General features: G+C 39.7%; 5 protein-coding genes across 6 annotated transcripts; 4 read left to right on the top strand and 1 right to left on the bottom strand.

The window, feature by feature from the left end:
* The first annotated feature begins 6,832 nt into the window (after positions 1-6,832).
* LOC133991817 (RING finger protein 122-like) lies at positions 6,833-15,347 on the top strand. The gene is made up of 6 exons (XM_062430386.1): positions 6,833-7,753; positions 11,125-11,281; positions 12,664-12,703; positions 12,808-12,849; positions 13,544-13,626; positions 15,219-15,347. The coding sequence occupies exons 1-6, from the start codon at positions 7,729-7,731 to the stop codon at positions 15,337-15,339; spliced, it is 468 nt and encodes a 155-aa protein (XP_062286370.1). The 5' UTR covers positions 6,833-7,728; the 3' UTR covers positions 15,340-15,347.
* A 7,311-nt stretch (positions 15,348-22,658) lies between these two features.
* Positions 22,659-30,465, top strand: pcgf6 (polycomb group ring finger 6). Its single transcript, XM_062430411.1, has 10 exons — positions 22,659-23,014; positions 23,724-23,823; positions 24,414-24,510; positions 25,184-25,239; positions 25,343-25,402; positions 25,822-25,939; positions 27,049-27,076; positions 27,370-27,468; positions 29,184-29,270; positions 29,360-30,465. The coding sequence occupies exons 1-10, from the start codon at positions 22,943-22,945 to the stop codon at positions 29,408-29,410; spliced, it is 768 nt and encodes a 255-aa protein (XP_062286395.1). The 5' UTR covers positions 22,659-22,942; the 3' UTR covers positions 29,411-30,465.
* A 1,240-nt stretch (positions 30,466-31,705) lies between these two features.
* On the bottom strand, positions 31,706-36,270 carry LOC133991601 (alpha-internexin-like). Its single transcript, XM_062430061.1, has 5 exons — positions 35,977-36,270; positions 34,259-34,489; positions 33,045-33,572; positions 32,092-32,216; positions 31,706-31,990 (listed from the first exon to the last, which is right to left on the bottom strand). The coding sequence occupies exons 1-5, from the start codon at positions 36,268-36,270 to the stop codon at positions 31,804-31,806; spliced, it is 1,365 nt and encodes a 454-aa protein (XP_062286045.1). The 3' UTR covers positions 31,706-31,803.
* A 5,081-nt stretch (positions 36,271-41,351) lies between these two features.
* sertad2b (SERTA domain containing 2b) lies at positions 41,352-84,675 on the top strand. Of its 2 annotated transcripts, none has more exons than XM_062430936.1 (2): positions 41,352-41,482; positions 79,156-84,675. In XM_062430936.1, the coding sequence occupies exon 2, from the start codon at positions 79,160-79,162 to the stop codon at positions 80,447-80,449; it is 1,290 nt and encodes a 429-aa protein (XP_062286920.1). In that variant the 5' UTR covers positions 41,352-41,482; positions 79,156-79,159; the 3' UTR covers positions 80,450-84,675. The 2 variants fall into 2 exon arrangements, with proteins under 2 accessions (XP_062286920.1, XP_062286921.1); XM_062430937.1 differs by lacking the exon at positions 41,352-41,482 and adding an exon at positions 67,197-67,302.
* Positions 84,676-88,786: 4,111 nt separating this feature from the next.
* Positions 88,787-110,660, top strand: slc1a4 (solute carrier family 1 member 4). The gene is made up of 8 exons (XM_062429958.1): positions 88,787-89,469; positions 96,572-96,614; positions 99,819-99,884; positions 102,503-102,669; positions 102,787-103,020; positions 103,606-103,800; positions 103,896-104,030; positions 105,603-110,660. The coding sequence occupies exons 1-8, from the start codon at positions 88,955-88,957 to the stop codon at positions 105,832-105,834; spliced, it is 1,587 nt and encodes a 528-aa protein (XP_062285942.1). The 5' UTR covers positions 88,787-88,954; the 3' UTR covers positions 105,835-110,660.
* Positions 110,661-111,812: the final 1,152 nt, after the last annotated feature.

The raw sequence follows: 111,812 nt of genomic DNA, 5'->3' as shown, positions 1-111,812 counted from the left end.
AACAGTAACAGAAAAGTGGGCAGAGTATTGAGAGGAACTAATACCAGGTTTAGTTCAATCATCATGTCATTGTGAATCAAGAAAACCAGTGTGAGTTTCAAGTTATGGATCTTCAAACATCTCAATATCACAGAATAACCGACAGAAAAAAAGGAAAGGAATCCAACATAGTTTTAAAAAAGGAAAGGAATTCAACATAGTTTTCTTTCACAATTTTCTCCAAATGCATTGAATCTGAATTGTAGCTGTCAAAGTGTCCTTGAGATACCCAAATTGTTCCCAATGGTTGCACCAGCTGTATGTGAGTGCGTGCACGTGCATTGGATTAGATCCTCATGAGCAGGTTGGCACCTTACATGGCAGCCTCTTCCATCAGTCTTTGAATGTGTGTGTGAATGGATGAGTACTGACGTGTATTTTAACCCATTTTGAGTAGTCAGAAGACTAGAAAGGCACTTTATATGTGCAGTCCATTTACCATTCAGTAAGTATAGCAAGTTGAGCTCAAAATAATGACCCAAGTAGTCTGAGCCATATCTTCTGCAACTCCTGGAAGCTGCCATTTCATTTTTTCTCATCAAGTATACTGCACACCATACTCTATAAACAGGCTAATTTATTTTCTGACCACAGACCTAAAAACCAACCAACACTTATATGATGGAATTAAACCTGGGCTCAGGTTTTTCTTTCTATCAACTTTGCACTTTACCCAACTGTTATTCAACTGTTTATTACCAACTCTAAAGACAACTCTGCATATGTTATACCAATACAGCACTTTCCAAAACTGGACCTAAGCTTTTGGAGATATTATTTTAATTTATAACTCCAAAGGATCAGTGACAGAACATGTGATTTACACATATTACCACAAGTGAGTTTAATCATGTACCTTTAACCTGACAGATGTTGGTTTTCCCTGTTTGACAGAATTTGAACTCTGCAGATCATTTGTCCACTAGATAGTGCTGTCAGAGTGATAAATGGAGACAAGAGCAGTAAGTAGAACTGCATCACTGGGAAACAGCTTGGTTTGAATCAACTTGGACCTGTTTAGAATATTTATGTTTGAAACTGAAACCGTCTAAACTTTTCCCCTCTGTTTGTTTAATGCATATCCTTTAAATTATATAAGTTTTGTAGATATTTAACAGTCTCGACTAAAACGTTCATAGTCTCCTTGTGGAAGTGAATGTCAATATCAATTTAAAATCAAGAAATGACAGCAGCTATGAGCTTATCAGCTACAACACCACTGAGCATTAAAAGGAGACATCCTCAGGAGATGTGTACAGAGGATAAATTCCAGGTAGGGATTGAAAAACACACTCTAAAAAATCTCATTTTAACCACTTCAAGCTGTCATATGTCAATTTTGAGCCGTTGTTTTTTCCCCCCTGACAGAGTATAAAAATCTATGTGACCCTCGGCACCACATTTACCGCCGAGGATCTGCTCAACATCTGCTTGCCTTTTGGATGTGTGGTTAGAGTTCAGGTAACTTTATCACGGACAAGCTTAAGAATTTATTTCCCCCGTCCTCAGCAGCGAGGTCAAGATGTTCTCCTCTCATACCTTCAGAAAATAGTGAAAGATGGAGTCACGAGTGGCGTGGTGACCTATTCTAAGGCTGATGAGGCCTTTGGGGCCATGGTGAACCTGAGCGGCAGAACAGATTTCTTCGTGGGGCGTTTATGCAAAGAGGAAGCCAGAGAGACCCGTGAGAGTCAAAGACCAGAACGTCTGAGTGAACGTGCGTGTCCCCTAAAAGATGAATTCAGGACCAGGCGACCACCGATATGGCCTCTGCCTTACTCACCACCAGATTACAGCCAGGTACAAGCCACGAAACTCTGTTTGATTTATTTCATTTTTTCTGCTTTGTGTTGCATTTTAAGTGATTAGACTAACTTGAGCAAATGTTTGGGTTTCTATTTGTCAGCCTGTGTATCTTCAAATTAATAACTTGCCCCAACATATAAATGAAACGTCCTACGTGTTCAGCCGCCTCCCTGCATATGCAATCCTTCAGAAGGTATCTAACCTGTCAATTCAAGTCACTTCATTCAAGTTTGAGATGTTGTGTGTTGCTGCAGATTCCAACATGTAATTGAACAATATTATGATCCCACAGGTGCAAATGAGAAAAGCCCTGGTGATGCTTCCTGACACCCCCAAGGCCTTACGGCTCATGGAATTTTTAAATGGTCTCTATGAAGGCCCCAGACATCTGTGTGTTTCCTTTTTATATGGAAGTGGGACGTGGTCTCCAGACAGAGCAGCACATAGAATAGGGCATCACTTTGGTCTGCTCTAAACCCCCTGTTGTACTGCAGGGTCTCCTGCAGTACATATATTCCACATGTTAAAAACACACAGATATATATTAAAATGTTAATAAATACTTATATCCCTGCAGAAAACGAGTTGGGTGTTTTATTGCAATATTAGCTAAAGAGAAAATCTTAAGACTGAGCAACATAAGAAGTCAAAACGGACTGAAATTTTATACAGATATTATAGTCACATTCATGTCAAGTCAGATTTATGTAAGTACAAAACTGGTAACACAATCTGATAATATGGCACCATGAAAAATAACATGATATTTATAGTCTTTCAGATATTTCATTGATAACACTGTATTTTTGACTCAGGACATTAATATTTAAAAGATAGGTTCACAAGTGTGTCAGGTGTCCATATTAACAGTGAAAGAGGTTTTCCTCAGTGTAATCATTCCTCCTGTTCATACTGACTATTAAAAGATCCACACAGTCATTTAAAAGTATATGTGAAGCTTCTATTCAGCTTCATCAGTCTGAGTTAGTCATATCAAGTGATATCTGACACATTTACAGTCTTTTTAGCATTAAATTCCCTCTTTGTGTTTCCTTGTTGAGCTGTGGTGGAAGTATAGTAACAAAAAGAAGGACTTTGGCACTAAGAAGACTAACATTGAAACATAGAAGACTTGATTTGACTCATTTGGACGACTGAAGCTTCATATCAGCATTACATTCACTTTTAAATACATTTTTACACAGAAGGAGGACTGTGGATTTAGTCATCCATCACTTACATTGTAAGTTCATAATAAAGAGATCTCCTAATGGTCAGTATGAACAGGAGGAATGATTACAGTAAGAAAAACAGGTTTAATGTTAATTTGGGCTCCTGATTGTTGTTTTAAGATTCACATTTCAGAATCATATTTAAACATGTACTTTTAAAAGAGGCCTTAATATTACTTTAGACAGAAATACAGGATGCTGCCGAATTTAATAATAGATCAAAGTTACTAGAATTCATGAGTGATAAATGTTTTAACTTTGTTTCTGAGAAATCACATTTTTCCTTCAATGTGGAGATGACACTACAGAATGCATTAACCTGAGCAGCGGTTGCTATGGAGAAATCTCCAGAAATCAGACCTCTAGCTCATTCAGAGCTCTTCACTGTTGCAATCAGGAACAAAAGAAGCTCGGGAATAATCAAAAATCTACTGAAAATAAACCCATTTATTTTTAACGAGATCAACAAAGCTCCAATTGGCACAGACCTTGTTTGCATAACATCTGGATGATTATAAATTGTTACCACATCTTTTTTCCCTCATATGAGTCATAACATCTCACTGTCACAAAATGTCACAGCGCCATATTGCAGGCAGGGACTTGAATTTAACACCTTAGCTATTACACATGCAAATGTGGAAAAAGAAACCAAGAAAGCATGTGTGTGGGTTTTATATGTTGAATTATTCCTACAGTTTATTGGGATCCCCATTAGTTGTTACCTTGGCAACAACTACTCTTCCGGGGGTCTGCATTAAAAATACATAGGCTACAACCATGTTTGCACTTACACTACATACAGCAAACAATGTGTATAAAAAAATACATTCAACAATAGACTGACAGCAAAAATATGTGAAAAGAAAATAGAATTTTAAAAAAATTAGGACAGGTAAAACAAATATCATTCATACTGCAAACACAGTAGTTGAATTATTTTTGACAGCCTGTGATTCAAGAATAACCTTTTGACTCTCTCTCATGGGCAGTATAATGTGACGTAAAGCCTTTAAAAGCTTTAATATCCTCTAATGATGCATCATGCTGGTCTTTTTTATGCAACACACAGTCAATGTTGTGTGACTGAAGCTGAGTTTTGTGCTTTCTGGCTTAATGGGAAAGATTTCTGCTGCTTCCTGACTGCTGCACTTCTGCACATCAAGCAGTAGGTGGCGCCTTGGTTGCTCTGAATTAAGCATAAAACCTAAACACTAAAGGCAAGGCAAGGCAGCTTTAACCAAACATTAAACGGTAAGAATTGGAAATAAAAAAAAACATAAAAACATGCAATTTGAGAAATAAAAATACAACCCAATAATAGTAAAAACATGGAAACATTAAAACATACACACATACATACCCTCAAATACTTTTTATATGTTAAGAATACTGGAGAAATATATGTTACTTTTTTCTTTATTCTTCTCATTTATTCAGACTTTCGCATTACTACCACATTTACATTCACTTTCCATATAATTTTTGCATACATACATATTTTGCATACATAATACAGCACTTTCCTTAGAGAAAATGTATGTTGCCTACATTAAACTGACTCAAATCTTTTAGAAAGTTGTAGTTGTAGTTTCACAAATACATTAGAAGCAGCTTAAGAGGAAGAAATAAACTCACTGTTTTTTCAGTTAATCCTCACTTGGCAGACTTCAAGATATGCAGTTTTTCTGGCCCATAACCTCAGGGCACACTCACACCAAGTATGTGTGTATGTGTGTGTTTGTGTGTGTGTGTGTGTGTGTGTGTGTGTGTGTGTGTGTGTGTGTGTGTGTGTGTGTGTGTGTGTGTGTGTGTGTGTGTGTGTGTGTGTGTGTGTGTGTGTGTGTGTGTGTGTGTGTGTGTGGAGTGGTTTATTTGAACTCTGGAGTGTTTACTGCCTTGGCTCAGTTCCTTCGGTCAGGTGAGAGCAAATAAACAAATAACCACAGTAAGAAGGAAGCTACAATAAACAAGCTCAAACACCAGTTGTCATGCTGTCTCGACTTCCTTCATATCTCATCAGACTGATCATTTATTTATATATTTAGCATCCATCTCTCAAAGCATTGCTAAACTACTTTACTCTTTACTCTATATTGTTGAACATCCTGCTGACACCTCTGTCTTCCTCTCTCTGTACTTACTCATCGCCTGTGGTTAACACTTGGTTATGCATGCATGTTCACCCCTATGCACGTACATTATGAATTCTATTCTTATTGATTTGGCTAATTATTTATAATACAACCTGCAAGTTACAGTGTTATTTTAAGTACATATGAGGAATGTTAGAAGAAGTACTTGGACTCTGTATCATTGAAAACTTAAGTAAAAATACATCAATAAGTATTATAGGCATTAACCACTGATATATCAATGTGTAAGCAGCATTTTAATGTGGTGGTAGCTGGTTGAGGTGAAGATCTTTTTTAAACACATTTCTTTTAAAATGATATTGAATAGTTAGATATAGCAATGCATAATATTTGATATACTAATCATGTATTTTGTATGTCAAATCTAAATCGGCAACATCAATAGTAACAATAGCTAGATAGATAAATGAAATGGGGTAAAAAGTACAATATTTACTTATAGAAACATAACTGCCCATTGCTGACTGCCCAAATATAGCATAAAATTGAAATACTACTAATAATACTCCTAATTCTACTACTAATACTGAAGTATACAAGTTACCCTGTACCATGTACCAATAAACACATCTACAGCCATGCTAGCAGCCAGCAATGAGGCTGCTCATATTAGCATGCTAATAACATGCTACTTTGTTGTGAAGGTACCTTTGCGACAGGGACAGAACACTGAAAATGTAAAAGAAAGTTCTGTTATTAACTCCAAGCACACTATAGGTGTAAAGTATGGGCTGTCGTAGTTCATTCACCTCTTTGTTGTTTTCATATCAGCATGAGAAAAACCTCTGAGAAAAGATGCTACTGAAATATGTACATGAATGATAATCAGGGCTGGATTAACTCACTATGGGGCCTCGGGGCAACAATATGCTGCAGGCCCCTGGTGACACCCCCTGTTTCACTAACTTTTTTTTGTATTGTGTATGCATTAAACAGAACATTATTTAGTAAAATGCACCACATAAGCCCAATACATACTGAAATAATAAGTCATTTAAGCTAGATTTTTACTCTGTGGCCAATTTGAAGATGGCAGTTCACGATTGGATATAATTCTGGTGATGCTTTGGGGTCCCTAAATGGAAAACCTGGAGCCTTGGGCCTGCTCAGGGTTTAGGGCTTAGGTACCATTGTCTGCTCTGCCCTGTTGATAGTCCAGCCTCGGTGGAAATGGATCAATGTTCCCCATGTGAATCCATTCAGGTTCTAATCTTTCTGTAAACACAGTGTTAACCCCAGTACTGATCAATTCTACAAATAGCATGTAATCAATCAAACCACATCATAACTATCATATCGCTGAGTGCTTCCACATCTGCTTGTCTACCATCTGCTCAGCTGCTACTTCAATAATAGCTTGCAGCTGCAAAGGAAGGAGGGGAGGGGGTCTTGTGTGTGTGGAGGGAAAAACCCAGAGGGGCGAGGGGTATAGGGAGGGCAGGGAGGCGGGGAGGAAGGAGGAAGGAGGAAGGAGGGGGCGGTGAAAGCAGAGCTGTGATGCAGACAGCGAATCACATGAGCATGGATCTGTTTACAAACTGAGGGCTGTAGACGAGAAGTGGAGAAGAGAGGGGAGGAGAGTGAGAGTGAGAAGAAAAATACAGGAAAAGAGAGAAGAGCGTCAGTCTGAATCTGAATTGACATCAGCTACATTGTCTTCCTGTGTTATACATCTTGTGTTGTGTGTTGAGAGCAGAAAGGCAGGGGAAGAGATGAGGAGCTGCTTTCCACAGGAACACTGAGGCTGCCTGCCTGGCTCTGCTGCCGGGGGAACCCATCCATGTACCTTCCCTTTGTCTCTCCATAATTGGCCACGGCAGGTTTTCACAGCCAGAGAGGAGGAAAGCGACGTGGAGATCTAAAAGGAAAGGACGAAGGAGAGTGAAGAAAGGAAGAGTGAAGAGAAAAGAAGAGGAAGGGAGGGAGAGCCTCGTGACAATGTTTTGAAGGGGAGACAAAGCAGAAAAGCAGGGACTGCTCGGCCAGAGGTTCATAAAGCAGAGTGCTGGTTGGGATTTGGAGTGTATTTCTTCACATTGTCAATCTTTTTATCCACAAGACTCACAGAATCAAGACTGTTTGTTAGTGTTTGTCATGCAGAGGGAACAGACAGGAATTAGATTTCTTTGTCTTGTTTTGGAGTCTAAATCTGGGTCAAGAAGGATGTTCGTATCACATTTTTTAGGGTAAATCATCACTGCTGACTGAATAGTCAGTGTTCAAATGAGCAGCTGGTTATTTGTGTGATGTCTTCTTGAGGAACTGAGAGTCAATCAGGTCTGTTAACTCCAGGCCACAATGATTTAACTCACTGCCCATATACTCCTTCAACTATCAGGGTCAAGTAGACTTAACCTGAAAAGTATTGGACATAAACGTCTCAACTTGTCCTTTTTAGTCTGAGACAAGATCTCAGAAAAGTTGACTTTGTGATATCGGAGAGGTCAAGAACCCGAAGATTTCCTGGGTTTTCCATCCGAACATCCACACATTTGATGCATCCCGTCCAATGGTGTAACAGTAAGTTGCAGAAGCTTTTCCTAAATTCAAACGTAGCCTGGGTATAAGGAAAGGGTTTTTCTAAGTGGAAGCTCACACACAACATACACTTGATTACAATGGGTTGTACCACAAAGAATATCTGTTAGGTAGGAATCAGTTGGTTCTATATATTTACTTTCATTAACTGCTAGGTGTGGTGTTAAAAGTTACGTAGCTAACAGAACCAACTGATAAAACAAATGTTAGCTGGCTAATATACAACTTGTTGATATTGACAAAAAAAGAAGTAACATCGAAAAATACTGTTTACAGAGAATGTAAATAGTTATAGTATTTCAAATGTTATTTCCCACATTCTAAAACTACTAAAAGTACTACTAATTCTGAAATGTGTATTTCTCCATGTATGCATTATTTTACTATTGTTTTGAATGTCTGTGAAGATTCTTAATTATCCAGGTCATGGTTACGCAATAAGGGTTGAATTGAGGACAACTGGTTTTAGATCATTCTAAACCAACCAATCTACAACCAATTTCAGTTACCCTCGATTCAACCCTCCTTAGGTCCTTTTCTGAAGTTATCCTGCAAGTTGTGATGCTGCTGCAACAACCTGTTTGCTTACTTGATTGATTTTCATTGACGAGTTTTGATGGTGCAACATGATTTAGTAAATCATTAGTATGAAAGAAGCGATTAGTTACAAAGAACTTGAAGGATTTTACACACAGAATAAGTAATAGAGCTATGAATAGGTAATGCAACCCAATCCTGATATAGAGTTCGGATATATATGACCAACAAGAAACATGATCACAATGTGTTTTTTTGTCTCTGTGTTATACCACCTCTGTGTTAAATGTGACCTCAAACATCCTCTGAAGATTGCTGTAATACAACCACATTTTTTCACAGTCAAAAAATGTCAAAACTGAACCTGTTTAACAGTGTTCAGGTACTATCCTCCCTCGGTCTGCATACATTTGCAAGGTGGCCTACCTTTTAGCGCACCACAATCAATGATTTACTAACATTGTGCTAAGATTACAGCTGCCTCCTCCTTCACCCAAACCTCCTGTCAAACCCTCCCCAAAACCCCCCCCCCCCCCCCCCCCCCCCCCCCCCCCCCGCTATACACTACGATGGCACTCTCCTGCTATGTCCCCCGTCCATTAGAAAATGACTTTTGAACCGGGAGGTCTCCGCCACAACATAACTTATTGCTCGTGACCTCAAGAGAGTGTTATCGACTGAAGTTTAAAGCTGATGTGCATTGTGTGGAATGAAAAGTGCCATGTTAAAGCCCCCTCAGGCCGAAAACACTTCTTTCTCCCAGAGCCCAAACTCCAGCGAGTAAGTACTTCTGGGCCAAGTAGCAAGTGGAACACATTCCTGTGTGACGCAAGGATGGTTGTAAAAGTTCACATGAAAGTACTTTGCAGTGTTAGAGAAAGGTTTTTGCTGTGGGACCTATGAATATTGTAAATATGTGTAAGGTTTTCCCTTGTTGTAAAGCCAGTAAGCATCCGGAGGATAGCAAATAGCGGTAGAAACAAAAATTAGTTGTTTCCCTTAATAGACTCTTCTGTAGTGTACATAGGATTGTTATTGCTATGGATTTACATAATGAATAATTTATAACCCTAAAAACACTGATTATACAAATAAGGTGGTAACTGGTTGTCACTTCTGGTTTATTTTGTCAACATAGACTTTGTCACTCACCTTAGTTGAACTCAAAATTTGAAATTAGGCACTTTATAGCTGTTATTACACACCGCCTCTACACATGTAATCATATCTAAACTTTCGCTCAAGCCCAGAAACTTTGTCCAGCTCACGAATCCCTACATTTTAAGCCGTATTACATTACAATTTGAAACAAGAAGCTTCCCAGATGCAGCGTAGAACATGTGTGCCAAACTTTACAAGTCACACCAATAGGAACACACACATATGCCTCCTAAAAATCTAACCCCACATCCTCGCAGTGGGTGGTGAAAACAGGCAAATTGCGGGACTGCCAGATAGGGTTGTGTATAGAGGTCTACGGCTGTGGTTCTGTTAGAGCCAGGGGACTCAAGGAGACCACAGTGAACCTAAAGCAACAGAGCACTATGAATGACCTATTCTCCTCTAAGAGTGAATGAATTTACTGTTATAAGAGAAAGATACAGTACACACATGGACACTTAAACATGTCTCACTACCCGTCTGGGAACTTTATTTATTATGTCATTCCTTACAAGAAAAGTGATTGATTCTATTCCCATTCAGAGTTAGCATTCCAATATGTGAAGATATTGTAGCTATGTGCATAGGAGTATACTCTAAGGGCAGCTTGCTGGATAACCAAACTTCTGCCTTTTCATCTGTGTACTAATTTATTATGTAATGTTTCCTATATGATGCAATTCTGTTTCAACAGTGGTAAACATATATTACAAGTGTTTAATCTGGTTCTGGCCAAGATTACAAGTGTTTGAAATGATTCATGTTATTGGAAAGTCTAAGGTGGCTCGTGCTGCTTGCCTCTATCTCTATAACAAAATCTTATATTATGGAGAGTGCATAACAAGTTAGCATAACAAATTGTCAGGACAACCACTTTTATGTGAATTGGGGAAAAAATACAGTCATTTCTCTTCAATATTAACTATGAGAGCTACAAACCCAAATTTAATCATCACTCAAAACCAAATATAAACCTAATCTGGAACCTACAGCCAAGTCATAAATTTAAAACTACTTGTAAAACTTGTAGAAACAAGGTTTTTGATATGTGAACCTGTCTCAACATCAGGAGTGGGTACTTATGAAATGAAGAACAGCAAAAACATTTGCGCACATATTATGCCAACCATTTATGCTAATATGTTCTGTCTGTGTAATAAATAACGTGTCGTAATCTCTTAATGGTTACAAATTCATTCACGGTCTTGAAATGCCATGTATAAAACATCCTTTTTACAATTCATATATTCGTTCTCTGTGATTTCTACCGGGGTTTTAAATGCCACATTATGTAGGCTACATTCCTCACCTCAATTAACTCACTATGGCTCTGTGTGCTGTGGCACAGGACAGTGTATGTGCATTGACAACAACTGTAGGCTATATTCACAAGTGTCTTGTTCTTTGTGCAAAAATACATTTGAGTCTGAGACAGACAACAGTGTAAACTATTTGAAACACTTTATGAATTAAGGCTTGGCTAATACCAACCTTTCATTAAGAAATATTATTTGCGGGTGTGATAATGCACACCCGCATATGTATAATAGTACAAATTCATATTCAATGGGTAGCTTAGATTGTCTCAATGCTGTTTCACAAGGCTTTATTCATATATTTGTGTTCCTTTTCCCATTGTGTCTGTTTTTTCGTAGGGTGCCTGTGTGATCTTGGATTGCTGAACTCTGACCCCTATTGCAAGATGACATCAGAAGAGCTCTTCCACTTGCCGCTCAATGTCTACATCATCATCCTGGGCATCGGCCTCTTCATACTCATGCTCAGCCTCATCTTCTGCTGCTACCTGTTCAGGTACGAAATAACGGGAAAGACTGACTTGGCACTTTTACAGGCCAACTTGCGATATTAGTACCGTTCAGTTAAAGTCATTGACATCTGACGGGACATTTAAATGTGCTGTGGGAGGATTTCACTCAACAGCCTGTCAAACCTGAGGTGAACTCTGCCTCGCCCTGCCTTAAAGTAAAAGTGTCACATATCGTCAACCTGTAACCATCAGTTTCTCCCAGGTTCTCTAAATTACTTCCTTAAACATTTGCTCTCTGTTTCTAGCAGTGTGTGAATATTTCATCCATATTTATCCAATTAAGTATAATTTGGCTTTCACTTGAGACAACTGATATTAGTTGCATGAAACATCCAACACAATGAAAACCATATACTGCAAGTTTATGGGCAGGTTTCACTTTTTCAAGCAACATATTCAACTCTAAAAAATGGCTGACTAGCAGATAGTTATTTTCATGGCTCTGAGAAATCTTCTTTAATAGTCTACACAAAGAGGGTTTTTAACATTGCTCTCAGTTGGTTCAGGTCATCTGTCCATGCAGAGGACTCATTGTATTACATTGAAATACACGGTGCATTGTCTGTTTTTCGGCGAATCACAAAGGTTCAAGTGAACGCTGTTTAAAGCAATTACACACGGGGCGGGATAAGGTTCATGTACTGCTGTCAATCTCCAGGATTTCTAGAAAAACCTGTTTAACCATTTGGCAAGGAGTTTAAGCTTTGTTAGTTTATCTATCTGTCAGTCAGATATTTGACTCTGGGATTGCATTATGTAAAGTTGGGTTTATAGCCAAGCTTTGAGTTAAGGAAGACCAGGCTGTGGGAACGATTTGATGGATATTGTTTTTAGCCATATCTACGATGACAGAGACTTAGGTCAAAAGTCAAAATTGCTTAATAAGAATATGTTAAATCAGTCATGTTGGTGATTTTTTTGTGTGCTCTCAGAGGAATAGGTCAAACAGCTGCATTGAAGACAGAGGTTCCTCTGTGAATTCTATCATTATCAAGGAGATTTCAAACTTCTCAAATGTTTTACATCATGAAAATATTCATTCTTTCTCTTAACCCAGGACAATGGTAATCTATTTCTGCTTTTAACAACTTCCAATCAATTCAATGAATACTAATTTCAGTCAGAAATCTTGGGAATGGTTGTGTTCTTGAAAGTGTTATAGCTTAGGTGAGTGTCGGTGTACAGGCTGTTACTTGAATTTGGCATTGTGTGAATTCCAGGACTGCTTGAAGCACTATCCCAGCTGATTCATCTAGCATGACAAAACATGTCTAGATAAAGACAGATATGGAGCCGCCAGGCACATTATAGAATTTTCATGACTCTAAATTACAGCATTGTAAGTTTGTTTTATGGTGTTTCACAGACTCAGACAAGGTGCAAGAGAACAGTATGGCTACAATGAGGTAATATGCTGATTCCGTATCCAGTTATAATTCAGACCATATTCACTCATTTATTTGTCTGTTGCAATTTATGCATATTTTCATGAATACATTTTTGTCAACAGGTTGTTTTGAAAGGAGCGGGGAAGAAACTCAGCCTTCTTGGTGTAAGTAGGCATGAGCAATATTCAAAGTCAAAAGAAAAAGATGAGCAATGCTAAGAATCCTAGATTCTATTCAGACAAAATGAATGTGAAAAACATATTCTGACTCATGTGTATAAAATGTAGCAAAATGCAACAAAGGGAAGTATTTTTCATCCACATTGTTGGCAAAATGGTCCAAATGCACATGTAATTTGCACGAGTCACTGACATCCCAGTCAAAACTTTCTTATCTCCATCTAAGTCTTTCACACACTATCAGATAGTAATGCAGATTGTAATCTTCCTTTAGAATGGCTGTTTTATATCATGTTCATGAACTATACCACGAAGGAGAAAACAAAAGAACAGAACCTCATCTGCTAAATTAATAGCTAGTCCAGTATCACAGAGCTAAGCTATCATTTATATTGAAGAAAAGAAGAAACTTAGGTACCCCTTTGTGACATTTGGATCAGTTGTCCACACTGTACAATATTATGCAATATGGCAGTGATGAACTTACTGCAGTGCGGTCATGGTTATGTTGGTTGACAATAAGAGGTTTGTTAACCGACATAACCATGACTGCACAAACAGAGGTTTGTCGATTATAGGAAGAAGTTACAGTTGTGGTTGAATGACTACTTTATTGTTCTGACTGTGTAAATTCTGCATATTGACTGAACTGTGTCATGGTCCTTTTTGCCCTTTGCAGCAAACATGTGCAGTGTGTTTAGAAGAGTTTCGCAGCCGGGACGAGCTGGGAGTGTGTCCATGCTCCCACGCTTTTCATAAGAAGTAAGTCCTGCTTTGTAATTCATTATCAAACATCCATCAGATTGGACAGCTGACTCCATATTTCCATACTCCATAACTGGAAATGATTGAGATAACTGGCCTGTATTTTAGTCAAGAAATCTTGACTAACCAGTTCACAGGAATGACGTAAACTCACACGTTATCTTGATGAACCTTTGATGTCCATTTATCAACTCAAGCAGTCAGAGAAGCATTGAAAGAAACTGATCATCAGCAGGTTGCCCTGGAGAAAAATTACGAACAAATTCCTGACAACACACTCTATGTCTTGCATGTTTGAACATGAGCATGCTCTATGCAACTGAGATCTGTTCTGCCCTGTAGTGAAGGTGTGACATTGACAGCAGCACTTTTAGGTCAGTTTGCTTTCTAAACATAGTTCTGTAAACCCTGTCTTAGTTATGGATAAATCAGGATGAAGTGCCCTATAGTATTCCTCTATATGTCGCAATCTGGAATAAAGTGTACTAATTGGATGCCTTTTCAGTTAAAGAAAATGTGATGGTGCCCTGTAAAGAGGTTCTGTATGGGTGCCATTTTAGTTAAAGTTAGTTCAATTTCTCCAAATTGAAGCTGATCAAGACCCAGTTTAGAAAGAGATGTGGAGGAAGGAAGGCTCTCTGATCTTCTGCTGTTGTCCATTGAGAGGAACACCCAAAATGACCAAAACAAGGTCATGGCCAAAAGGATTCTCCTTTAACTCCAGCAATCTTGATGGTTACCTATTGGGAATTAACAACTCCCAATAGGTAATAGTTCCATGTTTTTAGAACAGAAAAGTTTGAGAAATAAATAGTTTTAAACATTACCCATTCCGTGTATTTTATAAGGGTTTTATGTTTGCAAAATTAATTTTAAAAGTACATCCTTTTTAATATAGAGGTGCGGTTTTACTTCTATCAGAATCACCCTATAAAATGTTAATCTTAATTGGGTGTATATCCTTTTCAGCTGACAGGGGCCCCATTGAATGTATTAGGTGCCCCTGTATCTTTTTTTTTACCCATGCCCCTCAGACAGCCTGAGTCCGCCATGTGTATCACCCAGCCCGTTTTCCCAAGAAAAATGACAGTATAGGACATATATTCAGTTGCCAAACACGACCTATAGTTATGTTTGAGTGACAGATGAAATCTAGCGACCATGTAATTGTGACCGACAGAAGTGACGCAGTTAAGTAGATGTCTATATTAGGCAACAACATGTTCATATCAGTAGGAGGTGGGCTGGGTGGATGGTTAGATAGATAGATGGCAAAAAGTGGACTTAGCAGCAAGAGACCACTGCTTGCTTCCTGCTTTCAACTACGAGTGTCATGTTTCTAGTGGGGATTCAGGATGTTTTTTTAATAACGGTAACCAAGATTTTTATTGTGTTTACTGTTGCCATGACGGCAAAGGTTGCCTAACTTTAAGAAACTAGTAACATTAACTGACACCATGTTTAAAGTGGTAATTTTAACCCAAACTGTGATCTTTCCTACAGTTTATACGTTGACCAGCTCACTACTTTGTGCACCTTTGAAATGACAAGACCGGCTAATACTCTTATCTCTCATCTGCTTTCCTTAGGTGTCTGCTAAAATGGTTAGAGATCCGTAGCGTCTGTCCCATGTGCAACAAGCCCATTTGTCGCCTCCAGCCTGACCCCCCACAAGCTCAGGAGCGGCCACAGAGTCTCCTGGAGGTCTGAGGGGGGGGGGGGGGGGGGGGGGGCGATTGACACCCATCACTATAGAGGGTCCTGTTTCCCCCGTCCGACAGGTTGTAGCTTTAGTAACGCAAACATTTTTGAGGCAGAGCTGCTGTGGAAGCACAAATTATATGAATGTGAGAGTTAAACTAGAAGTGCCCAACCAAAGAACTAGAGTGCAGTTATTTAGTGACTCAGAGAAGGACGTAAATATCAACATTCAAAATATAAAATGTTGATATGTAAGGGTAAAATAATCCTAGCTCCAGAGATCCGCTTACAAGCTTTCAACTGCCTCTCACTGTCTTAATTCAGCTAATGGAGCCGTCATAAATGTGACGCTTTGATCACGTCATTCCTAATGGTTGTATATGTGTGAGGATAATAACCCTGAGACATAATGGCAATCACTTGGTTTTTGACCATGGTATTCATGATAGCAGATTGTAGCTTTGCAAGTTTGACTGTGAATTGTCAGGTAAGCTAACAACTCAAACTTTCAAACCAAACAACAATTTTCTGTAAGTGGCCAAATCACTGTTTGCTTAAAGGGGAACTCAATTTTCAAATTGTAATGCTAGCTTACTAAGGCTAGCTTGCTAACTAGTTTATCGTCATTTCCGGTAAGTGCGCAACAGCCGTGTTTGGTTTGAGACAACACTAACCTTTCAAAATGTGCGCACTTTACAAGCAAGTACATGGTGTACACAGTGTACTACACAGAAGTGTACTAACAGAAGTGTGTGATTTGAGACACAGCGTCAGGCTAGGTTATATAGACTGTTAGCTAGCTAATTCCACTTCATATTGGCATATAGTCTTTAAAATTGTTGGATTATAAGATGATACCAAGGCATAGATTGCCGCAGTAAATATTAAAGGAGAACAAAGCAAAAAACATTTTAGAAGAATTTAGTTGAATTTAAAAAGTATAAATCTGGTGCGATGCCCTCAGTTTCATAAATGTCTGAAAACCCAGTTTGGTGCTCATTATAGATGAGTTGTTAGGTCATAACTAACAAGCTTCAAAATGCTATTTCTGAATGCTATGGATGATTTAACGGTCTATTGTGGGAGCAAGACAGCTGTTTCTTTGCCTTTTTCAATATGCTTTTTAAGATAGTAGAATCTTAGTTATATCATCGACAACATGTCATTGGCATCATCATTAGTCGACCACTGCCCCCCTTAATTCAACATAGTTCACACTTGATATTGTCATTACCTGGTCATCAAAAACCAAATGTATGTATTTGGAAATTTTGTCCACATATGGAAGAATGAAATATAATTATAAGGAACACATCTGTCTTACTGTGAGCTCGGAGAGTGTGGGGGTACCAGACTGTAAAAAAAAAAAATCTAATTCAACATTTAAGGAAAAGATACTTACAGCATTAGCAGGGTTCCTCCTCTTTCACCCAGCAGTCGTGTTGGGCCCTCAGCATCTTGTGGGGATGTTGATAATGCTGCAACTCAGCTAATGAGATGACTTCTGCCTCCAGAGCAGCTCTGTCTCTGAGAAATGTTTGTCTGACAAACTCCAGGCAACTCTGTTTACAGTTTGCCCAAAAAAATGACATGCCGCTCCACATGAGTGGTACATTCTTGATCTTTCATCACAATTGAAGAGCCTGGAGCCTGGAAAAGAAGAAGATCCGTCCATCAGATACAAGCTTTGAAGATTTCGAGCCCTTTTCGGTTGCCCCGAATGTGAGGGGAAAGGCAAAGACTGTAAATAAAGATGTGCAGTTGTGGAACAATCAAAAATAGATTAGATAGGCCTGTTCAATGTAGCAAACAGGACATTCTTGTGAAACAACAAGACGCAGGGATGGTGTGTTTGGGCTGTAAACTTCCACATCTTACAGTCAACCCACTCCATGTTGCCGAGTCGCTAGACTGTGAGTGAAGAACGTGAAGGCTTGACTGCTGAGACATTCATATGGCGTCTGATATAAAAGACACCTACATTACATCCCTGTTCAAGATATACAACAACTATTAAGGTCCTAAGTGATTCAATCACTAAAATAACATATTATATACATGGTTTTTAAGTTATTTCTAAAGGAGTGTTTTGTATCGTAACTGGCTTTCAATAAAAGGTATAGTGTTTCAGTGATGCTAAGACACTTTGACTTTCATTTATCAAATAATCAAATGCCAACATTTCCAGAGGGACAGAATGGAACCAACCTGTTTACAGAGAAATATTAGCTTCTGATTTCTAAGAACCTCTCTGTACTATAGTGATATAAATAGACACGCTACACTGATATGAAGAGCCTGTTTGAGCTGGTTTGTTGTCTGAATATTGAGGTGCACCATAAAGCATCTTTCTGTACCATCTGTACTTAACATGTAATATATACTATGAGTACTTTGTAAATTGTAAATGCTTTTAAAATTTCAAATCAAAAGAAATATAACCAATGTTTTAATAAGGTCATTTGGATCCAAGTCTTTTTTTTCTAATTTTGCTATATTCATTATAATACCTGGACAGTGCTGTTGTGTCCTATCACTGCTTTATGTGGGTTGGATTTGGTTGGTCTTGAAATAGATTGTTGTCTTCTAATGAAATTCAGCAATGACAATGCTGCCCTCCACAGTCATTAACGTACCATTAAGGTATCTTACAGTTAGTTGGTCTATGAGTCCACCGCTTTAGCCTTGACTGAAATATCTAAACAACTATTGCATTGTGATTAAAATGTTGTTAATACATTCATGGTTCCCACAGGATGTATCTTAGCAACGTAAGTAATCCCCTGACTTTGACTGAACAACATCACTGGAATACGTTTTTTTTCCAGGACTTTGGTTTGTGAGCAAATGCTGATCAATATGATCCCTCAAAAGTTCAGCTATGTTATCAGCAACCTCATTTCTTTCAGCTCGTGAGTGTCCTGCCAGCCTACATTCTCAGTTCTGTCTGATAAGTATAAAATCTTCTGGAGCAGGTGATGCCCCATTTCTCAAAGCCAACAAGGCTCAATCTGAACATATCACACTTCAGCGAGGTTTAACCATCTCGGTCCAACTTATAGCCCATAAAACTGCCTGCAGTTCAGCAATAAAAGCAGGTATATTATCTGGCTGGTCAGTGAAATTCTACATAAATGCTCATTGATATCGATTTAAGCTATAAGGTTATTCTCTTTATTCAACCTTCAGCTGTTCAAGCACGGGTAGATCGAGCTCAGGTTCCTACAGAAACCAGACAAAACAAATCCAATCACATCATTTTGTCCAGTGTTTCCAGAATGCAGTTTTATGAGGTGGAAAAAACATTGTCTTCTCCCTTTCCCTGAAAATTTCCATTAATCCCCCAAAAGACACTTGACTGTTGAACTGTATTTACCGCTTAACTTTAACCAATAGTGAAGTCGTAACTTACTCCACCTAATTCTCAATGGGACTTCCCCCACTTCATCAAGAAAAGTTGGATCGGATAGATGGTTTGTCAGTGACTTCCAAAAAGACATTTTTGATCTGTATTTGATCATTGTGTCACTGAAATGTGTAAATATAAGCATTCACATGACTGCTAAAATGCCACACACATATACATAGACACAAAGCTGGGACACAACAAACAGCGAGCAGATGTCTGGAAATTCCCCGCTCAGGATATTTGCACAGGAACACAATGAATGTGTCATGAAAGGTTTCTGAGGATTGCTTATCTTATAATATCACAACTAACTACATGACTTCCAAAGACATGAGAAACACTTAAAAAGGCTGAAATCCCATTTGACTCCCTGCAGATGTGATAAGCTCTTATTCCCACACATACCCCTCAGATACAAAGTCCACACTCGCTCACAAAGACATCTATGAAAATTGAATGTTCAACCATAGGAAGTCACAGATATCAGCGTTCTGCTCATAAACTGGCTGATTACATCAAGTGTTTGGAGGATAAGGAGGATTATCATGAATGGAGATGACTAAGACCGATCCGACATCTTTCGTTAAACCTCTGAGATTTAACAGCTCTCATTATGGATTTATTTTTAAATCAGGCACATAAATATTAAGATCACATCGTTGTACATTAGGTAGATTGATTGTGGTTGTCTTCTACATCCATCTAGTGCCACGTACAAACAAAAGCGCCTCTGGGGTTTTCAGTCACAGTGTCTCATTTCCCAGGTGTGCCTGGTGTCTAAGTAGCTAATATGTGTTGTTTTCTCAGAGTCAGCAAGAAAGCTGATTTTTATCCTCCACCAGATGCAAGATAACCTGCCTCTGCCTGCATGGTCTGATTCTCTCACTCCTGCTGTTGACAGCATTAACAGAAAACAAACCGGGCATCCATCCAGTTTGAAACAAATGTTCGTCTACATGGAAATATACCATAAAATACATTGTGCTTTATTGTTTTTACTGGCATAAAAGGAACATTCCAATGTTTTAAATGTTTAAACTACATTAACTTTGGGTTGGTGGTACAGTAAGAGCTAATCTATTGTAATTCCTGCCTCTTACTTCCCATGCCAGGTCAATCATTACAAACTTGCAGTGATCAACGTCATATTTTTCAGCACAGCTAAAACAGCATGAGAACACACATTTTACGACTACTTATAAGATCCCCTCCAGACACGTTTTAAGATGTATGAAAACTCTACTCTAAATAGTAATTTGTGTCTGGTTGAGAGGGTGGAGATGACCCTAGTGCTAGCTACTGCACTGTGCTTGGTTAGCATTGTGCATTGACGGTCTTTGGTTAACTGTGATAATGCTAATGTTAATTTTAGCAATAAAAAAAACAAAAACAGGCTTAAAACCGTTAAAACTAATTTACTTACCGGAAAATCTGAACAGTCGACTTCTTCTTAGAGGGTCTTTTAGTACAACCAAACACCAAACAAGACTTTTTAGGTGACCAAAATGTTACCATTACCTTTCATGGACTGAAAACAAGCTGTGAAGAGGCAGCAGCTACATCTATACTCTGTCAATCTGAGGTTACATCATAAAGCTAAAAGTTAGAGTGAATGCCTGGAGGGACATTCACTCTACGTTGACCACTACGGCTGGGTTGGGCTCATGGTTAGGATTAGGGTTAAGATCAGGTTAAGAGGTTAAGGTTAAGAATACAAAGTCTCATGAAAGTTTCACATATTGTCCTTCTGGTCCTAACCCTAACCCTAACCCTAACCCTGACCCTAACCCATCCAATCTAGCACCAACCGTGTGCCATGGTTTCATTACATAACGTTGCTGTTGCGACTTGTCAATCACAATGTGCTCCTGGAGAGCAAGGGTTTGCATGGTTTAGGTATCTCCCCACTCTAACACACCTGATCCTGATAATTAACTCGTTATCAAGCAGCTGAAGCTTGTTAAGGGCTTGATAATGAGTTCATTATTAGAATCAGGTGTGTTAGAGTGGGTCGATACCTCAAACATGCAGAGCAGTAGCTCTCCAGCAGCAGGGTTGATGACCACTGCTCTAAGCATACCCTGCTTTACTGTATTTTTTACTCTAAATGAGACCATAATTTACAAAATAAACATCATGCTGTACTGTAGAAGACTTGGAACTACCGACTGAAACCATAAACTCATTAGAAAACTGTTATCTGAGGTAATAAATCAAGTGTGAAGTATGGTCATTTTCTCATAGATAAAATGGGACTCATTTTGGAGCTAGTGGAGACATTCACACATAATTTGACAGATTATGATATAAATCTTAAAGTGTTGTAAATCCAGAAAAACCTACCATGATTTGAACCTTGTTCTTCCATTAAAGAAGAGTTACAAGTACACCCCAGCTGATAAACATGAGCCAATTAACTCAGATTGAAGAGTATGGATTACATCAGCTGCAGTTTAACAACCATTTTAATGTATGAGATAGTGATTAGGTTCCCAGTGTCCCACTAACAAAATGATGTAAATCATGAGTTCTTGTGTGGTGATGGAGGAATGCCTGTGCTGCTTCAACATGCTGCAGGGATTGTCTGTTAGGGGATGTCCCAACTCTAGCAGGCATGTCACTACAACATTAAATGTTACTACAAAGACAAAGGTGGGGTTAGCTCTTAGTAGAAAGACAGAGATGTCATGTATGCTTTATTATGAAATATTGTTATCCTTTTATGATGCTCACAACAAAGGAATTGTATTATTATTCTGTAGAATTAATCAGAGTGCTTACTGTACTAAGCTATGTGCAATTATAGGAAACCAGACACATCCACATGTCTGATATACATGATTGGTGATTTTTTTATTCATTCATTCTCTTAAATGACTAAAACTCATGATTGGTCTTTCCTTGGAACTGCAGTAAAATTTTGTTTCACTGGTTTAGATTATGGGATGATGATTATGAATTGATTTGTTTGAATACTGCTGTTGGTTTATACCTCTCAGGTCGTCAGAGACAGCTCTGCTTTGTGTCCCCGGAGTCAAAACTAAACCTGGAGAAGCGAGCATTCAGCTCCCAGAAAACTGCAACTCTCCCTTCTTCTAAATCAAGGCTGAAGACTTATCTGTTTGCTGCATTTTATTGAATCAATTGTGAGGCTTTCGATTCATTTCTTGCTCTGAATTCTATCTTTTATTCTTGTATTTTATCTTGTCTCATTCTATTTCAGCTTTTCATTTTCCATTCTCTTTTTAAATTGTAATTAAATGTACTTTTATGATGAATATATAAATATTCTTTTGGTTATTTTGTTTTATTTTTAAAGTCTTCCATTGACCGTATATGTATGCTTTGAGTTTGAGCGCCCTCTGCCGATAAAATGTAATCGAAATTGATACCCATTCCATCTTTTAGAAGCTTTCATTTCCTAGGATGGCGACGGAATGTTTCCAATGTTTCGTAAATACCCGCCCCACTCTGCCTCTGATTGGCTGTGACTAGTAAACTGTCACGTTAACCGTAATCCAATCGTCTCACTCCGCAACCAGCACTAGCCAATGACGATCAGAGTGGGACGGGTCTTCGCGTAAGATTCCGCGAGCCCAGAAAACTAAGGCGGGAAAATACGTGACAATGCCTTCAAAATAAATGTGTAGAATCGGCAGCTTCATGTGCTGTAGCCTGAATCCAGCTCTCTTATTGTTTAATTTACACAGTTCGTGGCTTAGATAACTTGTATTTTTATTTCTACACAGATGGAGATTAAATAAAAGCTGAAGGATAACGCCAGGGCCAGTGCTTAATAAATTACATTTAGACATATCATTTATTGTGAAAGACAAGAGACAACAGAGCAGATGAAGTTAGGAAGTTAACTCATGTCGCGCTCAAGTGTTGTCTACGCACAACAACACGGACTGAGGTGCAAGAGTTTACCCACTTTAGATAACATTTGTAACTTAGTGATAACTGCACATCATTAGCGCATATATATATGTTGGTGTTTCGAGTACCAACGATACTTATAATACGGAAGCTAACCGTTAGCCAGCTAGCCACACTAAGTCAACCACAAGTTGAGTGAAAACTACAAGTAACGTCAGTCGTTTAAAGCTGAGTTGTACGTCAAAGGAATTATACAATTATACACTTTAATTGTGGTAACTTGGAGAGAAAGTGGTGTTTTGCTGTCGTTAGTAGCCGTTGGGGATGTCCTCGCCTCCATATGGGTCCAGGAGTCATGAAGAGTCAAACCGAGCAGACAGCGACTCAGAGGACGAGGTAAACACGGTGATATCATGTTACAGGTGTCTTTAAACCCCCTTCCAATTAACAATTATATTCCACCTGTAGGATAAAACTAGATTTATATTCCACCTGTTGGATAGAACTCCGTGGTTCCCAACCTGGGGTTCGGGATCTCTACAAACGGTCGCTGGATTAATCAAAGGGGTCGTGAGATGATAGGGCAGCATGGGATACAGATTTTTAAAAAACAAACAAAACAAAACATATTTATATAACATTTAGGATGAATGAGACCTTTATATCTGAATAGAAAGCAGGTCCTCTTTCAAAGAGCCTGTCATGTTTCTACAGCAGCCCAGAAGGGACAAACTGAAGTGTGTGAGTTCTGTCTCTGTCCTGTGAGACTGGATGTTAAATTCTAATATAGATACTTATATTTATTGTAACTTGACTACTGCCAATAGTTTTTTGCAGTAGTCACCCAGTTTTTCTTATGTACATATTATTCTAGACATTTTCTTTCGCAATGTTTTGAACTTGGAGGAACAATATTTAATTTTTATATATGCAAGTAAACACAAATTACTCTTTTCTTAACTCTAGTAAGCAGTAGTATAGATACTATATAGTTGTGGGGCATTGTTGCTTTTCAGTTAGTTTTTAGACAGACTTGTATTGTTAAATTCCTCTTGTGGGGCTATAGCCATTGACACTGACATAGTTCTTTCCATGTTTTTTACAGCCCAAGCTCCCCCTCAATCAGTTCTACCCATACATCCGATGTGCCCTCTGCTGCGGCTTCCTCATCGATGCCACCACCATCACAGAGTGCCTGCACACATGTAAGTACAAACAGAAGTGTACCCTGGTCTGTGGAAATATCAGGAGAGATTTTCTGGGGATTCCAAATGAACTGGGTGTTAAATTCAACCCATTTTTCCTATCACTGAGTGTGTAGCAGTCATCATAAGTTGTCCGGGTGTCTTCTGAGGGAACGAAACTTTTCGCACACAGAGACAGCAGGGAAACATGAGGAATGACACGTCATTGGGATGTTGAGTTTACATGCTATTCCCCCTAGCTCACTAGACTGTCAATACACTGATATTGACCATATGTTTCACAGTTAAACAAGACCACATACTTCAACCTGGCTAGGCCAATTTATCAGCCAAAAGTAGCCTATGGCAGGTACTGTATAGTATATAGGTATGAGCAGATGCATAACAAGAAATGTCAGCACAGAAATGTCAGATATGTGAAGTGAAACTGGAATGATTGACAAGTTTGTCAACTTAAAAACATGTTGCTTACTGTATTTCTTTGTCACAGTTCTTATACAAACAAATGTAAGGTAATAAGATAATTGAAATTCTCCAAAATTAATATCTTTATCCGATGTGTCTTACATTGTGCTTCTGTCTCTTCCCAGTTTGCAAAAGCTGCATCGTGAAATATTTTTTCTACAGCAACAGGTGTCCCACATGCAGCATTGTAGTCCACCAAACTCAACCCCTTTACAACATCAGGTAGGTCTGTTCATTCATGTGGTATTCACCTTTTTATAGGGTTTGCATGTTTAGGTATCTCCCCACTCTAACACACCTGATCCTGATAATTAACTCCTTATCAAATAGCTAAAGCTTGTTAAGGGCTTGATAATGAGTTCATTATTAGAATCAGGTGTGTTAGAGTGGGGCGATACCTCAAACATGCAGAGCAGTAGCTCTCCAGCAGCAGGGTTGTTGACCACTGCTCTAAAGCATACCCTGCTTTACTGTCTTTTTTACTCTAAATATAGTATATCTATAGATATATAGTATACCTACTATAGATAAAGTATATCTATTGGAACATTTATTTCCTATGCTGTGCACACACACTTGCAGGGAAATGACACCTATTTTTTTTTTTTTTTTTATAGATAAAGTATATCTATAGTAGGTCTGTTCATTCTTGTGGTATTCACCTTTTTATACCTGTAAAATGAATAGATGGCTGTCACCCAAGGTTTTGATAGTTAAGTTGAGACTACAGACACTACAGAATTATTGTAGAAATTTGAATGCGTTGATTTGCTCATAGGCACGATATTTATTGTCAAAGGTCAGAAATGTTAACACGAGGATTTCTAAAAATGGATGTGTGGAACTTGGATTTTAGGATTAAACAGAATGTCTAAGACTCTCTGTTTCCCTGCAGGCCTGACAGACAACTGCAGGATATTGTCTACAAAATGGTTCCCTTCCTGGAGGACTGTAAGTATACTGTATATACAGTCAGATTGATTTAATTCATGTACTGTGCATTATGTCATTTTCTGTTTAAATTCTAATGTGAACTTCTTTTTTGTGGTTCTAGTGGAAAGAGAAGAAATATGCAAGTTTTACAAAGAGAGAGGAATGGACATGCCAAAACCAGGTAACATAGTTCAAATAAACAAGCCTGGGTGAGCTTTAGCTGTGATTGTGCATATGTGGATGTGTGTGTAATGTAATGCAATATTTAACTTTGTTTCTGTGTTAAAATGTCATTGGAAGTTAATGCAAGTAGGAAGCTCCAGTCAGCACTACTTAAGATAAGCTCAACACAATCTGTTGGTCAAACAGTGTATTTTAGAAATTAAAACAGAAGTTTTATTAAACAGTGATTAGTTGTGTCGTATTTGTTTGAAACATTTAACTTTTGTATTATATTTGGGATTTAAATCTACAACTTCATGAACTCCAAAGATGTCGATTTTCAGCATAGTAGCAGCAAAAGCACGAGAGCTCATCACTGAAACAAAGCTCTCTCTTTCTCATACATATCTCCTGACTATACTCTTTCCTGCTTTGCAGTGACCATCTCCCCTCCAGGTCCTGTTGCGGGGAAAAGGCAGAAAAAGGATAATGTATCCCAGTCCATATTCACCATTCCTCCCGAGCTGGATGTGTCACTGGTGCTGGAGTTTGTAGGGTGAGGATCTCATTGGACAGGCCTTTATGCATTCATTATACCTACTGTATATTGATTATGTAATGGGTTGGTCCCTGTGTGAAATTACCCGTACCCTTTTATTACTTGAGTTTAAATGTCTTACTAGAAAAACACTTCTTTACTTAGCTGTGTTAAACTGTAGTCAAACCGAAATGTGACAAGTGAAAGTTATTCACATGGTGTGGCCAATAGCAGGAGGGGACAGGAAATGGCCAGCGTAGGGTTATAAACACATGCTATAAATATACTAGCATATCGTACACAAAGCTGTAAATTATAAAGCGTTCTGTTGTACTCGCAGCATCCAATCAGCATCCCTCCTTCACTACTTCTTATGTCATTTCTGTATGAGGTTGTATAAACAATCAAGTCTTTTGAATGAGAGGTCAAATATCACCCCGGCTCTTCAACTGGCTAGACATTGAAGAGCCTTGCAATTTCATGTGTTACACTTCAGTCACACTGAACTGTGTGTGAGGTGGAGGCAGCAGCTCTGGATTGCGTCCAGAAGCGACTGCGTCTCACCTCATTTCACATGATCACACTAATGATGCAGCTTTCCACTGAAGCCGCATCATTAGTGTGACCGTGTTTAATTGGTTAATGAGCCACACCTGTTGTCAGGTTGATACTCAAGAGGTGCAGACACCTGTGCTTTCTGACAGGGTTAAATTAACATTCAATATAGTCTTTTTTATATTTCAGAATGATGTTGACATACAAAAACAGAACCGTTTTTGTTATGTGTCCTAGCAACATTGATCATATAAGTGTATCAGTGGACCTTTTTCACAGTTGATGTTTTGATGCTATTGTAGGAAAATCACAGGTGTAACTAATGATTCACAACCCTGGAATTGACACTATAAGTTACTGTTAATTTAGTTAGAGTCTCAGGTATAAACCATACACTAATTTGCAGGGTCTTCTGCTTTTGACAACCATGTCTTCTGCTTTGAAGAAAACATTTTAGCAACCAATGAACTCGACGTGTAGTTACACAGAACTGCCACTAGATGGTGCCATTGAGTCAAAGAGCCAAAAAGAACATGCTATTGTACTTATATTGACTCCTGCTGTCTTTCCAGGGCTGAGGAGGGGATCAGCAACTACAAGGTAATTACTTAAACTCTTAAATCTTTATAAAACACTTGTTCTTAAAGTATATATATATACATAAGAGCAGGATTGTCACATGATCAAAGTTGTACTGTAAGCTGGATCCAGACCTACTGGTAGATTAAAAATAGAAGTATTGTGTTTTAATGTATTTATAGACAAAATAGGCACTTAAAGACTAATGATGATGTTTTATTTTTCAAAGATTCTCAGTTTTAAATGACACAGCTTCACTTTTGTGCTGCATATGTTACTTTGATCCAGTCTGTTCCACCCTGTCCCTCATTTAGCCACTCGAGAGGCGCTACGTTCGTGTGTCGGGTGAGGCCACCATTCGCCACGTGGAGCTGTTCATCAGGAGGAAGATGGAGCTCAGCTCAACCTGCCAGGTGAGTCTGCCAAGGCTTATAGCTAATCAGCCCGCAGGGTGCCACAACCACAGTCTTGATCCTGATCGTTGCTTTAGACAGACTTGGAAGCGTGACAGCAAAGGAAGCTGGCATTACAGTGTAGCGTAGGCGTGCACACTGACCAGGGACACACCGGTGACTGGGTGCATTTATTTCAGGAGACACTGATGAAGCACTGATGAAGTCTGTGTATTTATGGGTATTCATAGGTCACATAACTAACTGACATGAGAGTTGGAAACGTTTGTGGAGTAATGCTGGTTTACTGGAGAAGATTGTGGACACATGTTTAATTTGTCTTTTTAGTGCCAAAGTCCTTCTTTTTGTTACTATACTTCCACCACAGCTCAACATGGAAACACAAAGAGGGAATTTGATGCTAAAAAGATTGTAAATGTGTCAGATATCACTTGATATGACTAACTCAGACTGCTGAAGCTGAATAGAAGCTTCACATCTACTTTTAAAAGACGTGAATTTTGTCCTCCATCACTCCCATTGAAAGCACATTTGAAGGAGACCTTTTAATAGTCAGTATGAACAGGAGGAATGATTACAGCAAATCACTGCTCATATGCACACCTGATTGTTGTTCTAAGAAAAACTTTAAAAATTGTTTAGACACACTAAACACTTAACCCATGAACACTCCTGGTCCTCCTTGGCTTTACAGCCAGTTGCAGCCAACCTGTAGCAGTTACTAGGAAGCAGCTTGAGGAGATGCAGACTATTAATCACTGGGTTAGTTATCCTAACGTCATTAGCAGTGTTAATCTTCAATAAATCAGATTTACACACCAAGACACACTCTGTACTATTATGCCAGTCAGTTTTAAACATTGCAGGGAGGAATAATACATACAGAAGTATTTTTAGTTACATTTTAAAACAACATAGTTTGAATTTATTGAAAGAAACTCAAAGTGTCGGCATGACTACAGTGTTGAATGATCTAAGGAGTAAGCTGGACTTGCTGCACTGTTTGAATACAAAAGTATATGTGCAATGACACAGCTGTTGAATCCATACAGCACCCAGCATGGAGGTCACGTACTCAGGTCAAAACTCAGCAGGCGACCAAAATCTAAAGGACAGTCTCTCTTAAGAATGTCATTAATCAGATTATAATCAAACTATTGTCTGTCTGAGCTCAGTGGATTCAGTCTTCAGGGTTGATGATAACAAATATTAGTCTCTTACACTCAGATGTGTCATTCTGTCATTACTGCACATATGAAGAGAAAGATTCATGAGGTAAGTTTGAGGGAGACAGTGTTCAGGCGTCGGTGTATTTTGTCTTTAGTAATCCTCAGTAATGATGAGGATTAGCAGCTTATTCTGATTACCTGGTGTCTGTGCTGCACCGCCCCGGACCGTCTGGACAAACGTGGAGAGGATGGAGGAGGACTGACCTGTAGTCACCGTTCACTGCAGCAGGAGTCACAGCAGTTATATAAGTCTTACCTGTCAATTCGTACATAATGGCAACCCTGCTGGAAAATGTTTCCCTTTTTGGTCTACCTCCATCATCTCTGTCCAGTTTTCTTTGTCACAATGTTAAGTAATGGCAAATTCATCACAAACCCACATACAGTTCTGTGTACATGATATATATACATGACAGTAGATACACACAGGCCATCTCTGTGACTGAATGTCTGATGCAGTGGTCTGAAGTGTTGTGTGTCCTGCAGGTGGATGTGGTCTGTGGAGATCACCTCCTAGATCACTATCAGTCACTGAAAGACATACAGAGCTCTGTGGGGACAGAGGCACTGCAGGTGAGCTAAACAAACATACATTCTTTCTTTTCATAATATGAAAAAGCCTGGAACTCTAAATGTTTATTTTTCTTACCATTTTGCTCCAGGACGGTCTGTTGGTGCTGCACTTTGGCTTGGTCCTGCCTTCCCAGTCTTGAGTGGGGTCCTACCTGAGTGGACGAATTAACATGTTGGACTTTTCTTTTTCTTTTCGTTTCGTTAACAAACCAGGCTCCTGTCATAGTGTGGAGTTAAATTTTCACATTGGTGTTATAAGCGGTCCACTGTCTCAGGACTGTGTGCAAACGTAAAGTTTTAATTTAAATCTCTAACTTAAATATTACAACAAAGCAAGTGTAGCAAGCAGCAAAACTTTTATTGTGAAAGAGAAATTCTAAGAATGATATAGTTGAATTTCTTTATTGAGGAATGAAGTATGACTTGGGTCAACTTCCGCGATCGTCATCTTATATTCAGGACATTCATGTGTCTGCTGTAGCTTTGCTGGACACAGGAAGTATATTTAATTGTGTGAAACATACGTGTGAAACATACCTGAAGTGACAAAGTCCTGCTGAACTGTGAACTTTTTTTAGGTATTGTTTTGTATGATTACGCTCAAGAATGTGACTCATACTGTAGCTAAAACTGAACTGAACTACTGTGAGTTCTTACATCTCCAACAGATACGTCTGTAAAAGCAATACAGTGTCTTATATGAAATGCATTAAGTCCCATCTGTTGGGAAACCAGGGATCTCTCCTCTTTTTTTATTATTTTTTAATTTATGGGTTTGAGAGTTGAGTTTACTGTCTACTTGGGTGTCTTTTCAAATCAAAAACTGTGATCTTTAAGGGCTCGATTACAAAATGATTACCACTGCCAAAGGTTTGTGTGTATGTTGTTGTTGTTTTTTAAATAGAGTTTAGATCTACACTGTTTTTCTAGAGTGAGTGACTTGCTTCTTGTTGATTTACTTGTTTAATTTAACTTTTGTATTGATTACATTCTCATGCAGGTCTGACTTGAGCTGTTGATAGAAATGGATGCCATTGTCTTGATAAAATCTGCTTTCAGTACAAATCACCAGAGAAAAAAAGAGCTGTTATTTAAAGGGAGTTTTGTATAAAGAAGTCTTTGGTAGGGTTTGATAAAAAATACCTTTTACTACTTGGTTTATTAGTTTTGAATAAATAAACAACTAAATAACTGAGATGTGTCCACACTTCTTCCTGTGTGTTCAGGTTTATGCACACATTCATGTTGTACAGATGAAGTTATTTAGTAGTGTGATTGAGGTTTGGGTTTCTCCCTGATCATAGCTGGAGAATACAACCCTGAAATGACATTCTGCCTTCTTCATAATTCTTCATTTACAGAAGCTTGATATTTCTGTTGTGTGCAGGACTTACTGTCACAATGCTTACGTTATCAATTTATTGTATAATAGCGTAATTATCAACATATCTATATTTGGATTATCGTATGATACATGACCATGACCTTGATCATTTTTTGATCTCAATATTGCCACGCTTCACATTAGCAGCCCCAACCTCCTTGCATGATTATGCTATTATATTATCATTATATCAATGGTATAAATAAAAGTAGTTATTGTGACACGCCAAAGCAGCTGATGCAGCAAAGTGAGGAATTATTCAAATCTAACTATGAACTGAGTTATAATTGAATTGAGGCTCAGGTCGAATGTACTCAAACATTTCAATTGCATCGTCTACATGCATAGTTTGATACTTTTCATTGCTAAAGCCATTGTGTAGATGGTACTTATAAACTTTGATGAATATTATTTCTGCCACTACTCACAAACTAGTTTCCAACTCAAAGGACTTGCAGAACTGATTACAGTAGCGATGGGGAAACATTTGTAATACCCCAAACCAAAATGGTGTCCTTATGTGGGAGGGCATCAGACTGTCAATGTACATCAATTTCCATGATTTCACCCAAATCTGACAACTGATACAGCCTTGACTAACAGAGAAGAGGCACTACATTAGCACCTATAAGAATAGACACACGCATTGCAATCTGACACATCAGCAAAAATGGCAATTCATCTAGAAAAATGTCAGTATTTGATCACAGATTTATCACTATGATAAAACATTTGCAGCAAATGAATTTCCTTTGAAGACATACGGCACATTGGGTCTAGGTTTACAGGTTAGAGTAAATCAGTCAGAGAGCTTTAGAGTCCGAACATAATTTTTAATGCTGATTTAGACTTTTTCAACAGGGAAAAAACTACATATCATGTTATTTTACATGTATTTTGAGACGAAAATGGTACAATACAACATATATATATATATATATAACATATATCACTATAAAATATTTCAGAATCATCCCGAAAAACTGTTTAATTATTGTTGCCTTTCAAAGATACATATCAGTGAACATCTATCATCATCTTGATACTCTGGCTCTTATTCTGTACAGATGCAGTGTGACTATGAACTTCCTACAACATATACAGTACATCTCTTCTCCCCTGTGTGTGTGTGTGTGTGTGTGTGTATGTTCAGTTGTTGGAATTGATGTCTGCATCGTCCTTGTCTTCCTCCTTGAAGCTTTCCTTGGAGGCTCCCCCTTTCTCCCGCTGGCTGCTCCTGGAGGGGGTGGCCTGGCCTCGGGGCCCGTAGCTGTAGCTGGTCGCACTGAACGACATGTCTGAGTTAAAGTGAGTCTCCTCCCCCTCCAACAGTTTCCTTACAGGACCAAAGGAAACACATGTCAGTGCTTATAACAAGCCACAATGCTTTAAATAAAATGTCTTTTTGTTCGGTCTGTCTTTTCATGCGGTCAGCACCTGTAAGCGGCTATCTCTATGTCCAGGGCCATCTTGACGTTGAGCAGGTCCTGGTACTCTCTCAGGTGATGCGCCATCTCGCTCTTCAGGTTCCTCAGCTCGGCATCCAAGTGGCCAATGGTGTCCTGTTACATTGGAAAGAAGAGAGGAGTTAGAGGGGCAGCCATAATTACTGACCACAGGATTTCCTTCTTTTTCTCGTCTTTAAATGAATTCAAGAACCTCTTAGGCTTACTTAGCTTTACCTGCCCTGAAAAGCCATTGAGAGCAGATGGCCTTCCTGTATCCCATTTAGCCGGAGGTCAGAGTTTAATCTAATAGCCATGCAGAGAGCTGTTTCGGTCAGTCTCATGGTCACAGAGGCATGTTCAAGTACACATATAAGTACACATACTAAAGGTCACTTCTTGACTTTAGACTTTTTTGTGTTACAGATGCTGGACTGTCAAACATTGAGAACCAGGACTGTAGTTGAAACAGGTTATTATGAGAGCCTGATCTTTGTTTATTTCCCCTGTTGTGGTATGTCTAGTATGTGTAATAAGTATGTACTAATTTTAATTATTGGGGTGGAGGTAGAAATCAAATAAAATCAAACTATTTGGTTTCATACCACTAAGAAATGTGTGTTTGTGTTACTTGGGTGAATTGGAAGTTCAAGGAATACTGTAGTACAGTGATTGCACTAATTGCTACTGTTGCTTAGCGACAACATGTAGCAATTAGTGCAATTAGTCCACACAGCTGGCGAGGAAAGAACAATTTAACAGCAGCATAAAATGTTTGCTGACCTTTAACTTCTCACCTTACTGCCGTGATGTAATGGTGTACCTCAGGGTGTGCCAGTACACTGTGACATACTGTGGGTTTGGTTGAACTTTACATTTCCAACCACAGAGAGAGGTTAAAAACAGCTAGTATAATATTTTTATTTCTTGACTATCATTTCTTGCCTGCATTGCTGAGACTTCAGCGTTGTGCGAATCTTCCATCTCTGTGATCTGCCTCTCCAGAGACTCGTTGGCGCCCCTCAGGGTCTCTATCTCGATGGTCTTGGACTGCAGCTGCCTCCTGAAATCATTGATTTCCTCCCTGCTGGCCCGCATGGCGTCGTTGCTCCTGGTGGCCTGCTCGCTGAGGCTAGCAAACTTGTTCTTGTACCACTCCTCGGCCGACTGCAGGTTCTTGGAGGCGATGGACTCGTATTGGTTGCGGATTTCCTTCAGGGCTGAGGTGAGGTCCGGTTTGGTGAGCTCCTGCTCCACGGTGACCTGCTGCTCCTCCATCATGCTTCTCATCTCCTGGATTTCCTCCTCGTGGACTTTCCTCAGGAAGGAGATCTCGTCCATCATGGAATCGAGACGGCGCTCCAGGTCCAGGCGGACAACCGCAGCATCATCCACATCCTTCCTGAAGACCTTCAAGGTCTGCTCTGCTTCCTCCCGCCCCCTCATCTCCTCATCATACTTCACACTGAGTTTCTGAAATGTAGGGATAAGAGAAGAGTGTAGAGATGAGATTATAGCAATGAGATAAGATGATAGAACGAAAGAGAAAAGGTATTTAAGATGAAGACGAAGAGAAGATGAAGACAAAGAGAAAGATGATTGGGAAGATGAAATAATGAGAGCTAGGAAAGACTACAGCCATGCAAGCGGCTCTGTGAAGCTACAATAAGGCAACGCAGTGCATTAAGCTTACTGTCAGCATGCTAGCATTTTGGCAATGACAATACTAATGCTGATGTTTAGCGGCAATGTTTACTATGTGTTAGCATGCTAGCATTTGTTAATAAGCACAAAACCAAATGCCATTGAGTTGCATTGAACAAATGAAAGATTTGACCTGCTGGGGCACCAGATGAAACGTTAAGGGGTCACTGAAGTTATTACAATTCATCCTCTGGACACCATGAATGTTTGAACCTGAATATCATGGAAATCCAACCAATAGTTGTTGAGACAAATGTCAACCTCATGGTGGTGCTAGAGGAATAAGTCGGGGGGTCACCAAAGTCCATAGGATTTATCCTCTGGGGAACATGAATGTCTGGAACAAGTTTCATGGCTATCCACCATATAATGTTTGAGATATTTCAGTCTGGACCAAAGTGGTGGACTAACGGCGCATAGTCCTAGTCTTTTCCCAAATCATTCAGTGGTTTTACCTGCAGCTCATCCTCCATGTTGTTCTTCTCGACCAGAATGCGATTCCTGTCCCTGCTCAGCTCATCCAGCTGTGACCGCAGATCCCTTATCTCCTGCTGGTAGGTGTGAGCGAGGCGGGACGGTTCCTTCTGCTTCTGCCTCAGAGTCACCAGCTCCGTCTCCAACACTTTGTTCTGCTGCTCCAGGTGCCGGACTTTATCAATGAACATGGCGAAGCGATCATTCAGACCCTGAAAAACAGGACATGACCACACTAAAGGTCAGACGAGTCATGGTGATAAAGTCGTTTGTCCCTATATTTGCTATGAACACTCCTGCATCTACAGCCACCCCTAACTTCTTAATACAAGGTGTTAAATAAAGCCATACTGTAAGTTAAAAGCAGCATTTATTGATTTTTTGGGCACCTTGGGGCAAGATTGACATATTATGGCCTTGTTAGCAACATTAGCATTCATTTGGAATCTTGTTTCTGGTCACCTAAAAAAGCAAAGTCCAGTATTCATTTTTCTTTTAGCTCTGGTTTGGACTCCACCAGTTCCTGAGAGAAAGATCTAGCTGCTCATTGCTCCACTCTGTTCACCAGCTTGTCACTAACTTTGTCTCTTTAATGTTGGTTATTGAGCTGGTCCTATATAGTGGGTTTATCTGAACTTTTTCAATGGAAACAGTTGTCTGCTCCAACTGGAAATGACTTTCATGAGAGCAGCAAGATTTAAACCAAAACATTGAAGTTCACTGGCCGAAAACCTAAACAGTGAGCTGAAAGATGCCTCAAAGCTTAATCGAGTTTAGGGGAAACTCAGAGTCGCTCTCAGTGGGTTCATCACTATGAATGGCACCTTTCAAAGTATAGTCATTTGATCCATTATTAATATAAATACATTGATTAGTGCAGCTTTAATTCACAAAATAGTGGCTGAACTTCAGAAAAATCGTTATCGATCAGTTTTCATCTATTTTCAATCAATCAATTCTGATGATTTTGATGATTGTATGGTAATTGTAAAGGCGGTTAAAAAGGTCATAAGCTGCAAATTAACTGGTAACTAAAACTGTCAAGTAATGTAGAGTAAAGTTTGGGCCTACAGTGTTTCCCTCTGAAATGCAGCGAAGTTGAAGTATAATTTTATGTAAAATTGAAATACACCACTTAAAGTACAAATAAATGACTAAATGTACTTTTACTTAAATACAGTGTTGACTGCTTGCCACCACTTGGTACAGCTAATTATATCAGAGGTGGTGCTGTCTGTCAAAATTGATCATGTGATCACAGATTTAGGCTGATTAAGTTCTGGTTAATTAAATGGTCAAAAGGCCATGGTCACCTTTTAAGTAAGTCAATGAAACGATTAGTGCTTCCTTTAATGAATCGTTTGAAGTTTTGTTATATTGGTTAAAGGCTTAATAAAGAACAGAATGAGTTGGTTCTCACTAATACTGTTATTTATCTGGGCTGATTTAGTCCTAGTCTGATAGGTAAAAGAAAACCCTGTGAAGCTGATTAGAAGTGTGGTTTTGTGGGTAAAGCATTCTTATAATCCCTGGAACAAGTTGATCCCAAGTTTACTTCATTCACTAACCTCAGTTTAAGAACCTAAATAATGATTATGAAGAACAAGTTCAAATGATCTGCATTTCTTGTAGAGTAACTGAACGTACAAAAGTGAGTCATTTAGTCTAATTCCCCCCTACATGCCATTATAATACCTACCTGCAGCTGCTCTTTCTCGTTGGTTCTAATGACTTTTAGTTCATTGTTGACCACAGAAGTCTGGCTCAAATCCAGGGAGTCACTCGGCACCAAAGAGAAGGAGGTGGAGGAGCGGCCGACCCTTCTGTACAGGCCCATGGACGTCGAGCTGTTGCGGTTCAAAGCCATGGATCTCAGGCCTGAGGGGCCCCGAGAGGAGGCGCTGCTCATGCGAGAGGAAGAGACGGGAAACCTGGGAGAGTCCCCGAAAATCTTCCTGTAGGAGGACGAGGTGTAGCGGTCTCCAAAGCTCATCTTTACCGTGAGTCAGAGATAAAACTGAGGGACTTAAAGAGCTTTGCAGGAGCTTATAGACCACAGGGCTGCGGCTGGAGCGAACCATTTTACGCACGGATGTACCAGGTGTAATAACATTTGTGCAGTGGAGTGAAAGTGTTGCATAAACTTTTATTAATTAAATTGACCAAAACCAACACTGATGTACTTTTTTCCCCAGAATTCATCCATACCTGGAGGTCACTTCACGTGCGTAAAATGATGGGACTGTCCGTGGAGGAGCATGACCCCCCTCTCTCTCTACGTGCGTCATGTATTTCACTTTTAAAGCCAGCAGGTAGAGCTCTGTAGCAGTGTCATCTATTGAACTGGTTCTGTGAAGGGTGTAATTTGTGAAGTTTCAAACGTCCAGGAGAAGTGGGAACATAACATTCGGTTTAGGGATTATGGTGTGGAGGAACACATTTGCTTTTTGTCCATCTTCTCCACTACTGTGTCCTTAGATAGATTTAGGCTATCATTGGCAGTGTAGTGGTAGCTTTACCTCTTGAGGGCTCTAAAATGATTCAAATGAAACAATCTAAGGGATCTGAGTTGAAAGCATAGATGCACAGCCTGTGATAAGTGGACATGACGATGTATTAAAAGGTCAAAAGGTTAGGTACCAACAAGAAGAAAAACATATTTTGACACATAGGTTGTGCTGACCTTTTATTCTGTCCTACAACTGTATGTCTGTATGAGGCATTTTTCTCATATCATATCTATTTTCAGCTTCTGGACGTACTGTAGCTGTCAGAGATCAGTGGTGTAAGAATTACTCAGACTCTTCACTCAAAAAAAGGTAACAATTCCACACTATAAATTCCTCCTGCATTTAAATTTTTACTTAAATAAAAGTACAGAAGTATTATATATTTTTTACTCTGTAGCAAGTATGAGCATTGATGGACTTTAAAACTGGTTATCCAGGTTTAAGTGAGAGTACATGTCCACCCTCCTATATAGACACTCAAGCTTGCATCCGCTGGTTCAGTGCTCCCATTGACTGCTAGTATGACCTAATGTGTTAATTATTCATATTTGTCAGAGTCAGTTGTGTCTAAACAGGAACAGGAGCTGTTACAGCTAAATGATATCAAGGATAAGCTCCATCAGTGTTCTTGCAGTGCTCTCTGACTGCCAGTAGAGGTCGATACAGATCAAAGGTTTTCAATGTCCTCTGTCTATAAATGTCTTATCAGTCAACTGCAAATACTGACCAGCCCATTGGGTGATTTTGGAGCAGTGAGACGTGAGAAAAAGCAGGTGCAGGGTTGGATGAAAACCAGATGGAGCAGTTATGGCATCTGCTGCTTCCCATGTCAAGCCTGCTAGGTTAGATGTTAGAAGGCAGGGGGCAGCAGACCCTCAGTAAACACCCTCCACATGTAAGAGCAAAATGTACAGTATGTACACTTACTGTGTGTGTGTATGTGTCCTGCAGTCTGTTCAGACGAACATGCAGCTGACTGGTTTGATGAGGAGCTAAGAAAATTAAGTTACAGTATTCTTTTTATCCTACCAGTTAGTAGTGAGTCTATAATCTCTGCAGTACCATGGCGACCTTATCCTGTATTACAACATATTTTATATCACCTGTGGGCCCAAACAAATTGCAAGAAAATGCAAATTGCAAACAAATCTTCGTCATACAAGCCATTTTTAAGAATATTTTGCAGTGCTTATACAGTATCCATCTTTGCTACATTTCCTTTTTTCATCTACCCTCCCTTCACTGGCAGATGCTACGGTTCCAGGCACGTAACTGCAAGCAGTTGTTGAACAGAAGAACGGTGAGAAATGTTGGCAAGATTGTACATGGCGTCACCTGTTTGCTAGTACACAAGATGCAAACCAATGGAGTATCAAAACAATAGGCCATTTGAACACACACAGCCTCTTCATGAAGCGATTGGCCAGGTTTGTGAAGTTGTGGAAGTAAGACAGGTTTGAATTTTTCCCGAAACAACTTGCGTCACTTTTCATGTATTTACAAAAGTGCAACACCTGTCATGGCAAATTTACTTCTTGCACTTGACATCAATGAGGAAAGAGACAACTCCCTGCATGCCATTGCTGTTATATGCGATAACCTTAGTCAGTCTTACTCAGTGATGGACTCTGTTTGTGGTTTTTTGCACGCCTTTATTGCATCCTAGTACATGATCAATTGGAAAATGTTTATTAGTCTCACACACAATCCATCAACAGTCATTTGTTCTGTCTGTAGTCTGTATTCTATACCAAACCTCATATCATGACGATGATCTTCATTAGAGAGTTCTTCCTGCACTCTCACCCACTTCAGTTTCAGTTTCTGCTCTAACGTAGAAATCAGTTCATGCTTGTACTGTTCGATGATTTGCCACAGGACAACTACATATTCATGGCCTCTTGACTGCATATGTCAGAGAGTTCACTCGCCACAAAGGCCATTAAAGTGTCCAAGGGCAGTATACTCCACCGTCTTCTCTGGGCTTGGAGACCGCTACCATGGGCATCATAAGGATTTCCTTTCTTTACTTCTGGTATGTTTGGAGAGGTTGTAGATTGTGACTGTGCCCACTTTCGCTTGTTCTGACTATTTCTTGGGTTCTTGAGTTGGTAGATTATAAAGGAGGTGGTGATGAAGGCAAACTGGCTGAAGACTCTCCTAACGCTATCTGGTTCAGCTCATCTTAAACCCTGTCTTTCATCTCAAAGCCTGGACATCTGGCTGGTTGGCTTGGCTCTGGTGGTGACTGATCTGGAAACGGACCTCAATTTTGGCATTGACGGACAGCTGGCATTGAGACAAGATCCAAGTCTTTCTGAAAGAGAAATAGACATTCATTGGTCCCCCTCCCTTTTATGTTTAAGGTTGTCTGTCTTGTTTTTGTTGTGTCTCTATATATTCTGCTTCATTTTTCCACAGCAAAAAAGCCATCCAGTCCAACCTTGCTTTCTTTCCCCCTTTTTACTGTTTACTCTACAAGTCCTTTCTGTAATTTCTCAGTTCAGGGAACCCACAGTGTTTGATGAACAACTGTAACTGCCTACAAGTCTCTGGTCCATGGTCCATCTCATTATTTTTGCTCTGCCCTTCTGACAAAGGTCAGAGCTTCTTTACTCTGACCTTTACCCATTTTATTGTGCACAACCATTTCAGTTTCGGTTCTAAATGACTGAATCAGACATTCAATTGACATTATTTATTCATTCCTTTGTCAACAGGTTCTCACCCCTACTGGAATGTCTTTACCTTTCAGACGTCTTTTGTGGTCTCCAATACTATATCGTCATTTAATTTCAGTTACTGTGTCATTCAAACAGCTGCTGGCAGTCTCTTATCACTGTTAATGAGCTTTCCTCTCAGTAGGTTGACTTCCTGGGCGACTTGTAGTCCCGTGCTTTGCACAGATTTGACCTGTTTGGAGAGTTGTTCAAGGACTGAATGAGACATGCATCCAGGATGAGCCCCCAAATTATTGTAACAATTTACCTCTTGAGCTTTACTTCAATGAGGAAAGAGACAACTCTCAATATGGAAGTCACACTTTCTTTAATGCCCAGCACACTCACAGTGGACACAGATATACCAGCTGCTGTAGAGGAGTGAGCCACGAACATTGGAGCGAATACTTCTTAATCTGTTTCACACAAACCTTTAGGAGTGGTTGTGGCTACTCTATTCATGATTATACCCAAACAGGAGGAGGCCGTGATGGCAGACTTTTGCCTTTGAGCGTTTCCATTCAGAACAGATCTAACCACATTTGTCTGTAGTTTGTTTCAAAAACACTCAACCATCAAGCTTTTTTAGACCTGACCTTTCAGATAAGTACGGGACCACCAATGACATTTTTTCTGTGGTAAAAATATAAACTCATTTGTTCCCCAAAATAACCCAGAGGTTGCAGAGTGAGTGTGACTGAAGTAAAGAAGTGGTCTGGCTAATAACATACTGTGTATCTTATAAACTTGGTGGTTTCAACACACTCACGTTTGTATTTAGAGATTCAAGAGCTTTTATTGTCACAGGCTCAGCAACACAGGGGGTAGCCACACCGAAGGCAGTGAAGTTTGGCTTCCTAAAGTTCAAGTTCCAATGAGAGTATATACTAAAAAAAACATAGAAGAGAAAGCAAAAACAGACATAAAGTGGTAAAAAATGAACAAAATCTTACTGTTATGATTGTTGTTTCAGTGATTAAGACTATTTGGTGTTATTCCTTTCCTCTATTGATTCTCTTTTGATCCATTTCATCTATAATATGTGTAAGTATTTGTTCGTATCCATGCCTCATATGAATATGAAACATCTCTTCCCGCCCACCGGCCTTTAATGGTCAATGGGAATGATTTCCGCACATGGCGTCCCTTTAAACCGCACACAGCGGGACTGTGGACTGTGCGTGACTGCTCTCATCTCTTCCCCGCTCCCGCACGATCGCGATTGGCCGCCACCGCGGTGTGGGCGGGACACGACGCGTTGACTCAGCTGTGAGTCACCGCACGACATGTCTGTCACACACAGCCCGCTGCTGCATTCACGGACTGTGGAAAGAGATGAACGTTTTAATAAACTTAAAGAAATAAACCTTTCCCCACGGGAGGGGAAATAGTGACACATTTTCCCCAGCATGACAAGATTCACAGGGAATTATAAGGGGTGTAACCACTATAAATACACCTCAATGAATAGGTTTTTGCGTTGAATTCACGTAATGCATGCGTAATTTTCATATACCTACTGAGCTTAATGGGATGTCTCTGGCGACAACAGTCAGAATTTAAGCAAGCAACATATAGCTATACATGTACATAAGTTAAATTATCCCTCCAGTGCCCATACAGAGCATTTTAACCAAGTTGCCATCTAAATTCAGAAGCCAACTGCGATTTCCGAAGACATTGACCACCTACGTGCAAAGCAGTGGGATATTCGTATTTACCATCTATTTCACGACACATAAATGCAGCACCGGGCTGGCTGTTCTTACATGACTTCGCATTGGCCGAGATCTGTGACATTGGAGACATTGGACTGAGCCTGAACGCAGTCCATCAGTTTTTAGGTAAATTAGAAATTAGACATCCCAAAAACAGTAGCGGAGTGAGCTCGTCAACAAAATCTTCAGAGCCGTTTCTTTCCAAATCTTTTTTTTTTTCTACTTTAGCACCGTGCTGGACGGATCTGCCATAGAGGGTAAGTGTCTTAAACTGCATTTGAACTCTTCCACGGTGGTGTCCGGTGTGTGTTGGTTATGATGGCAAGTTATGCATTTGTGTGTATCTTAACCGTGCGTAAAATGTTTTGTTTACGCCCTTACGTGTTGTAAACATTGTGAGAAAGTATCTCATGGCATTGTAAACACAGGACAGGTTATGCGTGCAATGAATGGACAGCTACTGTTGCCTGTTTACATCAGTCAACGCGTTCACAAGAGCAAAAGCGCAGCGTGGAATTCCCGTTACGCACCATTGTATCGCGCTTGGATCGTCTTCCACCAGACTGCATTTAAAAGAGTAGTTGTTTTTACGTTTCTCGCTCATTTTTTAAAGTCTATGCACAGTAGAACAACATTTATAATATTTTTTACATATAAGGTGACGATTCTCTTAAAATCGGCATACATTTCGCACACCACATTTTACTTATTATCATCAAATCTTACATTTCAGAAATGGTGACCCTTGTGCCGACTTGCTTATTTTGCTGAAAGAGACAGTGTGAATTAATTATAAAAGTTGGGATTTTGTGAAAAAAATGTAAAGTTTGGCACATGATTTGTGTGCCATTGGAAAAATTAAGGTGCATTTAAAAAAAATAAGCTTTCCTTAGGCAAAATCAATAACAGGGAGTTGCATAGAAAAAGGTTTCTATGCAAGAGAGGGGCAGAACATTTGGAGTGATCATAGTGTTCTCTCTTGTCACTCAGAGGGAAGCAGCGCACATTTGCTGCTGCTGCTGCTGTTGCTGTTGCTGCTGCTGCTGCTGCTGCCTGCATTATATAACCAAGTTGTCTTTAAGCTCACACACACCATCACTGACTGACAGACACATCCTGATCTGATGCTGCTGCGCTGCTCCAGTGCAAACCAGCATACAGTATTTGGACCTGTTCTGCCACACACTGGTGTTACACACTGATAGAAAGTGATGATGTGTGTGTGCGTGTGTGTGTGTGTCATAAAGTTCATGGTGCAGGGAAAAATGTAGGTTTGTTAAATTATTAATATAATAAGAGGAGTCTTGTTATATTTTATGATATATTATGTATTCATGGGTATCAATTGAGGAATCCCCCTGTATAATGTTCCTGTGGCACTCTCTCTGTGTTAGTTTATAATACTTAATACAAGTACTACAAGCTCATGTTTTCCTCTTTGATTTCATAAAATGATATTTCATCGTAGTTTCTGTATGAGCACTTCATCAGTCGGTCATTCTGTCTGGCCCACGTTGGCCTGAATGAATCGACTCCCGTCAAATGGCCTCGGGGGCCGCAGGAACTTTGTCAACGGGATTACACAAGCAACCCGGGCTTCTAATTTAGCAGCTAATCCAGATTAAGGTGCCATGGTCGTCTGTGTTCCTGACCCGGGGCTCAGACGCCGCGGCCTGTCTGGCAGGCAGAATCAGCATCTGTCCAGCGTTCACTGTCTCCGTCTGAACACCAGGATGAAACACTCAAGACCTAGACTATGCTCAGGTCTCCACAGCACATCTGGAATCTTGCGACTTTGAGCAGACTCAAACTGTTCAGTAGAAATCAGAGCTCACTATTTTACAGGGAATGTTGTTTCTTTATGATTCCTTGAAGGACTTGCTATGATGTCCAGAGAAGAGTCTTTCAGTTTTTGTTTCCTTTAATGATAAAACAAAATCAAAGATCTAATATGAAATCAGTTTCGCCTAAAAGTGGCATGCCTTTACCTTATCATACTGAACTGATGCTCATAGTTTGTTCAGAAATTTCACAAGAACAAATTAAAGCACCTGACTGAAGACATAGTTCAGCAATTTGGGAAGTAGCTGGAGCCAGCGGCTGGTTAGCTTAGCTTAGCATAACGACTGTAAAGAGGTGAAAACAGCTAGCCCGACATTGTAAAAACTTCAATTTGCTGTTTAATGGAGTTTATGTGTCGGACTGTTTCTCGGGAGCAGTTGCCAGGCAACCAGCGGAGCCTCTAGGAAGTTATTCTGTCAATTGTTTATACATTCAGATGAAATTAGATATAACGTTAGCTTCAAACGTGCTGGTTTGTTAGCTACGGACGGAGCCTGGCTGTCTGTTTCCACCTGTTTCCAGTCTTAATGCTAAGCTAAGATAACTAGCTGCTAGCTCCAGGTATACACAGTCCATCTACTCATTTAACTCGCTGAGAAAAAGTGACTTAGCATATTTCCCAGAACGTCAAATTATTCTTCGAAGAGGTCAAATAAACCACTGTACATATGAGGTGTGAAAGCGGGTCGAAGTTTTCGGAAACAAAATAGTCTAATTGAAACAAATAGCACCCAATCGAGCACAAAGGTGTACCTTTGGCTACTGTTACTGCCCACAGGACACTACACTCAGATTGCGCAACTTACTTCAAATAGCTTTCAATGAGATCCACAAGTATACAGTAATACCATGTGTTTTGACCCCTTGTGGTGAAAATGTTGCATGCACGAGCGTTCTATTGGTGGACACGTAAAGTGAACCCACTTCAGAATCGGGCTCTGTGAAAGATCGGGGACAGGTGCTGTATTTCTCTCTTGGGTTTGAAACCAGTAACGGTTAGTGGTTCTGTTTTTTTCTGACCTTCTCCTTTTAATGCATTTGGCATTCGGTATGGAGAATCTGACAGAGAGACTGAAAGAGACACACACACACACAGAGAGAGAGAAAGAGAGAGAGAGCGAGAGAGAGCACTGTGAACTATAAATAGACAGTGGGAGAGTGGTTGTGATGATAGCATCACCGCACAATAATCCCTCAGTAGGACTGGCGTTACTCCACTGCACTGGCTCTAACGGGGAACAGGTATCCCCTCTAATTTCCCCTATAAGCGGGGTTATCTCTTGAACCTGGACCTCTGACCCCTCTGCTTTGTTTTTTCTAGGGGTGTAAATGCTGCATTAAGCTTGTTAATGTGGGCCTCGGGGTAAAGGGGCACGTTTCAGTCTACTCTGAACAACCTAAATTCAGAATAATCCTTTTAAATTTGTCGTGTGGCGGGGCTTACTGGTCAGTCTGTCAGCAGGCGGAGGTGCAGATTGTGTTCCTGCAACGCTGTGAGCTCTGACTGCCGCTCGTTGAATGTCATACTGGACCCTCGCTGTGACTCCCATCAGCTATCACTCACCAGCAAAATAATGGCTATCATCATCCTTCAAGCCCCAGAAATATTGCTTTTAACTTTGAATTGGTTGAGCCCTTGTTGCAATACCCGTTACAAAAAAACAGCTTTATTGTTGAATTGCCTCACAGGGCTTTGGGTTTTTTTTCTTTTGTTGGAAAAAACAGTGAAAAACTGAACTTTTTTCTCTCAGGAATAGACGGTTCACAGAAAAGCTACAGGATGTTGAAGTGAAACTCGAAAATTTGAATTTCTCACATGTTGAGTAATAATGATACTGCAGCTACAGTGCATATTTTTGTCATTTATAGACAGAATAAAGCAGCTTTTGAACGCTTAGCATGTCATCTGAGACATGCTGTTAACGTTTGTGGTACACTACTAATTTGTCGCATGTAATATATGTATGTAAACGTAAATATGTTGATAGATATGTTGATATTTTAATTTTTTTATTTTATTTCAAGATGTTAGCCTTGTAGTTACAGACAAATGGATCTAAAATGAGCTATGTTTGCTGTGTTATGTATTCAGAATATTTGGAGCGTTACCAACTGAAACCTAATGCTAACCAACCATGTATCGCTCTATATAAATCAATGTAGCTGCCATTGACAGTGGCCATGCAGCCCTTTTGCCACCAGTTTGTTGACGGTGACATATAAATTTGGATTCTCCCCCTTCGATTTATAACTAGAAAGCTGAGGTGAAAGCTGTTTGTTATTATGGTCTGAACCAAATGACACGGACACATTGCAGAAACTAAATGTAGAGGGTACAGTCATTATGAAGAGATTAAAGAGATTGGTTATCACTGTTTTTGACAAATAAGGACATGTATATACAGTACCAGTCAAAAGTTTGGACACACTTTCCCATTCACATCAATGAGAAAGTGTGTCCAAACATTTGACTGATACTGTATATACTAATTTATATACTGTCTATATATACTGTATGGTTTGACTTCACAGTAACTGATCACAGTTCGGTAATACAGCGATGGGTAGGAGAGGTTTCTATTACATTGAAGTGAACAGTTAATATTTTGCCAGATTTACAGTAGCATTTGCAACTTAGCAGTCGCAAAAGTTTATGCAAAGGCGCGGCATGCAAATGCTATAAGTCTCATCACTTGTCAATCCACCATCATAATAGGTGATCTAGCGTGTGTGAGTGTGTGTGTGTGTGTGTGTGTGTGTGTGTGTGTGTGTGGCAGCTTTATATTGTGTGTGCCTTTACTTTGAGCAGAGCGTTCAACATCGCCCCACCCCTTCAGGCACTGACCTCCTTTTCATTATTCACACGAGCAGCACCTTTTCCTCACTTCTTTCCTCCTCTGTCTCTCTCTCTCACATAGTGTGTGTGTGTGTGTGTGCATGTGTGCGTGCGTGTGTGTGTGTGTGTGTGTGTGTGTGTTGTATCCTGTCTCTCAGAAGTATCACAGAATCCAACTTTACTTCAAATAATCACACAGATGAAATATGAGGCAAAATTTAGGGGAAGACAAGCCATTTCCATACTTCATGTTTAGACTTGTTATACGTTTGTCTTCAGTGTGAGTGTGTGTGTGTGTGTGTGTGTGGGTGTACACTGCAATTATGTGTAGTGTGAATATTTAAAACAATTATTTGTGATAAGTGTTTCACTGCTGATTACATGAACGCCATTCTCTTCCTTATCTTTTGAGATCTTTAACAGACAGGAAATGGTTAGGAAGGCGAACTGGAATTGTTTTTCACAGGCAGCCATTATAATAACCCCATATTAAGCAAAATTTGTAAAAAAAAAAAAACACAACTATCCCAAATAAAAGATCCACTTCCTTGTGTTTTCTGGCACTTTCAGCCACATTACACAGGCTTAATCAGCAAAATGGAGTTTGCTCGGTTGTTATGGAGACCGATCTGTTGACTTGCGGGCTCAGTTTCTGTTATGATTTCATCCACAGCATCTTTATGACTTATTATTCATGTTGAAAGTATTAAGCTAATAGTTATAGTGATGTGGTGGAAAGCTCTAAAAGAAAGTTGTAATTACACTGTAATATTTGTTCATTTATTGAGATTTCTTTTGCTTATTCACATATGCATATATTCCTGCATATGCTGTACTGTTATTATTAAGAAAGCATGTGTTTTAATTAAAAATGAAGCTATCGTAATGTTATTTGGGGCAGCTTTTTAGCTTGTACAGGCCTCATAATGTCAGCATGTCTCATGACAACAGTAGACAGACTGTTCTGCTGTATGTGATGTTTATGATGTGCATCGCAATGCACTTACCGCGGCTCCAGAAGCTAATGACTGTTAAAGCATTACGGTGGCTTCAGAGATCCAGGCGAGACTAAACAAGTATAGATCTGAGGCACATATACTGTACATGTAGAAAATACACAAACACACACACACACACACACACACACTAGCACACACGAACACATAAGCACACATGACCAGGGGGATCGGATGTCAGGAGAGCAGCGCTTGCAGAGCCGGCCTCTTTACAAACAAAGTATTAATAATGGATAAGCTTGCATTCACAGAGAGGAAAGCATAGATAAACAGACACACTGAAAATGTGTAGTTACACACCAGCAAAGTAGTTTACTATCTATTTCATTTTTCAGATGAGAGCTCACAGACTAAATGAGCTGTTATTATATTATTATGTTTATGGACACTATGAACACTTTGTTCATAATGAAGCCTCACGCACACACGCACGCACGCGCACACACACACACACACACACACACACACACACACACACACACACACACACACACACACACACACACACACACACACACACACAATCACACAGATGTTGAGTCGCACTGTGCCCAGGACGTTATCAAGTTACCTCCCTCATCACAGTGACTCACTGCTCCACTACCTGTGTAGTAGTCCATGATACATCATGTACTCTGTTGGAATACCCCCTCCCACACACTCTGTCCCATTCTGTAAGTGTGTGTGTGTATATGTGTGTGTGTGTGTGTGTGTGTGTGTGTGTGTGTGTGTGTGTGTGTGTGTGTGTGTGTGTGTGTGTGTGTGTGTGTGTGTGTGTGTCCGTGCGTGCGTGCGTGCGTGCGTGTGTGATGGTGATAATATGCTGCTTTAACCTTTACACATTAAAGTTTTTCAGCATCACGCAGCACAAACACCACAAGTTGGAAGTGTCTTTCACCCAACATGCAGTTTGTAGTTGTAATGAACATCTGGACTGCGACATGTTGGATGAACATTATGATAAACACTTTAAAAAGCTAAGTTATGAGGTGATATCTAGGAATGTAGAGCCAGCACGGCTAGTAAAAACAGTCTGAACCAAAGTGGTCGACCAATCGACAGACGCTGTAATCAGTAGAGCCATTCTGCTGCTAGCATGGCGGATAATTATGGATGCAATTCCTACCTCAATAACCTGAAATATATGTAGCAAAGATTTGTGTTCTTTAAAAAGTGTAAAGTTAGCATGAAAAAGTGTAACATTAGCACACAAAAGACAATTGAACTCAACTAGTATTTTTTATCATTTAATCGCCAACTGACAATTTACATTTAAAGGATGAGTTCACAATTTTTGTCTCCCATCACTTCCATCCAAAAATGTTGTATTTATCCTTTACTGTCATTAGTGTAGCTGAGATGCTTCAGGTGTTGTTTATAGGTACTTTTTCAGTTTTCCAGTAAGCAAACTGGATATTTCCTGAGTGTTTTGTACTTTTCTTGCAAAGTATCATTATGTACATTAAGTTACACTATATGTTCACCTTTTGTGAAACATTCAACCTCTCTCTGAAAAGGTGCATGCTCAGATATTATCTGTATACTGAAAGTGTTTACTGAGATATTTAAAGTATGTTGCATGGTCATAAACAGATACTGAAAGTGTATATTAATACAGTCTACATACTTCAATGTTTGACATTTCGGGCAGCCTGTACTCCCACTAGCCTGTGCAGTGTACTGTTAGTAACACAGTGAAAAAAACCCTAGCCGTGGTAATGTTGAATGAATGAGGGAGTGTTAACATGCCAGCCCTGATATTGGGATATTTGGCTTGTAGCCGCTGTATGATTATGGCTTAATGATTATATACTTTTGTTATACACTGCAGTGTCAGCTTGGCAGCCATTCAAGCGGCTGATATCTGTGTCAATGGTGCAGCGTAGCATTTGGGGAGATTACTGTTTGGGTCTGACCGAATGATGGTGATGTGTGCAACACCATAATTTGGGCTTTGTGTGGAAGCAAGTGGTGTGTGTTTGAGGGTGGCCAACTCACACAGATGGTCATGTATGCATATACAGTACACAGATGAAATGCACCGGGCCGCTGCTCCGATTAAGTATGTTGAGCTTCTCTGCTTTATGTTGCGTTGCTCCCTCGTGAGAGCAAAGACAGACTGTGTGTTTCAGTGATTACCAAAAAGGAGGTCAGGACCCAGGACTTCAGGAACACAGCAAGAAGAAAAAAATACATTACATCAAGACCTAATTTGATGTATTCTTCTTGATTTTCTCAAAATCTAGCATGCTAGGCTAGATTTGCTGATTTTGTTTGTCCTTTTGTTGGTGACGATGGGTTGCAAAGTATTTATTACATTGCTAGAAAGGGTCATGAGCCAAAACATTTATGAACCCTCCATTACTGTACTTTGACACTTCATTTAGTGTTTCTGGTGTGATCTGTCATAGGCTACTTTTAGGGACACATTTCAGACTTAAGACCAGTTCATTGGGGACGTCTTGTCCAATTGGGAACAAAAGCCGTGTCCTTAATTGAATTAAAAAGCTGATTTTTTTTGGATCAGTGGTTAAGGTTAGGGTAAGTTAATTTAGGGGTTAGGGGTTATGGGGGTTAGGTAAGGGGTTAGAGGTTAGGGGTAGAATATCAGGGTCCCCAAAAGTGACCGTGATCTGATATGTGTGTGTGTGTGTGTGAGTTTGGATAGCTGAGACCACTTTTCATGACTCTTGGCTGGTTTGTTCCATAGTGGATTTTTCTGTTCAATAATTCATGTGGAAGACATCGAACGCACTGCTCTAGTGTGTGTGTGTGTGTGTGTGTGTGTGTGAACAGGTGTTTGTGTTTGTGCTGGGTTGTATTGAGTTTCTTTGTGTTTACTGGGACTGGATTTGGACAGTTATCCAGGCCAGACTGGACTGCCTTGGAGGGATTTGGTTGAGACTGTAGTAGACAAGGCTGGGATATATACTGGTTTGGACCGGACTAACCAATAATAGTTTAGGTGTACTGGACTGGGCTCGACTTGTCTATCCTGGATGTAGACTTTTTTCAAGCAGTGTGCTTAGACTGGACCAGACCAGATGACTCTGCACTGGATTCATTTCTGATCATTTTCCCCCAATTTTCCATCCAATTTGCTGCTATGTTCCAGAATCCCGCAGAAGCTGCTCACATCCTCAGGTTTTCCACGTAGTGTTGTTTCCAGAACATCTCCCTCCATTTCACTTTCCCTCTGTTTGTTTGTTTGGGCGGTTTTGGGAAGCAAAGCATTTTTCTCACAGGTTTGGTTTGGCTCACGATCACCATGCCGAAGGAGAAAGTTAAACTAAATATTTAGTAGTCCGGATTGTTTTTTTCCCCTCCAGTCATTGCCCTGCTCTGACTGCGCCCGCTCTGAATCTACAAAGATGAATTTTGTCTTGTTGCACAATAGCTGCTCTATTTTAGTCTGTCTGCTGGAGCTGCCCCTGAAAATCATGATGATACGGTCCAGAAACAAGAAAATATAGTATCAGTAAAAGTATAGAAAGTGGAGGTTGTTGCTATACAGTTGTTTGGAATACAGACACTAGGCTAAGAGAGATGAAGATGAAGATGGTGATGAAATGAGATCATGCACAGGAACACAAACAAAACATTTCTTTATGTCTTCGGGGACTGAACAAACTCCATCATATGTGGAAGACAGTGAAACGTGTCTGAAAGCGAATAAGTGGACCCTTGAGTTTTATTGACTGCTGTTTTCAAGGTCAAACTTTGACACTCAACAAAAAGCTTTTATAGTGTCAAAATCAAAGTAGCGGAAGACTTTAAAACTCGAGTTCTGCTACCAAAACACCAAATCCTACATTTCCCATAATGCTATGGTACCTTCCTGTCTGGTCTTTAAAACTCTTTTCTGTTAAAAAGAAAAAATGTAGTGGAATACTTTTTCACACACAGCTATTATCTGTTTCTGTCATGTCATGATGACCTCACCACTCCAGTCTTCTTCTCCTGAAGAGTCCTGTCCATGAAATTTATGTATAATAAGACCTGGATACAATGCCTATATACACTCAGCCTTGCTACCAATTTTCCCATTGACCATCATTCTAAACTCACTCCAACTGCAAACAAGGTCAATTATGAATCTGTCCTTGATAAGCTTTTAATCCATGAAGGTTTTATATTTGTAAAAACCTTAGAACCGTAGCAAAGTGATTTTAAAATCTGTAATGTTGTACATTCTGTGGGACTGAGATGGAACTCCTAGGCGGGGCCAGTGGGATATTCAGCCGGCTGCATAACCCAAAAGTAAACCCTGAAGCTAGAAACCTTTTTGGCTCATGCACCAGGCAGGCAATTCTCATTAGATTGAATAGGCGTTGTCTTTGAGTCCATTATTCAGGTGTTATTATACCTCCATACATCTATGGTCCTGTCTTTAAAGTCTGTAAAGTATGAATAAATATGTGTTCTGAGTTTGACATACCACAGAAAAGTGTGTTGTTAACCACCCTGCCAAATTTGAATGATTTAAAAAAATCGCCAAATATATGAAATTAGGCTTCAAAGTTGTGTAAAAATAAGCCTCTTTCTCTGCTCCCAAACGCTGTGGGAGTGCCCGCCGAGTTTGCTGAAACCCCGCCCCCTACCACGTGTCACCTGTCAATCAAAGTCACCACCTCTACCAGAAACATGGATGCTACTTCCGAGAGCTTTCTGCTGCTAACTCAGCTGCTAGCTTGGCGGCTAACTCGGCAGCTAGCTCGGCGGCTAACTCAGCGGCTAACTCGGCTCCTAGCTCGGCGACGAGCTTGGCGTCTAACTCAGCTAACTGTGGACTGTTGTAGTAGTAGTGTGCGCTGAATGTATTTATACCTACAGCAGCAGGGGCGGGTTTATGCCAGATGATCAGACCCGCCCACTAAATCCTGAACACAGAAATCTTGAAACACAGTTTGTGAAGCCTAGCTCCACAATTCAAATCTAAATGGTTGAAATGCTTTTTACACCTTTTTTAGAAATACATTTATGACCTATTTAATGTGTTTAGAAGAAAATGTCTGAATTCACTTTACACGGTCTCAGTAGGGGCCCACAACACACTTTTACCCTGGGGCCCGGTAGTGGGCTAATCCAATCCTGGTCAGACTTTAGCTGGACAGATATATTATTAGTATCATTATACTAACATTCAATCTTTTACTGTATTATAACTGTTGCTCGTTCCACCTACACATAAAACATCTGGCCGACTGCAACAGTTTAACAGTTTTTCTCTAGAGTTTGTCAGAAAGCCTCCATCGTACATTGGGAAACACTACAGAAGAAGCAGGTAGATAAGAAGGTAAATAGTTACAGCATGCACGAGCCATCACAATATAAGTCCTGGAAGGCTTTGACCATCACACACTGTTAACATAACGACAGGATCTCTCACGGAAGTTTGTCTTTAAGTGCAGATTTCCTGAGCTGTGATTGGGCTACTTCCAGAATTTAAAATAACAATCGAGCTTTGTTTTCACTGCTTGGTTGCAGTTTTTATGTATGTATCTGAATGTGTGCCTATGTACGTGTGTGTGTGTGCGTGTGTGCGTGTGTGTGTGAGCACCACAAACACAAACGGTGCATTTACCCTCCGCTTTGTGTCGACTTTTTCTTTGGACCAACACATGTTCATCTGTTTTTCCCCCCAAATATGTTTTTTTTTGTGTGTGTGTGTGTGCAGAGCAGAGTGTGGACAAAGGACTGGGTGTCTGGAGAGGGTGCTGGGGAGGGGAGAAGGGGATGATGGGGTGATGGGTGGGGGACTGGAGGAAAGGATGATGGGTGGGAGTCTGCAGGGGACGGCTGGCTGGCTGGCTGTTTATGGATGTGAGTTTTGCGGGGGGGGGGGCAAAGGTGGGGGTGTGGGTGTGTGTATTCATTTGCATATCAGTCTGCATGTGTCTAAGAACATGCATATACTCGTCTGTGTGTGTGTGTGCGCATTGCCTGCCTGTTCATAGGCTTGTGTGTATGTGTGTGTGTGTGTGTCTTCTTTTGTTTTGCTCTGGGTTGCTGGGTGATGGGACCAGCTGGGAGGGCTGAAGCCATTCACTTCCCTTCTGCTACCCTGAAGGCAGCCAGCAGGGAGGGAGGGAGGAAGAGAGAGAGAGAGAGAGAGCGAGAAAGAGAGAGGGGGTCGAAAGAATGAAACAGAGGAGGAAAAGTGAACCAGAGGTGGATGGGAGGATGTTTACATCTCGTTGAAAAGAAATAGAGAAGGAGCGGTTTCAATAAGCCGAAACAGAAAGAGAGTGACAGTGAAAGCAGAGAGGTGAGGAAGTTCTTAACGCGGCTCGGAATGAATGGAGAGATTCATGAAGGAAGGGGGGGGGGGGGGGGGGGGGGAAAGTGTGTCAGGCTGAATCGTGATAGAGCAGCAAAGCTGACTCAGCCAGTCTGGTCTGGTGTAGGAGGGCAGCAGCAGGAGAAGAAGTAATAGGTTACTCTACATGTAACTAGATTATAGTAATCAGATTACCACAAAAGATGGCAGCTGTTTTCTAGTATATCAACACAAAACGTTTGCATTTAAGAGGACAGGGTGATAAACTGAAAAAAACTGATACCTCAAAACATAAAATAAGATGAAAGTAATCTAATAGCAGAATTTCAAAGTAAAAGAGTTATTCTGCAGTGATCTGATTACAATAAAAGTAGAGAAACTCCTCTGTTTCTGGTTGTGGAGAAATATTGAAAATCTCACATTAATGATTATCAATGATTATTTATTATGACTATTTTAAGGCAATTATTTATTTTAGGACACATTTATTATTTTAAGACAATTAGGATAGTAGGAAGTATCTTGATGATGATTTAAATGAAGAGACATCGCTCATCTGTGTGGAGCCGCTAGATGAAACATGATCAGATCATAGTGTACCATATAAGAGGAATGACATATTACACACAGTATATGTTTAGATACAATTACACATTGGAAAACAGGTGCAGATTATCCAACCTGGGTTTTATTCTGACAGTTGTGTCCATTCTGAAATAGTCTTACTAACTTTGCACTCAGCACATCTGTATTCCAGCAAGTGTAATTCTCATTGGCCGAACTTTGAATTTTCATCAATAAACTCAAATGCTTGAAAGTCCATCCAAAAGTTATCTATGTGCTCTTTGCTTTTGTAAATAACTGTGTAAGAATCAACTTCCATGCATCTTACTGACTAACCAAACCAGCTGCTAACTGTAAACCACCACAAGTCTGCTCCCGAAACCTTTCATACCTCAGAAGATACAAATGAGCTTCACTTTTACTTCCCTTTCCAGTCACTTCCGATTCTTTCTGTGACTTTCTGTTATTTTCCGTTTCATTATACTTAATCGCTAAAATACGAGTTTAAAATGTGATTTGATTACGAACGCAACCTGTTAAGTTATGACTGGCCTGATTTAAAAAAACATATCTTGATCTAACACAGTAGCAGATAAGAGATGATGTTTGATAGGAAGTCTTAAATGTGCTTTTGGTGTTTTATGGTCCAGCGTGGTTGTGTTTTGGCATCAACCTTAAACCTCTGCCTTCCTCTCCAGGCTGACCTTTTTTTTTTTTTTTTACAATCTATCTGACGTTTTTCTTCCAGCTTTTTTCTACATTCTTCTGACTGGATCCCTGATAAAAAACGAGAGAGCAAAAAGCAACGCTAAAGGGGAGAAAGAGAGAGCTCTCTGTGGATCTTTATAGTTTGAAGGTAGAGGAGAGAAGGGGTGAGTGAAAGGAAGCTGCTGCCGGGTGGAAAATCTGAGAGAGGAGAGGAGAGAGAGAGAGAGAGAGAGAGAGAAAGAGAGAAAGACGAACAACCAGCTAAACTGTACTCTCTAGCTCTAGCTGTAGTGTCTCTAAAGCCGAACCGCTGCGGCTGCTGCTTCCTTGTGCCTGACTTGAGAGTCGGCTGGCTTTCTCCCGAAGATTAATGACCTTCCTGTTTTCGGCTACGGTATCTCCCTCCGCAGAGTTTTCTGCTGCAGTTCAGTTTGACTTGGAAGTGCACTTTTAAAAAAGAAAAAGAAAAAGAAAAAAAAATACTGCAGAATTTATTGTTAGAGGCAAGACGGTGAAGGTATGCGGAGGGTGGAGGGGAGAAGAATGCACACACGCACGCATGCAATGATACCAGAATAAGCGAGCAACGGCACTGCACTCTTTCACTATCAGTGCTTTTCTTTCTACTGCTATGACTGTCACCTTTACTGCTAATAACAGCCAGTCTACCATCACTTCCAGTATTACTACTACCATCACCACTACCGCCGTTTCCTCCACTCGCTCACAATGCTTTTAAAGCCACTTCTACACTTCTACTATCATGATTGCACAGTATGGAGCTAGCCTGTGACCCAAATTGCAATTTAAAGAAAAGAAAAGAAAAGAGAAATAGTTTGAATTCTCTTCCGTCAGTGTGTTTTTGTTGAGTTTTCCCCCCCCGGTGGACAGAGGTATCTGTGTCCCATCTACTGCGAGACTATTGGTGAGTTGTCCCACTGGAATGTGTCACACTCACCAGTTTGCTATGGATGAGTACACACACACACACACACACACACACACACACACACACACACACACACACACACACACACACACACACACACACACACACACACACACTCTCATGTATACACACACATTAAAGGGTTAGAGTAAACCTTCTCACATAGCTCCGAGCCAAAAGCAATGAAAACACACATCAGAGTACAGTACTGTATGTGTAAAGATGGTGATTATTATTACAGCGTCTTCACCAGCTGATTTGCACAATATCATCTTCTCCAACTTTTTTATAAAACTTTTATAGAACTGTTTTCACATCAAATGTTTCGACATCCTTAACGTGACATTTTTATACTACCAGTGTGATAAACAGCACGGCGGCGAAAAGTCAGCGAGAGGGAAGAGAAAAACAATTTGTCTCAGAAATGATGAAACAAAGGAAAAACTGAAGAAGGAAAAAAAAAAAGAGGACGCAAATGAAAGGGAGACAGAAAGAAACATAGAGAGAGAGAGAGAGAGACAGAAAGAGAACAACAACTTCTTTCCTGTAAGTCACCTGACACTGGAGGCGTCACACAGCCATGAGTAAATACACCTCCCTCTCCCTCTCTCTCTCTCTCTCTCTCTCTCTCTCTCTCTCTCTCTCTCTCTCTCTCTCTCTGTCTCTCTGTCTCACTGTCTCTCGTCCATGTTCTTCAGTTAATACACAGGCCCTCTTCTTGCGAGATTAAAAGTTTAGTTTGGAGTGCCTTAACTATTTTTCTATTTATGGCCCATCTGTCTAAATTATTCAGTTTACACCCAGAAGAGGGAAGCTTCTTTTGCTTAAGGTGATTTTTTTTTTTTTTTATAAAGGAAAGAATAAATGACAAGTTTCTTTTAAAGAAATCTCTTACTGTCATCAAATCCTATGAAAAGACCAAAACCAACAACACATTAGCCCGTCTACTCAATACTTTCCACCTTCTCCACCCTGTTTGTGGCACCCTATTGGCTCCTACTAAAGACATAAATCTTTATAAATGCTCAAAACAGCTGGACACTGTTGTTTTTTTAAAAGCAAATGTTACTCACACGGGAGTAAATAGTGTGTTTCTAGCTGTGGATTAATACATATTTTGTGCTCCGTCAAGTATTTCCAGTAGCAGGATGGTGTTTGTGAGAATAAGTCAAAATAAACTACAGTGTGTGTGTTCATGGTAATGAAGGAACATGTCACACAAGTGCAACAGTGTGGCTCACTGATGTGTTTTTAATGGTTTTTGGACAAAAGTGGAGCTCCATGGCACAGAGGAATGAGATATATATAAGGGTTGGACTACACGGATAAAGCATGTTAGTTGGATTAGTTCATTGTTGGGTTTAGTCTTTTCATGCATTTGCTAAAAAATAATAAAAGTAAAGAATATCATCAGGCTTATCACATGAAATATGCCTACAGGGAATCTCTTTCTGTCCCTTCCCAATCACTATGAAGAGTCTGACGTATACAGCCGCTGTAGAACGCATCCCAAATAGTTCTGCTAATACCTCGAAAAGAGTTTCTGCTACAACACGCAACATATGCCTAATTACTTAAATCTCCATGACTTTTAATGACGCAGTAAGACGGCAAAAAGCAACTCGTGCAAAAATCCAACTGCTGTGTTGATCCGCTGAGCAAACGTCTGCATTTACAACAACCTGAAGTGTGTTGGTTTTAATGGGGTTGCGTGCCAACTGGTAGAGGTGTGAAGTCACATGGTTGACTATGAGAAACAACAACAACGAAAAAAAGAAAAGAAAAAAAGAAACACTTGTTGATATCCTTGTACGGTCATACAAACAAAATTACTCAGCAGCCTTTTGACTGTAACCTCAAAAGTGATGAATTGTTGAAGTGACTGGAAGGAAACACATTTCAATCATGACATTTAAAAAATGGGAATCAGTCTTAACCTCTTAACCTCTTTGCCCTCAACTTCACTCACAGCTGAGCTATAACTCAGACAACCATGCACAACTTTACCAAATACACAGTGCTGCATGAAACGATAAATTTGGAGCAGTGATTGAAAGTAATTTAAACTGATTTTGACTGATTTTCCCAATAGCGCTTCTATAATCAAAACCGACAGGACATTCCTTTCATCATAAACTATCCCTTTTGTACCACGTGCTGGTACGGCCGTGGTCGCTCATAATATTTTAACACCGGTTATTGCAAGATGATTAATTATATTATAATCCTGGCTCATAAGAAAATTCTGTTCAGATGACAAACTGTCAGTTAAAGTGTTATTGCAGAGGTAATAAAAAGATTGACTAAACTAAAAACCAGTCTGGACAGATCACACAGTGCAGCAGGCCTGTAATCTTTGGATCACACGCTTAGGAAAAGTAAATCATGCATCATGTCATCTTTGTATTCCAGTGATACACACTCTTGGTATACTAGTCATGCACACTCTTTGTATACTAATCATACACACTCTTTGTATACTAGTCAAGCACACTCTTTGTATACTAATCATACACACTCTTTGTATACTAGTCAAGCGCACTCTTTGTATACTAATCATTCACACTTTCTGTATACTAGTGATACACTCTTTGTATACTAGTCATACACATACTTTGTATACTACTGATACACACTCTTTGTATATTAGTCATACACACTCTTTGTATACTAGAGATACACACTCTTTGTATACTAGTGATACACTCTTTGTATACTAGAGATACACACTCTTTGTATACTAGTGATACACACTCTTTGTATACTAGTCATACACATACTTTGTATACTACTGATACACAGTCTTTGTATACTAGTGATACACACTCTTTGTATACTAGAGATACACACTCTTTGTATACTAGTGATACACACTCTTTGTATACTAGTGATACACTCTTTGTATACTAGAGATACACACTCTTTGTATACTAGTGATACACACTATTTGTATACTAGTCATACACATACTTTGTATACTACTCATACACACTCTTTGTATACTAGTCATACACATTCTTTATATACTACTCATACACACTCTTTGTATACTAGTCTTACACACTTTTTTTATACTAGTGATACACACTCTTTGTATACTAGTGATACACACTCTTTGTATACTAGTGATACACACTATTTGTATACTAGTGATACACACTCTTTGTATACTAGTGATACACACTCTTTGTATACTAGTCATACACACTCTTTGTATACTAGTCATACTCACTCTTTGTATACTAGTGATACACACTCTTTGTATACTAGTCATACACACTCTTTGTATACCAGTTGTAACAGTTCAGTGTCTTGAGATAATAAACCTAAAAACTATTAGAAAACAATATTCTTTGTGTGTGTGGAAGGGTTGCGTAGTGTTTGGCTTTTTGTCAGAAATGGATGGAGACAGTGGAGAGAACAGGAAGTCCATGCGAAAGATACACAACATCCCATCTTCAGTCCACCAAGTTGCCTCCCAAACACACTGAACAGTTTCTTCTGCAGCACCAGGGCCTGTATTACTATTGACTGTTGAGTTCAATCAGCTGTTTTAAAGAAAAACCGTGACCATCCTCTGAAAATACAATACATGTTTGTTCTCTTTGGATGCTTGTTGGCCTCGCTGAACATATCCATATACTATAAAGACTTCCTTCAAGTAGCTGTTTGTTTAAATGCTCACTAATAGTGAGGAGGTTGTGAGCACATTTTGGGAGCATATTTGACTAAAATGGCAGAGCTGCAGGAGGCCGACTTGCTTTGCTTACTTGTACTTCCCCTTTTTGAAGTGTGTGTGAGTCGAGGCACTTCACAAGTGTTTGAAGTCTCAATGAAATGAGAAGAAAGGACGACGGAGAGATGTGTAGTAGAGGGGAGGGGGGGGCAGACGAATGGAGGGAGTCCACTTCACACACTGAAGCGCTCTGTCCAGCTTTGTGTGTGTGTGTGTGTGTGTGTGTGTGTGTGTGTGTGTGTGTGTGTTTGTGTAGGGATGGGGGGCTTTGTATTAATTACAACAGTATAGTTCAAATACTGTATGCTGTATCAAGGATATACCATTCCTGTGTGTGTGTGTGTGTGTGTGTGTGTGTGTGTGTGTGTGTGTGTGTGTGTGTGTGTGTGTGTGTGTGTGTGTGTGTGTGTGTGTGTCTGTGTCTGTGGTTGGGGTGTGTGTGTGTGTGTTTGGGGGGGGGCTGTATGGGACAGAGAATGGGAGTGATGGACACTAATAAAGAGACTGACAAAGAGACAAAGAGAGAGAAAAGGAGGAGGTAGAGACAAAGAGAAGGAGTGAGAATGGGAAAGAAAGCAGATGGGTGTTTTTGGTGTGGAGCCCTTCCCCTCCCTCCCCTCCCTCCTTGTCTACCCCTCTCTCTCTCTCTCTTTTTCCCTCTCTCTTACCATGTTGGGCTGCTGTGCCACGCCCTCTGATCCTCTTCACACACACACACACACACACACACACACACCCCACTCCCTAAAACCTGCCAGCACACATGGATGTCCTGACAGTTTTTTTTTACCGTAAAAGCTTCACGACCAGATGTCTTTTAAAATACAAACTCAATATGAGATCATGTGACATTTATATAAAAGGTGAAATCGGCCAACCTGTGCAGCAAAGATTCCCTTTTCACATGTGATGCAACCTTTTCATTGCAGTCATTAACTTTAACTTCCTCTAAAAGCTTCACCCTTCAAACAAACATATACAGGGTGCTTTTTTTGTATTAGATGTCCATTCATGGGGTGCAAAAGTAATAATAACATGGGGACAAAATATTAGACATGTGCAATATAATGCTTAATATACCACCTACATATGTAAATGACCTCAAAACTTACCACTGAGTTGAATCAACAGCTACTTCCAACAGTCTAAAAAGAAACCGAACGTTATTAGTTTCACTTATATGTAGGTGGCATTGCCTTAGAGATGTTCCTAATATTGTGTCCACCCCCTCTACAGTACAATCAACTGCTTTTTCAGATACGCATATCTCATTATCCAGTGGTGTCTGTTGATTATGGATTCAGATTTCAAAGGGGCAATCCAGTAATTCAGTACTGCTCTTCGGTTAAGTCTTACAAGAGACAGATTAAAAGAGGAACGGCAGAGATCAATACGTCCTGCTGTAGGTCAAGCTCCTAAAACACTGGACACTAAACACACTTTCTACTAGAAACTGTGTGTTACTCAATTCAGTGATGTCACTTGTGTCTCACATTTTAACCAAGTTCCTCCAGAGCCACAGGAACACACTGTACAGCTGTTTTTTTCACAGGCTGAGTAACAAGCAAACCGATCTGAAGAAATCTGTAGTTAGTATAACAGCTAATATCTTTATGTGTCTCTTGATCACAGCTGCTTAATACTCCGCATATGAAAGTGCTCTTGTACATCCATCTTTGCGAGGGTTAATTTGAGATGCTCGACATTGATACGACATTTTGGTTGGTCATAGTTCAGTTTAGTCATACGATCCTGATGATAAAGATAAGCTCATGAGGCGTCAATGAGGGTCGAAGTAAGTTCGTATGAGTTCGATAGAAGCGACTTCAAAAGGCGTGATGTGAGAAAAAGGTGTTAAAAGTTCAAGTAAAAATAGTAGTAGTAGTAGAAGCAGGAACAGTATTGAGAGCGGCTGTAGAGGTGAGACAATGATGGTAATAACAGTGGTTATAGTACTAGCAGAAACAGTACTAACAAAAGTGGTTGTAATGGATCACGATACTACTTACTTAATGCTAATAATGCAAAGTTGCCAGTCAAATACACAATAAAGAACTTAATAAATACATTATTCACATTAACGATAAATGATGATGAGTAATGATGAGTAACACACACGCACACACACACACACACGCACACAAGGGGAATGAATCAATCATTCCAGTTGCGTGTGTGTGTCATCATGGCATTTTTCTGCTCCTCTGTCTGTGTGAATTTATAGATCGTGATGATATTAAAAAAAGCATTGTGTGTCGACACAGTGTGTAAAAATGGAAGAGGATGGTCAGAGGACTAATTCTGGAAATAGTCGTAATGCTGTGAGTTACCACCCAAAGGTGCAACAACAGGGAGACCGGGTGGGAGCAACAAGTAGCCTCACGTACTGGGACGGGGGTGGGGAAGAGGGTGGGGAAGAGGGTGGGATCGGTGAAACGCACCGTGAGTCAGGTTCACCCTGATAGTGACACACATGCTAATACATGCACGGAGTAACGTAGACCTGAAAGAGAGAGAGAGAACAGAGAGAGAAGTATGAAGCATTTACTGGTTATTGGAGACTTCATGCTGCTGTAGATTCTGCTGATTATGTTACATTTTCAGAGTGCATGCTTGGAAATAATCATTTCTTTGTTGTCTGATTGCACAAACTGTTGCTTATTTTTAGTTGTGGCAGTGAAGTCTCTGAGTCCAACATAAATGAAATGAAATGAAAGAACGGAATGGGTGGAAAATGCTGGAAAAGAAAGATAGAGGCAGATGCAAGGATGAGGCAACAGCAAAAAAAAAAAAAAAAAAAACACACAAGAAAGAAAAAGGAACAGGCAGATTTTACACACACACAGAAGGAAATAAAAGAAGAGTGAGGGAGAAATAAAGACAGATAGATAAAGAGAGGGAGGGAGGGATGTTGTGGGTGCAGCTCTCCAGTTGGTGTTGCTATGGCCCTGCCCTCACTGCTCACTGAGCCATTTCCTGTTTTTGACCTGAAATCTTTATTTAGAGCCATTCCTCCTCGCTGCTCGGCATTCATGACTCAACTCAGAGTCCAGCGAGATGAACACAGGACTAAAATCAGATCTCCATTCACCACTGAACCTACATATGCACGCATGTATAGAACTAACCCCTGCTAACCCGCCTGTTACTCGAGCCTTACTCAAGCTGAGGCTTCATTCAGGTTCAACTGCGTGCGTGAATATTTGATACCAAGAGATTAAGACTCTGCTTTGTCAGGAATGACAGAATACTCCTGTTTTTTTATTATTTGAGCACCAGTTTCCATTGGCTCTGTTACCTATTGAGTCATTTTTTTAGCCTTTTACTTAAACAGGCCTGATTACAGCTTTTTATAAAATGGCAAAATTTCACTGCAAATTAATTTTTTCCCTAAGGAATTGCAGAGAATAGCAGATTCACTTCGAGGACTGAAATATATCTGTCGGAAGTTTCGGCTTTGAGTTCAATTTTGGTGTACAAATTGGCGCCTTTGAACACCGGCAACCCGTCTTGACATTGCTGAGCTCTGAGGGAGTCGGGGAGTCACAAATGGATTACTGATATATCGTAGCTTCTTAGCCGTGTTGCATCATCTGATTTGATTTGAACCCTCTTCTTTCAGAGTAGAAAGTGTTCCACCTAACAGGAACATTTTGCAGACGCTTATGAGCTAGAAGCCGCGGTCCTAACTTCTCTTTTGAATAAACTTTTCAGAACTTATTATTCCGTTAGCCACCAAGCTAACGAACTTTCAGACTTTTTTCCCCCCCATCTTTAATAAAACTCTTTATTGAAGGAAATGGTGTACAGTCATGAGATTAGATGCCAGGAAGGGGTAAATAACACAGTATAGAATGTTCTAGCCAGCGCTGTGAGTAATCATCACATCACCTAACCGCAATAACCAAATATTTCATGAAGACTTGTGGATACATTTCAGCGTGCCTCTTTCTGGTGTGACAAGGAGAGTTTTAGTGGACCATGACATCCAAAAGGTTGTTTGTCCAACAGTTTGGTTGTGTAAACCCTGGAGTAGATGGAAATATGTGTGACGGCAAGTTGATCAAAGCCCGCCTGGAGAATAGGCAGCTTGTCTGTACAAATAGGAAGACTCGTATTGTTTGTTTGAGCGTATCAGTGCACAACTGGGTGAGTGTGCAGCAGGGGGCATCGTGGGGGCACAAACGGTCCGAAATGCCCGTTTTCCACCCCAGGATGCTCCACTGGTGTTTTTGTCTGCCCTTGATAGACTCTGCTGGGTTTTGTTTCAGTTTACCGGACATCACTCTGCCATCTGCTGCTTCACTAACCAGCCAAACGGCACCATCAGTCCAGTGGACACTTCTGTGACCACTCACTATTCTTCTGTTAGTAAAAAGGGTGAATAAATGATTCAAGTTTTCACTATGTCAGAGTGGAAAACGCTGAACACTGAATAAGAGGCATGAAAATTAAAATCATAAGGCTATTATAAAAGCACTGGTGAGAGTTACAGCTCTGAACATGAACATAACTTTGACTTTACTGTTTAAAAATGCCTGTTTATGTTGTTCATGTTTAATTATCTAGTCTTATATAGAGGTATGGAAAAAATGAGCTAAAATGTTCCATTTTTTTACCGATTGCATACACACTGAGAGTGATTGCTTAGACAGAAGCATCATAACCTTAACTTTTCTAACCGTGCCTTAAACAAACACATATTCTGCTTTGAACTTTGTTTGCAATTCTGCAACACACTTCTTGCTAAAACTACACACAGTTTCTTACATAAGACGCTTCATTCAAATCTCTTGTAATCGTTGGGAAAACAGTTCTATTCAAAATGCAACTGCTATACTAATTGAACGCCAATCAGTCAGAGCCTTAGCACTACAAATAGACGTCAGGTAAGCTCACTGCTTTTGTGAGGACTTTGCAAACATGGAGACAGTGAAAGCGAGAGGAAGAGGAAGAGAGGGAGAAGTGGGAGGAAGACGAGGAACAGAACAAAGAAGAGGACCCTTCAATAGACGAAGACGTATTTCTGACGACAATAAGGCCTCTTTGGTGGACCATGTCATATATCATGGCCTGATGATAAGGGAGACTGGGCAGAGAGTCCAGTCTAACCTGAGTCATTACATGGCAGCATCCATAATCTGGACATTTGGACTGCAGAACAGGTTTGTCTTCAACTTTCTACACTAGACTGTACCTGTGTAGTTGTTGCACATCATTCTGCATCACAGTACAATAAAACCTAAAATTGACCTACAGTATTAGATCTATACTCCTCATTGAACAAACAGTAGTTATAGTGCTATGAAGTATATGTTTTGTGTACAGTATGATAGTACAGCATGTCAAAAATGAACCTAACCGATCATATTCTTGCATTTTCTACAGAACAGCCAGACGACCTCCTGAGCTGAAACATCTGTTTTACCCATGAACTGGAACGGACCGTCGTCAATACAGTGTTGGCAAACAATACCGTCCACGTACATCAACTATTAGAACACATCATTGCAGATCACAAAACATTCCATAATAGCAGAGTGTCAGTATATCGACAGTCTGCTGCATCAACGCCAACTTTCAAAGTAGCTGTACAGGGTTTCAGCATTAGAGTCAAAGACCTTTGCTATGACTGTGTGCAAATCAGTATCTCTATACTGTACTGTAACACAGTAATGGCAGTAGACTGTGTCCTATTGGCACTCCACACATACATATAGACAAAGCAGTATGTGACCTAGGCAGGTGCAGGTGTCCACCCCAACCCCCCCCCCCCCCCCCCCCCCCCCCCCCTTATGAGAAGATATAGACATTGTAGTCCTTTGTTTTTAGTTACACCATATTCACAGTACAGTGTGTGCATTTGCCATTAGAGATGCAGCTGCAAGGCCTCGTGAGTTCATTTTCATCGATGAAGCCAGATTCAATCTAGTTAAAACCAGGCAGGGCCAAAATGTTATGGGACAAAGAGCCGTTGTGAATGGTTGGGCAGCGTATGTGCTGCCATTAGTCTGCAAGGAGTTCTCCATCACCATGCCATCCTAGGTCCCCATAATACTGCACACATAATCACATTTGTGGATGCCCTAAATAATGCAGTTGTACAGGAATGGACCAGAGCAAACCCAGGGTTGTTGTTATCTGGGATCATGTTAGTGTCCACCGGGCCGCTCTGGTCCAGGACTGGTTTACCTACCACAATAACTTCACAGATATATATACTTCACGGAATTGGCATTGGAACGTGTACGACCGCCAACCACATGCCCACCTGGGCCTTCTACAAGCAATTGAAGAGGCTTGTAGAGACACTGAGTTAGGGGTCAGTACAGGGTTTCATACTGCATACAAGGTGGTATTTTCCTTGCTGCCTAGCCAGGGATGACATTGCTTTTGATGTAGATGAAACCATATCATTACAGAAGACAGGAGCTGTAAACCATCCGTCACCATCCTTTACAGTCCCTCGCAATACTATTTTTTTGTTTAGCATTGCACTGTGATTGAACCTGAATTATTTTGTGTCCATGAGTTTACAGTAACATATTGTATTGATTACTGGACTGTAATTCTACTATTCTTTGTTTTTTTTTTTGTTGCAATGTTAAAGAATGGCAAAGACTTTCTATTTTTGTGTTGACTGAAATGTGAGTGCTGGAACAATCCTGCACAGAAGCCTGTATGAGAAAATTAAAAAGGTATACAAAGTACTAGAGACAGCAGTGTTTTGTGTGTAAATGACAAAAGTGTGTTGTTGCTGCTTTAAAGAGTAATTGTGATGTATGTTTGTATCATTTTGTTGCAAAAATGGCACTTTGTAAAAAAAAAAAAATGATAGTTGGGTTTTGATTGCAGATTCAATTTTGACACAGTAGTGAGATGTTTAGTCTACCTCCAAATGTTGTGTCTTATTTGGCTTGTGTGTAGAGTTGTGACACAATGAGCCAAATTCCGCAACAAGTGTGTAAGCAATCGCAAAAAAACTGTAACAGAACATGCTGTGTGTGTATGTATGTATGTATGTGTGTGTGTGTGTGTGCGTGTGTGTGTGCGTGGGTGTGTGTGTATATATGTGTGTGTGTGGGCGGAGTAAAGCTATCGACGTCACCTCTCCGGGCAGCTGCTCGGTTTCAGTTTCTCCTGCTGCCTTCACGTGCTCCTCGTAAACCTACTGGCCATTACAAAATGGATTCTGTCACAGTTCCTAATCGCGCTGCTCTTTCACTGATAAGCATATAAAAACAAAAAGAAAAATAGTGACTACCTCATGCATGAAATATGAGTTATAAGTGAGAAAAAAGCTTTAGTGTACCTGTGGAATAGAAATAAATTCAAGGCTCAAGTCTGCAGCTGTTGCCTTCAGGTCCCACAGACTTCAGAGGAATGCATCTGCACAAGATGGTTTCACACACAAAAAGTTCAACACAGACTGGAGCTTGAATGAAGGCTAATTGGTTGATTGATTAGTTGGTTGATTAATTGGACTTTGAACATAAAATAATTGACTTTCAGTTGGCAGATGTGTTTGTCTAAAGAGACTTACTTTAAGTGCATTCAAACTCAAAAGGAAAAAGAGGTAAATGTCACCAAAAACTGGAAGTGCAGCTCGCCCAAGTAACCCACAAAGTGCTGCTCATGCCCTTTTTAAATAAATGAGACTGAACTGTGCATTTTTGGCTAAAGGCTATTGTCTAATACGTTTTTTAATTTCTTTCCGTCACGCAAATTGTTACATCTTAGTGAGCTCTCAGATATTTATATTTAGGATTTACCAGGTGCCATACATTATATATTACACAGTCATTATAATTCAACCTGGTTATTACAAACCAAAATTGACATATTTCCGTCCTATTTTCTGTGTGACCTCTTTCCGCCTGAAGTCACAGTTAACCGCGGGACTTTGACCTGGCAGCGCGGACTCGGCAGGCCTCGTCTGTCTGACTGCGTGCTGCGGCTCGTGAAGGCAGCAGCTCCAGTGAGCGGAGCGCAGGCAGTTTCTCCTCCTATCAGCGCCATTGTGAGACTGAGTCTCCGGGAGCGAGGACGGCTTGTTTTTTCATAGCCGACAGGACTGTTTAAATCCCCTCCTCCTCCTCCCTTCTCATCCATGTTCCTCTTTCAAACTCCGGTGGACCTGGACACGGTAAGACACCGTTTATATTTATTTATTTGTTAAAGAAGCTAAAGAAAAAATAGTCCGGCGCGGCAGTGTGTGTTACCTGTAATGAGTGATAGACATGGTGAAGGCTGCTGCTTTCAGTAGTGCTGTGTGTGGGTTAGAGGAGGTCTTGTTGGGGAAAGTTTTCGTATTAAACGGATACTATCTGATAATAACCGACCCCCACTATCTCTGCCTGACAAAAACTCATCACAGTTTCCACTTTCTAGTTCATTACTGCTGAGAAACGTCTGTCTGATAAACTTTTTTATTTCAGCCGAAACACATCGACTGCTTCTCAGAAATACTCCCAGTCGTCGGCACACACTGCTATATTCAAAAAAACTCCACTTTTCTATTCTAAAATATCTAAAAGTAACGTCTAAAATGATTCAAAACGACCTAGATACGTGCAAATAATCGTGCAAAAGTCTAATATGTAAACAAAATTCATTTTAAAATGTATTTAAAGACAGCTATAGTATCATATTGAAGTGTACATACTGGAAGACGCGTTGTCAACAGTGTGTAAGATGCGTTCACAAGCACTCGTGCTGTGTGTGTGATTTCATTTTCGTTGACCTTCTGTATGGAAGCTCGCTTGTGTTCCACCTGTAAAGGTACTGTGAAGGCGGTGAAGTGGTGTTTCTGCAGTGTACGTGAAGTGATTTGGTCTCCGGTGTGGGACCGTCTCAGTCAGCTCAGTGAGGCTGTTGTGGTGAGTCCGAGGGGCCCCTCTTGTTTCGTAACACCCACAACACACCACAGCACAGCACAGTCAGCCTTTACAATGACAGCAGCTTCTTCTACTCCTGTGGGCTCTTCACACCCTGTGACCTACGAGCTTGCACCTATGTCATATCACAGGTGTCTTTTTTTTTTTTCTCAGAAGAGAGTAGGGGGAGACACAAGACGACCATGAAGAAGACCGCATAGCCGTGTTTGATGAAGAGCTGAACCCTCTGTGTGAAGAGGTAGACAGGTGTGATGCAGAGTTATACAACTGGCAGTGCTGTGGATGACCAGATAACCACAGCGAGGAGAGGAGAAGCTGTGATTATGTCTAATTGGGGGAACCCCCCCCCCGGGAGATTCCCAGAGTCCAAATTGAAAAATATTGATTTTAAATTCTAGTGGAACATTTCCAGCTAAAATATTAACAGTCTACAGCTGAGATTATGTCAACAAAATGCTCCAATCCGCTCCCTGATCTTCATTTAGCAGCCAGTTTTCCCTCCAAATCCCTTAAATTTCCTCCTAGCTTCACTGCTGGTATGCTGAGCTTGGAGGACATGTTCAAATTTAGGAGCAGTGTATATTTAACACATATCCTCACAGGCTAGTTTAATAGAAACATATAGGAAGCAATAAGAGAGGTGACAGCTGCAGGGATTTTATTGTCAATTTCAAAGGCTTGAAATCAATGATATGCGAGTTGTGTTGCACTGTGAGGAAGGAATGCAGGCTGCTCTATAATGTACACGTTCAGCAGCTGAGTTCCTATACGTAGCAATAGTCATAAGGCTTCCAGTGCAGCAAGCAAAGCTAGGTTCACCAGGATTATACTTAAGTAATAAGGGTGCTGCCGGCACAAAAAATGATGACACCGGCAGCACTGAAACACACTCTGCCGTAACAAGGTGAGCAATGTGGTAATAAGGCAGATACTGCTGTGATACCACGGGCTGCTGCAGTAATAAGGCAGATATATATACTGCAGTAATAAGGCGGGTACTACTACCACCACACACACACACACCCAGTGACCAGGCGCATCGACGCTGGAGGTTTCTCCAGTTTCCGAAGGCTCCGTCGCTCGGAAGTGTCAAGCTGTGCTCCCCCCACACACACACACCGAAGAGGCTCGGTGGAGGGAGTGCGGAGCGCTCGACGGCATGTAGACACGTCTGCTGACCTAAATCTGCTCTCTTCTTCTGCCTTTTATTTATAGACTTAAGTGTGTGTGTGTGTGTGTTTGTGAGAGAGAGAGAGAGAGAGAGGGAGAAAAAGAGAGAGTGAAGAAGTGTTTGTGTGTTTTTGTATGGATTCACTGCTGACCAAAAATCTGAGATGGACAGTCACCTTATTTTACATCATGTTTTACATAGATTCACACTTAGCCTACTTATGAGGACTATGGACGTCACTGAAAACCATCACAAAGTAGAAGTGAAGCCATAGATTGAAGCACCTGTCAGGTGTGCTTCCTGCTGCAGCTGTGATCACAGGTTGGATCATTGCTTGAACATGTGCACTAAGTTGCCAGTTCATTATTTACACATAGCTAAACATTATGCAGTCTAACACAGCAACCCTGAAATAAAGCCTAAAATTCCAGAACCCAAAAATTACCTTTTTTTTTCACATTTTACAAAGAAAAGCATCAAGTAGTGACATTTGACTGTTCAATTTTGACACATTTGCTGCGAAAATACCAAAAATAATAATTTATTAATCAACATGCTTATTAATTATTACACAATTTATTAACCAACTAATAGTTTCAGCTCTCAAGTGGCGTCTGACTGTAGTTTTATCATGAAAAAAAGGGCTTGTCAAGTCAGTGACTGTGACCTTTGCACTCAGTCCTCGCTCCCTCACACTGCTGTAATGTTGATCATCTGAACCAGAGTGTGTGCGATCAGTCTCCAAACTGTCTGCATACACCTTATCAAGCTATTCAAATACTGTACATACTGTAAATCAGCTGCAGAAAGCTGTTCAGCCAATGTTAATGCAGTTTATCATCCATAAAAACACACCCTCAGCTCACTTTTATTTTGAAAGAGATATCTGCGCCTTATTCAGAATCGTCCACACGTCACTCAAACACACACTCCTAACCTCAGCTTCACACACCAGTATGTCTTCATTAATGGGACGCTGCATGTTGCGCAGTAGAAGCTGGGGGCAAGGTGTTTTGTAACCGCGTCTGTCATTATGTAAGAAGATCGTAGTGAATTCCCAGTCTGATACCCAGCTGACCTGTGTCATGTGAGCGTTTATGATCACTATGAAGGAAAACACACACACAAGCACACCCACTCACGAGCATGAGTACGGACATTGTTACCAGCCGTGTGATTGGCTTATTTATTTTGCTTTCGACTCTTCTCTCACTATTTGTCTGTTGCTGTTGTTGTTGTTGTCGTGGTTCCACAGCAGCACCTCTCAACGTGTTTTGGCACATTTCAACCTGAAAGTGTGTTTGGGATCAACAGTGTGGGGCTAACACTAATCTAACTCCAGGCTAGATTACAACTTGTAGTCATGACAACAGATTCAATTGACCATTATTCAACATCACTTGTGTGAGCTGTAACTTGATTTTTCTTAATGATAAGTAACTTTAATGATGTCACTTCAGTGTTTCAGGTTTTGGAGCAGCTGTTGGAGAAAAGACACACCTTTTCCTGTTGGAGGGAATCTTTTTTTCTTTTTTTAAATACTTTATTTATTGTCATCATTTGATTTTATGCATCATGCACATGTAATGTAAGCTACATAGTGATGACAACATTATTTGTCAACATAAGTCATGTGATTAGGTGTGTCAGTCAGTGATACAACATAATAACAATTCACTAATATGGCATTTAGTTCAAGTAAATCAGTACAGATATAAATTATTACAACATATTATAGTCATTTTAATTGCATATAGAATTCATAGACAAATTTAAATATAAATAATAATAAAATGAAGAAATAATCAAAATAAAATAATAATAAAATAAAAGCTAGTCAAATATTAATAAATACATTTTTTCTAAATTATTAAAAAAATAATAAATAATAATAAAATAAAAACTAATAAAAGATAATTAAATAATGTAAAGATAATATATAATAAATAATAGTGATAATAAAATGAACACATATTAATAAAAACAATATTTTAAAATGATTTTAAAAAATCAACTTTGATTTTATTTCATATTTAAACGTGTGCTTGTTGTATGCCATAGGTCTATAGGTTTTTCAGGGTTTCCATCTACCTCAAAAGATCAGCAAGCAAGAACCCTAACCCTTTCAAAATAAAATACAAAAATAAAGGAAGAAGAGTCAAAACAAAATAAAACATTTCCAACACAAAACCCCCCCCCCCCCACAACCAAAACATACAGGGCCTTATTCAAATAAAGCTACATATGGTGTCCCCTGTCCCGTGCAACAGAGCAAGTTTAAGATTTCAGGGGGGAAATATTTGGGGAGTTTTTTTTCATCACGATCTTCATGAATACGAGGCGTGATGGTGCAAGAGGTCGTAAAGCTGTAGTAAAACAGTATTATAGTAGTAGATGTAGCTGCGGCCGCGTGTGATATAGCAGTAGTAGCAGCGGGAGAAACAGTAGTAGTAGTTGTAGCTATCGTCATGCTGTAACTGTATCTTAAGTTGTGTGTGTGTGTGTGGAAACTGCTGCTATTGAGCGCAGCAGGGTCTGGTCAGGAGAGCACTACAACGCACTATCTCTTCCTCTGGGTTTTGTCTGGAATGTGTTTACTAGTTCGACATTGTGTGTGTATGTGCGCGCGTGCGTGCGTGCGTGCGTGTGTGTGTGTGTGAGTTGGACAGTGTCGTCCTCATGTGCAGAGCTGGATGCATTATAGCGAGGAGGAACCAAACTGCATACTGTAACGATATGACAGAGTATGCATACAGCACAGCGCTACCTGCAGCAGTGTAGCACGTGTGTGTGTGCATGTGTGTGTGTGTGTGTGTGTGTGTGTGTGCATGTGTGTGTCCATACTTTGTGCATCCAGAGAACCTGAAATAGCCCTAGATGTGGAGGTGAAGGGGGGAGGGGTGGATGTGCAGCTCAGGCATGGAAACCAGCATATCCGGTTACAGGATCATAATATCACTGCAGAGTCCATCCACTATAGTGCTGCACTACCGTGCAACACACACACACACACACACACACACACACACACACACACACACTAACACTAGTCTTGCATGGTCTATGCACTGATGTATGTTTGCAGGCACACATACATCTCTCTCATGCATACACACTTGACATCACTAGTTTTTTTTATCATCTGCAGCTTCATTATAAAATTAGATTTGTACTTTTCATTTATTCATATGTTGCTGCCCGGTTTATGTCGGGCCCACTCGTCTCAACTTTTCACATAATAATATCATAACACACACTTAGCCACAAGTGAATTTCCAAATGTCTTGTTTTGTCTGACCAGTACTGTAAAAAAAAACAAAGTTAGAATTGAGGATGTTCAATTTAGGATCACATAAAACAAGAAGCAGCACATTTTTACAGTTATGAAGCTACAACTAGGTCATTTCCAAGATTTTTGTTTAAAAAAAAGCGCCTATACTGTAATAATCATCATTTAAATTAGGTCTGTCACAATAATAACATTATCGACTTATCGTATAATAGCGTAATTATCAACATCATCAGTATTGCCACACTTCACATTAGCAGCTAAGAGGCTATTCATGTCACATTGGCTAAGCAAGTAGTGTCCTCCATTCCTCACTGTGTACGTCCTGAGTGGAGACTGCAGAAGAATTAAAGGTAAATAACTCTGTCCCCAACCATAATAACAGTCTGTGTTTTTACAGAAGTGTAGAACCCACTCTCCAATCCCACCCCCCTTTGCATTATTATGCTATTATATTATCATTATATCATTGGTATACAATGATCTTCAAACGCCAATATCGTTTATCGTGACTATTTCATATATTACAATATATATTGTCTAATAAAAGTAGTTATCGTGACAGGTCTAATTTAAACAGTTTCAGATTCATTTATTTGCATTTTAGTGATTGTATTTAGTGACATTGTTACAGTTAGTATCATTTGTTATGACACTCATTTGATATTGGACTTTTATTAATATATATATATATATTTATTTATATATAACAATATAATAAAAATAACATTTGAAAAAGTGAGGGGGCGGCTGTGGCTCAGGACGTAGAGCGGTCGTCCTCCAATTGGAAGATTGGCGGTTCGATTTCCGGTTCCTCCAGTCCACATATCGATGTGTCCTTGGGCAAGACACTTAACCCCAAATTGCTCCCGTTGCTGCGCCAACGGTGTATGGCGCCGTCCCAGGTGGCTGCCTGTAGCCGCAGCTCCCGTCGAGCTGCTCCTACACTGTAATTTCCCAGCTTGGGATCAATAAAGTATATCAAAAAAATAAATAAAAAAATATATGTGATAGGGTGAGTAGAGTTAGTTACCTCTAATAGGATATATATGATGTATTTTGTGTTTGATGGACACATAAGAACACTGTTGGACTTTTGGAGACACTGAACCTGACTGTAGACAATATATACATACAGTATGAGTCCACTGCTGCTGTAAATATTGTCACAAGCACTAAATAATGTCCAATTGAATAATGAATGCATAATGAATGAATTTCAGTTTCCAACTATTAGATTGACCTTTATAACTGCTGATTGGTTAACCTCCTGTCATTTACTAGTCACCTCTTTATCTCCGCTGCTTCTGCTTATATGAACCTCATGGAAAAGCGTACTTGTGAGACAGTTTGCAGCGACGCGTTAAGTCACAGCGACCTTGAATGAATGAAGAGACCGCGGCTCCATTTTGGATTGCAGTGCCTCCTCTACTGCCACCACCACCGCCGCCATGCGTTTATCTACTCATTTATGATCTGTTGTATTCATATCTAGAAATGGCTCATAAGGGTGTGTAGGACTCCCTCCTCCACCCCTCCCCGGGCCTGTGAACTTTGACAGTCAGCGGAGAGGGGGAGGAGGGAGGAGGAGGGAAGGGGGGGATGAAATAAAAAGATGGAAAAAGACATAAAAAAGAAAGAGAGTGAGTGAAGAAGAAGAGGTGGAGGAGAAGGGAGAGGGGAAGAGGAGGATAATGAAGTGGAATGTAAAGGGGTGGGGCACCTCTGGTATGTCAGCCCTGCACTCTGTGTGTGTGTGTGTGTGTGTGTGTGTGTGTGTGTGTGTGTGTGTGTGTGTGTGTGTGTGTGTGTGTGTGTGAGTCTAAACACCCTGCCATGAGTCAGTGAGTCAGACATGCGCAGCTGCTTCGCCTCTCAATCACACTCTCGCAAACTGCTTTGAAACTAACTCTGTTGCTCGCTCTCTCTCTCTCTCTCTCTCTCTCTCTCTCTCTCTATCTCTCTCTTGATTCGCCATTTCCCCTCGCAGCTCAGTGAACCACTGCTGTCAGTGTAGAGACTGAAGTAGTCACGGACACCTGATGTTAGATGAGTGGAGGATATGCAGCTGATTAGAAGAATTTGTCAGGAATAGATTTAACTAGAATGCTCCTGTAGCTCCAAACTGATTATTCAGTAATCCTGATTATTCTTAAATAAAGTGAGCTTGTGTTAAATGTGAAGATGTATATGTGCGTCTGAAGATGTTTTCAATCTGACGTCCTTTCAAGCCAAATGATTTAACTACTTTGAGGGGCTTTTTACTTAACGAGAGCCACCTTGACTGAGATGAAGTGACATATCTGAAACATCATGAGGAGTGTCCTCCAGGCCATCTCTTGTGATGCATAGAAAAGTATCATATATGTGTTCTGGTTTCACTCCAGGCAGCTGAAACACTGGGACGAATGGCAGGTGAAGCATCCATCAGGAGCGCTAACTACTGCAGAGCTCATAAATGTGTCCCTTTGAGGGGAATTTTTTTGTTTATTGACCCAATTAACTAATCAATCAATGTGTTTGTGACAGCTTGTGCTTTTTTTAAATCAGAAAAGGTTTAATTGGAGCAGGTTACCTGTACAGGTACATGGTTCAGAGGGAAGAAGTTATTAAACAATGACTCTTCTGAGGACAGTTAGATGTCTGTTAAAGAATGCCAGGAACAACTACACAATATTTTTGTCTTCCACAATGGTCACCATGTCACATTAGGCAATCATAGAGCCATAAAATCTGGCCACTTGCTGCAATACTACACATACCTGTCCCTCTCTCTGTACTGCTTTTAAATGATCTCTCTCAGCTTCATTTGCAAAAAGCTCAAAAGCGTGTGTTTTTGTCTGACAGCTGCTAAGAAGATGGTAAACTGCATTTCAGTACCATTCACAATATTGTTCATCACTTTATGTTCTCTCTTGCAGATATGTACGTATGTATGTATCCATGCAAGTATATATGAGTGCAAACTAACCTTTTTTAGGGTAAGGTGTGTGTGTTTGTATAGACATATGTGTGTGTCCCTGGGTGTGCGGTGGGGTCCGGGGGTCCGGGGCCACTTTCCCATTCAGGTGGGTGGGCGGTGGTCTCTGATTTTTGGGCCCTACTGTGCCTCTAAGCGCGTATTCTCATTTGCACTTATTACAGTGACTCAGAGTGACTCTGAAGGTGTGCTCTTGGTGGATCTTTTATGTGATTGTCACACATTCCTGACTAGTCATTATGAATATAGTGTCCCTGTTTTATTAGCTCTATTCAATTCAATGGTGTATTGCTGATTGTATGTCTAGATGACCTCAGTTAAAATAAAATAAAAATTGATCACAAAAAAAAAAAGAAAATCTGGCCACATCTAAATTGGCAATGGCAATTTATTTATGTTTTTCCGTTTTTAGGAATTATATAACAACATGATGCTGGAGTTATAATGCATTAAAAAAGCAATTGACAACAACAACATCAACAATGAAAAAAAACAGGACAAGAAACAGAACAAAAAAGGGAACTAATACCAGTTCATCAGATATAGCCGTTAAGTAGATTAATAGTTAAGTAGACTAATAGTTTTAGGTCAGAGGATATATTATACCAGTATACATACAGTGGACAGTTACCATATACATACAGCCATATGGCGCTAACAAAATTGAGTCAAAATTGGATTGAATCCATGTAATCTGATCCTGAGATAAACAAAGTCATTTAGAGATTATCAAAATCATTTCAGAGATTATATTCTATACTGAGTGTAGGTCAACCAATAGTGAATGTATTGGCTTTATATCAATATCAATATTTAAGAGGGTTTTTTTTTAAACGTAAAAACATACAGTAACATAAACAAATATTTTTGATAAGCATCCCACATCAATTGTAATAATGGCCTAATAGATAATAATAATGAATCTGCACTCTCTGGTGGCTGTATTTCTAACTGACCTTAAATATGTCTTAAACGGCGCACAGGTGGTCGAGTGGTTAAGAGTGCACGCCATATAAGCAGCGACACCGGTTCAAGTCCCTGTCGGCGGATCTTTCTGCGTGTCACACCCTCCTCTCTTTCCTGTAATTTCCTGTGTCTGTACTGACAAATAAAGGCGTCTATGCCAGAAAAAAATCTTTTTTTTAAAAATCTGCTACGCTAAGCTAATATTGGCTAATATATATTAGCGTAGTTCAAATAACAAGATTATTTTTGCTAAGCTAACTGTAGCATTAAATGTTGGTGATCGCACGTGTGTAATTACTGAAGTTACTGGTTGTAGCTGCTCATGCTAACTACAGACTTCTAGTTTCTCATAAAAGCTAACAGCATTTATAGTACTTGCTAGTTTTGGCTTTAATTTAGCTAAATGCGCCAACTGGATGTCTAGTTAAAGGAATATTTCAACATTTTGGCTGGTTGGCTGTCTTGCTAATTGTTAAATGACAATATTGATGTGACCGTTGTTTACATGATTAGCTTACCTTAGCATAAGTACTGGAAGCAGCTAGCCTAGCTCTGTTCAAAGTTTAAAAAATATGCCTACTAACACATGTTGTAACATGAGGGAAACATGAGTATTGAAGGTGTTACACAGATTGTTAAAACCCTTTCAGGCACATTTGTTATTAGTTTGGATCTAAATTAAATTGACTGGGCTGCACAAATCAATCGCTCCAGTGCTTTTTACATCATATTCATGTGAAGCTGCACATGCACAGAGCTACTCCAGGTTCAAGTCTTGCTCAAAGGTACCTCGGCAGTAGTAGTAGTTTTAGAAGAGGGCGTGGAGAACATCGCTCATTACCCTCCCACCTTTTTTTACAAGACTAATCTCAATCTCTCACCTCCTCCTCCTCTTCCTCCTCTTCCTTCCTGCCCCCCCAGCAATCCCACCAAACCCACCCCCTGCTTCCCTCCTCCTCTTCCTCCTCTCACCCTCCCCACCATCCCATTCTTTGTCATCTCTTTGGGTGAATTCCCAGCTGACTCTGTTTGTCATGGCAACCAACCAGTCGTGGTGACTGGGCCTGCAGCTCACACTTCCTGTGTGTGTGTGTGTGTGTGTGTGTGTGAGGAGACGCATGCGCAGTGTACTGTTTGTGTGTGTGTGTGTGTGTGTGTGTGTGTAGACAGCGACTGGCTGCATGAGCCTGTCAGCCTGGACCAGACTCAAACACACTGCAGCCATGCCTGTTTTCTTTCTTTCTTTCTCTTTTTCTCTCTTTCTTCCTCTTTTTTCTTTCTTTCTCTCCCTCTTTCTTTTTTGTCTTCCTTAATTGTTTTTCTTTCTTTCTTTCTCTCTGTAGTAGCAGTGACATTATCAGATAGTTTGATTAGACCAATCTTGTAAACTGTTGGAATATCTTTTTTTAGCTACTGTGGCTTCGTCATCGTGCATTTTTTCTCTCTTTCCCTCTCTCCTCTTCCACTGTATATATCTACCCCCCACCCCCCACTCACACACCGTGCCCCACCCCCCCACTAAGTATCTCAATGTGCTATTCTAATATGGCAGGAGGAGGGTAGAAGAGGGGGGGTTTGGCTTTAAATCTGGCCTATGATCCTGTGGTACAGCAGGGAACGCTGCTATTACATAACTGTATGTGTGTGTGTGTGCGCGTGCACGCACGCTGGGCTACAGTTTGCAGCGGCAGTACGAGGCTCCCATTGCAGCTGCTCTCAGTTTCAATGTATGTTTTTTTTTTTAAATCCCCTGTTGCAGTAAGCTTGTTGCTTTTAAGCAGCTTCTTGAATTACCGCTTTTAAGCTTCTGGGTTTCAGCCTGAAAACTTCACTGCTGAATATGATGGCTGCTTCGGTGAGCTGAGATGTGGTTTCGACAGTCATAATCATATTCTAACACTGGACTTAAATGAACATATGAAAAACCCCCAAAAAACAGATGTGAAATTATTTGGAATATCAGAATTATTTGAGGTGTATTCCAGGCAGGAAGGAAGAACAGTTTTTTGTTACGGAAGTGCTCTGAATTGGTTTCGGAAAGCGACTAAAAATGCCAACGAGGGGGGAAATCCTGTATTTAAAACAGGGTTAGTTATTGAGAAAGATTTGTTTATTAATATCTTACCCCAAATTGTGCTTATTTGAATGTCACAAATGTCAAGTTCTCTGTACTGTCTTGTACTCAAGGGGGTACGTTAAACACCCCTTGATCAAAAGGGACTGGTCCAAAAGGGTATGCTACGTTGAGAATTCAATGGTTAAGGGATGTAATTGTTGCCAAAACCAGGACTATATTATTCATTTTGGTTGAAAGCTGAAATGATTAGTCCCTTAATTCATAATTTTAACAAGAAAATTCATCAGTAACATCTTTACAATTGACTAATCATTTTTGATTTGTTGTCTTTTATGGTGGTCAACTGAAAGATTTGGACCACAATGGACCAAAAAAGCAGTTTCAATATGTCACTTTAGGCTCTGGTAAATTGTGAGGGGTATTTATCACTATTTTCTGACATTTATAGACAAAACGATTCATCCAGTAATTGAAAAAATAGTTTTCAGGTTAATCATCAATGTACATTTTTGGTCATTTTGGTCATTTTTCTGTCATAGATGACATACTTCGATAGGTTACCTATTTCTACAATGAGCATCAAGTGAACTCCTGTCCTGTCTCTGGTTTTGTCTTCCAGATATATGTTTGGTAAAGGTGCGAAGCGGAAGCTGGACGAGGATGAAGAGGGGCTGGAAGGCAAAACGATGGAGGCGTCGGTGGCGGGAGGGGGACTAGGCTTCTGTCCGGAAGGCCTTTCCAAGGTATCGTACACCCTTCAGCGGCAGACCATCTTCAACATCTCCCTGATGAAGCTGTACAGCCAGCGGCCGCTTGGTGAGCCCAGCCTGGAGCGCCGAGTCCTCATCAACAACATGCTGCGACGCATCCAGGACGAACTCAAGCAAGAAGGCTCCCTGCGGCCGTTGCTCCTGCCGCCCTCGCCGCCGCCCGACGACCCCATGGATGAGGGCTACCGCGAGGCGCCTTCCTTCGGTGTTTTGTCAGCAGCGGCGTCGGCTCAGGTGCCCCAACCTTCGGCGCTGCTGATGCCGGTGATCGTTCCACCGCCTTCACCCCACCCGTCGGTGCCTCCCACCTGCCAGACATCCCACACCTGCACCGATCGTGTGGAGGCCTGCCCCGCCCCTCTGGAAGCCTGCCTCACTCCAGCCTCCTTACTGGAGGAGGACGGTGGAGATTCAGCCTTTTGCGCTCCGTCTCCACCCACTCCTCCTATGTCGCCTCCTCCTGCGCAGCCTCCACCTTTGCCGTCGGCACTTCTGAGCCAGGCATCCCCCAGGGTCCCTGTGCCTGCCTCGTCCAATGACGGTTTCGCCTCCGCTCTGAGTGACATGGAGTTGGGTCCTCCCACAGCCATAACAAGGACAGCAGCAGCTAATACTACGACCGTGACTACCTCCCCAACTCCCATGCCACTCACCCAGCCCTCCCACTTAGCAGCCCTGTCCCCAGCACCGATGGGACCACCCAAAGACTTCAGAGCCGTGGGTGCTAAACCAGAGGCAGCTAGCGTCTTGCTAGCAGAAAGCCGCTGTGCCGAGCTTCGGCCGCTGGACACTCTGCCCACACTGCCCCCTGTAGGCCTAGTAGACATTTCCTCCTCTCCTTCCTCCTCTCCCTCCTCTTCCTCGCCCTCGGGGTTTCTCTCAGACTTGGCGCTGGACGATGTCCTGTTCGCCGACATCGACACGTCCATGTATGACTTTGACCCCTGTACGACAGCGGGGGCTGTCGGCATGACAGCGGGCGGTGGCCTCGCCAAACTGTCGCCGATGGTGACGGCGGACGACCTCCTCAAATCACTGGCGTCGCCGTACAGCGGCCCCGCCCCCCAGGTTTCAGCCAATCAGCCTTTCAAAATTGATCTGACAGAACTGGACCACATCATGGAGGTGTTGGTGGGTTCGTGACTAGCAGACACCACCTTTGAAACACAAAGACAGTTTAATCCGGAGAACAGACTGGAATGAAAATTTGGGATGAATTTAGGGTTTTTTCCTGGTTGTTCTTTTTATGTTTGTTTTTAAATAACTCTCTTTAAAGGTCGGTAATTGTAAGCATCGATGGTGATGTCAATTAGTACTACTATGACAACTACTACTACTACACAACACTGTGCATGCACTGTGCTCGCCTTTCCAAATATGGAAATGAAGTAACCGGGAAACAAAGACACACATATGTTTGTATTTCTATACTTGTGAGGACCTCCAATAACTACATTCATTCCCTAATTTAAACCTAATCCTAGTTCTAATCTTTAACACGGACCTAAGCCTTAACCCTGAAAAGTTACTGTAAATAGAAAGAAATGAGGACCGGCAAGTTGTCCTCATTCTGGAGGATCTTTGCAATCATTCTATCCTTGTGAGGACAGTTAGTCCTCACAGGTATAGAAATACAAGTAAACACACACACACACACACACACACACACACACACACACACATTGGATTCATGGCTTTTAGCAGATGAGTGCCTTTCAAAATGACCACTTATTCAATTCCTGTTTTTACAGTATTTGTCTGTTTTTCTTGTTTTTTTTTTCCTAGATCTTTTCACTTTAACAGCCTAGAGAGGTCAATCCCTCAACATTTTTAATTTATTCTATTGTATTAAAAACTGTTATTAAGTGAGGTAATTTCTCATGATCAAATAATAATTATTTAATCTTTTATCTTATTACAGATGCTGTTTTATTTGAAAAGCGAGCATAATAAGTTTTTATGGAATACATTGTTTTACCAGTGTGCTACATATTAGCTTGGCTATATAATTACGCTTCGGCAATAGCTCTAAAAACACATAGTGGTTTGTTGAAGCCCTTTTGATAGAAGGAGGTGTCTGTTCTTGTACACATTATTGTTATGAATTCAGTTCAGGTTTTATGTATTTTTTCTTTACCTTTCTAATTGGCAGGCACGTAACTGTGCTGGATGCTATTTTACATAAGCCCGGTTGTATGGGCTAGTTATCATGCTTCAGTTTCAGCAGAATTCAAATGAGCTACACCCACAGGAACGTGTTTACATTGGAAGCGGCAGCAGCACCAACACAGATCTCAGTGGGATGGAGAACATCTGAAAAGTCCAACTTAAGCAGACTCCAAACACCACTCTCCACCACATGTTTTTTTTTATTGAATGCATAATTTGGCTTTACAGGACCCAAAAGAAATGTCACAAATTTCAGCACCATTGGTACTCTGTAGGTTTCTTAGAATAGCGTAAAAAAAAAGAAGGAAATATTTTAGAAGAAATGCCTTATTCAGGGTTTTTTGATGCAACAGATTTAGCAACATGAGTGGCAGACAAATTGCAGAGAATGTTTACCCGTGTTCAGGATAGAGGCTCTTACACGCCAAATGTCAGGGTTCTGCTCACCTCTGTACATTGTGCAGTACAGTTTTGAGGTTGACCCCAAAAACCGCTTGGATGTTTTAAACACATGCGATCGCCGGAGGGCTAAATCTGTCTCGTAAATAATTTGAATGTGAATTTCCAGTGAAGTAGGAAACCCAAACCAGGGTGTTAACCCGATACTGCAACCATGCAAAAAAGACTCCGTTGTTTCAAAACACTGCTCTCTTGCACAGTCCACCACGCATGAGTTTAGGCACAAAAAGACTAAATATGATGACTGAGTGCAGCATCCAAGATGGAGGGTCACATGAGGATACCTATCATCTTTATGATTTTCCCAGCAGACCACACACGCACACAGTTTTTCATAGAATGGGAAGCTCAGTTTACGAATGCTGTGTTTAAGCCTTTATATGCTGATCTGTTCAAGTTAAATATATATTCCAGTTTACATCAAATTCCCATTCATATTTTTTATAATAATGAAGTTGATACGTTTAATAATTCAACAATTGAAATACATTTTACTGTCCCCAGTTCACAGATTTAGTTATTAACTATTGTGGATCAAATGTATGGAGGATGGGTTTGCTATTAAAAGCATTTTTAAAAGAAAGATTATGTATGTAGTGTTTGAGGCTAAAAACAGTCATTTATACATTATTAGACTACTGACATTCTTTCAGAGAAAAAAATCTGAGATAGAGTAGACACATTGGCACCAGGCTAGTTGCCTTTTCATAGTGACAAAGCCTGCAGAGGACACCCACATTAGTTTAAGTAGTTACAGGACAACAACATAGTCGCCTACACTTTTAGGAATCTGCAAGGATGCAAAAAAAAAGGCTTGTTTTGTAGAAGTTGATACAACAAAACAAAAAGTTGTGAAATGCCTTTGCTTGCTGCAATACTCAGAAACATATTCATAAGCAATGAATAAGAAAAGCTTAGTCATCACTTTGCCTCTTGTAGACAATAAAACAATATGATTTCAACTAATAGGCTGATATGTAGAAGGGGAAATCCTCCCTGGGATACTTCTACAATGGGTTTTTTTGATCACCAATGCATTGCAGGACTGACTACATGGTAATCAAAACATTAGAAGTGCAAAATGCTTTTTAAGCATCCACTGTTAGAGGCTCAAACCAAAAACCTGATATTTAAAGTTGCATTCATTGTTTTTTTGGCCACTTGGGGGCAGCAGAATAAGCCGAAACTCAAATATCTGACATATTATTCATCCATTGCATTTATTTTAAGTTGTCATCTGCATATGTGGAGAACATAGGTCCTTTTAACTCTGATTTGGTTTCCACCAAGTCCTAAAGGAGGTGTTTGGCTCGTTAGCTGCGAAAAAATGGCTAAAAAGCTCGAGCTAAACGAAACCGCAGAGCTTGGTGTTCATCATTTTGGCCTTTTCTGATACAAACTCCATTGTAACTCATTATACATATCGTCTACATTACTTCAATGGATTAGAAATATTTAAGGGTGGATTTTTTCTTCAAATGTAGTTAAGTACCTAATTACACAAGAAACCCTCAACACTTCTGTGTCTGCCAACACAACAGTACTATGGTATGAAATGGTATGTTAATGGTATTTCTAGCAGAACTCCCAGCTGGTGGGACTCAGTAGTTGTTAATGGGACAGAATGTGTTATCTGTAATCCAGCGTGACTCATTTTTACCGTGTTAGCCAACAGCAGTGAGGCCGTGTAATGTTAAAACGTGTTCCAAGACAGATCATTGGCTCCCCAGCGTGCTTTTCACCTCATCTAGAGTGTGTAAACGAAAAACATTTGAACTGAATTCAAAGCAGAGTGTGAGCCGAACAGACGGCAGCACCAACTAATACTGTTTGTAGACGACTGCGTCATGTTTCTTTCACTATGTTTGAATTTTGGAGTGCTTATTTTTTTGTCAATGAAGTTATTTATTCATATTGGGTTTTTTCTCTTTTTTTCTTTTCCGTGTAAATATATTTATTTTTGATGTGAAGTGAACATTTGGATTGTAAATGCGTGTACAGAATGTGTGGTAGGAATGTACTCTGCTCCAGATAGGAATGTATCTGAGTGTGGAATTATGGGTGGAAGCCATTTTTTTTACATACATAGGTAGTTATATTATCTTGTTTATCTGTTTGTTTGTTGCTTTGTTATTGATTTTTTTGTGTGTGGGGGTGGCGGCCACAACTTTTTACATCTTTTGTACTCTTTTGTTCATCATTTTCCAGTTGAAGGCGAACAGTTCATGCAGCAATACTCAAAAAAAAAAAAAAAAAAAAAAAAGTCTCCAACCTTCAGATGTCAAGACTCCAAAGCCTGTCATAGACACTTCAATGCCAAAAGTAATGTACATAGTATGAACAACATTCGAGCTCTTGAGACTTTTTTCGATCAGTGTTTGTAATCGAATCTGCTTTAGCGCTGTCCGGGTGTGCTGCGGTTCGACTCGCCAGGAAAGAGTGACCGCAGTCCAGGCTGATTTCCTCTATGAAGGCTGTATTTTTCACAGACCTCAGAGCTGTGCCTTTTTCTATGCAATAGAATATACAAAAACACAGAGAGAGAAATTATCAGCTGTATTGGGATCCAAATGTGGACTGTAGATAAAATATATGTATACATATATATATGTATGTGCGTGTATATATATGTATATATATATGAGATAAATGGACTGCTGTCTATGAATTTGAAACAGTCTTACTTTTGTAGTTTTATATATATATATAAATATATATATACAATAAACTGTAAAAAGAGAGGATGTGTCTTGTGGTTTCTCTGTGTACACTGTGTACAATCTTTCTTTTTTTTGTGATACACATAAACACACTGACCTTCACATTTATTGATGTAACGTTTGACAAAAAAAAATCATAGCTCATCGTTCTTCCACTAGCTTTTTCTGGAGCTTTCAATCACTTCTCTGGTTTGAACACCTGTCATCTCAATGACAATCAAGTCAACTCCATGTACTGATGAAGACAGTTGAGTTATTTGAGCTGATCTTGATTTAAATCTAATTATACGATGTTTATACGAAGATGTCAAATAATAAGTTTCTTAATGTCAAAAAGTCATAAGATTATGATTTTCATTGATTTTTCTGATCAAAGTGTTGTGTTATAGGATTATCTTAATTTTTAATGTGTTGGCATATTTATATTGACTCACTTTATCCTTCTGATGTTTCTTACTACATAGTGTTAAGGTGGCCTGTGTTTCATTTTCACAGATTCTCTGGAGGACAAACCCTATTTTATATTTTAACGTTTCAGGGTTGGTCATGATATATACATCATATATGATACATAAAAAACATGATGGTACCCTCACCATAAACCACACAGATTAGCCATCATTTTTCAGAAAGAAGCTCTTCACTACAATCTTTAGCAAATTTAGATGTGAGGCATAAATGAAAAGCATGTCACTTTGAAATAGTGTTATAGTAATAAATCTTTAAATGCCAGCAAAAACTTGGAATTGTTATAACATAGACAATATGTGGATGCACTACAGTACAGGGACACATACAGTAAATATAGTGTTTATATAGATTTTCTGTTATAAATCCTGTTTAAAAGCCCATTCCATACAGAATTATTCATATTCTTTCAGCCTAAAATCTCTAATGTAATACTGGTATTAGTTTGTGTAAGTGAAATTCGCCATATATGCAGAGAAAACATAGCATGACCTCACTGTCCTCAATATTACTGACAGGCCTGTCTCCACACACACCACCACACATACATCAGATGCCTGAATGTCTGATTGTTGGCCTTAATTTCCTGTTCGATTCCCCTGTGGATAAAAACTGACGCACACTTAAGAGAAGATTCTCAGAACAAGCTGATTTGCATTGGAAACACATTCAATCTTCAGATTCTATTCAAAGCCCCTTTTCTTGTATTAAGACAGATAAGTGACTCTTTCAAAAATTGTATTTACAGTGGGTTCATTTAGAGGGAGACGTCTCCGGGCTGAAGGATGTTACAGCACATTTTACAACTGATAAAGGAATGATACAGTAATGACTGGTCTACTATGGAGTCCCAAAACTGACTCAATGTAGTAAAAGGTTATCAGAATATATAACTGAATAAATCAATGCATAAAATGGTGAGTTAAAGTGTTTTACTTTGACCTTAAGTGCATTTAAACTTGATTAGTTTGAATCTTCTGTGTAGCTGGTCAGCTTAGTGCAACTGAAAAGTGAAAACACTGGAAAAAAAAGATAATGGCTAAAAACACAATGAGCTTCTGGCTTTTAGCCGAAGCTAACTTACTTCATAAAACTGCAGCAGCTAATGCAGGTACTGTAGTAGTCATCCATACACTGCTATATTACAACTACTCTCTAACACTAATTAGAATAGTATATCAGATACCTTCACATCCAGAGATGTCTTTTGTCTTCATCAGGAGTAAAATAAATCTTGGATTTCATTACCTTGTGATCTCATAATGCCTCATAATGTTAAATTTCCCTCAAGATTAATAAAGTTCTTATTGTAATGCAAATAAATCCTGTAATTAGGCTAATAAAAGAAAGATAACTAGTTAAATAAAGGAAAAGCATAAGATTTTGTTTTTATACTCCAGTTAATTAACAATTTAATTAACAGTAGCCTATTCAGATGTATTTTCAACTCCCACAATATATATAAAAATGTTTGCTTTCGGCCTTCTGTCAGTTTTATAGCTCCCTATTGTCCAGCTCTGAGTCTCATTGGCTGTGTAGCTGCAGGAGTTCAACGTGTAAACTATAACAGTAAAAGGTTTAAATGTGTTTAGCTCCTCTGTGCACCGTCTGTGTTTTTTGCTGTGTGTCTTTGGGTAACAGTTCCACAGTCTCCACTATGAAGCTCAGCCTGTTTTGTTTTTTTCTTCCAGTTGACAGCGGCACAGAGCCAACATTTGCCACTGTTTAACAGCCATGACTCCTGATCCGCAGGCCGGTGGTTATTTCCAGCATTCAGGCCACACAGCTGTGAGGGGAAGGGGGACAGTCTGTCTCTATTGGTGGAGGGAGGGAAAGTTTAGCTGAAGTTAGCAACAGCCCAGCTAAGGTCACCGAGGACAACACAGACCGGTCAGTAACAGAGAGAGCTGCTTCTGTCTCTCTCTCTCTCTCTCTCTCTGTCCGCTTATGTCTTCTGTCTCATTAAAAACATCACAGTCTTATAAGTGTGCTTTCATAATAGGCTCAGCTGATTTGAATATGAGTCCTGTTTCAAATGTAACCCCCCACCCACACACACACGCCCACACACACACACTCACACACACGCCCAAAAACTTGCGAAAAGAAAGAAAAGAAAGAAAGTGGGTGGTTTGATCAGATTTACACACATAGTTAATTCATAGGGTGAAATAGTTACAATCCATTAAAGATTCATAATAGAGTGATAATAATAAATTAACATAACATTTTTATATTGCAGAGTTCACACAAAAATAAATATAAGCAACAAAAAGATGGGAAAAAAACATAAAATGTAAGTCAAAGCTCATATGAGTATTTTTAAAGAGACAACAAATAACAATACATGACGTAATAAGAACAAATAAGGTAAACAACTCTTAACATGATTCATTAAGCCAAGTTTGAGCTCACTCATTGAACTCTGTATCAATATATGTTAATGCAAATAATAAAATACCTTCTTAGCAGAGTCAGCAGTTTATTTACTACCTACTGTTTTACTCTCATGTATTTAAAGCTCAGCTTGATCTACTATGTGCAACTCTAGTAAAATAACAGCTTTATTATGTCGCCACCTTGTGGTCAAAAGGCAAAGGTGCAACGAAGAGTCACGTTTAGAAAATGAGAAGCACGTCTGATGGCCATAATGTGAAATATACCAGCCCCTGCTTACACAAAGGAAACACTTATTTACACGTTCTGCTGCTTCAAATAAGCATTATTTTATGAAATGATCTCTCTTCTCCATCTTCCTCAAGTTCAAATATATTGCCTTAAAAAAAGGGAAAAAAAGAAGAAAAAAGGCTGCAGCGCCCTCTAGGAGACACAGAGCGCTGGCCATGGTGCTGACAGCCTCTTCTACTCTCCATCCATCATCCTCATCCTCTGATGGTCTGATATGACACTTGCTTTGGATTCTTAAATGCTTAGAAAATCTTAAAGTGCAAAGATTTATAAGGTCGAAATCAGAAATAAGGAGCAAATGCCAGATGACAAGTTGGCCAATCGTGATATATCATGATAATCTATTATAAATATATAATTATCTGCACTGAATAGGCCTGACAGGTTTGTGAAAGCATTATGTTTAATCATTTTATCTAACTAGACTGATGAGGAAAGAGCAGGCCCTGCATTTGAAGTGCAAGTCAGTGGTGGAATGTCAAATTATAACAGGGGACATTGAAGGGAAAAACCTTTAAAATGGTTGTTTTATTTTGAAATATAGCACAATAAAAATGTAAAGAGCAGAGACTCTACAGCTTTTATCTACAATTATGAGCCAAATTGTATGTTTGCATGTTAAGCTTCCATTCTAAGGAAAATGATTCTCAAATAGTAGAGTAGATAATATGGGATATAAGGGATGAAAATGAAGCCTTGTCATCCTTATATTTTATAGTCCTTTAGTTTAAAAAAAAAAAAAAACCTTAACTTAATTAGGCTATCAGAGGAATCCCAGGATAGACAAGGTGCCAAACATTTTGGAAGCCCTTTTCCCCTTTTCTGCTCTCTTATCTTAGACATGTTTGTGGGAATAAGAGGGAATTTTACCACATTGCCAGAGACCCCGGCAATCTCCCCTGCTCTTGCATCATTTTCTCATGGTATAAAGGACTGGCTTTTGTGCGCATGTTCCACTGGCTTTTTTTTTTTCGACTCTCATTCTTCATTGGCTCTCCGTCCGCTCTGCGCTCAGCCTTTACGCCTGGACCAGCCTCCACTCTCCACAGTGCGTGCGCCAAACGTGTGAGAGTACATCCACACAGCACGCTGCCTGGAACCGGACTGTGCTCCTACACGCTGTTCTGCTGAGAGAGAAATAAAGATGGAGAACAAGAACGAGATCAACGGGCACGCCATGCCCAGCTCCAACTCCGCCGAACAGATCCTGGGGAAAAGCGCTAAGAAGAGCTGCAGGAAGAAGCTGATGGAGTTTCTGAACAAGAACCTGCTGGTGATCATGACGGTGTCCGGGGTGCTGGTGGGCGTCGGGCTCGGCATGATGGTCCGCAACATGAACCTGACCAAAGCGCAGATGACCTACTTCGCTTTCCCAGGAGAGATGCTCCTCCGGATGCTGAAGATGATCATCCTTCCCCTGGTGGTTTGCAGCCTCGTATCCGGCGCTGCCAGCCTGGATACCCGCTCCCTCGGTAAGCTGGGGGGCATCGCAGTCGGCTACTTTCTTGTGACCACGTTGATCGCCTCTTGTATCGGGGTGGCACTGGCCTTCATCATCAAACCCGGAGTGGGCGCCGGAGCCCTCAACACCAACAGCCTGGGACTGGAGAGCATCAGCAGCGACAAGGAGACCGCTGACTCATTTTTGGATCTTGCCAGGTACAGTACTGATCAGCAACTCATCAATCATATTTGCACACTTTAAACACGCACATGTAGGCTGAATACGAAGCAGCCTTGTGTTGATTTGGTTGTGAATCTGAAGGGAATGATGGCACAGCATGGGGAGTTACACACATGAGAACTGGAGTGCACACATGTTCATAAAGACTGGAGACACGTTATGATGGTATTGTTTTAAACACCCCAATTAACCCTTGTCATTGTCCAACATTTTTTAAATTGCTCTTCAGGTGGATGAAGCATGAACTTTCAGCTACATTTAATGTTATAATGATCTATGTCAACTACCTGACTGTGCCTGTAGAGCAGGTCAGTGTAGCCTATACAGTTTATCTGAAAACTACACAAATAATGATGTTTGTTCAGGTATAAGAGGTCAGTTAAAGATCTACACCACTGACAATATAAGCTCTCCTCCCAGTCAGCACACCATCAATTATAGAGAATCCATGGCTGCTTGAAAAGTTAACTGTGTGTGGTGTAGCCTATCACTCCTATACAACTGCCACTAACTGCAAGTTGAAGGAGTTGAGGGGTTGATTGTAGCAGGATAGATTTCATGAAGGATCACACTATCATAACTGGACTTCACTCCAGATGTGAACTCTACATGGAAACAGCTACAACCATCTTTTTCCTCCAGATGTGGCTCAGTTAGTGATGGAAAGAACCTTTACTTAAGTGCTTTACTTAAGTACAATGTTGCGGTGCTTCTGCTATACACTATACTTCTACTCCGCCTCATTCCAAGACGGGATTTGACACACAAAACGTGGAAATCTTATTAAATACGATGCATCGTTACAGATTAAATGACACAAAAAAATATAAAGTAGTTCTAATTAGCTCCACATTGACCGACTACTACAGTAAAATGTCAGCATGGCCTTCTGTAACTTATACACATACATGAGGCGTCCTAATAATAAAGTCCCACAGTGTGAGGGAAAGCTGACACCTGTTAGAAGAGTGTATTTTGAGGAGCATTAGCAGTGTGGTACAGACCGCCTGCTGCCGTCAGCACTTCTCTCTTATCTCACCAGCAGGTGGACAGCTTTTATTTCTCAGCCTCAGACACTTATCAGATATTTTTTACCGGTCACCACGTTTCACTTCAAGTTTTGACAGCCTGTACCGATGACGATAGTTTAGTTGAAAGTTAGGAGGATGTTTAAAGGTGACATATTCGGCGCTTTTTCAAGTCTATATTTTTTATTCTGGGGCTTTACTGGAATATCTTTGCATGATTTACAGTTTTATAACGCTCCTTATTTACAGTGGGGGAAAAGTATTGAACCAATTTTTCAATTCATTTATTTCCAATGATGATATTCACTTGGAATGTTCACCAGACTTCAGTAATATCTCAAGAAATCCACACATATAAAGAAATCAAAACATTAAAGTCCATAAATGAAGTTATGTGTAGTAAAATGGAATGAAACAGGAAAAAAAGTATTGAACACGCTAACTGAAATGTATTTAATACTTAGTGGAGAATCCTTTGTCTGTGACTGTCGGTGACTGACAGAAATCTTGCGAGGATCTCATGTGCGTCACTGGTTGAGGTTGGAGTGATGTTCCTCCCACTTCCAGATAATGGCACCAAAAATCCTTGGAATTCCAGGAAGATTAAGGAATTTTGATACATCTGTAACCAGTTCCATTGTAATGCTTTGCAACAAACACGTCGCAAAAGTCTTGGGAAATGACCCATCATGAGATGTCTTTTGGTAACAAAACTTTTTTTATAGCCCATCAATATGTACTAACCCAGCTGATATTAACTTGCATAGATAGGAGGTAGAATTACTTTCTAATTACTAATGGATTTCAGCTGGTTCCTTGCCTTTCCTTGCCTTGGTGTACTGCTTTTTCTTAATGTGTTCAATACTTTTTTCCAGTGTCATTCCACTTTATTCCCTTTAACTGTATTTATGGACTTTAATGTTTAGATTTCTTTATATGTGTGGATTTATTGAGTTAATACCAAAGTCTGGTGACAATTTCATGTGAATATCCTCATTGGAATTATATTTACTGAAACAAATGTTGATGCATTCAATACTTATTTCCCCAACTGTATATTGATGGACATGACCTTTATCATTTTTTTGACCTCAATATTGCCACACTTCACATTAAGCAACTAAGAGACTATTCATGTCACATTGGCTAAGCAAGTAGTGTCCTCCATTCCTCACTGTGTACGTCCTGAGTGGAGACTGTAGAAGAATTAAAGGTAAATAACTCTGTCCCCAACCATAATGACACTCTGTGTTTTTACACAAGTGTAGCACACACTGTCCATTCCCACCCCCCACCCCCCCCTTGCATTACTATGCTATTATATTATCATTATATCAGTGGAATCAACTGATCTTCAAATGACAAATAACATTTCTGGCACAATATATTGTCCAAAAAAGTAGTTATCGTGACAGGCCTACTGATTATATCAAGACCAAACATGCTAAGTATACAATATTACCCCCCTAATATTGTGAGGACATACATTGGATGTATTTCTCCTAACTAAGCTCCATCTGCTCAAAACTGTTACCCCTACTAAACTTATCATGAGACTAACTGTATTTCATTCATTTACACAAAATACAAAACTACATGTACTGTATACATTTTTTGAACACTACCAACAAAGTGCCAAACAAATTCTTACCAAAAACACAAACTAAAAATAATACTGCCTGTAGTGACCATTTATAAGCAAATTGTGTTTTTCAGAGTTCCATCTTAATGCCTTATTCATAATCAAATGTTCCTGTTTCCATGTTAGAGATAAATGGTAGTTTAATATTTCCAAATTTGCCACACATCATTATCCAAAGTGGCCAAATTTTGCCTACAATGAAGGAAACCATTTCATAAAAGAGAGTGATGCGGTTGAATAGTAATGTAGCCAAAATGTAAGGCCACAAGCCACCAAAAAGACAGAAGCGCTCCACATCCCATCAGCTGAAGAATGGCTGTTTGTGCTGCTCGGAATTAAAAGGATCGTGCATGATGTTTGGCTTCAATTAATTAGGAAATCAAGTTGTTGCGTAACAGCTTTAAAAAATCAGTCTGCAGAGGGGATTCAGTGGGGCTCTGGGGAGTCTCTGTGGGAAAGGTCTGCCAGCTCTCAACTCTGGTTTCCCCGGGTTAATCCAGATCCTTGCCTCAGTCATGTGATCGGAGGAAACATGACCTCATTCGTGCGGAGAAGAAGAGTATAAGAGGAAAAAGAGTTAACCAAACAATTCATTTTCTTAGCAGTTTTATAAAAGATAAGAAATGATTAAGTGAAGACAGCGTGGCTCTCTGCCAGTGTGACCAGTGGGGCTGACGTACTAAACAGCTGAAGCAGCATTTGACCCTGGACTGAAGGCACAGTTGATAGGGGTCAGGGGTTTATGGGCTGAATTGCTTGGCTGTGGTCTGGCCATGGGAATAAAAGTGGTCAAAGTTTGTGTTTCTTTGCACAATGTAGTGTGACCCCGAGGATAAAGTTACCACAAACACACACTAATACATGGAAAAGGCCTGCAGGCTTCCAGTAATCCTCTGTGTGCTTTACTTACAGTAGTGAAAATAAACTCTGTATGGTGCGTATACAGACCGATGGAAAAAGTTTTCATAATGGATTTATATTAGTGGCCTAGGAGATGATACGCAAGCTATACGTGAGATTCAAATTAAACGTCCTTCAAGGCTGAATGAGATCCTTTTTTTCCATTTTGTGGGAGCAAAACATTTCAGGGTTTTGGGGTTTTCTTCTGGACAAAGAACAGCAGAATCGATGAATTTACTAAATGAAGACAGTATAACACATCAATGCTATGTGTTCAAAAATATGCAACCCTTGAAAACAGGATGTGTCAAAACAGACAACCTTGTTAACTTGATATTTCTAACATCCCCGTAAAAACACACATTTAATTTAAAAGTGATTATAATTGAGTCAAAGTGGAATGTTTAAGCCATTTGAGGTCATAAAGCAAATGCTTTACTATACTGCATCATGAAAGGCCTATAACAGCAGCTCATGCATTTCAAATGAGGCGAACCAGTTCATTGGATGCTTTCCAGTTCTAATGCCACAAACTGGATGTATTGGAAGGATTTCAATCATTTAAGAGAGGGCAGCCAGTTCAGTTGTGTTGCCTTTAGAGCTCAAACCAGTTCCTGAAAATGCCAGTCTCAATTTGCCATGCAAAAGTTAATTAATATCTCAGTTTTTATGTATTGGCATATTTATATTCCTATAATGTAGTTTCTTTGATGCAGACTGCACAGTTTTTACATATTTGGCATGTCAGCATGCAATGGATATCCCAAACCAGATGTTGTACATCTGATTCATGGACATACAGTACCAGCCTGGGTCTGTGTAGTTAGGCAAATAATACCTCTATAACTATAGACAGGCATGTCCAAACTATTCCATAAGGGGTTGTGTGCCTGCAGGTTTTTTGTTCCAACCGATCAAGAGCACACGATTCAACCAATCGACTGTCTGAAAACTGAGATCAGCTGATTAAATGAGTCTAGTCTGGTGTGCTCCTGTTTGGTTGGAATGAAAACCTGCAGCCACATGGCCTTTTATGGAATAGTTTGTACATGCCTGCTGCAGCTCTTTGTTTTGTTGATGATAAACAGTATTCACTGCGACTCTTCATCTAACTCAGTCTGACCTAAACTTAAGTTTTAAACCTGAAGTAAGTCTGTGGAAAGAAAAGATGAGACGAAATGCTTGTAGCTGTACTGTTTAGATGTCAAACTGATTTAGATCAACTGAGAAGAACAAGGACAAACGTGCACAAATTAGGCTTTATTAACTAGTGACAGGGCCGTAAAATTAAATATCCTAAAGTCCAGATGAATGTTTGACCCATATATAGCCTACCTAGTTCATTTTAACCTTTGGTTAACCCTGAACTTTGCTGAACTCTGGTAACGTTTGACCTGAAGACAAACTAAACATAGTTCTTGTTTGACATCTTACCAAGACTGTTTTATTTTCATTAATTAGTTTAATATTGTTTATGTTTGGTTTGAACATGTAACAAATAAGTACAAAATAAAACCCAAAACAAGAATAAAATAAAATGAACAATAAACATAAACTGCAAACTAAATAAACAACATAAATAAATATTACATGTCTGAAAAGTAGGAAAAAGGAAACACTCATTTAATAATCCCACCCCTTTTTCATAATTCAAACAATTAACTCAATGTTTATTATATATACAACTCACAACCAAATATCCCAACCCAAATATTCACCTTATAAACAATGACGAAAAATGTGCCCAAAAATCACAGGAACCGAATTAGATTTGACCACTGTATTTTTGTCTAAAGAGGGAGAATAAATTGTATTTTCAAAGGAAATGATTTATCCTGCCACAAAATGCAAACTTTCTGGTTGCAAATGGAGTCACAGAAAGTTCTGTGTGACATTCTGTTTTAATCCTTCAAAATGAAAAATACTATTTTTGGATTCTTCTGACTAATTTTGTCCTTGAATAATGAGAAATACTATTGTCCATGTAAAGACAGCAGGTTACAAGCTTCGCTATGCTAATGTATTAGCTTAAACTCCATTTGGAAGTGTGTATTTGTTTGTTGCCATTTAACAAGTAGTTAGAACACACAGCTCCCCCTAAAACCATTTGTGCCATTTTTGTTATGGGTTATGTATGTATGTACAGTATGTATTGTGCTCGTAGGTGTATGTTGGAGAGAGCCAGGTTAGCTGTTTTCTCCTGCTACACTAAGCTAGGCTAACCACCTCCTGGCTTTATAGCTCTGTACTTAACGCACAAATTTGAGTGGTCTTCTCACCTAACTCTTGCTAAGAAAGTGAATAAGAATATTTCCCAAAGTATTCTTTAAATGTACCATGTTATTAGATGACTGGTATCTCAAAAGACAGAAAAATGAAAGACCAATACAAGTGGGTTTTTTTAGCTGCTGACATAAACAGTTTAGCTTATGTCTAAGCAAGTAAAACTACCTAATGAAACCTGGTGATGTTGGTTAAAAAATAATAATTAAGGAAGGTCAAGTTTAAAGAGAAACTCCAGTCTATTTACAGGTTTTGGGGAATACAAGAGTTTACATAAAGTTGTGTTTTGTCTCAGTTAGCAGACCTCTGTAGCTCAATCCTCATCTCTGCTGGAGGTTAGCAGCTGCAGGCTACATTAGCCGCTACTTGCATAACACGCCTGAATCTCTGACAGAACTGTTGGGAGTCGAGTTGCATTTTGGGGAATGTAGGTGTCAGGTTTTGACAAGGGAGAATGCATAGAGTTCAACAATATTCTCTTTCAAGCAATAAAAACTATAATACTGCTGAACTTTCTTATGAGAGTTTTTGGAAGAGCTTTTGTTAGCATATACTTCCTACATGTATGGAGCTGAAAACTGAGTTTTCCCAAATCTCCAATTTGGCCGGAATTTTCAGAAATAATCATTTCAGTGACCTAAAACAAAGTTTTGGTGTGGATGAAAGGCAAAAATGCATGAAATATATCAGTTTTTCCAGATACCCAGCTACGTGTGTACATGCCCTTAGTGATGATGATGACTAGGTTTGTCATCTGTGTAATTTTACTGAATGCCTCCTGACAAGGAAATATTATTCCAGTTTGACTCTCAAATAAGGGAAAAATGAAGTGTAAAAATGAACATAGTGGAAGTACCAGGAATACATAATCCTTGTTAAAACCTTGCTGATTTGTTTTAATAAATCATGAACCAGACAGTATATTGGTGCCAGTACAACTGCTCTGTCAGGGAGTTTTGGGACCAGTGGATTTGATGGAGGATCCTGCCAAAGTGCAGGCAGTGATTACAAACCTTCCCTGTGAGCAACTCACTGTTCAGATGGGTTCACCACATCGTTCAGGAAGGCTTGTCAACTTCTGAGGAGAGTGTTGGGCTGTTGTGATTTTTCTTAATAAACCACTGGTTTAAAAATGAACAGAACGTTTGGTCAATTACAAGTAATAAAATAGCAATAGGAAGGTTGTAATTTGTGAATCTAATTGTTTTCTTCTTTCTTCCTCAGGAATTTATTCCCAGCGAACTTGGTGGCTGCTACTTTCCGTTCTGTGAGTGCCAGCACCTCACTACACCACACTGCTCCTTCCTCACTTTTTCAGCAGCTCATCAGCTTTTTGTTGTCATCCCTTTCTGCCTGTTTATCCTTACCACCTGTGTCCTGTGCATATTGTTCATCAGAATTTATTTCACCAACCGTACGGATTCCACTCCACGTTCATTTACAGCGGCTGTAAATCCTGGCTGGAGCACTGAGCGCCTCATAATGCCTCTTAATGAGGAGACGTTCAGAATAGAGACCGCTGCTCTCCCCTGCTCGCCCAAACGCCTCTTTTCCTTGTCCCTTACCAGCCGTTACCATGGTGAAACCATTCCATTCCAGTCAGCCTAGCAACCCACCTCGCCTCGCTGCTCTTGAACACGGTTCGCTCCTCTTCCTAGAATTATGATCGTGTCTGTTAAGGCTAAATAAGAATGAGGAAAGTTCAATATTTGGGGACACAGAGCTTCAAAATGGGTATGCACACACACAAAAAGGAAGGCGTTCACATGCTTGCACACACACACACACACACAAACTCACATAATCAGACCAGTTGCCTCGATAAACTCGCTGTAACCAGGTTATTGAACTATAAACTCACAGACAAGTTAGTGACTTCTCTGGGAGAGTAAATGAAGTTTCAAAGTGCAGTTGGGTTACAGAGTTCAATATTCACCCCCACTGACCAGCCTGCCTATACTGTCGTAGAGCCCCTGTGGAATGAGTCCAACTGTGGATTAAACCGAGAAAGCAGAGAAGAGGGGAGGTTTACACAAAATGACAAGCAGATAGATGTTTAAACAGACATTTAAACTGATGAAGTGTGAGATTTAGTTCATGGAGGAGGCCGATCCTGGTCATGCACTGCATGCCTAAGTATGTTTTTTTTTAAATAAAATCTATTAAAACTTGTGGGAACCTTTATCCTATGGGGCTGTTTATAGAAAGGGTGAGAGCCAGCACTGTAGTAGCTCTGGTTACTGAAAAGACTCTGAGACTCTGTCTTAACTTCAATAGACAGTGTCAAACTGGACCCCAACTCCACACACATGCACCATGCATTCCAATATAAGAGCATGACCATTTGTTAACACTGAACACTCTGTTTCACAAAATGAAGAAAGAAAAAAAACTGCATCTGTCAGATTATAACCATGTTTGAAATGTGAACTGTATTTCGTGAACACAATACAACATTTTCTTAACCATCAAATAACCCTTTATACATTTACATCTATATTTACACTGCACTTAAGACATCCCTTTTGGCGATATGGTATGTAGATGGAACATAGAGAAACTTGGTCATTCAGCAACAATTAATCAATTAATCGATGAATCCATCTACACAAAATTTAACTGCAACTAGAACAGTTGACTAGTTAGTGGCAGAGAGGCTGACAGGAAACAAGGGGAGAGAGAGACGGGTATCACATGCAACAAAGGTCTCTTGCTGGACTCGAACCAGAGGCGTTGTGGGTATATGGCATACGCTGTGAATATGATCAGGGCGTTCCTGGAAAAGAGAGCATTGCTCTTAGTGAATTTCCCCTGAATAAATAAAGGTTTAAAAAAAAAGTAGGCATAAGTTGTAACCACTTGGCTATGAGGGCGCTCCTCAATTAAGTTATTTTAATGTAAAAGTCCAAACGTTCTCTTGTTTATGCTTCTGAAATGGATTACATTATAATACATTGCATATCTTTGGGTTTTGGACTGTTGTTCCACCAAAATAAGACATTTGATGACATCACCTTGGGTTCTTGGAGATTGTCAAGCTCATTTTTTATTTACTGTTTTCAGATGTTAAATCAACCAATTCATAAATATTCAAGAACTTGATCAAATTGTCAGGCAGGGTGGGAAATTTGTCTTGGGCTACACACCCATGCTGCAGCCATCAAGAGACAACACTTCATACAGGAAATATAAAATGTATCAATACATAAAGATAAAAGATTTAAAGATTTAAAAATAATAATAAAATAACATACCTACATCAGGAAACCACCAGAGCACATCCTGGTCATATCTGCCACTATTTAAAATGTTTATGGACAGTGGGATACATTAATTTCAAAATGTGTTTAATCTGCTATGACGTAGTCTGATACTCCTATCAGAAGGCAGCTGGAGCTCAGTAAATAGAACATGGGATTGGTCGGTTAAAATCCTGTTGGCTTTTCTTAGTGTTCGTAAATAGCCTGCATGGGCATATGCAGTGTTACCCCTATAATCTTCCATGCAGACTGCATCACTAGGACGAGTTTAGCCCTTTACTATACAGAGAGGTTACTAAACCAAGTTCCATGTTAACGAGTTATCAAAAAAAACAATGAGATATTTGCATTGATAACTCGTTAACATGGAACACCCATATGTAAAGTCTCTCGATGAATCGATCATGAAAAAAATAATCGTCAGAGGCAGCAAATCCTCACATTTTTTATGTTGGAAGCAGAAAATGTTTTTGTTAATAATGGACTTCAATGGTTAATTGACTGTCAACTCAAAACTGTTGCTGTTTCTGGCCCCTGGATACAGGTCCATTTATTGCTTGACTCAAATTCTCTGTATGATTTTCAGTAAAACACGAGCAACAAGAGCCACAAAGGTCTTATCCTCTATAGGTTGCCATTTCAGGGTTATCATTTTTTATTTTAGGGCATGAATAATCACTTATATTTGTGTTACTGACTAACTACTACAAAGGACAGTTGAAGACATACTTACACACACAGGAATCAGTATCTGTTAGAGTGCTCCAGCTGGGAAATCCAGGTTTCTCAAAAGCAGGACTTAGGAAAACAGGGTAGATCAGCATTTGATTAACTTGAAAGTATAGGTCTTCCAAAAGTCTGGGCTCACCTACCCATTTATTTGAATGAGAATGTGTTCAAACTTTTGACTGGTACCGTATATTAATGTAATCAATCGATAAAGACAATAAGGACACTATGGAATACACTGTAAAACAGATCCAGATAACCAAGACCACTGATTTACTTTAACTTTCAATAACATGATTTGAAATGAAACATCAATGTCCCCTGTTTTGAAATTGGCATGTAGCACTAAATGGTACCAGGAAACAGCACAGAAATTTGAACAATGTAATATAACTACATTTTTCAGCACTAGAATAAGAATTAGTGAATAACCAGCACGAAACAATTAACTACAACACGTTTTCTCACCCTCTGTGTTGCAGTATGCCACTGACTACAAGATGGTTGCTGTAGGGAATGACACCAACGGGACCACCCTCTATCAAAAGGTAAGACCAGGAAGCCTCCCATGCGTGTGACACACTTGACAAACACACTCATATACACACACACACAACCACATACAGATACAGGTGCATTGAAATCAAAAAGCAACAATGCTTATGGGAAGAGGTTACCTTTTGAAACACTTAAGGTGCCAATAGCAATCTTCACAGTAACCTCCTGTATAGTAATACTACATATATAGTATACCAGGGTATCTAATGTGAGACATTGGAAAAAATTCCCTGAAATGCCCCCTAAAGAAGGAAAAGACAGTTTAAAAAAAAAAAAAAAAAGATGCTGCTCTCATCTGTTTTGAAACAAGTCTAACAGTTATCTGGGCCAAATATGCAGAGGTTAGGTTAATATTGATTCCGGGAGAACATGTTTGCTTACGTGAGTGTGTGTGAGTGTTGGTCACCCATGGGTGCAAACCATACTCACTGAACAATCACAGCAGGGACTAAAGGAAGACTTGTTTTAGGGAGAATGAGTTCAAGGTTGATAATGAAATACTGACATTTTTAAAAGTATACTTGGTGACGTGAACTTAGTCAGTGTCATTTTGTATTATCAGGTTGCGCTTGTATTTCAAACTTTGGCTCAAATGACAACTGTTCTTCAAATATAGTATGACCTCAGGGCACCGAATAAAGAGACGAAACTCAAACTGACGCATTCAGTGGTTTAAGCAGAATCATTTGAAATAGATTAAACCAGTGAAGATACAGCGATGAAGAGAAAAGTTGGGAGAAAGGATTTATCTATTCTGCTCTTGTGTGCGAAGAGGTAATAGCAGATGAGATCTTATGTAGGCGGCAGAGTTCAACTCAATCAAACAGTTTGTTTGCCATACTTTATGTACAGTGAAAGAATTATTGCTCCCTGTAATCAATCCTCCTCCCCATAGCCTACCAGCTGTTTGTTTAACAACTATGATGTAAAAATTGGGGGCAAAATTTACTGTTGTCTTTCTCCCTCAAAAATCCCCCTTAAATTTCGATCAAAACTAGTATGAAGCTTCAATAGTCTAAGTATGTCCGGTGGTTGTTACACTAATAAATATTTTTATATTGAAAATTTAAGAAATGACTATGTGTTATGTGAAAGGTGCTGGTCATAGAGACAAATCCACAGAGAATTATCACCTGGCTCTGCAGTTCCTCTCAGCTTTACGGAGCGTTTTAGTGTCTTCTAGCTCTTTGTTTTGGTTTTATGGCCCTCAACTTCACTGTTCTGGTTCGCTCAACAACAACAAATTAACAAAATTAACGTAGACTTAAAGTATCTCTTTTTGGCGTTCATCTGGATTCATAACTTCTTGTGTGTAACTGAACACATGGCTTTATTTGTAGCCAAATAGAATCAGAGTTACGTCTATGCAACTCTTGCTGTGTAGCTTCAAAACAAGTGTGGTTAGCTTGACTGAAAAACAAATATTTTCTGTTTGTGTTATGTACTTTCAGTCACTCAGGGTGATGGCCTTTGGACAGGTCAGCTTGACTCACCAGATATCCACTGGTCAAGTGAGGAAATTGATGTGTCAGTCTAAATAGGGAATAAACAGCGTAGCAGAGGGCTGCAGGTTGCAGATTTCCACTGGGCCTTTGTTAGAGGTAGTGGATGTTGGATCAGAGATAAGTGCTATGAGGCTTGCTACCATTGACCCAGTATGGCGGAACAGTTGGAGGATCTGATCTTGGCATTAGCCCATGGTATTTTAATGTCATGGTCATGGCGGATCCTCCCCCAAGTGTCAGAGGATGAAGCTGGTAGAGCTGTGGGAGAGCTCAGGACAATGGGAGAGGATTGAGTTCAGGATTTGTCCCTGTCCTTTTTCGTTATCCATCATTCAGTTCACTGAATCCCTAAACTGCCCCCAGACCTACTCACCCACACGCACTCTGTAACAAGAGGTGTTGTATAAACTACTGCGGCATATATATCACCACTGTTGTTTAATAAGCTTAGCTCTCCATAATGTCATCTTTTCACGACAGGCTACAGATGAAGTCTCGGTTAACTCTTATGCATACATTTCAGAACAAATGTGTGAAAAGATTTCATGATCTAAGAAAAACACACCAGTTGGTTGGGCTGTCAATTAAAACTGAAATATGTCAACAATCACTGGACGGATGCCATGTGAAATTTCATATGGAGATTCATGGTTTCCAGAGGATGAATTCCGATGACTGTCTCGATCCCCTAACTTTGCTCTAATTCGCTAACATTAGTATGCTAACTCCTTAAATTAAGATGCGAACATGGTTAGCATTACACATACTTAACATCAGCATGTTAAAATGTTCATTGGGAGCATGCTGCTAAGTACAGTTTCACAAAGCTGCTCTCAGGGCTGTAGATACTCAGAGTTCAACTATTGAAAGGCTTTCATAAGCCCAAAGATGATAGTTACTCAAAAGTGGGTTCATGTGAAAAGTGAGTAAAATCTTCCTTCATCTTCATTACAATAATTACATGACCTGGCATACCAAACGTGGAGTCCTGGACGACCCTTTCCATTAGTCTGATTTCCCATTTTTATTGGAACTAATCAATGTTCATCTTTACCATCATCATCTCTTTAAGCAGTCTCCTAAGACTCTCTTATGTGTTTTAGGTGCCTTTTGGTAAAGAAACAGATGGCATGAACATCCTGGGTCTGGTGTTATTTGCCATGGTGTTTGGCGTGGCGCTAAGGAAGCTAGGAGAGGAAGGGGAGGAACTCATTCGTTTCTTCAATGCTTTCAATGAGGCAACCATGGTGCTTGTGTCCTGGATTATGTGGTGAGTAGAACTGGCATATAGGATTTTAAAGGGGTATTGTATTAAATTATATTTTGTGATAATGTTCCAGTTTTGCATCTTCTTACTTGGTAAACTCTTACCTCTTGTCTCTCAAAGGTACATCCCTTTTGGCATCATGTTCCTGGTGGGCAGTAAGATTGTGGAGATGGAAGATGTGGTTCTACTCGTCACTAGTCTGGGAAAATACATCTTTGCTTCGATCCTGGGCCACATTATCCACGGAGGCATCGTCCTGCCACTCATCTACTTTGGTTTCACACGCAAGAACCCCTTCAGTTTCCTGTCGGGCCTCATCACGCCCTTCACCACTGCCTTTGCCACCTGTTCCAGGTATACCGCCAGATCACAGGGCTGTTGTGATTGGGCAGAGATTTTTGAACACTCACCCTTTTCAGTTTTTACCTTTGCATTTACTCTTTTTACTCTTGACACGCTGACATTTGACTGAGAGGCAACTGTGCAACATAACTTAGACTGTCTTGTCTGTGCCTGTAAACATTAAACTAAAATTATATTAGTTACACCAAAATTAGTCAGCCAGGGTGAAGGCCTTTGGCTAAAAATAATTACTTTTATTTTGTCAGGGCGATCAGAAGTCTACCACTTTCACGGTCACTTTCAGTCTTCGTCAGAACCCATAATTAGTTTGAACTTTGTTTTGCTCTTATTTAATACCATACCATATTTGTCATGATGGGCTTTAAGATATAAATAAATAAATAGATAAATAAATACATATACATTCTGATAATCCAGTTAGGGCAGTATGGACATTCGTATGGCTTGTTTGGCATTAATTTCACCTTGATGGCTGATAAAGATTATGTATTTAAATACTCAACGTATATTTTCTGCTTTCAAAAGTGTCAATATTGAGCATTCAAAGAAAAATATTGTCTCTTTTTTTCTAACCAGTTCAGCAACTCTTCCCTCTATGATAAAGTGTGTTGAGGAGAACAATGGTGTAGACAAAAGAATTGCACGCTTCATCCTTCCCATCGGGGCCACGGTTAACATGGACGGGGCGGCCATATTTCAGTGCATTGCTGCTGTCTTCATAGCTCAGCTCAACAATGCTGAGCTAAACGCTGGACAGATCTTCACAATCCTGTGAGTTTAGATGATAAGACAATGTTTCTGTTGCTTGTCTTAGTAGTATAAATAGTAGTTTGTCATTCTTACGATAATTTCATCATCGTTTCTAGGGTGACAGCCACAGCCTCCAGTGTCGGAGCAGCAGGCATCCCAGCAGGCGGCATCATCACAATTGCCATCATCCTGGAGGCCATTGGCTTGCCGACCAACGACCTATCCCTCATGCTGGCTGTTGACTGGATTGTGTGAGTAAAACCGGTGAACTCACTGACACTAATGAAAACCATAAATACCACCTTGTGGTTGTATGCCCCCGCCAACCAGCCAAGAGCCAGTTTACATCCATGTCTGGCCAGACTCATTGTAATATTGAAGACTTTGAAAGAATTTGATAAAAGGAATTAACTGTATTTTATTGACATGTGATTCCAGTGAATAATATCCACTAATAAAAAAAACAATTTTGTGGTGGACTACCAGAGGAACAGGAAGTTTCCTGTCCTGGTTGTCATCCAGGGAGAGGAAGTGAAAAGGGTCTCATACAAGTACCTCAGGAAAGCAGAATGCAAAGAAGCTACAAATTCAGGAAATGAAGGCATGAAAACAAAACCAAACAATGTCTGATCATGTATGCAACACACATTCCAACATAACAACAATGCAAAAGGTAAAGGGTGAAAAAAGTAAGTCAAAATTGCTATGGGATGCCAGCAAACATACACACAAGAGCAGGTTAACAAGCTGAAATTCATAAATGCTTTCCATCTGAAAGAACGATGCTTCAACAAGTTCTGGTATTTTGGAACAGAAACATCTGAGCTTTGAAGATAAGACAATTGGCATTGCGCAGAAGGAGTTCTCTCAATGTCGCTGCAAGTTCATGTCTTTGCTGGTCAGCGTTGATAAGGAGTACACTGTTATCTTTTCATTCCGGTAGTTACTTTTTGTTGCCTCCACCCCAAAGACAGCTCTGGCTGGAAGCCTTATGTTTCCAGGCTGTCTGTCCATCCCTTTTATGTGATTCTGATGTCTCGGGAATGCTTTCATAGAATTTCTTCAAATTTGGAACAAATATCCAATTGGACTGAGGATGAACTGATTTTGGAGGTTAAAGGTCAAAGGTCAAAGTCACTGTGACCTTACAAAGCACATGCCATTACTAAAAAATGTGTACCCTAAAGTTTCTAATTTTATAAAATGATCCAAAAGGTCAAAGGTCAACTTCACTTTAACATCATAATGTGCAAAAAAAAAATCCATCTGGCCATTATTCGACATCATAACTCAAGAAGAGAAGGGGAGTTTGTGACCATATTTCACATTTGGTGATAGAGAATTGATGGCATTAATCTTGGTGTCCACCTTGAAACTGTGGTGATTTTGTAGAACCTTTGTGCTGCCGGGTTGAAGATGTGTGTGAAGCTGCAACCTCTGAAGCTTTGTCTGCTGTGATTGCTGCAACTTGTTCTATCAAAATCAGCTCCATTGGCCAAACATGTGAACACATACAAGGAATTTTGTTTCTTTAAATATAATTACACACAAATAGACATATGTAACCTGCAACCTGACTGGTTTGTGAAGGCATACAATCGTAAAGTGGTATTTATAGTCTTAATGAGGACTCCAATGAAGAGACTAGTCTTGTGGATAATGTGCAGGTGAAATGCTCAGAGTTCTCAGGTGAAAGATGATAAATCTTAGCACTTTTATGGTAGGGAGTTATTGTAACCATGAAAATGTTTCTGACATGTTTGCTAATTGTAGACCAATGGCTGTCTGTCTCTTCTGTCCACTTTATGTATCTCTTTGTACAGGGATCGTACCACCACAGTGGTGAACGTAGAGGGCGATGCTCTGGGGGCTGGAATCCTCCACCACATCAACCAGCAGGAGATGAAAAAGCAGCCTCAGCAACAGGAGGAGCTGGCGGAAGTCCGAGTGGAGGCGGTAGCCAATGTCCAAGCGGAAGAGGAGACCTCGCCTCTTGTCACGCACCAAACCAAAGCTGTAGCGACCATGCCGGAAGCCATCGAGTCAGTCCTGTGACCTTAGGGAGACTTTTATACTTGCCCACTGACCTTCCGACCCTTCTACACTTCTGACGTTGCTGCTGATGGGACACCGATCTGACTCAATGTCCATTAAGAAAAATGAGGCCACTGATGGTTTTTCTTGTGAAGAAAGACAAAGTGCCATAGTTATAGTATGTCTAGAGCACTGACTCTACAGTGCACCTTGTGCTGCTGATGTGCTTTTGAAATTCAGTCACTTCAGGCCAATGTCTCAAAAACTGGGTTTCCATCCAAGCATTTTAATGCGGATTAGGATTAATGAATTTGACAATTATTCATTTTGAAAACATTTCTGCAATATTTACATTTTTTAATTAGTTTTTTAAATCTTGATTTAAACATTTTGTGCTAAACGGATAGAAATGTGTCAAACATTCCCATAAATTCTATTTGTCTCATACATGAGTCTCCTGGCCAGGAGATGTGTTCATACATCATGAAGTGCATTTCTTTATTTTTATTTTCAGACAGCAAATATAATGACCAACATTAACTATAGACCTCTAACCTCTAACTTGCCAAATGCTGACAAGTCAAAATGCCTGACAGTGTTCAGGATGCCTGTGCAGTCACTTCAACTCAGCTGGTAGAAATGTATGTATTTACATTGTATTGTTTCAGCTCATTTGGTTTACATTCTTTGGACAGCTGGAGGGAAACAACAACTTTATCTTTCAAAATCCAATCATAAAGGGACATGTTTGGTACCAGGTTTCAAATGGTTGTTGCCAAAATCCAGAGGGATGTTAAATAGTTGTGCCCAGACTTGTGTTTGCTGACCGTCAGCAGACAATGTCAAACATTAACCTTTCAAATTGACAAGTTGGAAAACTGGCCTATTTTGGACAAGCCTCTGGCAACCTATTTAACTAGTGACACATTAGCCTGTTATAGTAAAGCATGTTGAACGCTGGACCATTTGACCATTGTGTTAACATGCAATCATTGCCATTATGGTCTTGTGTGGGAAAGCCCACAAAGTCTCCCATCCTCCCACTGGTCCTATTTATCCCTAAATAAGATAAGATATTCCTTTATTTGAATTAGCAGAACTATGTGTTATTTACATAACTGTGGTTCAGTAAACAGAATAAGGTGCATTATGTTACCTTTGAGTTGATATCTGCATTTTCCAGCCATGTTCATTTCATACAGGCAGCTGTCTATAGTTGTGTTGGAAATGTGCACCATTAATCTGAGGACAGGCAGCAATTTTCAGCTAACTCAAAAGTTGCATGTATGCGTCAGCCCTTTTTGAGTTATACCCCATAGTGCTGAACATTTATTCATGTTGGCATTATTCTCACCTATTTGTTACAACTACTTTAAAACTAAACACTAATGTTCCCATTTATTTGTTCATAAAAGTAGCTACAAGCTTTGCTACTAAACGCTTCTGAAGAATACATCACCAGTGAGAGTGAAAAGTAGTCCATTTTGGGCTTTCTTTGCTAGCTAATCAGCCAGATAAAAAGCAATGTTAACATGCAGCTACCAGTTAGCTACTAATGATGCTATTATTTCTTAGCTAACGTTCATATCAGACATTTAGCTAACCTGAAGATGCAGTTAGCTAGCTACTGTAGTGTAACAAACTAAACACAGAGTGAAAAGGACTTATTTTAAGGTATAAAGATCAGTTCACTGTCAAATACAGAACAGAAATAATCTTATCTGTTCAGTCTTGTTGAGACAGCAAAGTAGCAGCTGTGTAAATACAACTCACTAACATTGCCCGATAGTCAACATGGCCACCAGAGGTTTAGCTACATTGATTGAAGGCTTCTTGATGAACTCATGAGATACTGTTAAGACGTAATTATTAGCCGTAATTACACTTCATCGAACATTAGTTTGCAAGTACTGTAAACACACTTGTTTGCTTGACCTCATGAAAACACTCCAGTGTCCTTTTACTAAAGAGCAGACATTCAATTTACAGTTGTCACCAAGTAAGTTAGGATGGTTTTGTTCCTCAGCAAATCCATCAGGAATTCACTCAAAAATCAAAGATTCATCAAACGTTTACAGACAAATGTTGGACCAAAATGCACGACCAGTTCACATTATTCACTTTACATCATTATTTTGTGAATCCATCCTTTGATTTGGGAAAGATTTTTCCTCAATGGTGTCTCAGACGCTTACGTCAAGATACTAACCTTCAGTGGACGTTATGTGATGTGCTAAGTTATCAGCTGTGTGGTTGCAAGATTACTTTAAAGGGAACAGTGGTTGGTGCCATTATCACTGGCTCAATTGGCGGCATTTTTAAAGCATAGCAACTCTTTATTACTGCCTGGTGTTTTTAATTGATCTTTACTTTACATTATTGCGATAGAAACTGTAAGACTGTACTTGGAACATGCCATAGTTGTTGCCCATGCACTATGGTATAGGATCTGACATGAAGGAAGCTGTGCCAAAGTGTTGGTGGTTGTAGGACGGACAGTATGAGCCTGTGCTGTCCCCTAGTGGCGACAGGCATTAATGTGAAAGATAAGAGGGTGTCTCAGAGCTTGGGTGAAACATTTTTTCTGTGTGATTGAAACAGTTGTAAATTCTCAGCTGGCTTTGTTGAATGATACGTGTGGTAATATTTCCTATTTATTTGATCTACTATTTAACACTCATAGGGAACAAAGTGTAATTAGACTGCTCCGGTCTTGTGAAGCACGTGAAAGGAATTGAATTCATGTTGCTGTCACCAGATGTCTAAGATGCTCATTATGGCGTGGTGGTGCTTTAGTTTACATAGTGTTGGATCATGGTGTGCATGTTGAGACTGTCTGATTTAAGTAGGAGGTAAACTAGTATGTTTGAAAGTTTCTTACTCAACATCATCAGAGATTTCAAAAGATCACTTTTCTACGCTAACAACTGCTCTATTAACCTAAAGGTTTATGACTAGAGTTCTGTTGGGTATAACTGGTACAATCACATGTAATTGCTGGTAATGTGGTACATGTACTATACATATATATATATTTGATATTCATTTATTATAATTGTTTTAACCTTTCTTGTATTTTTTTGTATTTTCTTCTCTCAACACTTTCCCTAAGTGTCTAAATTTTAATTGTTATGATACACTTTTTAAACAAATTCTTACACCAATATTTCTGATAATCTGTACTTTAATTCTAAGTGTATGTTGTTTTTTTTGTTTTTTTGTTTTTTTAGGGATAGCTGCTACCTTTCCTGTGCCATGTCAATGTCTAACACTGTACAGCTGTGTCTTTGCTGTTGATTCTGCTGTCTGTCAACATTATATACATTTTTCATGCAACCCAAATGTAAAAGCTACTGTTTTTTCTTCTTTATTGTTGGGTCATTGTATTATTCAGGGCGTAATGGAGGAACAGTATCTACCATTAGGGCTGGATATTGTTTAAAAAATGGTTGCGATGATGACTAAGGTGACCCATTCAATTGGTAAATTAATAAGTAGCAAGACAATTGTCACAATTCGTTTTTTTCAGGTCAACTCACATTACCAACACCACATATAACCACTAGATTGCAAGACAAATATTTCGCCTTTAGCTGTATTGGCCACATACTAGTAGACGACAGTGGAAAGTCATATCCAGGAGTCTTCATAAATGAAATTATTTTGGCTCCACAAATAATGATCAATCCACTATGGTCATCAACAGATGAATTGTCAATCAATATACCCTCAAATACCTTTGAACATAGAGAGAGATATCTGCTTTACCATTAATTAAGACAGGGACTAGATCATTTACAGTTCTTGAAAGTATTGTTTTTTCATTACAAATAGCTTACAAAAGTACTGACAATAACTACTAATATTTAGTATATAGTGCTAGTAACTTAGTATAACTGTCACCAAAGTGTCCATTTATAGTATGATTGTAAACAACAAACATAAATAAACTGTAAGTACACAATAGTTTATATAAATCCAAATAATAAAGGGGTGGTTTATTAAAATTCCTCAACATTACACAAACAATCTGTATTAATAATCTGTATTATAAGAAAATAGGAAAAACAGAAAAGTGAAATGGATTGTCACATTTTACAATTTCTGTTATTTATCAAAGATACCACCAGAGGGCTATTTACAGTAACAAAAGAAGAAATAAGAAATCCCAGATAAGAGAAAAGGTGAGGCCACTTGAACAAAATGAACAGAATGAACATGAACAAACATTAACAAACATTAACAGAGATGAACATATTGGCTGAAAAACATTTGAATGAAAACATAACTAAAAAAAACAATATCAAGAGTTTAAAGATTATGTGTTTGTGGGTGAGTGCAGGGTATAAAATTAACTTGACCTACTAAGGTGTGAAATTTTACTGGCCAAAATATGTTTCTACCGGCCACTGAACTGCTCACAACACAAGGTTATTAAAAACCGTATAAAAATAATTGTTAATTGCCCATTGATTGATTTTTTAGTTGGATGAAGGATGCATGATAATATCAGTAAGTACCAGGGACTGAAGGAATAGCCTAAACAGATGTGGAAGATGAAGTCCAAGGTGGTCACAGTAGTAATAGGGGCCTATCCCTATGTGATGAGTTTATTTTCTTGCAGTATTTGACATGGAGAAGAACTGTGCAATGTGCTCAGCCTCAAAGCCCCCTACTTATAATTGGTGTTTATAGTATTATAAGGAAAGTAAATTTAGGTTATACATGGACGGAACGGCAGCATCAATGGACCTATCTGCAAAACCACATATTTAAAGCATTTGTGTAAATTGTGTGTATGAAATATATTTGTAGACACAAAGTTAGTCTTGTATTTTTTGGGAAGTACAAGGACACTAATAACTTGATTATACATATATACACACCGCGTTCCAAAGTATTATGCAAATTGGATTTAAGTATCATAAACATTTATTTGTTTGCTTTTCAATTAAACTCATGGATGGTATTGTGTCTCAGGGCTCTTTGGATCACTGAAATCAATCTCAGACACCTGTGATTATTAGTTTGCCAGGTGAGGCCAATTAAAGGAAAACTACTTAAGAAGGACGTTCCACATTTTTAAGCAGCCCAAAGGTTTCAAGCAATATGGGAAAGAAAAAGGATCTCCCTGCTGCCGAAAAGCGTCAAATAGGACAAGGTATGAAAACATTAGATATTTCACGAAAACTTAAGCATGATCATCGTACTGTGAAAAGATTTGTGGCTGATTCAGAGCACAGACAGGTTCGTGCGGATAAAGGCATAATGAGGAAGGTTTCTGCCAGACAAATTCATCGGGTTAAGAGAGCATCTGTTAAAATGCCATTACAAAGTAGCAAACAGGTATTTGAAGCTGCTGCTGCCTCTGTGAGTCCTGCGAACCTCAAGGTGTAGGATCCTCCAGAGGCTTGCAGTTGTGCATAAACCTACTATAGAATACCTCTGTGTCACTGGCTGCTATGGGCATAAAAAAGGAGAGAAAGTCATGGTGTGGCCCCCATCCTCCCCTGGCCTCAACCCTATTGAGAACCTTTGGAGCAACCTCAAGCAAAAGATCTATGAGGGTGGGAGGCAGTTCACATCAAAACAGCAGCTCTGGGAGGCTATTCTGACATCATGCAAAGAAATTCGAGCAGAAACTTTCCAAAAACTCACAAGTCTAATGGATACAAGAATTGTGAAGGTGATATCAAAGAAGGGGTCCTTTGTTAACATGTAACTTGGCCTGTTAAGATGGTTTTGATTGAAATAGATTTTGATTTCAGTAAATATGACATCCTAATGCTGCAAATTCAACAAATGACCATTTTCAGTTCTTTACAACCTATAAAATGTTTTAAAACACTGTTGTGCATAAAAATTTGGAACAGTGCATTTTGAGTTTGTTTTTTTTTTTGGAAAAACATACTGTTATCATTGGGAGGTTTGTTCATTAAATTCAAATTATACTCTAACTGTTGATGACTAGAAAATTATACTGACTGTCATTTGCAATA

The sequence above is a fragment of the Scomber scombrus genome, chromosome 12, assembly GCF_963691925.1.
Source record: "Scomber scombrus chromosome 12, fScoSco1.1, whole genome shotgun sequence".
NCBI classification, from domain to species: domain Eukaryota; kingdom Metazoa; phylum Chordata; class Actinopteri; order Scombriformes; family Scombridae; genus Scomber; species Scomber scombrus.
Note: the sequence above shows the minus strand (reverse complement) of the source record. Positions and strands in the feature narration are given on the sequence as shown.

Bases quoted from the DNA above. Each gene is read 5' to 3' on its own strand.
- sertad2b (XM_062430936.1), top strand. From the start codon at position 79,160: ATGTTTGGTAAAGGTGCGAAGCGGAAGCTGGACGAGGATGAAGAGGGG.
- LOC133991601 (XM_062430061.1), bottom strand. From the start codon at position 36,270: ATGAGCTTTGGAGACCGCTACACCTCGTCCTCCTACAGGAAGATTTTC. The intron at 32,217-33,044 runs GCAAGAAATGAT...CCAATGTAACAG, and splicing joins CTGAAGTCTCAGCAATGCAG to GACACCATTGGCCACTTGGA. The intron at 31,991-32,091 runs GTGCTGACCGCA...TGGTCCTGTAAG, and splicing joins ATAGAGATAGCCGCTTACAG to GAAACTGTTGGAGGGGGAGG.
- pcgf6 (XM_062430411.1), top strand. From the start codon at position 22,943: ATGTCCTCGCCTCCATATGGGTCCAGGAGTCATGAAGAGTCAAACCGA. The intron at 24,511-25,183 runs GTAGGTCTGTTC...GTTTCCCTGCAG, and splicing joins CAACCCCTTTACAACATCAG to GCCTGACAGACAACTGCAGG. The intron at 25,940-27,048 runs GTGAGGATCTCA...CTGTCTTTCCAG, and splicing joins CTGGTGCTGGAGTTTGTAGG to GGCTGAGGAGGGGATCAGCA.
- LOC133991817 (XM_062430386.1), top strand. From the start codon at position 7,729: ATGCATCCCGTCCAATGGTGTAACA. The intron at 11,282-12,663 runs GTACGAAATAAC...GGTGTTTCACAG, and splicing joins TTCTGCTGCTACCTGTTCAG to ACTCAGACAAGGTGCAAGAG. The intron at 12,704-12,807 runs GTAATATGCTGA...TTTTGTCAACAG, and splicing joins AACAGTATGGCTACAATGAG to GTTGTTTTGAAAGGAGCGGG.
- slc1a4 (XM_062429958.1), top strand. From the start codon at position 88,955: ATGGAGAACAAGAACGAGATCAACGGGCACGCCATGCCCAGCTCCAAC. The intron at 99,885-102,502 runs GTAAGACCAGGA...TATGTGTTTTAG, and splicing joins GGACCACCCTCTATCAAAAG to GTGCCTTTTGGTAAAGAAAC. The intron at 104,031-105,602 runs GTGAGTAAAACC...CTCTTTGTACAG, and splicing joins CTGGCTGTTGACTGGATTGT to GGATCGTACCACCACAGTGG.